General features: G+C 30.7%; 7 protein-coding genes and 1 pseudogene across 13 annotated transcripts; 4 read left to right on the top strand and 4 right to left on the bottom strand.

Moving 5' to 3' along the window:
• The first annotated feature begins 22,692 nt into the window (after nucleotides 1-22,692).
• Nucleotides 22,693-42,950, top strand: LOC112707591 (DNA-directed RNA polymerase V subunit 1). Of its 4 annotated transcripts, none has more exons than XM_025759390.3 (19): nucleotides 22,693-22,900; nucleotides 23,086-23,144; nucleotides 23,805-23,918; nucleotides 24,502-24,628; nucleotides 24,698-24,813; nucleotides 25,449-25,505; nucleotides 27,382-27,549; nucleotides 28,171-28,329; nucleotides 28,415-30,307; nucleotides 30,406-30,581; nucleotides 31,132-31,207; nucleotides 33,538-33,662; nucleotides 35,660-35,799; nucleotides 37,431-37,705; nucleotides 38,809-38,982; nucleotides 39,066-39,206; nucleotides 39,309-41,548; nucleotides 42,008-42,122; nucleotides 42,322-42,950. In XM_025759390.3, exons 3-19 carry the CDS (start codon nucleotides 23,829-23,831, stop codon nucleotides 42,640-42,642), a joined length of 6,393 nt encoding a protein of 2,130 aa, XP_025615175.1. In that variant the 5' UTR covers nucleotides 22,693-22,900; nucleotides 23,086-23,144; nucleotides 23,805-23,828; the 3' UTR covers nucleotides 42,643-42,950. The 4 variants fall into 4 exon arrangements, with proteins under 4 accessions (XP_025615175.1, XP_025615174.1, XP_072057447.1 ...); XM_025759389.3 differs by having other exon boundaries at nucleotides 35,657-35,799; XM_072201346.1 differs by lacking the exon at nucleotides 23,086-23,144.
• A 6-nt stretch (nucleotides 42,951-42,956) lies between these two features.
• LOC112707592 (SAC3 family protein C) lies at nucleotides 42,957-53,347 on the top strand. 2 transcript variants are annotated; one of them, XM_072201347.1, is made up of 10 exons: nucleotides 42,957-43,578; nucleotides 46,271-46,437; nucleotides 48,613-48,967; nucleotides 49,049-49,149; nucleotides 49,991-50,212; nucleotides 50,992-51,213; nucleotides 51,319-51,404; nucleotides 51,589-51,685; nucleotides 52,257-52,349; nucleotides 53,007-53,347. In XM_072201347.1, exons 3-10 carry the CDS (start codon nucleotides 48,712-48,714, stop codon nucleotides 53,169-53,171), a joined length of 1,242 nt encoding a protein of 413 aa, XP_072057448.1. In that variant the 5' UTR covers nucleotides 42,957-43,578; nucleotides 46,271-46,437; nucleotides 48,613-48,711; the 3' UTR covers nucleotides 53,172-53,347. The 2 variants fall into 2 exon arrangements, with proteins under 2 accessions (XP_072057448.1, XP_025615177.1); XM_025759392.3 differs by lacking the exons at nucleotides 42,957-43,578; nucleotides 46,271-46,437 and adding an exon at nucleotides 48,425-48,510.
• Nucleotides 53,348-57,121: 3,774 nt separating this feature from the next.
• On the bottom strand, nucleotides 57,122-62,110 carry LOC112707589 (transcription factor MYB33). Of its 2 annotated transcripts, XM_025759388.3 has the most exons (6): nucleotides 61,769-62,106; nucleotides 61,530-61,664; nucleotides 60,366-60,586; nucleotides 59,844-60,214; nucleotides 58,130-59,123; nucleotides 57,122-57,704 (listed from the first exon to the last, which is right to left on the bottom strand). In XM_025759388.3, exons 4-6 carry the CDS (start codon nucleotides 60,195-60,197, stop codon nucleotides 57,397-57,399), a joined length of 1,656 nt encoding a protein of 551 aa, XP_025615173.1. In that variant the 5' UTR covers nucleotides 60,198-60,214; nucleotides 60,366-60,586; nucleotides 61,530-61,664; nucleotides 61,769-62,106; the 3' UTR covers nucleotides 57,122-57,396. The 2 variants fall into 2 exon arrangements, with proteins under 2 accessions (XP_025615173.1, XP_025615172.1); XM_025759387.3 differs by lacking the exon at nucleotides 60,366-60,586 and having other exon boundaries at nucleotides 61,769-62,110.
• An 8,774-nt stretch (nucleotides 62,111-70,884) lies between these two features.
• Nucleotides 70,885-92,608, top strand: LOC112707588 (CO(2)-response secreted protease). Its single transcript, XM_025759386.3, has 11 exons — nucleotides 70,885-71,124; nucleotides 71,231-71,307; nucleotides 71,498-71,595; nucleotides 74,513-74,668; nucleotides 85,698-85,809; nucleotides 87,833-88,382; nucleotides 89,214-89,314; nucleotides 89,900-90,142; nucleotides 90,371-90,485; nucleotides 91,022-91,238; nucleotides 91,814-92,608. The coding sequence occupies exons 1-11, from the start codon at nucleotides 71,032-71,034 to the stop codon at nucleotides 92,362-92,364; spliced, it is 2,313 nt and encodes a 770-aa protein (XP_025615171.1). The 5' UTR covers nucleotides 70,885-71,031; the 3' UTR covers nucleotides 92,365-92,608.
• Nucleotides 92,609-92,819: 211 nt separating this feature from the next.
• LOC112708455 (prohibitin-1, mitochondrial-like) lies at nucleotides 92,820-95,429 on the bottom strand. Its single transcript, XM_025760607.3, has 5 exons — nucleotides 95,229-95,429; nucleotides 94,809-94,925; nucleotides 94,180-94,350; nucleotides 93,549-93,761; nucleotides 92,820-93,212 (listed from the first exon to the last, which is right to left on the bottom strand). The coding sequence occupies exons 1-5, from the start codon at nucleotides 95,412-95,414 to the stop codon at nucleotides 93,021-93,023; spliced, it is 879 nt and encodes a 292-aa protein (XP_025616392.1). The 5' UTR covers nucleotides 95,415-95,429; the 3' UTR covers nucleotides 92,820-93,020.
• Nucleotides 95,430-96,939: 1,510 nt separating this feature from the next.
• LOC112705390 (monosaccharide-sensing protein 2-like) lies at nucleotides 96,940-98,547 on the bottom strand (annotated as a pseudogene).
• Nucleotides 98,548-101,783: 3,236 nt separating this feature from the next.
• Nucleotides 101,784-106,812, top strand: LOC112707587 (histone-lysine N-methyltransferase, H3 lysine-9 specific SUVH3). Its single transcript, XM_025759384.3, has 3 exons — nucleotides 101,784-101,984; nucleotides 102,124-104,717; nucleotides 106,451-106,812. The coding sequence occupies exon 2, from the start codon at nucleotides 102,261-102,263 to the stop codon at nucleotides 104,652-104,654; it is 2,394 nt and encodes a 797-aa protein (XP_025615169.1). The 5' UTR covers nucleotides 101,784-101,984; nucleotides 102,124-102,260; the 3' UTR covers nucleotides 104,655-104,717; nucleotides 106,451-106,812.
• A 9,585-nt stretch (nucleotides 106,813-116,397) lies between these two features.
• Nucleotides 116,398-128,059, bottom strand: LOC112707586 (protein ZINC INDUCED FACILITATOR-LIKE 1). 2 transcript variants are annotated; one of them, XM_025759383.3, is made up of 18 exons: nucleotides 127,901-128,056; nucleotides 127,552-127,780; nucleotides 126,581-126,621; nucleotides 125,994-126,054; nucleotides 125,809-125,911; nucleotides 123,881-123,983; nucleotides 123,699-123,752; nucleotides 122,797-122,859; nucleotides 122,494-122,543; nucleotides 122,313-122,388; nucleotides 120,322-120,513; nucleotides 119,965-120,052; nucleotides 118,932-119,017; nucleotides 118,729-118,836; nucleotides 117,805-117,849; nucleotides 117,625-117,713; nucleotides 117,108-117,151; nucleotides 116,398-116,716 (listed from the first exon to the last, which is right to left on the bottom strand). In XM_025759383.3, the coding sequence occupies exons 2-18, from the start codon at nucleotides 127,724-127,726 to the stop codon at nucleotides 116,604-116,606; spliced, it is 1,491 nt and encodes a 496-aa protein (XP_025615168.1). In that variant the 5' UTR covers nucleotides 127,727-127,780; nucleotides 127,901-128,056; the 3' UTR covers nucleotides 116,398-116,603. The 2 variants fall into 2 exon arrangements, with proteins under 2 accessions (XP_025615168.1, XP_025615167.1); XM_025759382.3 differs by having other exon boundaries at nucleotides 127,552-128,059.
• Nucleotides 128,060-144,179: the final 16,120 nt, after the last annotated feature.

The raw sequence follows: 144,179 nt of genomic DNA, 5'->3' as shown, positions 1-144,179 counted from the left end.
AAAAATTGTTAAGTTTGTCATTATGTATCTATACATATTTATACATCTTTTACATGTTTATCTAATATAATAATCAACCATTAAAATAAACAAACATTTTAAAAATACTATGCAGAAAAAAAAAAGCTTTTAAATCAATTACTATATATTTATATATAAATACATGTACTATTTAATTCATTTTCAATATGTGTTTTAGATTTTAACATATATTATATATGAGTTACTATTATCTTACCAGAGCGCGTGGAGTTAGTTAGGATAGGAAACAGTTAGCTAGAGTGTAATTCTTGTAGAAACTGATTAGGAAGTTTGTTACGAGCATTTACTTACAAAATAGGTAAATTAGTTTGTGAATATAGGAGATATATATAAGAGTTTGCTAGCTGTAATTAACTCCGTTTTTCGGTTATTAACTCCGTTTTTCAGTTATGTTAATAAGAAATAACACGTTCTCTCTCTTTTATTTCCATTTCAAGAACTTGCATCTCTTTTACTCTACTCATCTTCTCTTCTTCATCTTCTTCATCTTTTCTCATCTAGTTTCTTTCTCTTCACATCTAAACTCATTTCATAGAGCTGATTAGAGTGGCTTTGCCTCAGCTATTGTTATTTTATCAATCACTGATTTGATGGATAATATTTAATATAACGCGATTTGATCGCAAACCTTTTATGTGAAAAAATTAAATATTTTCTACTAGAATAATCAATTTTTTTTTACAAATAACAAACTCTAACTACCCCTATATTTTAGTATTTTTATGATAAATATAAAACTATGTTGATTGGTAGCTAATTTTTGGTATCCATATAATATATAACATGAATAATAATTAGACAATTGTTAAGAATATTAAAGAAAATTTCTTAAAATGCATTTTGTACACAACAAAATTAAAATTGATTTGATTTTAAAATCAAATTCCTTATTTGAAAAGAATAAATAATAGGAATTAAATTGATTTGTAATTATAATTAATCTCAAATTCCTTCATTTTAGATGTAATTTGGTTGACATTAAAATGATTTGGTGTATAAAAATATAAATAATTTTACCCTTTTGAAGAAAGAAGGATGTGGTGTAATTTTGGTGGCGGTTAGTGATGGTTCGATGAGGTTTAGCTGCCACCCGATGGAAGTTCGATGGTGGTCAGTGGCAATTTGACGGGGTCGGTGGCGATTGGTAATGGTGTGACGATTGTTATTAGTAGTGATAAAATATTTTATGGTAAATAAAGGATAAGAATGTAAAATGAAATCAAGTTTTATTTTATATAATTAATTTCAAACCCAATAGTATATTTCCAATTTAATTTATTTCAGGTAAAAACATTTCAATTGCATAAATATTTTAATCCAAATGCATTGAAATAATAAGTTTGAAGGATAAATTATTAAAATTGTACTCGATTTTTTAAAATACTAACAAAAATAATCCACATTTTTTATAATGATAAGAATATTCTCAAAATATTTTAAAGTTTTGTAAAAATAACAAAAAAATAATATTATTTGTTTGAAAAGTGAGAAACAACTTTTGTATTTAGTAAACTATTTATGCATTTGATCTAAAATTTTGTAAAAATATTCAGATAACTATTTATAAAGTATATACAAAAAACCAAATAACAATTCGATCTTTAGATATATTTTTTTAAAGTATTCTTGCTATTGGTAAAAAAATTTACTTAGCATTAAATCACCAAATTTTAAGTTTGATTTTTTTTTCTAATAGTGCTTGCAAAAATTTAATAAAATTTAATTTTTAAAGATTGGATATTTTTATACATTTTAAAATATTATAAACATATTTTTGTGGTTAATAAAAACTGAGGTCTTTTTGTCAATGTTTTAATAATAAGAGTCTGAAAATAGTGATTTACTCTAAGTTGGAATGTATTTAATCTCATTAAAAATTTATGTATTTTTATTATTATTGACAAGTATCCTAATTAATTGTGGTAAATACTTAACAAACATACTTAAAAAAATTTGAATACTAGTTTTAAGTTCAATTTCATTTCAGTGCCACAAAATGATTTATCAGTATTAATAAAATCATATGTCATAAATAGTAATTTAAAACTAAAAAAAAATTATTACTCTAATTTTTTATCTCAATTCACTTTTAAATTTAATATTATTTTTATTTATTCTGTTAAGACAGTTATATAAGTGATAAAATTTTATTGATTTTTTATTAAAATTTAGTTTTGATGTACTATAAGTGTTAAATAATTTTATACGTGTATCCAACTACATAATAACACATCACCCTATGTTCTATGTCCAAAATCTCAACCTTGTGTCGCTCCAACTTTTAGCTTTACCTTTTTCTTTGTGAAATAGCTTATTTACGCTCGTCCGTTTACAAAAACGCGAGAACTCTTTCTCATTTAACACTACACTCGGGTTTTTGACACTATACGCGAGCTATACAGCACATTGCTTCCGGCCAATGATCTAGCTTTAGCGCAATAACATCTTTGATCCATGTCATAAAAATTTGTCTAAGTTTTTATGTTGGTTATTGAAGGTCTTACACAGCCCTCCTCCTTTATTTGGGCTTGGGACCGGCTACGTACCGCAGGTGTAGCATAAGCAGAGTTTCTTCGCATTTACTATTATCCTATGAAAAAAGCTCCATCATTACCCCTTCTCTCTTCTCTCTCTTTTCCAGCGTTTTCGTCCTCATCGTCATCTCCTCTTCATTTTTCTTCAGCAATGATGCTCGCAGGTGAAGATATGGAGTCATTAGCGTTGCTCGGAACATACAAGTAAGGAAACCACCCTCCAATCGAAAGAACAAGTTGTATGAGTTGCAGAGCTACCTTTTCCTTCCACCGTCGTACTCACACCTAATCCTATTTCCACACCGACGATGAAGTGCCCTCTATAGAAGATGGCCTTCGTATGTTACACTCAACGCTACTACCTCCGACGACACCCATCCCAAACCCGCGTACAAATTTGAGAAGAAATTTAAGAGAGGAGCGCTCTTCGTGTGGACTTCATGAGAGTAACGACGGGGCTGGAAAGAGGCGTGGATCTCTGCCTCTTCTCCACCACCCCTTCTCTCTCTCTCCATCTCTCTCTTTATGCTTTAGTTTTGTTTTTTCTTCCCTTTTTCATTCAGAAAATTTAAATGTTTTTTTGGTTGTTGACTATGAAAGAGACTATTGATGGTGGCAATGAAAGATATTGTTTTGGAGATCATCCATGGAAGGCGAAGTGGCTGCAGTAGACGACACTATTGAGTGGTGCGGTTTGTACAATTCTAACGATGGAAATTATGAGAGAAAGAATTTTTTTAAATTTCAAATTGTTATTTTTTAGGGATAAAATTGCGCAAAAGTTAACATTGTTTTGAAAAAGATGATATTAAAATCAAAATTAATCTTAAGGACAAAATCAAACGCAAAAACTCTTTGGGATGATTTCAGTTTTCTAGTTAAACCTTAGAAACCAAAATTGTACTTATCACAAAAAAAATTGCTAAGTTTGTCATTATGTATCTATACATATTTATACATCTTTTACATGTTTCTCTAATATAATAATCAACCATTAAAATAAACAAACATTTTAAAAATACTATGTGCAAAAAAAACAGCTTCTAAATCAATTACTATATATTTGTATATAAATACATGTACTATTTAATTCATTTTTAATATGTGTTTTATATTTCAACATATATTATATATGAGTTACTATTATCTGACTAGAGCGCGTGGAGTTAGTTAGGATAGGAAACAGTTAGCTAGAGTGTAATTGTTGTAGAAACTGATTAGAAAGTTTGTTATGAGCGTTTACTTACAAAATAGGTAAATTAGTTTGTGAATATAGGAGATATATATAAGAGTTTGCTAGCTGTAATTAACTCCGTTTTTCAGTTATGTGAATAAGAAATAACACGTTCTCTCTTTTATTTCCATTTCAAGAACTTGCATCTCTTTTACTCCACTCATCTTCTCTTCTTCATCTTCTTCATCTTTTCTCATCTAGTTTCTTTCTCTTCACATCTAAACTCATTTCATAGAGCTGATGAGAGTGGCTTTGCCTCAGATATTGCTATTTCATCAATCACTGATTTGATGGATAATTTTTAATACAACGCTATTTGATTGCAAACCTTTTATGTGAAAAAATCAAATCTTTTCTACGAGAATAATCAATTTTTTTTTACAAATAACAAACTCTAACTACCCCTATATTTTAATATTTTTATGATAAATATAAAACTAGTTTGATTGGCAGCTAATTTTTGGTATCCATATAATATATAACATGAATAATAATTAGACAATTGTTAAGAATATTAAAGAAAATTTCTTAAAATACATTTTGCACACAACAGAATTGAAATGGATTTGATTTTAAAATCAAATTCCTTATTTGAAAAGGATAACTAATAGGAATTAAATTGATTTGTAATTATAATTAAACTCAAATTTCTTCATTTTAGATATAATTTGGTTGACATTAAAATGATTTGGTGTATAAAAATATAAATAATTTTACCCTTTTAGAGAAGGAAGGATGTGGTATAATTTTGGTGGTAGTTAGTGATGGTTCGATGAGGTTTAGCTGCAGCCCGATGGAAGTTCGACGGTGGTCAGTGGCAATTTGACCGGGTCGGTGGTGACTGGTAATGGTGTGATGATTGTTATTAGTGGTGATAAAAAGTTTTATGGTAAATAAATGATAAGAAAGTAAGATAAAATTATTATATAAATTTTTAAATGAAATCAAGTTTTATTTTACATAATTAATTTCAAACCCAATAGTATATTTCCAATTTAATTTATTTCGGGTAAAAACACTTCAATTGCATAAATATTTTAATCCAAATACATTGAAATAATAAGTTTGAAGGGTAAATTATTAAAATTGTACTCGATTTTTTAAAATACTAACAAAAATAATCCACATTTTTTATAATGATAAAAATATTCTCAAAATATTTTAAAGTTTTGCAAAAATAACAAAAAATAATATTATTTGTTTGAAAAGTGAGAAACAACTTTTGGATTTAGTAAACTATTTATGTATTTGATCTAAAATTTTGTAAAAATATTTAGATAACTATTTATAAAATATATACAAAAAACCAGATAAAATTTCGATCTTTAGATATTTTTTTAAAGTATTCTTGCAACTGGTAAAAAAATTTACTTAGCATTAAATCACCAAATTTTAAGTATGATTTTTTTTATTATAATGCTTGCAAAAATTCAATAAAATTCAATTTTTAAAGATTGGATATTTTTATACATTTTAAAATATTATAAACATATTTTTGTGGTTAATAAAAACTGAGGTCCTTTTGTCAATGTTTTGATAATTAGAGTGTGAAATTAGTGATTTACTCTTAGTTGAAATGTATTTAATCTCATTAAAAATTTATGTGTATTTTGTATTATTGACAAGTATCCTAATTAATTGTGGTCAATACTACTTAACAAACATACTTAAGAAAATCTGAATACTAGTTTTAAGTTCAATTTCATTTCAGTGCCACAAAATGATTTATCGGTATTAATAAAATCATAGGTTATAAATAGTAATTTAAAACTATAAATAAAATTTATTTCTCTAATATTTGATCTCAATTAAATTTTAAAATTAATATTATTTTTATTTATTCTGTTAAGACAGTTATATAAGTGATAAAATTTTATTAATTTTTTGTTAAAATTTATTTTTGATGTACTATCAGTGTAAAATAATTTTATACGTGTATCCAACTACATAATACCATCAGCCTATGTTCTATGTCCCAAATCTCAACCTTCTGTCGTTTCGACTTTTAGCTTTACCTTTTTCTTTATGAACTAGCTTATTTACCATCGTTCGTTTAAGAAAACGCGGGAACCCTTACTCATTTAACACTACACTCGGATTTTTGACACTATACGCGAGCTATACAGCACATTGCTTCCGGCCAATGATCTAGCTTTAGGGCAATAACATCTTTGATCCATGTCATAAAAATTTTACTAAGTTTTTATGTTGGCTGTTGAAGGTCTTACACAACCCTCCTCCTTTATTTGGGCTTGGGACCGGCTACGTACCGCAGGTGTAGTATAAGCGGGGTTTCTTCGCATTTACTATTATCCTATGAAAAAAGCTCCATCATTACCCCTTCTCTCTTCTCTCTATTTTCCAGCGTTTTCGTCCTCAACGTCATCTCCTCTTCATTTTTCTTCAGCAATGATGCTCGCAGGTGAAGATATAGAGTCATGAGCGTTGCTCGGAACATAGAAGTAAGGGAACCATCCTCCAATAGAAAGAACAAGTTGTATGAGTTGCAGAGCTTCCTTTGCCTTCTACCGTCACACTCACACCTACTCCTTCATCCACACCGACGATGAAGTGCCCTCCATAGAAGATGGCCTTCGTATGTTACACTCAACGCTACTACCTCCGACGACACCAATCCCAAACCTGCGTACAAATTTTAGAAGAAATTTAAGAGAGGAGCGCTCTTGGTGTGGACTTCAGGAGAGTAACAACGGGGGCTGGAAAAGGGCGTGGACCTTTGCCTCTTCTCCACCACCCTCTCTCTCTATACTTTAGTTTTGTTTTTTTCTTCTCCTTTTTCTTTCAGAAAATTTAAATGTTTTTTTTTTGTTGTTGACTATGAAAGAGACTATTGTTGGTGGTGGTGAAACAAATTGTTTTGGAGATCATCCATGGAGGGCGAAGTGACTGCAGTAGACGACACTATTGAGTGGTGGGGTTTGTACAATGCTAACGATGGAAATTATGTGAGAAAGATTTTTTTTAATTTGAAATAGTAATTTTTTTAGGGTAAAATTGCGCAAAAGTTAACATTGTTTTGAAAAGGATGATATTAAAATCAAAGTTAATCTTAGGGACGAAATTAAACGCAAAAACTCCTTGGGATGATTTCAGTTTTTTAGTTAAAACTTAGAAACCAAAATCGTACTTATCACAAAAAAATTATTAAGTTAGTCATTATGTATCTATACATATTTATACGTCTTTTACATGTTTCTCTAATATAATAATCAACCATTAAAATAAACAAACATTTTAAAAATACTATGCGCAAAAAAAAAACAGCTTCTAAATCAATTACTATATATTTATATATAAATACATGTACTATTTAATTCATTTTCAATATGTGTTTTATATTTCAACATATATTATATATGAGTTACTATTATCTGGCTAGAGCGCGTGGAGTTAGTTAGGATAGGAAACAGTTAGCTAGAGTGTAATTGTTGTAGAAACAGATTAGGAAATTTGTTATGAGCGTTTACTTACAAAATAGGTAAATTAGTTTGTGAATATAGGAGATATATATAAGAATTTGCTAGCTGTAATTAACTCCGTTTTTCAATTATGTGAATAAGAAATAACACGTTCTCTATTTTATTTCCATTTCAAGAACTTGCATCTCTTTTACTCTTCTCATCTTTTTTCTTCATCTTTTCTCATCTAGTTTCTTTCTCTTCACATCTAAACTCATTTCATAGAGCTGATGAGAGTGGCTTTGCCTCAGCTATTGCTATTTCATCAATCACTGATTTGATGGATGATTTTTAATACAACGCTGTTTGATTGCAAACTTTTTATCTGAAAAAATCAAATCTTTTCTACTAGAATAATCATTTTTTTATTACAAATAACAAACTCTAACTACCCCTATATTTTAGTATTTTTATGATAAATATAAAACTCGGTTGATTGGTAGCTAATTTTTGGTATCCATGTAATATATAACAAGAATAATAATTAGACAATTGTTAAGAATATTAAAGAAAATTTCTTAAAATGCATTTTGCACACAAGAGAATTGAAATTGATTTGATTTTAAAATCAAATTCCTTTATTTGATAGGATAAATAATAGGAATTAAATTGATTTGTAATTATAAGTAAACTCAAATTCCTTCATTATAGATATAATTTGGTTGACATTAAAATGATTTAGTGTATAAAAATATAAATAATTTTACCCTTTTGGAGAAGTAAGGATGTGGTATAACTTTGGTGGCGGTTAGTGATGGTTCGATGAGGTTTAGCTGCAGCCCGATGGAAGTTTGATGGTGGTTAGTGGCAATTTGACGGGGTCAGTGACGATTGGTAATGGTGTGACAATTGTTATTAGTGGTGATAAAAAATTTATGGTAAATAAAAGATAAGAATGTAAAATAAAATTATTATATCAATTTTTAAACGAAATCAAATTTTATTTTACATAATTAATTTCAAACCCAATAGTATATTTCCAATTTAATACTATATTTCCAATTTAATTTACTTACGGTAAAAACACTTCAATTGCATAAATATTTTAATCCAAATGCATTGAAATAATAATTTTGAAGGGTAAATTATTAAAATTGTACTCGATTTTTTAAAATACTAACAAAAATAATCCATATTTTTTATAATGATAAAAATATTCTCAAAATATTTTAAAGTTTTGCAAAAATAACAAAAAATAATATTATTTGTTTTAAAAGTGAGAAACAACTTTGGTATTTAGTAAACTATTTATGTATTTGATCTAAAATTTTGTAAAAATATTTAAATAACTATTTATAAAATATATACAAAAAATCAGTTAAAAATTCGATCTTTAGATATTTTTTTAAAGTATTCTTTCTATTGGTAAAAAAATTTACTTAGCATTAAATCACCAAATTTTAAGTATGATTTTTTTTTTCTAATAATGCTTGCAAAAATTCAAGAAAATTCAATTTTTAAAGGTTGGATATTTTTATACATTTTAAAATATTATAAACATATTTTTGTGGTTAATAAAAACTGAGGTCTTTTTGTCAAAGTTTTGATAATTAGAGTGTGAAATTAGTGATTTACTCTAAGTTGGAATGTATTTAATCTCATTAAAAATTTATGTGTTTTTTATATTATTGACAAGTATCCTAATTAATTGTGGTCAATACTTAACAAACATACTTAAGAAAATCTGAATACTAGTTTTAAGTTCAATTTCCTTTCAGTGCCACAAAATAATTTATCAGTATTAATAAAATCATATGTTATAAATAATAATTTAAAACTAAATATAAAATTTATTATTCTAATATTTGATCTCAATTTAATTTTAAATTTAATATTATTTTTATTTATTCTATTAAGACAGTTATATAAGTGATAAAATTTTATTAATTTTTTATTAAAATTTAGTTTTGATGTACTATCAGTGTAAAATAATTTTATACGTGTATCTAACTCCATAATACCACATCAGCCTATGTTCTATGTTCCAAATCTCCACCATCTGTCGCTCCAACTTTTAGCTTTACCTTTTTTTTTGTGAACTAGCTTATTTACCCTCGTCCGTTCACGAAAACACGGGAACCCTAACTCATTTAACACTACACTCGGGTTTTTGACACTATACGAGAGCTATACAGCACATTGCTTCCGGCCAATGATCTAGATTTAGCGCAATAACGTCTTTGATCCATGTCATAAAAAATTGATTAAGTTTTTATGTTGGCTGTTGAAGGTCTTACACAACCCTCCTCTTTTATTTGGGTTTGGGATCGGTTACGTACCGCAGGTGTAGTATAAGCGGGATTTCTTCGCATTTACTATTATCCTATGAAAAAAGCTCCATCATTACCCCTTCTCTCTTCTCTCTATTTTCCAGCGTTTTCGGCCTCATCGTCATCTCCTCTTCATTTTTCTTCAGCAATGATGCTCGCAGGTGAAGATATTGAGTCATGAGCGTTGCTCGGAACATAGAAGTAAGGGAACCATCCTCCAATCGAAAGAACAAGTTGTATGAGTTGCAGAGCTGCCTTTGCCTTCTACCGTCGTACTCACACCTACTCCTTCTTCCACACCGACGATGAAGTGCCCTCCATAGAAGATGGCCTTCGTATGTTACACTCAATGCTACTACCTCCGACGACACCCATCCCAAACACGCGTACAAATTTGAGAAGAAATTTAAGAGAGGAGCGTTCTTGGTGTGGACTTCAGGAGAGTAACGACGGGGCTGGAAAGGGGCGTGGACCTCTGCCTCTTCTCAACCACCCTCTCTCTCTCTCTGCTTTAGTTTTGTTTTTTTTCTTTCCCTTTTTCTTTCAGAAAATTTAAATGTTTTTTTTTGGTTGACTATGAAAGAGACTATTGTTGGTGGCGGTGAAAGAAATTGTTTTGGAGATCATCCATGGAGGGCGAAGTGGCTGCAGTAGACGACACTATTGAGTGGTGGGGTTTGTACAATGCTAATGATGGAAATTATGAGGGAAAGATTTTTTTTTAAATTTGAAATTGTTATTCTTTTAGGGGTAAAATTGCGCAAAAGTTAAGATTATTTCGAAAAGGATGATATTAAAATCAAAATTAATCTTAGGGACGAAATCAAACGCAAAAACTCTTTGGGATGATTTCAGTTTTCTAGTTAAACCTTAGAAACCAAAATCGTACTTATCACAAAAAAAATTGTTAAGTTAGTCATTATGTATCTATACATATTTATACATCTTTTACATGTTTCTCTAATATAATAATCAACCATTAAAATAAACAAACATTTTAAAAATACTATGTGCAAAAAAAAAAACAGCTTCTAAATCGATTACTATATATTTGTATATATATACATGTACTATTTAATTCATTTTTAATATGTGTTTTATAGTTCAACATATATTATATATGAGTTACTATTATCTGACTAGAGCGTGTGGAGTTAGTTAGGATAGGAAACAGTTAGCTAGAGTGTAATTGTTGTAGAATTTGATTAGAAAGTTTGTTATGAGCGTTTACTTACAAAATAGGTAAATTAGTTTGTGAATATAAGAGATATATATAAGAGTTTGTTAGCTGTAATTAACTCCGTTTTTCAATTATGTGAATAAGAAATAACTTGTTCTCTCTCTTTTATTTCCATTTCAAGAACTTGCATCTCTTTTACTCTTCTCATCTTCTTTTCTTCATCTTCTTCATATTTTCTCATCTAGTTTCTTTCTCTTCACATCTAAACTCATTTCATAGGGCTAATGAGAGTGGCTTTGCCTCAGCTATTGCTATTTCATCAATCACTGATTTGATGGATGATTTTTAATACAACGCTGTTTGATTGCAAACTTTTTATGTGAAAAAATCAAATCTTTTCTACCATAATAATCAATTTTTTTTCCAAATAACAAACTCTAACTATCCCTATATTTTAGTATTTTTATGACAAATATAAAACTAGGTTGATTTGCAGCTAATTTTTTGTATCCATATAATATATAACATGAATAATAATTAGACAATTGTTATGAATATTAAAGAAAATTTCTTAAAATGCATTTTGCACACAACAGAATTGAAATTTATTTGATTTTAAAATCAAATTCCTTATTTGAAAAGGATAAATAATAGGAATTAAATTGATTTGTAATTATAATTAAACTCAAATTCCTTCATTTTAGTTATAATTCGGTTGACATTAAAATGATTTGGAGTATAAAAATATAAATAATTTTACCCTTTTGGAGAAGGAAGGATGTGCTATAACTTTGGTGGCGGTTAGTGATGGTTCGATGAGGTTTAGTTGCAGCCCGATGGAAGTTCGATGGTTGTCAATGGCAATTTGACGGGGTCGGTGGCGATTGGTAATGGTGTGACGATTATTATTAGTGGTGATTAAGGGTGGCAACGGGGCGGGTAGGGATGGGTTTTTGCTGTACCCGACCCCGCCCCACTCAACAAAAACTCGCATCGAACCCACACCGCATCTATCCGCAGGTAGTAAAATGTTAAACCCTAACCCACCCTTGCAGGTACTCGCTTCGCCCCTACCCGCCCCAATAATTATTAAATCCAAAAGATAAAATAAAATTTTAAAAATTATATAACCATTATTTACATTCATAATATAAATTAAAGTAAAAATTTAAATATGATACAATATTATTAATCATTTTACTAATTATTTTATATATATTACATATATTATAGATTAAAAATATATATATTTATATATCTATTATATATACCGGAGCGGGTAGGGACGGGTTTAACTTAAACCTGACCCCGCCGAAGAACCCGCTCCGCTAAAACCTGCCCGGTGCGGGTGCGGGTAATTACCCGTCCCGAACGGGTAGGGACGGGGTGGGTACCCGCGGGTTCGGGTAGTGTTGCCACCCCTAGTGGTGATAAAAAATTTTATGGTAAATAAATGATAAAAATGTAAAATAAAATTATTATATCAATTTTTAAACGAAATCAAGTTTTATTTTACATAATTAATTTCAAACCCAATAGTATATTTCCAATTTAATTTATTTAAGGTAAAAACACTTAAATTGCATAAATATTTTAATCCAAATGTATTGAAATAATAATTTTGAAGGGTAAATTATTAAAATTGTACTCGATTTTTTAAAATACTAACAAAAATAATCCATATTTTTTATAATGATAAAAATATTCTCAAAATATTTTAAAGTTTTGCAAAAATAACAAAAAATAATATTATTTGTTTTAAAAGTGAGAAACAACTTTGGTATTTAGTAAACTATTTATGTATTTGATCTAAAATTTTGTAAAAATATTTAAATAACTATTTATAAAATATATACAAAAAATCAGTTAAAAATTCGATCTTTAGATATTTTTTTAAAGTATTCTTTCTATTGGTAAAAAAATTTACTTAGCATTAAATCACCAAATTTTAAGTATGATTTTTTTTTCTAATAATGCTTGCAAAAATTCAAGAAAATTCAATTTTTAAAGGTTGGATATTTTTATACATTTTAAAATATTATAAACATATTTTTGTCGTTAATAAAAACTGAGGTCTTTTTGTTAAAGTTTTGATAATTAGAGTGTGAAATTAGTGATTTACTCTAAGTTGGAATGTATTTAATCTCATTAAAAATTTATGTGTTTTTTATATTATTGACAAGTATCCTAATTAATTGTGGTCAATACTTAACAAACATACTTAAGAAAATCCGAATACTAGTTTTAAGTTCAATTTCATTTCAGTGCCACAAAATAATTTATCAGTATTAATAAAATCATATGTTATAGATAGTAATTTAAAACTAAAAATAAAATTTATTACTCTAATATTTGATCTCAATTCAATTTTAAATTTAATTTTATTTTTATTTTTTCTGTTAAGACAGTTATATAAGTAATAAAATTTTATTGATTTTTTATTAAAATTTGGTTTTGATGTACTATCAGTGTAAAATAATTTTATACGTGTATCCAACTACATAATACCACATCAGTCTATATTCCATGTCCCAAATCTCAACCTTCTGTCGCTCCGACTTTTAGCTTTACCTTTTTCTTTGTAAACTAGCTTATTTACCCTCATCTGTTTACGAAAACGCGGGAACCCGTACTCATTTAACATTACACTCGGGTTTTTGACACAATACACGAGCTATACAGCACATTGCTTCTGACCAATGATCTAATTTTAGCGCAATAACGTCTTTGATCCTTGTCATAAAAATTTGACTAAATTTTTATGTTGGCTGTTGAAGGTCCACACAACCCTCCTTCTTTATTTGTGCTTGGGATCGGCTACGTACCGCAGGTGTAGTATAAGCGGAGTTTCTTCGCATTTATTATTATCCTATGAAAAAAGCTCCATCATTACCCCTTCTCTCTTCTCTCTATTTTCCAGCATTTTCGTCCTCATCGTCATCTCCTCTTCATTTTTCTTCAGCAATGATGCTCGCAGGTGTAGATATGGAGTCATGAGCGTTGCTCGGAACATAGAAGTAAGGGAACCATCCTTCAATCGAAAGAACAAGTTGTATGAGTTGCAGACCTGCCTTTGCCTTCCACCGTCGTACTCACACCTTCTCCTTCTTCCACACCGACGATGAAGTGCCCTCCATAGAAGATGGCCTTCGTATGTTACACTCAACGCTACTACCTCCAACGACACCCATCCCAAACCCGCGTACAAATTTGAGAAGAAATTTAAGAGAGGAGCGTTCTTGGTGTGGACTTCAGGAGAGTAACGACGGGACTGGAAACAGGCGTGGACCTCTGCCTCTTCTCGACCATCCTCCCTCTCTCTCTCTTTGTCTCTCTGTCTCTCTCTCTCTCTCCCTCTCTATGCTTTAGTTTTGTTTTTTCTTCCCCTTTTTCTTTCAAAAAATTTAAATGTTTTTTTTGTCATTGACTATGAAGAAGACTATTGTTGGTGGCGGTGAAAGAAATTGTTTTAGAGATCATTCATGAGGGCGAAGTGGCTGCAGTAGACGACACTATTGAGTGGTGGGGTTTGTACAATGCTAACGATGAAAACTATGAGAGAAAGATTTTTTTTAATTTGAAATTGTTATTTTTTAGGGGTAAAAATGTTCTCAAAATATTATAAAATTTGGCAAAAATAACAAAAAATAATATTATTAATTTAAAAAATGAGAAACAACTTTTGTATTTAGTAAACTATTTATGAATTTGATCTAAAATTTTGTAAAAATATTTAGATAACTATTTATAAAATATATACAAAAAACCAGATAAAAATTCGATCTTTAGAATTTTTTTTTTAAAGTATTCTTGCAATTGGTAAAAAATTTTTACTTAGTATTAAATCACCAAATTTTAAGTATGATTTTTTTTAATAATGCTTGCAAAAAAATTAATAAAATTCAATTTTTTAAAGATTGGATATATTTTTATACATTTTAAAATATTATAAACATATTTTTGTCGTTAATAAATGCTGAGATCTTTTTGTCAATGTTTTGATAATTAGAGTGTGAAATTAATAATTTACTCTAAGTTGGAATGTATTTAATCTCATAAAAAATTTATGTTTTTTTTTTGTATTATTGACAAGTATCCTAATTAATTGTGGTAAATACTTAACAAACATACTTAAGAAAATCTGAATACTCGTTTTAAGTTCAATTTCATTTCAGTGCCACAAAATGATTTATCAGTATTAATAAAATCATATGTTATAAATAGTAATTTAAAACTAAAAATAAAATTTATTACTCTAATATTTGATCTCAATTCAATTTTAAATTTAATATTATTTTTATTTATTCTTTTAAGACAGTTATATAAGTGATAAAATTTTATTGATTTTTTATTAAAATTTAGTTTTGATATATTATTAGTGTAAAATAATTTTATACGTGTATCCAACTACATAATACCACATCAGCCTATGTTCTTTGTCCCAAATCTCAACTTTCTATCGCTCCGACTTTTAACTTTACCATTTTCTTTGTGAACTAGCTTATTTACCCTCGTCCGTTCACGACAACACGGGAACCCTTACTCATTTAATACTACACTCGGGTTTTTGACACTATATGCGAGCTATACAGCACATTGATTCCGGACAATGATCTAGCTTTAGCGCAATAACATCTTTGATCCATGTCATAAAAATTTGACTAAGTTTTTATGTTGGTTGTTGAAGATCTTACACAACCCTCCTCCTTTATTTGGGCTTGGAACCGGCTACGTATTGCAGGTGTAGCATAGGCGGAGTTTCTTTGCATTCACTATTATCCTATGAAAAAAGCTCCATCATGTCCCCTTCTGTCTTCTCTCTGTTTTCCAGCATTTTCGTCCTCATCGTCATCTCCTCTTCATTTTTCTTCAGCAATGATGCTCGCAGGTGAAGATATGGGATCACCAGCGTTGCTTGGAACTTAGAAGTAAGGGAACCATCCTCCAATTGAAAGAACAAGTTGTATGAGTTGCATAGCTGTATTTGCCTTCTACTGTCATACTCACACCAACTCCTTCTTCCACACCGACGATGAAGAGCTCTACATAGAAGATGGCCTTCGTATGTTACACTTAACGCTACTACCTCCGACGACACCCATCCCAAACCCGCGTACAAATTTGAGAAGAAATTTAAGAGAGGAGCGCTCTTAGTGTGGACTGCATGAGAGTAACGACAGGGCTGGAAAGGGGCGTGGATCTCTGCCTCTTCTCCACCACCCTCAGTCCCACTATCCTAATCTATTGTCATCTCTCTCTCTCTCTCTGTCTATGCTTTAGTTTTGTTTTTTTCTTCTCCTTTTTCTTTTAAAATATTTAAATGTTTTTTGTTGTTGACTATAAAAGAGACTATTGTTGGTGGCAATGAAAGAAATTATTTTGGAGATCATCCATGGAAAGTGAAGTGGCTGCAGTAGACGGCACTATTGAGTGGTAAAGTTTGTACAAAGCGAACGATGGAAATTATGAGAGAAGAGATTTTTAAAAAAAATTGAAATTGTTATTTGTTAGGGGTAAAATTGCATAAAAGTTAACATTGTTTTGTGAAATGATGATTTTAAAATCAAAATTAATCTTAGGGACAAAATTAAACACAAAAACTCTTTGGGATGATTTCAGTTTTCTAGTTAAATTTTAGAACCCAATATCATACTTATTTCAAACAAATTGTTAAATTAGTCATTATCTATCTGTATATATTTATACATCTTTTACATGTTTTTCTAATATAATAATCAACCATTAAAATAAACAAACTTTTTAAAAATACTATGCGCAAAAAAAAACAGCCTTTAATTCAATTACTATATATTTGTATATAAATACATGAACTGTTTAATTTATTTTCAATATGTGTTTTATCTTTCAACATATATTGTATATGAGTTACTATTATCTGACTAGAGCGCGTGGAGTTAGTTAGGATAGGAAACAATTAGCTAGAGTGTAATTGTTGTAGAAACTGATTAGGAAGTTTGTTATGAGCGGTTACTTACAAAATAGGTAAATTAGTTTGTGAATATAGGAGATATATATAAGAGTTTGCAAGCTATAATTAACTCCTTTTTTCAGTTATGTGAATAAGAAATAACACATTCTCTCTCTTTTATTTCCATTTCAATAACTTGCATCTCTTTTACTCTACTCATCTTCTCTTCTTCATTATCTTTATCTTTTCTCGTCTAGTTTCTTTCTCTTCACATTTAAACTCATTTCATAGAGCTGATGAGAGTGGCTTTGCCTCAGCTATTACTTTTTCATCAATCACTTATTTGATGGATGATTTTTAATACACGTTGTTTGATTACAAATATTTTATGTAAAAAAATCAAATCTTTTCTACCAGAATAATCAATTTTTTTTACGAATAACAAACTCTAACTACCCCTATATTTTAGTATTTTTATGATAAATATAAAACTAGGTTGATTGGTAGCTAATTTTTGGTATCCATATAATATATAACATGAATAATAATTAGGCAATTGTTAAGAATATTAAAGAAAATTTCTTAAAATGCATTTTGCTCACAATAGAATTGAAATTGATTTGATTTTAAAATCAAATTCCTTAATTGAAAAGGATAAATACTAGGAATTAAATTGATTTTTTTTATTATAATTAAACTCAAATCCCTTCATTTTAGTTATAATTTGGTTGACATTAAAATGATTTGATGTGTAAAAATATAAATAATTTTACCTTTTTGGAGAAGAAAGGATGTGGTATAAGTTTGGTGGCGGTTAATGATGGTTCGATGAGGTTTAGTAGCAGCCCGATGGAAGTTTGATGGTGGTCAATGGCAATTTAACGAGAGTTGGTGGCGCTTGGTAATGGTGTGACGATTGTTATTAGTGGTGATAAAAAATTTTATGGTGAATAAATGATAAGAATGTAAAATAAAATTATTATATCAATTTTTAAACAAAATCAAGTTTTATTTTACATAATTAATTTCAAACCCAATAATATATTTCCAATTTAATTTGTTTCAGGTAAAAACAATTCAATTGCATAAATATTTTAATCCAAATGCATTGAAATAATAAGTTTGAAGGATAAATTATTAAAATTGTACTAGATTTTTTTAAAATACTAACAAAAATAATCCACATTTTTTATAATGATAAAAATATTCTCAAAATATTATAAAATTTGGCAAAAAAAACAAAAAATAATATTATTTGTTTGAAAAGTGAGAAACAACTTTTGTATTTAGTAAACTATTTATGCATTTGATCTAAAATTTTGTAAAAATATTTAAATAACTATTTATAAAATATATACAAAAAACCAGATAAAAATTCGATCTTTAGAATATTTTTTTGAGTATTCTTGCTATTGGTAAAAAAAATTTACTTAGCATTAAATCACCAAATTTTAAGTATAATTTTTTTCCTGATAATGCTTGCAAAAATTCAATAAAATTTAAATTTTAAAGATTGGATATTTTTATATATTTTAAAATATTATAAACATATTTTTGTCGTTAATAAAAACTGAGGTCTTTTTGTCAATTTTTTGATAATTAGAGTGTGAAATTAGTAATTTACTCTAAGTTGGAATGTATTTAATCTCATTAAAAATTTATGTCTTTTTTTGTATTATTGACAAGTATCCTAATTAATTGTGGTCAATACTTAACAAACATACTTAAGAAATTTTGAATACTAGTTTTTAAGTTAAATTTCATTTCAGAGCCACAAAATGATTTATCAGTATTAATAAAATCATATGTCATAAATAGTAATTTAAAACTAAAAATAAAATTTATTACTGTAATATTTGATCTCAATTCAATTTTAAATTTAATATTATTTTTATTTAATCTGTTAAGATAGTTATATAAGTGATAAAATTTTATTGATTTTTTATTAAAATTTAGCTTTGAAGTACTATCAGAATAAAATAATTTTATAAGTGTATCCAACTACATAATACCACATCAGCCTGTTCTATGTCCTAAATCTCAACCTTCTGTAGTTCCGACTTTTAACTTTATCTTTTTCTTTGTAAACTAGCTTATTTACCCTCGTCCGTTCACGACAACGCGGGAACCCTTACTCATTTAACACTACACTCGGGTTTTTGACATTATACGCGAGCTATACAGCACATTGCTACCGGACAATGATCTAGCTTTAGCGCAATAACGTCTTTGATCCATGTTATAAAAATTTGACTAAGTTTTTATGTTGGCTGTCGAAGGTCTTACACAATCCTCCTCCTTTATTTGGGCTTGGGACCGGCTACGTACCGCAGGTGTAGCATAGACAGAGTTTCTTCGCATTCACTATTATCCTATGAAAAAAGCTCCATCATTACCCCTTTTGTCTTCTCTCTATTTTCCAGCATTTTTGTCCTCATCGTCATCTCTTCTTCATTTTGCTTCAGCAATGATGCTCGCAGGTGAATATATGGGGTCACTAGCGTTGCTCGGAACTTAGAAGTAAGGGAACCATCCTCCAATCAAAAGAACAAGTTGTATGAGTTGCAGAACTGCCTTTGCCTTCCACCGTTGTACTCACACCTACTCCTTCTTCCACACTGACGATGAAAAGCCCTCCATACAAGATGGCCTTCGTATGTTACACTCAACGCTACTACCTCCGATGACACCCATCCCAAACCCATGTACAAATTTGAGAAGAAATTTAAGAGAGAAGTGCTCTTGGTGTGGACTTCATGAGAGTAACAATGGGGCTGGAAAAGAGGCGTGGACCTCTGCCTCTTCTCCACCTCCCTCAATCCCACTATCATAATCTATCGTCATCTCTCTCTATGTCTATGATTTAGTTTTGTTTTTTTCTTCTCTTTTTCTTTCAAAATATTTAAATATTTTTTTGTTGTTGACTATGAAAATACTATTGTTGGTGGTGATGAAATAAATTGTTTTGGAGATCATCTATGGAGGGTAAAGTGGCTGTAGTGGACGACACTATTGAGTGGCAGGGTTTGTACAATGCTAACGATGAAAATTATGAGAGAAGGAATTTTTTCTTTTAAATTTGAAATTGTTATTTTTTTAGGGGTAAAATTGCGCAAAAGTTAACATTGTTTTGTGAAAGGATGATTCTAAAATCAAAATTAATCTTAGGGACGAAATCAAACGCAAAAACTCTTTGGGATGATTTCAATTTTCTAGTTAAACCTTAGAAACCAAAATCGTACTTGTCACAAAAAAAAATTGTTAAGTTAGTCATTATGTATCTGTATATATTTACACATCGTTTACATGTTTTTCTAATATAATAATCAACCATTAAAATAAACAAACCTTTTAAAAATATTATGCGCAACAAAAAAATCAGCCTTTAAATCAATTACTATATATTTGTATATAAATACATGAACTGTTTAATTTATTTTCAATGTGTTTTATATTTCAACATATATTGTATATGAGTTACTATTATCTGGCTAGAGCGCGTGGAGTTAGTTATAGGAAACAGTTAGCTAGAGTGTAATTGTTATAGAAACTGATTAGGAAGTTTGTTATGAGCGGTTACTTACAAAATAGGTAAATTAGTTTTTGAATATATGAGATATATATAAGAGTTTGTTAACTGTAATTAACTCCGTTTTTCAGTTATGTGAATAAGAAATAACACATTCTCTTTTTTATTTCCATTTCAAGAACTTGCATCTCTTTTACTCTACTCATCTTCTCTTCTTCATCTTTTCTCATCTAATTTCTTTTTCTTCACATCTAAACTCATTTCATTAGGAGAATGGCTTTGCTTCAGCTATCGCTTTTTCATTAATCACTGACTTGATGGATGTTTTTAATACAACGCTGTTTGATTGTAAACTTTTTATGTGAAAAAATTAAATCTTTTCTGTTAGGATAATCATTTTTTTACGAATAACAAACTCTAACTACCCCTATATTTTAGTAATTTTATGATAAATATAAAACTAGGTTGATTGGTAGCTAATTTTTGGTATCCATATAATATATAACATGAATAATAATTAGACAATTGTTAAGAATATTAAAGAAAATTTCTTAAAATGCATTTTGCACACGACATAATTGAAATTGATTTGATTTTAAAATCAAATTCCTTATTTGAAAAGGATAAACAATAGGAATTAAATTGATTTGTAATTATAATGAAACTCAAATTCCTTCATTATAGATATAGTTTGGTTGATATTAAAATGATTTGTTGTGTAAAAATATAAATAATTTTACCCTTTTTGGAGACGGAAAGATGGGGTATAAGTTTGGTGGCGATTAGTGATGGTTCGATGAGATTTAGCAGCAATCCGATAAAAATTCAATGGTGGTCAGTGACGATTTGACGGTGGACAATAGCGATTAGTAATGGTCTGACGATTGTTGTTAGTGCTGATAAAATTTTTTATGATAAATAAATAATAAAAATGTAAAATAAAATTATTACATCAAATTTTAAATTAAATTAAGTTTTATTTTACGTAATTAATTTCAAACCCAATAGTATATTTCCAATTCAATTTATTTAAGGTAAAATCAATTCAATTGCAAAATATTTTGATCTAAATGCATTGAAATAATAAATTTGAAGGGTAAGCTATTAAAATTATACTCAATTTTTTAAAACGCTGATAAAAATAATCCACACTTTTGATAATGAGAAAAATACTCTCAAAATATTATAAAATGTAACAAAAGTAACAAAAAAATATTATTTATTTAAAAAGTGAGAAACAACTTTTGTATTTAATAAATTATTTATGCATTTGATCTAAAATTTTATAGAAATATTTAGATAATTATTATAAAGTATATAAAAAAATTAGATGAAAATTCGTTCTTTAGAAATTTTTTAAAAAATATTTTTGTTATTGATTAAAAAAATCTACTTAATGTTAAATCACCAAATTCTAATATAAATTTTTTTTAATAATGCTTGCAAAAAATCAATAAAACTTAATTTTTAAATATTTTTTGAAAATATATATTTAACATTAGGTATTTTATGCGTTTTAAAATATTATGAAAATATTTTTGTCGTTAATAAAAATGAGATTTTTTTGTCAACGTTTTGATAATTGGAGTGTGAAATTAATGATTTACTCTAAGTTTAAATGCATTTAATCCCATTAAAAATTTATATTTCTTTTTGTATTATTGATAAGTATCCTAATTAATTGTGGTCAATACTTAACAAACATACTTAAGAAAATCTGAATACTAGTTTTAAGTTCAATTTTATTTGAGTGCCACAAAATAATTTATCAGTATTAATAAAATCATATGTCATAAATAGTAATTTAAAACTAAAAATAAAATTTATTACTCTAATATTTGATGTCCATTTAATTTTAAATGTAATATTATTTTTATTTATTCTATTAAGATAGTTATATAAGTGATAAAATTTTATTGATTTTTTATTAGAATTTAATTTTGATGTACTACCAATGCAAAGTAATTTTACATGTGTATCCAATTACTTAATACCATATCAGCAAAAATAATTTCTTTTGCATTAACAGTGTAAAATAGTCATAAAAAAATAGATATGATTATATTTTTTGTATTTAAAATTAATTTTTTTATTAAAGTGTTATTTTTTGAAAAAGAGACCAATTTTATTTTATCAATCAATTCTAATATAAATTTTAATCTTATATCGATTTATTTTTTAAAAATATTAAAAGTAATAATTCAAAAACATTTTATTGGAGTTGTTCTAACTGTGGTAAAAAATTACTATAAGTCTATAACCACGGTTAAGTTCATTCACGCGAAACAATATTCGATTTCGCATGGCACAAAGGAGGAAACGAGAATGCAAGGCGTTTCTCTAATTCTCTTTGGGCTCTTACCCAGCAGAACGAAATGCCACTTTTACCCAGAATGAAACGCCAGCAGAGGACGTGGAGTTGAGGTCAACAAGGGCATTATCGTCATTTACTCATTCGCTAAAGAAAATAAACGTCCCACCTTCGCCTAATCGGTGCCAACGCAAAACAAAACAAATTTTCCAATTTTTGTTGCCAACGGCAAACAAAACTGAATACATTTCTAATTCTTTTTCACTCTCACTCCTCACTTTCATACTCAGTCTCACTCACTCGCTCTCTCGCTCTCTCGCTCTTTTCTTCTTTCAAACCCTTTTTTCAGTTTCACGCGCTGCGAGAGGGGAGAGAACCGAAGCTGAAATTCGGTACTTCGATATTTTTCCTTCTTTCTTCTCTTGAAGCTTGTGTTGGAGCTGCATTTTCGTTTCATGCAACAAAAAAGAAAAAAAAAATTATATGTATATAAAACGATAATCGTTCGCATTTCAGCACCGGTTTTTTTGGTGACACCAGTTTTTTTGGCTTTTTTTTTTATCTGTCGTTTCGTTAGGGTTTTGCGTTCAGAGTTCAGTGAGGCGCTAACAGCGCACACTCTTCTTTCCTTCTGAGGTGAGAGTTTTTAAAACCTGAATTCCTTTTTCTTTTTTTAATTTTGTGAACTTTATTTTTGGTAGAGTTTTGATTTGACTAGCTCCATTTTCTGTGAAGGTCCACATTCTGGGGGGACCTTTTAAGTCACCGTGATTTTCTTTTCCCCCTCTTGACTTTGTTTTTCTGGTTTATACAACGCCAAGCAGCCTAAACATTTTCATTTTTCTTAGTTTTTTTTCTTCAACTGTTAATTTTGCAAGGTTTTGTGTTTTCCAGTGTATTTCATCCATCTCGTTAAAATGCAGAAAGAAGTGTTAACTTTTTTATTTATTCTTTTTAAAAAACGTTTTTGGCAGCAAGGGTTTTAATCTAAAATTTTGTCAAACAGAGGGTTCTTTATGTACTAATTTAAGCAGTTGGGTTAGATAATGATAAACTTGCAATTGCATGTTTATTATTATTTTTTTATTTTTTTTTATAGGAATTGAGACCCAGGATAAGTAGACTTGTGGATTTTATGTGTTTATATTTGTAAACCCAGTTAGTGTTCTGTGGCTAATTAATTAAGGTTTATCATCAGAAAATAAGTACTATTTGTGATTCTGGTTGTGAGTAATTAATGTTGTTGAGGACAGTGTGAAATTATTGATTGGCATTTTTGTGTTTATCTGTATGCAGGGACTGTGGATATACCATAGAGCCATGGAAGCAGTAGAGGATGCTCCTCCTTCAAATGTTTCAGAGGGAGAGATTGTTGGGATCCGATTCGCAATGGCTTCACGCAAGGAGATTGTAAGAACATAATGGATGTGTTTATTTTTGAAGTAGATATATTTGACTAGTCTCAGAGCAGTGGAGCTCTTTGTGGTGTTCACCTGAATAAATGCATCATCTGTTTTCAGTGTTATGGGGATCAGCGGAGAAAAGAAAACGAAAAACTATTGATTGCATGCTTCGGATACAGGAAATCCGCCATAATTTCTTTGCATTTTCTGCTGGGTTCATTTGAGGACTTCTTTTTACATTTGTTTTGTTTTTGACGTTTTCTGAAATTTGTTACTGCCGTTTTAATGTGTTGTGGTCTGATTTCCATTTACATTTTGGTTTTAAAAAAAAATTATGGGCATGAACACAAACCCATATGACATAGAACCTTCTGGTGTATACATGTAGGGTTGCATGCACTCTTCCCCCACCCCACCCATTGTGCTCTCATTGTTGAAAACTCTAAGCATGTTGCATAGAGAAGAAGTTGTTTTTGAGACTCTGCCTAAGAATTTGTTACTAAGCATTTTTAATTTTTAATTATTTCATTTCATGCTTGTATTTGACTTGTTTCTATTCGTTGGGTAATTTGCTGTTCTTGTTTCGATAGTGTACAGCATCCATTAGTGACTCTTCAATTAGTCATGCTAGTCAGTTGTCGAATCCATTCCTTGGGCTACCCCTTGAATTTGGCAGATGTGAATCTTGTGGTACTTCTGAAGCAGGAAAATGTGAAGGTATATATTCTGTTTGCTAATTTCCTGGGTTTTTCATTTTTAATGAACTTAGCATTCATCTATGTTTAGGTCACTTTGGATATATTGAGCTACCAGTTCCAATATTCCATCCCAGTCATGTCATTGAATTGAAACGGATGCTGAGCTTGATCTGCTTAAACTGCTTAAAACTGAAGAAAACTAAGGTATTAACCAAATGGAGTAATATATTGCTATGCTTTTTCACTTTCTATATCTTCCAATGGTTGGAGGGGTTTTATTGATTTGTTTGTTTTTGAAAATTAAAAATGACGTCCTATCCATGTATATTCTCCGTTCATGGCTGTAAGTAGCATTTTGAATGCGGGTAACTCTAATGAAGTGTCAGACGCATGTTTATAATTGCAATTAACGTCATCTATTAGTTCTTTTTTGTTATTATTATTATTATTATTATTATTATTATTATTATTATTATTATTATTATTATCATCTGTTAGTAAAAGGTTCATGCATAAGTAGTAGATAATTGTTGTAGTAGTTTATCATTTGGTTCTAGCAGGTGGTTAAGTGTGACCATTTATTATTAGGGATTAGCTCTCACAAAGAGGCTATGATCTTGTGGCAGTCTTCAGTTTTTGCTGTACTTTAGTTTCACGTATTTAATAAGAATGGAATGGTATAATTTTAATCATTTGTTTTCAACTGTTGACTATATTTTGTATAGAATAATATTTTTATATTTCCTTATACTGCTGTCATGCACCCTGTGATAGACACGAGGATACAATCTTCTTCTTATTCTTTATGTGCTTAATCTTACTGGCTCACAATCTTTCAGTTTCCAGGTTCAAGCAGTGTGTTGGCGCAGAGATTGTTATCATCTTCATGTTGTCCGGTAAGTAAGAAGTAATATATTTGTCTACTGATTCATTAATCATCTTAGTTTCTATTTGACTTGTTAAAAATAAGATTCTTTAAAACTCTGATAGGTCAAGAGTGTTTGAGTTTCATCTGAGCAGTGTAAAATCAATATATCGAAATACATGTATTATTGATTTGAAAACGGTTCCAGTTGCTAGTGTTCAAATGTTTTGTCTAGTTGATTTGTCCCCAAGGCAAATTGTACTACCTTGGAGTGTATTTATTTATTTATATGGAAAATTATTTAAAATATACACAAATATCTGTGCTGACCAAAAAGCAAAAACGACTTTACTGCTTTTGATCATGTTAACCATAATAGTGAATCCCAAATAGCAAAGTGGAGTCAGCAGCCAACTCAATGCTACAGCAGAATAGGGGATATCAGGATGGCCTCCATTGGGGAAAATACATATAACATAATGCTGCTTCTATGGCATATATAAATGTAAAAGATAAGAAATCAGAGACAATTAAACTCATTCATTATCAATAACTAGATGTCCTAATCATTTGCTTTCATTTGGGGGTTTTAAAAGGGGCCTTTTTGGCCTTTTCAGCATTCCGATAAACTTCTTATCTTTGTTCCATATTTGAGTGGGAGTGGCCAATCGAAAAGATTATGAGGGCTTTTCCTTGGTGCCTTATTTAGGATACAAATAGGGATCATTTGTTGTCGTCCTAAAAAGGAGGCAGGGGTCTCGGTAATGTTGGCTATGGCATCAAGTTATCAAGAGTAAGCATGGCTTTGACAGGATTGGTCATGCTAATGCTGCTACCTGCGCTACTCATTCTAGGCCTTGGAAGTTCATTTCTCAAGGCTATAATACTTTTAAAATGTTGCTTTCTTTGGAAAGTTAGGTTGTGTTAGTGTGTTGTATGTGCCACAATTTGGAGTATTTGGTTGGAGCACAATACATGGACCTTGAATGACATTACTTATAGGCAAGTTTTATGGGGTAGGACTAGACGATTGGGAATTATTTGGTGTAAGGCTCATGATATTTATAAAGGACTCTTCTTAGACGTATTTAGAGATTGGAAAGCTATGCTCCATAGATAGAAATGCTAGATGAACAAGTAAAAGGAGGAGGAGGAGGGAAAAAATGAAATACAGAATAGCGAAGGCAAAAGAAGAATTTTGATGTTTTAAATAATTTGCTTTGTCTTTGATGGAAGAGAAGGCTATTTCCGTTGATGTGTGTTATGGGCGGGGGCAAATTCAGAATCAAATTCACATGTCTTTCTGTACTGTCTTCTGGCTGTGTTTTTATGCAACAATTTGTTTGGTATCTCTGATGAATGCTTGGTGTGGCCTGCAACCTTACATCAATTTCTATTGACTAGATTTGTTGATTTTGGAGGTTGGAAAGAGGAAAAATCTTTATGGCACTATGTAGTCTACGCCACTATTTGGAGTATTTGGTTGTAGTGCAATGTCGTGCACCTTCAATGTCAAATTTTATGGCAAACATGTTCTATGGGATAGGAATAGAAGTTTGGCTTGTATTTGGTTTAAAGTTGATGATCTTTATAGAGGACTCTCTCACACATGTTGAGATTCGAAAGCATGCTATATGGATAATCTTTTGGTTGTTTTCCTCCTGTATAAAAGAATTCTTATCCTCTATTTTGTATTATTATTCTGTTAGTCTTAATGTAATTCTTCGTTTATAATAATAATAAAAAGAAAATCTGGTTTAATTTTTTGTATAAAGAATTTAGGCTTGAGCTTGTTCTTTCTTATTGGATTTGGCTGAATTTGGTTTTGCATTTGTGTTTACTTTTTATACATAAGAATATGATGTTTCCATCAATAGTCATTCCAAATTTGTATTCTCCCCTTTTAGGATGTGAATGCTGCTCAAGTTTCTATTCGGGAGATCAAAACAGATGGGGCTTACGTCTTGGTGCTGAAGGTACCTAAGAATAAGATGCGTACTGGATTTTGGAGCTTTTTACATAAATATGGCTATCGCTATGAGATTGATAATACTCGAGCTTTGCTTCCTTGTGAGGTTTGGTTTCTACTACCTTCCGTTTTTATTATGCTGCTTATATTGACTTGTTCCTTTACTTGTCTGTATTTTGTCATTTGCCTGTTTTGAATTCCTTTTCTTAGGTGCATCATTTTATGCTGGTCCATATGTGCTTAATTTCATGTGCATATGTTCCTCCCCGCTCCTTATTTCTTGGTTTGCGACTATATTTGCTCTTGAATATTGTGATGCATGAGTATAGGTTTCCTTCAAAGCCCAAAGAGAAGTATTTTCATAGTTTTTATTCCTGGTTTTGGCATTTCATTGCTTTCTACATCCTTTTCCCGCCCTTCATTTTGAGGATAGTGATTAGTATTAGTTGTATCTTCTAAAGATGAACAAGTCCCCCTTTAAAAAATCTCCAAGCTTGTAGTAGCATATTTTTCTATAGTGACAATTGTAGCATCTGATTTCATTACAGAGCTGGAATGGGCATTTGTATGTTCCCTATGTATGGAATTTCTACTTAACTGTTATTTGGTTGACTCTTGGAGAGGTCTGTAATTGAGAGTCTAGGCTAATTGTGGTTTATATATTTTAGTTGAAATATCAGCGTGTTTTAGTTTATATTTGACTGATCAAGCTTTAATATCTAAATAGGTGATGGAAATGATTAAGAGGTTTTCTCCAGAGACAAAAAAGAAGCTTGCTGGTAAAGGATATTTTCCCCAGGATGGATATGTTTTGAAGTATCTTCCTGTACCACCAAACTGCTTGTCTGTGCCAGTAGTTTCTGATGGAGTCAGTGTCATGTCTTCGGTGAGCAAATGATAATGCAATTGGTGGTTGATGCTAATGTTCTTTTATATTGCATTGCTAAGTTACATTCTTTATTATTTTTTAGGATCCTTCTATTACTATTCTTAGAAAATTGCTCAGGAAGGTGGAAATCATCAGAGGGTCTAGATCTGGTGAACCAAACTTTGAGTCTCATTTGGTGGAAGCAAATGAGTTGCAGTCACTGTTTGATCAGTACCTTCAAGTTAGGGGTACTTCTAAGCCAGCACGTGATATTGAAACCCATTATGGTGTCAATAAAGAACTCAATGATTCTTCTACAAAAGCGTGGCTTGAAAAAATGAGGACCTTATTTATAAGGAAGGGTTCTGGCTTTTCTTCACGCAATGTGATAACTGGAGATGGTTATAAGAGGATAAATGAAATAGGGATTCCTCTTGAGGTAGCACAAAGGATAACATTTGAGGAGAGAGTTAGCATGCATAACATGAGGTACTTACAGAAGTTAGTTGATGAAAATTTGTGCCTAACCTACAAGGAAGGTATGTCTACATATTCACTGAGGGAGGGCTCAAAGGGGCACATATATCTCAAACCAGGCCAAATAGTGCATAGAAGGATTATGGATGGTGATATTGTCTTCATCAACAGACCACCTACAACACACAAACATTCATTACAAGCACTTGCTGTGTACATCCACAATGACCACACCGTTAAGATAAATCCTCTCATTTGTGGGCCCCTAGGAGCTGATTTTGATGGTGACTGTGTCCATCTATTTTATCCACAGTCTCTTGCTGCGAAAGCTGAGGTACTGGAGCTATTCTCTGTGGAGAAACAGCTTCTTAGTTCACACAGTGGTAATCTAAACCTCCAGTTGACCTCTGATTCGTTGCTATCACTGAAGACTTTGATGAAGAAATGCTTTTTGAATAGAGCGACAGCACATCAATTAGCAATGTTTCTTTCCGTACCTCTGCCACCGCCTGCTTTACTCGAACGCAGATCTCGTAATTCATACTGGTCTGCCATGCAATTATTACAATGTGCGTTGCCCCCATCTTTTGATTGCACTGGCGGTAGATACTTAATCAGGCAGAGCGAGATCTTAGAATTTGATCTCAGTAGGGACATTTTGCCAACAACAATAAATGAAATAGCTGCTTCAATTTTCTTCGGAAAGGGCCCTAAGGAAGCACTCAGTTTCTTTGATTTGATACAGCCCCTTTTAATGGAAAGCATATTTGCTGAAGGCTTTAGCTTTGGCTTACAAGATTTTTCAGTATCCAGGGCAGCAAAGCGAGGAATAAATAGAAACATTGGGAAAGTTTCTTCATTGTTGGGTCAACTCAGGTCAATATACAATGAGCTGGTTGCACAGCAAGTGGAAAGACACATTCAAGATCTTGAACGACCAGTTATTAATTCTGCTCTAAAGTCGAGCAAACTTGGGGATTTGATTGACTCAAAGAGTAGGGGGGCTATTGACAAGGTGGTTCAACAGATTGGTTTCTTAGGCCAGCAGCTTTTTGAGAGAGGGAGATTCTATTCCAAGGGCTTAATTGAGGATATAGCTGTTCATTTTCGTTTAAAGTGTTGTTATGATGAGGATAGCTACCCTTCTGCTGAATATGGCTTACTCAAAGGGTGCTTTTTTCATGGTTTGGATCCATATGAAGAGTTGGTGCATTCAGTTTCTACAAGGGAAATAATTGTGCGTTCCTCAAGAGGATTATCTGAACCCGGAACACTGTTCAAGAACTTAATGGCCATCCTCCGTGATGTCATGATTTGCTATGATGGGACTGTTAGAAATGTTTGTAGCAATTCCATCATTCAGTTTGATTATGGGAAGCAAGCTGGAGATGTGACCCAACATTTATTCCCTGCTGGTGAGCCTGTAGGTGTCTTAGCCGCAACTTCTATGTCAAATCCTGCTTATAAGGCAGTCCTTGATGCCAGTCCTAGCAGCAATTCTTCATGGGAATTGATGAAGGTAATTATTTCTGTGTAGCAAATATTGTCCATCTATGTTTGATATCTTAAAAATGATTTCTTCCCCATGTAATTTATTGGTATGGGTTTGATCTTCAGGAGATACTGCTCTGCAAGGTCAATTTTAGGAATGAACCAAATGATCGTCGTGTAATTTTGTACTTGAATGATTGTGGCTGTGGGAAGACTTATTGCCGAGAAAATGCTGCTTATTCGGTAAAAAACCAATTGGGAAAAGTCAGTCTCAAGGATGCAGCAGTAGAGTTCATTATTGAGTAAGTTTCATCCTTTGGTTATTTGTTGCTAAATTTGCTGTATTCTGCATATATATGTCTTTGTTAAGGAAGTTTTATGTTGCTTGTAACATGCATTAAGCATGGGTTGCTTGAGTTCTCTTAGTCAATGCTTATTCTTCCAGTTTGTGCTTATCTGCTTCCAATATAGTTAATGTACCAGCAGATGCTAATATTATTTTTTGGGTTTTGGAGTGGTAACTGGTTTATTTGTTGCCTTCTCCTTGGAGTTGTCTATTTTGGAAAGACCGTTGGATATGAGATACCTCTCTTCAACCTAGCCCGCCCTTGTCTTCATAATCTATTTTTCTTGCATCATCTCCTATTTGGTCCTTTTTGTGGTTTATGTTTTCGTCTTTCAAAATAGTGTATGTTAAATCGTTTTGTGCAGCTTTCTAATCTCCGTTATATGACTCCTCATTTGTTGGGTGTAAAAGATAATTTTTGAATTAATTGAGCAAACTGATATTTGTAATCTGTATTGTTAAAAAAGCTGTTAATATATTTTAGGAACATGTTTTCTCATATGCAGATATCAGCAACAGCGGCGTCACAGGGAAAGCTCAGAAATTGGTGCAGGCCTTATTGGTCATATTCATTTGAATGAGGTAGTTAGAATGTTACATGTCTTTCATTTCGAATTTGAGCCTACTTATATGTTGCTACCAACCTGACGCCGGACTTATCTTTGGTTGGTGGCACTATACTGTAAAATTTTATGGTGCTATCTATACTACAATGTGCAAACATGACCAGAGCGTTCTTTCTAGGGGGTTTCTTCTTTTGCTTTCTTTATCAGATATGTAGTGGGGTTGCCAAGCACTTATTCTGCAGCATGAGCTTTTCATAAACTTATAAAACCATAATTAGCTGAATCTGGTCAAATTAGTGCCTCTTTTATCTAGATGCACTTGTTTTTGAAAAGTTGTTCACTCTATTTAAATATAGTATTCTGTGAATTTTTTTAAATATATTTTTTAAATGTTACAATAATAGAGTTAGCTGAGTAAAGAGAGGTAGAATGAGTTAAGAGATCAAGAAGAGTCTAGAAGCTACTAGATGCTACTAGCTGTTAGAGTAGTTAAGATATAACTGTTAGAACTTTTACAATGGCAGCCAGGATAACAGTCCGTAACTAACTAAAGCTTGTAAATACCTTTTTGCCCTTTTAGTCTAGAGTGCTGAATACTCTTCCTCTCTATGTATAAATACTCTAATGAGAACTCAACACTCACTTTCTACATTTCTCTCCTTCTGCTTCTCTCTTTGTTCTCTCTTCCTCTCCCCTTCTCTCTACACTGTAACACCATCATATATGTTTACTCATATTTGAATTTGAATGCATATACTGCAACTTTTGTTTCCTTCCACTGCATGCATACATATACTTGCGTGTAACTATAAATTCTACAATTTTAGATCAGCTAATTTATACAATTTTTACACAAGTAATACCTTTATCCAGTAGCTTAAGGAAGGAATGGTAACAAAACTAATGATCTTCTCTACTAGTAGGGCTGCCATAAGCTTGTCAAATCAGAACAAATGTCTACTAAACTAAATTGAAAGATCACTAATGTGAAACAGGGTTTGATAGCTTGCTAGTGAAAGAGTTTTTTCTTTTTTCCCCATTAAGTTTATTCGTGATTCATTCAGTCTGTTACCAAGTCCTGCTGGTCTTAATGATTAGTCTGTTTTTAATTCTGAATTGCTGGGTTTTGGCAATGATTATTTCATGTCTGTTAGCTTTTTCTTTTTGGTTTGAATGTTAGTTTTATTATTGCTCCATTATTAGAGTATAATGGTGGATGAGTGGACATATATATTATTCAGAACAAATAATGTTGGTGGAAAATTGGAGGATCTGTACAGCTGAGGAGATATTGAAAGAATTTTTTTTCCCTTCATATGAGAACACTACAAAACCAATTATAAAATTGGATGCATGGAAGATTGTTTGTTAGAGAGACTTGTGTAGACTGAAGATAAGGTTTTTGGTGGAACCCCTAGATAAGAACTTGTTTTTTGATTGAGCCCAGTGGTCTTTGACCTTTGTTGCCAATCCTATTGAATGGAATAAGCTTGGTTGTTGTTAACTAGGCCTCATTATTATTAGGTTTAAATACTCTGTTAGTATTTATAGTTTTACCAAATTTTTATTAGGTTTGTGTTTGTATCGTTTAAAAGTTCGTAATTGGCCCTCTATTAGATAAAATTTTTAATCAAGTCGTCCTTACTAGTAGTTATCTTTTAGGAAAAGACGCATTAATCTTAGATTATTTTCTTCTAGAATATTTCACAATCCATCTTACATATTTCATATTTTTTAGCAAAAAACAGTTAGCAAGGACTAAATTGAAAACTTTATCTAATATAGGAATTCAATTATAAGCTTTTAAATTATAAGGACTTACTATAGGGATTCAGAGTAAATACCCATAACCGCCTTATTATTATTATTATTATTATTATTATTATTATTATTATTATTATTATTTGGCTTGTATGAATTTTGGATCCTTGTAAAATATATGCCTTTTGGTTTTGGTCCATATAAATTTCTTATTTTTTTTATTTCATTTCTCTTGTTGAATAATTGTCCTAGTAAAATTTTAAACCCTTAGTTTTGTCCATTTAATGCTGACATGGTAGGATAATGCTAAGGCCTCAAGGTTGGATGCAGAGATGGTTTATCTTGCCAAGCTAGTACTTAGTATTTAACCTGTCCTATTAGCATTTAATTGGCCATGTCAATGTTTACTAAGGCAACCAAGACCAAACATTTTAAATTTTACAAGGACGAAAAGAAAAGGAAAAAAAGAAAGAAAAATAATGGGACTAAAATTTAAAAACATGTATTTTACAAGGACCAAAGACTGTCTTACTACTGTTATTATTATTATTATTGATAAAAAATAACTATTAACTTTTTGAACAGATAATGTTAAAGAAGCTGAAGATCAATTCGGAGGAAATTTTTCAAAGATGCCAAGATAGAATTATGTCCTTTTACAAGAAGAAGAAAGTCAGTAGTATTTTCAAGAGGATTGCACTGGATGTCAGGTGAATCTGCAGTTCTCTCATAATGCATTTGGATGACATGCTACACTTTTCATGTTTGTCTGATTTACTTAATTGTTGACTATAAGTTCTCTACTTTGTCTATTTAATTGAAAACCAAAAAGAAATGAAAGTGTCCACTAGACGGAGGATCAGAACTACTTTTTGTTTTTAAAAAGCATTTTAGCTTGAATAAGCGACCAAATTTCCAGTTCAAGTTTAATTAAATTTTATTCTTCCTCTAATCTGAACCATGCTAAGCCTTAATTAGCAGAATGGCAATCCCCACAAATGGCCATATGGTTTTTTGGCAATCCTAACCCATGATAAGTTAATAGGCAATGTGCTGAACCATTTTATTTGTTGTACTAAAAAGAGATGTTTACTGATGAAATATATTTGTTCAGTACATCCTGTCACTTTTCCACTCAATAGGCTTTATTGAGGAGCCTGAGAATAATTACACTACCACGTTGGATATTGACATTTTATACATCAAACTACTATCTATATGAATTGTCAACAGTGGCTAAGAGACAAATAGATACAGATATCATGAATGTATGTTACTAACCTACACACTACTAGTGTTTGGAAACAAAGGGTAAATGTTGAAATATACATTCAGAGACAATTAGGGACTAGCGGGAGGCATCAACTGTAATCAGTTCTGCTGAATTGGCATAGGAAGTGAAGTGACGATATTTGTATGTGAGGGGGCTGATAAGAGGGCAAGTATCCATTTTGGGAGTAGACATAGGAGAGTGAGAGCTGCTATAGTGCACTAATTTGGGATTTTGTCAGTTTTGCAATACCTATATTGTTATCTTTTTCCTCCTACACTGATATCAGTCTTGGGAGTGTTATTAATACACTTCATTATTTTGCTTATAATTTGTGGGTTCTGACATTATTTCTAACACTTCCCATCAAGTTGGAGCATATAAATCTAATGCTCCAAGCTTGTATCAAACATGTTGAATACAAGTTCCTTGACTCCTTCTTGGAATTTGTGAAGGTATCTACTATTTCAATCTTGAAACTTGCATTTTCAGTGGTAGTTACCTTAGAAAGGTCTTTAAGAAAGGTCTTTTTCTTAAAGTGATAATTAATTAGATTAGAAGCAATACAACTTACCGCATGATTATCAAAGTGTAGCCTAAAAAAAAAAACAAAAAATAATTTAAAAAATGCAAACTTCAAGTTGATCCAGTTACATGCTCTCATCTGGCTGTATCTATTGCACTATAATCTGCTTTTGTAGTTGACTGAGCAACCACATTTTGCAATGCATTCAATAGAGGGAAACAATTGTTTGGGTATTTCTACAATTCGTGTCCTTCAATATGATTTGTAGGTGAAACATCTGTTGTCCCTCAAAGTGAGTGAAAAAATGATGCTTCCAGATACTATTAAATTAAGCACTGCTTATTCAATTCAGATTTTTAGTATTGAACTACATATTGAAATTGACAAGTGTTAAGTGCTTTCTTGTGCACTGCAATGCTACTTTGAGCAAGATGCCTAAGCCAATGCACAGAGCTTACTTGTGGAAAATGCTTGTTGCTAGAGATTCAAAAGTTACCCTCCTGCCAAATATCCCAAATGCTATGAATTGAAGAGTTTTTGCCGTGGTTTTGTCTATCGAAGTCAAGAATTAGAGTGTATTCCTACTGTTTTAAGCTATCAGCACATTCAATGGAATCATTGCATCATAATGTACTAAAAAAATCAACTCTATTTTCTGTTGCTTATGTCAATTCGATGATGGTTTCTATTTGACTCTAGATTTTTGCCTCATAAAAGTCTTGATGGGGATTCAAATATCTGTTTCCTTACCCGCTTCCCCAAGAAATAACCCCAACTATTAAAGAGATAATATATTCTATACACACTAATTTCGTGCTTTTTTCTTCTAATCATTGCTCTTGACATTGAAACGTCAAGTTATTGAAAATTCTTGGAACTTAAGCATATAACGTCTCTGTTATTTTTAGCAGTGAGTGTTGCTCTTGCTCGCATTCTTCAGCACCGTGTGTAATGTTCTTTTGGCAAGATGATGATATGAATGAGTTAAATGTAACTGCAAACATTCTGTCTGACACAGTCTATCCGGCCCTGCTTGAAACAATAATCAAAGGTATTTTCATCTGGTTTTAGTTTAAAGAAGTCCTATGTTTCTTTTATCTTTTATTATTTATTTCTTGGAATAATTTGTTTTAGTTAGGAAACATGAAAAATATATGAGAACGATTTTTGACTATTTTCTTGATTTCATCTGATATTATACACTAACCAAATGCCCCTATTGTTTTTTATTTTTGGTCACTTGTATTAACTGTGAATTCCACCCTATCTCAGTGACAACCCTGACCCAATGTGCATGCTCCATGAAAAAAAGCCTTGTTGCTATCAAATATTTGATGACTTTTAGAAGTCTCTGGCCTTTTCCCTTGGCACTGAATTTACCACTTGTTAGCACAAGTTCAGCCTTTGCAGATGGTGTAAACAAGTTGCATCAAGCTTTCATGCTCGCTAATGCAAGTTCATGTCTATTTCATGTGCCTAAGAACAAAGGCAACAATTGTAGCAAACATTGCCATGCCCCCAAATCATATCTTCAATCAAATGGCCAGAGAGCAGCCTATATATAAAAGCCTCATATGAAACACCATGTGAGGTATTCGAGTTGCACCCAAACAACTTATTATGGAGCTGTGGAACGTGCTTGCTCCTCCTCCTGCTGCTTCTGGATTGCTCCAAATTTGGCCTTTAAGATTCTCAAACTTTTGTTAGTATTTATCTTTTCCATTCCAGTATGCACAATTGAAGCTCCACCCAGAACAAGTTCAAAGCTCTGATACCAGTGATAGAACTAGTAGCAGTTCCATAGAGAAAGGGAGAATAGTTTGGATTGAACTGGGAATCGTTGATAATGTCTAAAGAACCCTAAATTGATACGATTGGGAAGCTGTCTTACTTTACCTGTTAGCTACTAATCCAAACTGATTCCCAACTCTCCCATAATGAGAATAATATGTAAAAGGAGGAAGGAGGATGTGCTAACATGGAAATTTTAATTCATGCTTTGGTTCCATAAAATGCTCTAACACTACTTTTTGCATTAATTGTTTGCCTAGTACTAGTATTACCATTTTTTTTATGTTTAGCAGTTCTATCATCCAGCTAGAATTCCCCATTCTCTAGGTTGGCAACCATATCCATTATTTTGGAATCTTGGAAAAGGAAATAATTTGAGTTTTTACCTTATCTTTTGTGCAGAATTTGTTTCCAGCTTTTCTTGACAGATCTCTTATAATAAAAACTACCGCTTAAGCTAAAAAAAAAAATCTTTTGTAGGGAATTTGTAAGACTGAGATTAAATGTTGGATAGTCAAAAGCCAACAAGAAAATGGGCTTAATGTTGTTGAGTACAGGATGTTGCTTTCAATGAGTGGAGGCACTAAAGAAGGATTAGGACTTATTGCGTTGTATAGAGAAATCATGATAGTGGTTATTGTGTTTTGGGGGGGAAGAATTGGAAGAATCTCATCTTGGGTTGTTTAGTCATATCTCGAGGAGATATGTAAAACTTCCAGCATAGCAAGTATATTAGATGGAGGGTAGTCCAATAGCTAAAGGTAGAAGGGGGATCTAGAAAAACCATAGGTGACCCTCGAATAGGAAGTGTATATATTTACTGTCATGTGTTCCATTATTACTTGCACTCTCTAATCAATTTTCTTCTGACTTTCTCTCACCGGAAAAAAGGTGATCCTCGAATTCGCTCGGCGAATATAATCTGGGTAAATTCGGACACAAACACATGGGTTCGAAACCCCTGTAAATCTCCAAATGGTGAATTGGCTCTAGATATATCTCTTGAGAAGGCAGCTGTTAAACAAAGTGGTGATGCTTGGAGGATTGTAATCGACTCCTGTCTTCCTGTTATTCACTTGATTGATACAAGGCGTTCGATACCATATGCAATCAAGCAAATTCAGGAACTATTTGGGATCTCATGTACTTTTGATCAAGCAATTCAGGTAAAATTCTGATGTTTGTGTTGAATAATAATATAATATACTGTTTACAGATCTTCCCTCTGCTCCGCTTCTTTTTGTATAATGAATTAAGAATACATTTAAGGTGGCACTGATAGGACCATTTGCTTTCAGTTTCTATTATATATTAAAATTCAAGGGCTGCACTGAAAGTAGCTTCTGCATTGAGTTTCAAATTGGCATTATATACTCAACTATATATACAAGGCAGATATTGTATGGGTGACTCCTACTAAAGAGAAATGAAAAGAAAAGAAAATAAAAGATATTGTATGAAGTGAACATGTGTTTCATCATTTAGTTTCTTGTTTTCTGATTTATTTTCTGAAGTTTATATATTATTCCTAGTGTACTTCATGAGATGTGCAGCATTGTCATTGTAAGTTAGAGGTGGCTGCTTATACTATCATTTCCTACTTATTTTATGATTGCCTGAAACAGTTCTCTAATGCTAAGGATTACCGTATTAGTGCTTATTTTTAAATTCACTCTGAAGATAACATAAACCTTATCACTATTTTTTTTATATGCTGGTTCCATGAGATATGTTGGTCACCTTGCTTTTGGTTTTGTTTATTTTTTTTAAATAACAGTACATGAAATTATTTAGTTATAGTGATATTGAGTGTCTAAATCCTAACTGATGGTTGCTGCTTGCTTGAGTTTACTCTATTATGCTTATATTTAAAATAATGATTTCTATGCTTAGTTGGGGATTGAGGTTTAAGTTAATAAACCAACAGAAAGTAAAGTAGATACTATAGAATTATATGTAGTTATTTACAAGCTTGATTTTTAATTGGGGCCATATTTTGGGTATTAATTCAAGAACTTACTATTGTGCTTATTTCCTGTCAGCTCTGCAAGAGCTCTTGTTACCAACTTATTTTTCTATTCTCATTGCTGAGGAAGTCATTTTTTCCTGCAAGAATCTTTCTGTTCTTTATGGCTGTACTACTGATGGTAGAATGATGTCAAATTGTTTGATCATAATCTACTCTTTGGTAGCCCTGTCTACTTTTCAGTAGCCCCTACATTTGTGCTCTACCTTTGCCCTTTCTTTTAACTCTTCTAGCTGTTTGCAGCGTCTTGCATCATCTGTGAAAATGGTGGCAAAAGGTGTTCTCCGTGAGCATCTTGTTCTTTTAGCTAGCAGTATGACATGTGGTGGAAATTTGGTTGGGTTCAATACGGGTGGGTATAAAGCTCTTGCTCGACAATTAAACATTCAAGTACCTTTTACTGATGCAACACTCTTTGTAAGTCTCTACCTTAATAAGCTTTGAAGTCTTAAGACTTATCATGTCATCAATTATCTTACATTGCACATATGATTATGCAGACACCTAGAAAATGTTTTGAGCGAGCAGCAGAGAAATGCCATACGGACTCTTTATCAAGCATAGTTGCCTCCTGTTCTTGGGGTAAACATGTTGCAGTTGGTACAGGATCAAGATTTGATATTCTATGGAATGCGAATGAAGTATGATCAAACTCTGATTTAATGGACTTAATAAACCACCTTATTGGTTGGAGTTCTATGATTCTTTATATATATATTCAATACTGAATTTTTCTTTTGCAGATAAATTCAAAGGAGATTCGAGGGATGGATGTTTACAATTTTCTTCACATGGTCAAAAGCGTTAACGGCGAAGAGGAAAATAATGCTTGTTTGGGTGAAGATATTGATGATTTGCTAGACGAAGACGATGTAGACTTCGCTGTGTCCCCACAGCATAACTCTGGTTTTGAAGCTGTTTTTGAAGAGAATTGTGAACTATTGAATGGTTCAACAGCCAATGGTTGGGATACAGATCAAAATGAAGCAAAGTCAAATGATTGGTCAGCCTGGGGAGGAGGGAACATAGCTGAAACAAAAGGTGGTGCATCCAAGGATTGGGATGCAAGCATAGGTGAATCCAAAGAAAAATCAAATGATTGGTCAGCATGGGGAGGAGGGAATATAGCTGAAACAAAAGACGGTGCATCCAAGGCTTGGGATTCAAGCATAGGTGAAGCTAAAGAAAAAGCAAATGATTGGTCAGCCTGTGGAGGAGGGAATAAAGCTGAAACAAAAGACGGTGCCTCCAAGGCTTGGGGTGCAAGCTCAGGTGAAGCCAAAGAAAAATCAAATGATTGGTCAGCATGGGCTGGAAACAAATCTGTAATACATGATGGTGGATCTGAAAGAGCACCAAAAGATTCTTGGAGGCCACAGAAGTTGATGTCTGATGTTAATCAAGAAGACTATACTAAGCCAAGTTCTTGGGATGCAAATACAGATCGGGAAATAACACCATCAAATAATTGGTCAGCGTGGGGTGGAAGCAAATCTGGTACACAGGATGGTGGGTTTGAAAAAGCTCCAGAGGGTTCCTGGAATCAGAAGTTGAAATCTGTCCAGAAAGACTTTCCCAATTCCAGTGCTTGGAATGCAAAACAGGATGAGAAACAGTCAAATGACTGGTCATCTAGGAGAATTCAGGATGGTGGTTTTGAAAGGGCCCAAGAGGATACTTGGAATGCCAACACAGAACCGGCAAGAACAAAATCACATGACTGGTCAAATAGGGGCCATAATAAATCTCAATTTCAAGATGATTCTCAGAAGTCTGGTGCTTGGGGTGCAAAACCAGATCAGACAAGATCAAGTGACCAGTCGAATTGGCGGCAAAATAAATCTCAAGTTCAAGATGATTCTCAGACTTCTAGTGCCTGGGGTTCAAGGCCAAATCAGACAAAAACCAGTTGGGGTCAAGATAAATCTCAAGCTCAAGATGATTCTCAGACTTCTAGTGTCTGGGGTTCAAGACCAAATCAGACAAAAACCAGTTGGGGTCAAGATAAATCTCAAGCTCAAGATGATTCTCCTAACTCCAGTGCTTGGCGTGTAAAACCAGATGAGACAATGACAAGTGATTGGTCCTGTTTGGGTCAAAACAAATCTCAAGCTCAAAATGATAACCAGAAGTCGAGTGCTTGGGGTGCGAAACCAGATCAGACAAAAGGAAGTGATTGGTCCAATTGGGGTCAAAATAAATCTCAAGCTCAGGAGGATTCTTGGAAGTCTGAGAAGTCCGGTGCTTGGGACATGAATGCAGATCAGCCAAAAGCAAGTTCAAATGATTGGCAGGCAAGGGCTGGAAATAAATCTCAAATGCAAGATGGTGGATCTGAGGGAGCCCAAGAGAATTCTTGGGGAACTCGTAAGTGGAAAGCTGAAGATAAGGTCAGAGCAGCTGTTATTCAAAATGATACATCTAGGTCTGGTGGTTGGGATACAAAGGCAAATCCTTCAAAACCAAGGTCAAATGAATGGTCATCATGGGGAAGTAATAACAACAAAGGTGAACCAAAGGTCGGAGATGATGGTATACCGGTGGAGTCCAATGCTTGGGCCCATAAATCTGAGAATGTGAATGTGAACCAGAGTAAGGAAATTGAATCAAATTGGGATGCTAAGAAGCCTGTTGACAATAGCTCTTGGGGAAGACCCAAGTCCCAGGAAGACCGACCATGGAATACCCAGAATGACTCCAATCAAGCTGCAAGTTCACAGGGGTGGGAATCACAAATTGCTTCAGCCAATGCCGACAGTGACAAAAGTTTTCAGTGGGGAAAACGAGGCAGGGAATCATTCAAGAAAAATCGTTTCGAAGGTTCTCAAGGTTGGGGTTCAAATTCTGGTGACAGGCAGAACAAGAGTCGCCCTCCTAGAACACCTGGATCAAGGTTGGATATATACACTTCTGAGGAACAAGAGGTTTTGAAGGATATTGAACCCATTATGCAGTCAATCAGACGGATCATGCAACAAGAAGGGTATGTTCTCTCTATGACAAATTAATGCAAATAATCATGCATCGAGTTTACAAGCCAAGGTATGATTGTAAGTGGCCATATTTTGAGGTTGATGTTTGTTCCTGGCATACTTTAGTTTGAGTTGTCTTCATGTGACCTTAAGGTCGGGTTCAAACTATGTAATCACTTACTGAGGCAAATATCTCCTAACCTGCATAATGTGAGATGCTTTTGTACGGGGTTGTCTTATGCCTAGTTTATTTTATGGCCATTGTTTTTAAAGTATGTTGATTGCAAAGCGCATACTATGGAAGTGGTATCACTACCACTATTTTGCTAATTTTGCTTTTAGAAATCCGCTACTAGCTATGTGCCTATGACAACCAACTCATCATTCTTCATTATACATAAGCTTACATTATTAGTTTCCATTTTATTACCTTTATATCTTATTTTCTTATAATAAATTTGTATTTGAAGGTACAATGATGGGGATCCATTAGCAGCAGATGATCAAACATTTATACTTGAGAATGTGTTTGAACACCATCCAGATAAAGAAAATAAAATGGGTGCTGGAATTGAACATGTCATGGTAACCAAATTCTTGTTGCCATTTTAGCTTTCAGTTGCATTTATAATTGAATTGTAGTTGTACTAGCTAAATGACGATTTCTTTTCCAAATCTTCTCTCGGTGTTAAGCATGTGCTACTTATCTATGTATACGTTTGTGTATAAATTGATTATTGCGTGCTCTATGCTTTCGTATTTCTGAGATATTTTGTTTTTACAGATTGACAAACACAGCGTTTATCAGGAAAGCAAATGCTTTTACGTGGTTTTGAAGGATGGAGAAAAAAGGGACTTTTCCTATCGTAAATGTTTAGGTAACTTTTTAAAGAAGAAGTATCCGGATGTTGCTGAATCGTTCGTCGGCAAGTACTTCCGGAAGCCTCGTCCAAGGGGGGATCAGGCCTCAACTCCAGGATTGTCAGAACAAACCACAACTGCAGGGCTGTCGGAACAGGCCGCAGCTCCAGGGTTGCTAGGACCAGCTCCAACTCCAGGGTCATCGGAACAGGCCCCCAATCCTGGTTTGGCGGAAACAAACTAGTAGAAGACCAGAACTGTCCATATTGTTTGTTGTACAGAGGGCAGGCCACTGAATAGTTGTTGATAACATCAGATCACAATTCCTGTAGGAAATGGTGTTTTCTAAGTTGTTGACTGTCATGACACTTGAGATGTGAACTATCGTAGTACACATACTCTGATGTTAATATTTTTAGTCGTTGAATGCTAACCGCAGCTGATGTCTGATGAACGTGGCGAAACTATATCCTGCCAACCAATTTTCTTATCCTCAATCTGAGGTCGCTGGTGACCAGGATTGCAATATTCATATAACTGATTCTGGCATTAGTTTTTGGATGTTATTTGTTAATGGTGTCTTCCTTATTTCTGTCACGCCTGTGAAGTTGATAATCATGTCTCAACGATTGAATGTTATTTGTGCATGTCTCAATAATTTTTCCTTATTTTCTCTATGCACGCTAAGGCTGTGTGTGTTCCTATACATGTTCTTCAAGATATGGACAGGGTGATACATGTCTTGTGTTTGTTTGCCGAGATACAAAATTATGAAAGGCATGGTTATACACAATCATTTATTAAAAACATGTATTTTATTTTTTTAAAAATGTTGAGACACAAATTTTTAATATGAGATTAATTTTATTTTACAATTTTATCCCTTAATATTTCAAGAATTCCAACGATGTTCTTTTCATCTTTCACCTAATTTCTCCTCCAGCCTTTCTTCATTCTCTCCTCTCTTGCAGGTAGCTTTCTTTGCCTTTTACCACCACCGACTTCGGGCATCGATGGCACCACCCTCCAACACCTCTCTAGTTTGTCTTCTCGAAGGGAGAATGTCTCCTCTGTCTCGCCGTCCCTAATGTGCCTCTGTTATTGGGAACAACCATTGGTCCGGTGCAAGGAACCACCACAGATCTATAGTGACAAAGAAGAGGACTCGATGCCACTAGAGGTAGATCTGTACTGCATGCATTTGCTTCGTCTTCTTTCCACAATGCATTTGCCTCTCTTCCCCTTTGTGCCTCTTTGATGTCTCGTCCTTCCCTCAACATGTAGTCTCGTGTCTCATCCTTGTGCTCTAATGTGGTCTTCGTTGCCTTCCTCTGCTTTGTGATTTACTTTACATCTGTTTGAAATTTTTTAGTTTTATTAAAAAATTTGAATCTGTATTTGTTTCATTTGAGATGAGATTGATAATTTTTTGTTCATTTTATGCATATTGAATTTAATTTGATTTGAAGATGGTGGTAGTTTTTGATAACTCAGAGAAAAGTGAGAAAGGTAGAAATGGCGGTGGTGGTGCTAAAATAGTGAGGTAAAAAATAAAATTGACATTTTAATAAAGTTATCAATTGTGTACAGTATGTAAAATTAATCGTTCTTATGTCATATACTTTTGTGTATTATTCTCTCTGTCTTTATTATGTTACAGTAACTAAACACAGCAATCTTGAGAGCACTAAATGTATAGTAAGGGTATTAGGTAGCTAAGCCTTCTCTCTCCCGAGAAGGAAACCAAGCATAAAGCCTCCTTGAGGGCCGCCACCGCCGCCTCAATCCGGGCTGCGGTGTCCCTCCTCTGCTCCCTCCCCTTAAACCTCCTTCCTTTCTTCTCTTCCTCTTTTCTTCCCCACCGTCCATACCTTCCCACCACCCTTTCTTCCTCTCACCCGTCTTCCTCCTCTCATCCTTGCTCTCTTTCTCCAATTATTGTCTCTGATTTTCCTATTTTCTGATTCAGATGTAGATCTACTTTCTACGATTCTCACTGTGGACCGTGTTTCGGACCTGAGCTCAGCTCTATCTACTATGTTCCTGTTTTAATAACTCATTTGTGGTATTTTTTTCCTTTTTTTGTGGTGGTGTTTCTTGATTTTTCTTACAGATCTATTCAGATCTAAGAGGAAAATATCCTGAGAAGATGTTGCTGTTTATAGAAAAATTTTTAGATCTAGAAATTATCTAGACCTATATAGAAAAAAAGAAGATATCTTTTAATGTTTTGCAGCACGAATGTGTAGTGTAGATATAGAAATAAAAGAGACTCAATTTTGTCTTTGATTCTACCTTTTAAGATTTCTAATAATTGAAAATATTGTACTCTATCAGATTATAATTTAATACAGAAGATATTTATCTTCTTTGTATCCATGTATAAATGGTTTTCTTATGTTATAAAAAAAAACACGGCTCAAGTAATGATATACGTCTGTCGACTATTGGATAGGATGTTTGTCTAATTTCAGAAATAGATCCTTTTAATTTTTTTTAATATTTTAAAAAATAAAATGTGATTTTTTATTATTAATTTTATAAATAAAATTAAAAATAAAAATAATAAAAATTAAATTAAATAATTCATACTATCCAATTTTCTCCTCACTAACAAAAATTCGCTCCCCTTAATTTCAAAGGATGTGTTTAGCAAACTTAGCTGGCCTTTTTCATTTGTTTTATCTTTTTCATTGTCAAAGTCTTGCATTACAGGGCGTCCATAAAAAAAATAGACAAATATTTAATGATCAAGTATTTTTAGTATTTAAGTGTAACTGTATCTGTAAAAAAAATAAAACATACTATATACGTACGCGTTATGTTTCTTCATATGTAACTTTCTTTTGCATTTTTTATTTTTTATATATTTTGTCTTCTCATTGTTTTTTTTTATGCTTTTTTTTCCTCCTTCCTTTTTTTTTCATCTTCTCAGCTTCCATTCTCTCTTTTAATTTTAGGAACAAAAGTTTTTGTAACAAACATTTAAATAAAAAATAATTTTTTAAGAAAAACATAATTTTGTGGATTGAAATTAGAAAAATAGCATCATTTTATTTCATCTTTTTTCTCATAAATACAAAATTTTTAAGAAAAATATAAAAATTTATAAATAAAAAGATGAAAATTCTCTTAATATAATTGAATCCATATCTCAAATTAAATTTTAATAATTAACCAATACAAATATAATTTAATTGAATCCATATTTCAAATTAAATTTTGATAATTGAAAAATACAAATATAATTTAAAATCTATTTTTTTATATCTAACATTTACTCAAGTGTTTAAAAAAGTTAGACGGTATGAAAAGAAGTTTTTTTTCACTCTACTAATAATGCAAGTATAAAAAATGTTACGATACCTCTTTGTTTACTAAAAAAAAGGTTACTATATGTGTTAAAAATAATGCACCAAACAAAAAGAACTTGTACTTCTTACACAATTTGAGGGATCAAACTAAGAATATATGAAGAATGAAGAAGTTTTGAATATAATGTAATTTGCTGCTCTTTTTTTACTTTTAAGTAATCATCTTAAGTACTTCATCTTTTTACATTTTTTTATAAACTTTGTTTATCTTATGCCAACTTAGTATACACATGTACTTCTTCTCAACTCTATACCTCTTAGTTTATCTTGTTTAAATTGCACATATACATAAAACACTACGTTTGGAACTGTTCTGAGTATTCTGTATACCTAAAAAATTAATATTTTTTGCTGTTCACAATTTCTAAGACCTAATAATCTTTCTTAACCTCATGTTTCCAAAAGATATATTTAAGCAAGATTCAACTCACTTTCTCGTGTATTTTTTAGCGATTTCAAAAATAACTTCTCATGATTGTAATGTCAACGAAAATGCAGAGACAAGGGATTGTGGTGGAATTGATGAGGATAAGGCAGCTCAAGCCACAATGAACAAGAATGTCAGTGGAGAGTGCGGTGACGGAAAAATCATCAATGCAGCAAGTGCCATTGATGATGTCAATACAAGATGAAATTGTCAGGCTGATTGGCCACACCCACAAAAGGTTAGGCAAATTGAGATTTTGAACCAGCCAAACCCATTGGTTTCGGCTCTTGTCTAAAAAATTAAGTCCTTTTGCCTTTCAACCTTTTCATTTTACAAACTCTTTTGTTAAAAAATCTGTTAAATAGTAATAAAAATAAATTTTGTGAGAGTTTTATTTATAAATCCTAATTTATTATCATTATTTTTTGTACTGCAATTACTTTTTTTTGTCTTTAACATCATTTTTAGTAATAATCTTTCTCTACTTAACTACCATTAGTGAAGGAAGTTTTTAAAAATAACGAGTAAAATATCGTTTTTGTCCATAAAGATAAGTTTCAAAGCTGTGTCTAACATTTCAATCATCTTATTTAAGTTTCTAATGTTTTAAAATTAAGTCAATGTTGTTCTGCCGTTAGAGATCCGTTAACAGAATTGACGGCGGGACAAAATTGAGACGATTTTGAAACATTAAAGACTTAAATATGACGAAAACGTTGGGGACAAAAACAATACATAGAAATAAATTTTAATTTTATCCTTTAATAATATCAATTTTTTACTGTACATAGTATTCAATTATTTTTTAATCATATCTAAGTAAATTACAATTAATCACATTACTTTCATTCTAAATAAATTAATTTTTTTATAATTTTACTTTTAAAGTAATGTAATTCTTTTATAAATAAATAAATTTTACACTTTCATTTTAAATAATGTAATTTTACTTTCATTACTTAATCACATTATTTATACTTTTTTTATAATTTTACGCTTAAAGTAATATAATTTTTTATAAATAAATAACTTTTACACTTTTATTCTAAATAATGTAATTTTACTTTCATTACTTAATCACATTACTTATATTTTTTTATAATTTTACACTTTTATTTTAAATAAATTAATTTTTTTATTATTTTACACTTAAAGTAATGTAATTTTTTATAAATAAATAAATTTTATACTTTTATTTTAAATAATGTAATTTAACTTTCATTACTTAATCACATTATTTATAAATTTTTTATAATTTTACACTTTCATTCTAATCACATTACAATATTTATTTAGAATGAAAGTGTAAAATTATAAAAAAAATAAATTTATTTAGAATGAAAGTAATGTGATTAAGAGTAATTTAGTTAGATGTGACTAAAAAAATAATTGAATATTATGTACAATAAAAAATTGATATTATTGAAAGATAAAATTAAAATTTATTTTTATGTATCATTTTTGTCCCCAACATATTCGTCTTATTTAAGTCCTTAACATTTCAAAATCGTCTCAATTTTGTTCCGCTGTCAATTCTGTTAACGGATCCCTAACGGCAGGACAACATTGAGTCAACTTTGAAACGTTAAGGACTTAAATAGGACGATTGAAATGCTAGAGACAATTTTGCGACTTACTCCAAATGTTGGAGACAAAAACAATATTTTACTCAAAAATAAATTTATTAATAGTTTATGAAAGCTCAAAATCTCCACAAATTACAAATAAAACTCTTGATAAAATTAATTTTTGTTACTATTTAATAGATTTTTTAACAAAAAAAACTCTAAATTAAAAAGATTAAAAGTAAAAGTATTTTTTTCAGATAAAAAAACGTCTTGTTCTCCATAAAATAAATAAGGAAGGATGCGTCTTTATTTTTTTTTTCCTTTTAAAAGAAATGTGAGAACTTCAAGAATATATAATAAATAAATAAAAAAAGAAAGAAATAAATAACTAAAACAAAAAATAAGAGAGAAAAAAAAAGTGAAAGAAGTGTTTATATCTTATATCTTCCTTTACAAACCTCATCATAATTAGATGATATTTTATGAAATGACATGGATGAAGTATTACTTTTTCATTTTGGATCTGTTAGAATCGAATATAGTGTTTTAATATCATGTTATGGTATCACCTATTCTAAAAACTTTAACTAATAAAAAAAGATAATACTAATAGTTATATTTTTAATATTTTATAAATTTTCATTGTATACATTATACAAATATTCCATTAGCTATTCCATTAGCTCTTCTTACTTTCCGTTTCATTTTTTCTTCTTAGCTCTACTGATTCCACTTTGTAGCCTGTTAGTGCCGTCTCTGCTCATTTTTCATTGTCTAGTAGTGTTGTGTTGATGTTTAATTAATTATTGTGTTATTCGAATCTCATGGATTATTTACTGCTTCAGTTGTAAAGCAAAGACTCTTGAAACCTGTCAAGTACTGAATCAGCAAAGTGCTGAGTGCTCTCCTGTTAATAACAAATAAGAAACAAGATTCCAACCATCATGGAAGCTCGTCGATCAAGGAACCAACACCACAATCTTTCTTCTTCTTCTTCTTCTTCCTCTTCTACCTCCTACACGCAGAAAAAGCCTTCCAATGTGACACGTCATCAATCCAAATTTTCATCTTCTGCTCGCTCTCATTCCAACGCTGCTAGGGTTCCCTTCAATAACGCGCAGGAAGACGCTGCTGATGCTGATCCTCAATCCTTTTCCGATTTTAACCCTTTAGTCGGAACCTGTCCGTACATGTGCCCAGGTAAATTAAAAAAAAGAAAAATAGAAAAGAAAAAATATATATGTAGTTGAATTTTTTAACAGGTTTTATCTCCATTTGCAGAACGAGAGAGGATCCAGCGTGAAAACCTCCGTGATTTGGCAGTCTTTGAGAGGCTACATGGAAATCCTGCAAAATCATCTCCATCCCTTGCCGTGAAAAAGGTAATGAAGTTTCTCTCATGGTATCTGGTTTTAAATTATTAAATAGACACTTGTATGTACTTTTAGAAGGATGTACTCTTCTGTATCAAGCTCAATTTGCTTTTTCTTTTTTTATTGGCTCTTTTTTTAAGGGTTAAGCTAAAATAATTGATGATGCCAAGCACCAATTCAAGAGTCAAGATTATGTGTCTGACTGTGTGTCTGTTAAGAGTAATATATGGGTGTTAAATAGAGTTCCCAGAACTGTGGGAACTGTAAAACAATAGGTACGGCACCCAAAGAAGATGAAGAAATATTTTCTTCTATACTGATTGATTTTAAGTGTACGAAGTCTGACCAAAATAACAGAAATGGAATGCTAAATAAGGTTTCGGTTCTTGACCTTACCTAATTACTTTAATCCTTTCCTTTGATCAATTCCCATCACTAAAAATCTGCACATACTTGTGATACTGTAAAGGGGCTGGAATCACAGGAACCATAGATGGATTGAAGCAAATCTTTGACTGGAACATGAAAAAGTTGTCAATTTGGGAGTCTGCTGGGAGTCTCAACTGATAAACAACATTGCCAATCTTGTTTGAAATCTGATAGTGACTAAAGTATTTAGGAGATAGCGTATGCAATTGGCTTTTCATTACACACTGAGTGTTGTTTGTATGATTGTAATTTTTAGAATACACAGGGATTATATTTTTCCTCTTATTTCCTTTTATAGTTCTTTAAAGTCATATTCTCTGTATATGTCATTATAATTTATAAGTGTCTTTTAAAAGGCTTGTCTTGTCTGATATTCAATATCTCTTGGTTTTTCATCTTCTCTTATTTTATTTTGCTTCAGTTTTGCAGAACTATATCAACCAAATATATCCAACCATTTGATATGCGGCCTCTAAATGTATTGGAAGATACTTTAAATTATCTTATGAGCTTGCTGGAATCTAAAGAGCATCCTTTTGAAGTGGTTCACGACTTTATCTCTGATAGGACAAGGTCCATACGGCAAGATCTTACCATGCAAAATATCGTTAACAAGAAAGCAATTTATATGTATGAGCAAATGGTATAGTTTTCTCCTTTGGATTTCTATGATTTGTGTACTTTGTATATTTCATCATTTATTGAGGTTAGCTTTTCACAAATGACACTACTTTATGTCACTTAGGTTACACATCATAGGTGATTTTGCAACTTCAGGTTTTGTTAAACTTGGAAGGTCCATGTTTATCAGATTCTGAAATTGCATTTTAACTTTTAACACATTCACTGAATGGCTAAGTAACTTGATTTTCAATACATATGTTTAATTCTGAATGTCAAAATTAAACCCTAAACTTGGATACTGAAAATCAGAGAAAGGAAGACTATTTGCAGTATGGGTTCATGTCATGACTTGATAGAAAATAAAGTAGACTTGTTTTGAGAAATCAGTTCAGGATAGTACAGAGGATTTACATACTATAAAGCACAAAACCATGCCGACTAAGACCTATAACAATCTGGGGAAGGAAAAGTTTAACTATTCAATGATTTAGTTATGTGTGAATTTTGCTCAGAGACATTTCTTTATCTATCTATACGTTGATTTTTACTAGTGTTTCAGTGTTTGTGTACAATATTTGTTATGGCATTTTTTAATTTTGCACGAGTTGTTTCCCCCTTTTCATGCTGTGTCAATCTAAAGAGATTCACGCTATTTACATGAACAAGATGGATTATGATGTCATTCCCTTTATTAAATGAGATGCATTTATCTTCTTCTGAAGTGATTATATTTCTTGCTGCCAGGTTTCATTTTGTAAAATTCAAATAATGAGCTGAACAACATGTTTAATCATGCAGGTGAAATTTCATGTTATATCACACCACAAGCTTTGGCATTCTATGAGTGATCCAAACATTGCATCAATGCATCATCTCAACTTGGAACAGCTCACAAAGACATTGGCATCCTTGTTCAATCTGTATGAAGCAAATCGAAATTCAACTTATGTGCATGAGAATGAAGCTGAGTTCTGTTCATTACATGTGCTTCTTCATCTTGACTCTTCTAGCAAACCAACGGTTAATCTTTACATCATTGGTGTGATAGATTTTTTTTTCCTACTGTCCATTCTTACTTTCATCCTTGTAGGGTCCTAAGTTATTGTTGCTGTTTTTGATCCACAGGTTGAACCACTTTCTTTGTGGTTTTGCTGTGTACCAGCCCTAGTACTGAAGTCAAAAGAAATGCAATTTGCCAGGAGAATCTTAAGGTAATATTTATCCTAATAATTGACTTTCTTGTGATACTTTAATAAGTAAATGAATGTTCTTTTGCTATCCAAAAAACAGAAAAAGGAAAAAGGATGTTTTTGTTGGTTTTTCTCGAGGCCATATCATGTATTTAATGATGAGGGAACACATGCCCATTACAAATGTTCTCTTTCTTCTTGACAGGTCTTTCCGCCTTGGTAATTATAAGGAATTTTTTCGGACCACAGCATCTCAGGCATCATACCTTCAGTACTGCGTTATGGAGCCTTATATCAATGAAGTAATCGCTTTAACTAATAACTGCATTCTTTTATATTCTGTCACATATTTGACTGATGGTTGCTTACTTTCCTTGTGCATGTTTTTCTATGTTTTATTGTCTTAAAACATATTTTGTCATTGTAATAGACTAATAGCCCTCTTGATTTTTTGTATGACTTCATGAACTATTCCAAAAGCTTACCAAACCTGATCAAACCCAAGTGAATTTGATGCACTCCGTCTTACCTTTACTTAAATGAAATCCATGTTGTATCTACTGCTAATATGTCCCATTTATTTCCTCTCTAAACCTTCAACTAGGGTTTATGTTATCAAATAATAATAATAATAAATAGAAGTGCACAAGGCATGGAGACATGGTGGTGACTATTCTTGCATCTTGTTTGTTTGTCTCTTCCTATCCAGTGCATGTTAATGTTGAATAAACAGTTCTTTTTCATGTCTATTTTCTTACATTTTTTTCTTGTTACATGAATTTTGTTATATGTGAAGATATCAATTCTTTTCATAATATATGTTTTTATATTTAGTGATACGAGATTTGAGTGTTTCGATACATTTTTTTAAAGGTTCGTGCACTAGCTATATCATGCATAAATTTTGGGGGCTACAAGCTTCATCCATATCCTCTGTTCAACCTTTCAAAACTCTTGATGATAGAGGTATGAATCTTAATTTGCTCCTATCCATAAGTTGCACCTTGTTTTTCTTATGTACATAAATGGTCGGTAAGAAGTAATAATTGTGCTATGTAAGTGTGTAAATTTGCAAGTACCGCAAAGGTCAATTGGTCATTAGAGCATCTCCTATGTTCGGTTTCAGTTCAATTTCATGTTGGATCCACAAAATGTTACATTAGCATTTTGGGACCATATGCTTTAAATAGTGATTTTAAACTAAAAAGATTTGTCACTTCAATGTTTGGTTTCAATTCAGTTTAAACTTTATATAAGGTGGCAAAATATAATTGGTTCTCCACCAAGGTGAAATTGTCTCTATACTGAGACTGGTCTTATTTAATCAATCATCTCCAATGCAAAGTGAAATTTGTAAATGATATTCTTCCTGTATATGTGAGATTTGAAACTTTAAAAGCGTTCAATTGAAGTTGCTCTTATACTTACTCAAGAAACAAATGGTTGGTATCCAGAAATCTAGGCAAACTCGCTTAAAGCAGGCTATATCTATAGGCAAGAGATTCGTAAGATTGTGTAGTCACTCTGTAATATGTTCGATGTTGTTAAATGAGATGTTTTTATCATGTCAATTGATCTGTAGACACATTCTAAGCTATGTTATATTCTGCAATCTGATGACAGGAATCAGATTTGGAATCCTTTTGTAATTCATGTGGTCTCAAGACTTGCACAGATGAATCTGGAAATAAGTTACTTCCCACAAAGCAAACTACCTTTAGTCATCCCAAAGGGGGGTTCCAGCACTATAGTTTCTTGGGCTTGCAGGAATATGAAAGTAAGTTTTAGGAGATAAGACTGAGGGTCATAAAAGATGGTGGTTGTTATATTTATTTCTCTTATGCATCAAGATAGATACCCTCTTGCATGAGAGCACAAGTTTACTACTCGTTTGGCTTAAATAAGTTTTCTTGTAATTTACACAATTTGGTTTTGGTTCCTATAATTTCTGTTCCTTTCTTTTCGTTTCCGGTTCTTAAAAATTTTGAAGTTTTGATTTTGGTTCCTGCCATTAGTTAATTTGGTTAAAAATTGTAGCAAACGACAAGACATCTCACATTAGTTTAAACCAAGTAAATTAACATGGATTAAATAAAAAATGACTTTACAGGACTGTGACCAAAACTAGCCTATTTTACGAGGACCAAAATGTAGTTTAGATAAAGTATATTTTGTCTTTAATATTTTTAAAAAAAAAATTAAAATTATTTTTAACATTTAATTTGTTTTATTTTTTAATTTAAAAAAATCAATTATGCCAGACTACTAAAAAATATAATTACATTTAAAAAAATGAACTTAATGACTAAATGAACTCAAACTCAGTTATTTATAAATTCGAGCACTTTTGAGTTTCAGTGTGTAAATTTGGGGCAATAGACAGGAGTATCATTACCATTACCGATAAATTGTATTTATAAGAGGATAACAAGTTTTTGATTTTTTTATTTACGGATATTTTTGTTTTTGAAAATTGAAAAATACATTAAGTATTGATTTTTTTAAATTGTGACTCTTGTTGTGCTGACCTAATCGTTACGGATGCACACGTAAAGAAGAGCTATGTAGAGGGGAGCTTTTCAAAACAAGACATATAGGTCCCCAAACGCTGAAACGACGTCGTTTGATTAGGGATACTCCACACAAACTCTAATTCTAAGCGTATATGTAATACTTCTAACATCCATATCACCCTCAGAGAATTGCACAAACTCTTTTCATTCTTTTTTTCCCTCCAAAAAAATCACTAGGTAGAAGAGCAATCTGCGGTGCAAATCGCTGTTGGGGAGGATGAAGAAGGTTGCATTGTGCTCTTGGTTGTTGTTTTCGTCATCGAAGGTAAGATCATCTTGCCTAGCGATTTAATTTTGGGATTAAATGTTAATGAAGAGGGTGGTATAAGCAATTACTAGACAACCATTTTGACAAACTAGTACCAATTTAGTAAAATAGGATGGAAAGACTCATTAAAATTAGAACTAAATTGATGGCAAAGTAGATTGGTGACAATGTACCTACCTAACAATTCTTTTATTAAGTATATTCTCTTATAAATGACTTCATCAGTTTTTTTGTTAGAATTATCTTATTTTCCTTTTGTTTCAGGCATGTCTTGCATACATGTATTTGCTACCAATAGAAAGAGAAATGATCAGCCACAAGATTATGTGCATCCCTAATTATGTATAGAGTCAATCTATAAGACATATGCATATTTGCATTAAACTTGTGCCAAGTAAAGAATTTTGTCCAAGATCTATCCATCGTCAAAAAACCAATTGAAAGATCAAAGGTATATAAATAGACAAAAGGATCTAACTGAACCATTCATGCAAGGTGACAAATTAAAGAAATCATTATGTGACCTGTAATAAGTGTGGCGAAAAAGACTACAAGTACATAACATGCAAAGGAGCTCTTTCCAACTCTAATAAAAAGGGCCAAGAAGAAGGATGTCAGTACCTCCCAATTGCGGATGGTGTTTTCATTGCCACAATCAGCTCCCCTAATAGATGTAAGTTGATTTTAGAGACCCCATTGAAATATCATGCTAGACTATAGGATTTTATGTGTCCAAATAGAAAATGCTAAAGGTTGAATGTGTCTGGATGATAAATACTCAAGGAACTTATTTGTCTAAATGTCATATACATTAGAAACTAATTTGTTATACTTCTAGCCCAAGATGCTTCTATCAACCAATTAACCAACTGAACAATCCAGCAACAACTCCTTACTATAATGCATTATTTCTAAATGTGACTGTTGTCTAATTTTTTTGAATAAATTGTTGTATCATGAATTATTATGTTTTTGTACATGTAAATCAAGTCGAGAATGTGGCTGCCCCAACTCTTTCAAATCTTGCACTAGGTCCAACACAACAAGGACTACAATTCTAATAGTAGGGTGTTCGCGGTGTGGTTTGGATCGATTTTGAGTTAAAAACTCATCTGATCCGAACACTAATTTTACTTGCGGTGCAGTTTGGATTGGATGATCTTTAAAAAAAAATCCAATCCGATCCATCCAATTTCAAGCGGTTTGGATTGGATTGGATTTGCGATTTTGTAAATTAAAAAAATTAAATACGTATAACAAGTCTCAACAATATTTTAAAAAGCCAACGATAATGTAATAATAAAAATAAAATTATAGGTTAGTTAAAATAAATAAATAAATAACATTTTGAACATAAAATATTTATTAAATAATAATAATACATGAATAATATAAAAATGTATAACAAATTGAGCATGTCATAAATATAATTGTAAATATAATAATAAAATAATAATATTATAGCATATTGTGCGGTTTGGATTGGATTGGATCGGTTATGAAAAGTAGATTCGAAATCCGATCCGATCCAGCGGTTTGCAAAAAATAGAATCCAATCAAATTCGAATTAGTGCGCTTTTAATCGATTTTCGATTTAGATTGAATTGGATGAGTGGTTTAATTTGGATTGGTTTGGATTTGAACACCCCTATCTAATAGTACCACGAGGACCAACAATAACTCCATCCAAGCCAATAGCCCACACATCAACCACTCTATTTAGGCCTCCAAAAAAAGCTCCATTCATGGCCCAACACAAAACTCATTCAAAACAATCAAAGTTCATACCAAAGTCCAAAGTCTTCAGGTCACCAGCTCCATTTGCCCAAGGTCCAGTCCCATCTAACACACAACCTACAGTATAGAATTAGTTTGCTCCACCAACAACATTAACAAGTGCATCAGCATTTAAGGAAACATTAGTATCTACAAGCATTACTACATCCAAATTGATCAAGTTCATTCCCAACCCACCATCCAACAATATAAAGAAGTAAAGAATTGTGCCTTTATGTTGTTTTGGTGCTAAAGTTGTATTTTGTAATAGTTTATGGCAAATTCCAGATACACTTTCTTTTTATATTACTTGTTTTGTGTTGCTTGTTCTTTTGTCAAAGGGTTAACTATCAAAAAGTCTCCGAATTATTTAAATGCTGACAAAAATAATTTTATTATCAACAAAAATGTCTTCAAATAATTTTAAAACGCAACAAAAATGTCTAACAGTAAATATATATTTTCAAAAAATGCCTTAGAGATTGAATTTTGATGTGATTTTTTGCAAACATAATTAAAAAATGAGATATTATTATTCTTAAAATTTAGTGATTTTTTTCTAAGTATATATTTTTTGTGATTTTTTAAAAGTATTATTAGTTGTTAACAAAGAAATTACAAAAAATATATATATATACTTAACGAAAAATCACCAAATTTTAAGGATAATAATATCTCATTTTTTAATCATGTTTGCAAAATTTTTTATCAAAATTCAATCTCTAATATATCTTTTGAGAAATACATCTTTAATGTTAGAGACAAATTATTGATTTATTTCACCATCATTCTCAATTAGCCACAAATTTATCCTTCTCTTCCTCTAACATCCCTGTCACCCTCTTATTTATATTACTTTAGTAGTTAAACTTTTATGGTTGGTACTTGGCAGACAAGTTTTTAAGAGTTAAAACTTGTATTGATTTTTAAAAGTACACTTGCTCTTAAATTGGTCCCTAAAATTTTAATTTATTAATTTAGGTCCGTAACTCACGTTAGTAGCTCGACTATTTTCCATTGACATGAAAGAAATTCGTTTATGCTGTAGAGTTAGATTTGTCAGGGGATATATATGTTGCTTAGCAAAGTAATATGGCAGTAAGTAGAATTCACACAAGGAATGAAGGTTAAACCGAACTAAGAATTATTGTTCTATTATATGACGGGTGGTCCCGACATAAATGCCACAGATAATAATCCCGGGTGAATAGTATTCAATATTATCACAATTTTTTAGCAGTAAAATTGACAAAGCCACAGGAAAACATGATTCTCTAACCATGTATTTTGGTACTATAAATCACACATAGTAAATCACACATAGAAAACATGCTTAAAAAGGTAACAAGAATGAAATACGCAATTTTTCTTTCAAATTAGACATCTCAGGATTTTCTTAACCACGATCAGAACCTTGACAGAAAGCAGGCATGACGCTCCTTGCGCAAGAACCAAACCCACATACCTGACTCAACAGAGAAGTTCCAGACCTTGTATGCTTGGAGTCAGTGGCTAAATCATCTTCGCGAAGGGCAGGTATATCATCAGCCATGCTGCCTTGCCTCATGTCACGCCCCGAACCCTGCTGAAGCCAATCCGAAGCAAGCAAAACATCGGGCCGGGTAATTTTGATCGCAGACATGCCTTGATTTTCACTGTTCGGGGACCAAACCTGATCAACATTCTCTGTTTTCACAATGTTGTCTGCAGAAAATTCAAATGAACTTTCAGTCTCAGAGATCAACAAAATTGATTTTAGGCAAACATCATAAAAGAATTAGGGGGAACACTTGTCTTTTCAGAAAACTTGATAAAAGTGAATTTTCCCGATACTAGGGATGAATAAAATTTTAAAGTTCAGTTTAGGAAGACATACTATGCTTTCTGGATGCATAGGGAGTTTCGATAAGTTGTTTTCGATAGAAAGATTCATCAGTTATTTCGGAACCAATATTTTAGGAATATATTGGCACTTAAAAAACCAAAACTACAAAATAAAACAGGAAAATTCTAAAATAGCAAGTTTCAGATTATACTGAAGTAGAATGTACACATCTCTAAAAACAAATAACACGCATGGATCTGTTTCCAATAATTATCCTTCATAGCACAAACATAAAGGTACTAACCATTAAAGGAACGAACTGTTGGGTGTTCATCCAATGAATTTGCACTGGCACTAGCAACAGTGCACTCGTTCAATATTGAAGTTGCACCGAATGGTGATATAGTGTCAGTGTAGTCTTCCCAGTCTGTCTCATACTTGTTCAGAGTGGAGCTGAGCGCTCTGTCACAAGGAGTTGCGGTAGATGAATTTGAACTCTTGTCAGAATAATGGTTCTTTGAATTGCTCAGAGTCCTAGCCTGATAAAGTAAAGCATCCAGCAGGCCACTATTTTGTGGGGAAGAACAATCGGACTCCAGTGCACTAACTGGCAAAGGAGATTGAATGAAATCATCAACTGACTCAAGTAAAGGAGGTGGTGGAGATGTACTCCAGCTACCTACATCAGTTTCTGGATATTGGAGTGAAGGGAGCTCAAACTTCACAGCCTCATAAGCCGGCTTAGAAGTAGAGGAATTGCCATTCGAAAGTGAATGACTGTAACAAATGGAGCTGTGTGGAGAGGGTCCGAGATCAAAGGGAGATTGCATGCCAAATGATTGTGCAATCTTGTCAGGCGTGTTATCCTGAATTTGATCAAATGGATAAAACCAATTTGTGTTCATACCACCAGATCCAATAAAAGGTGTTGTTGACTCACGGAGACGCTTGTGGTTTGGTGATGTTATTTGTTCAAACTTACAATACTTGGAAGAGTCAAAACCTTTCAGCATACCGGTGTAAGCAGAAATATCAGGAAGCTCAGGCGGATATGGTAGGATTCCCTGACTACCATTCCAACTGTCAAATATTGCACTGTGTATCTCATAATTTTTGTGAACAAAATCATGATGCATATTATTGCCACCATCAATACCACCAGAGCTTCGGCCATGTTGATTCTCTTGCACTGCTTGCACGCACAGTTCAGGAGGATAAAGTGGCAAGCCAGCACGTTGACGCCTCTTGATACGGGTGTTCCAGTAGTTCTTTATTTCATTATCTGTGCGACCAGGCAACTACAAGCAAAAGAAATAAAACAATGAAATATATAAATAAAATAAGTATGTAATTTGGAAAATAGTAATTTTTAAAAGACAAAATTATAGAAGTGAGTCAAGTGACTGATTGGTCCAACATCCCTATTAGTTACGATCAGCTGCACGAATAATTTAAACCCCTTAGATCATAAACATATATATCTTCATGATTATCATTACAATTAACTCCATCTCAAAACATATGAACCAAATTCTATAGACAATCATCGCTATAATTGCTATAGACAAAAATTTTCATACTAGTCTATTATCAACTTAATATGCTTTATAATCATAGTTGTTGTTGACCCAGTTTAGCAGTCAACCTCTTTGTCCTACTCACGAGACACATGTTCAGAACTTGCAACACAATGTGAAACAGACAACCTGCTAACTAGTAGACATGACTGGTTACAGTGACGGTTGAGTTGTCTAATTTGTAAAATCATAACTAAGCTAATTTGCAGTTGAAGTTATCAGCCTCAAAATTCCAAGTCCAATATAGAATCACCCCATTTTCAATCAACAAAAACAATGTGGATATCAGCTGTGGTATTTCTTTGCTACAATATACAAAGTAGACATAACAACACTGACATCATTACTGGGGAACAGAATCCAGAGATTTCATGAAAATCTAAAACAAAATTAAAAATAATTATGATATGTATGACTGATAAAAATATACAATACGCTTACATGTGCTGCCATGCGTGCCCATTTGTTTCCCATTTTCGCGTGAAGTTCAGCAATCAACCTCTCCTCTTCTGCGGTAAATGCTCCTTTCTTTAAATTTGGTCTCAGATGATTAGCCCAACGCAATCGACAACTTTTTCCACAACGTAATAGACCTGAGTACTTCTGAACAGCATTCCAGTTTCCCTCTCCATGCTTATTAACATAATCGACCAACATAGCATCTTCAGAAGTTGTCCATGGCCCTTTCTTCAGAACAACACCAGCATATCCTCCCTTACTCTCATCATTCATCTGTAACCCTGTCTGATCATTGGCAAGCACTTCATCTTCATTCTCATTATTCAGTCTTCTCATTGTAGATTATATAGTTTCTAAAAAACAATTCACAAACAGAGAAGAAAGCCTTTAAAATAAAGAAAACTAGGTTATACAAAGAAAGGTTCAAATTTTCTTTTGAAGCCACATAATTTTGTTTTATTCTATTATCAGATTTCACATTGGCATAAGGGATAGAGCAACAACCTTCATTAACATAATACAAAAACCTTGATAGCAAGTTTTTCAGAAATAAAGAAGGAAACAAGAAATGACGTATTTCATAAAACTATTTTTCTCTTGATTTGCCAGGATATCCACTGCCTGCGTCAAAGTTTAATTTCATCGCTGCTCAGACCTCCAATTAACGGTTACCCAGCTGGCCAAGAAATGCTCTCCATTCACATGACTGAGGGATCAAACGCCCACTGTTTGGTTAAGGACCTAGTGAGTTAATCAATAGACCACATCCTCATGGTTTTTTCATAAAAACATAACTACCACAACACTTAGATGGAAATAATTGTATATAAGCACCACCATCGCAACTCAGCTCTATCCTCCCATAGATGACAGAGCGCAAGTAAGGGATGCAATGAACACAACCATTCAATACCATCTTTCTACCTCAGAAAATCTCTAACTCTATCAATTAATGATACTCTCTAGCACGGACTTACCAGACCCAAAAAAAGAAAGAAAGAATAATATCACACTACAATATCACATTAATCATAAACTTACCCAATCTGGAATTATATATATTGGGACTTGAGAGTATCACAACTCACAACATTACTGTCAGCTTAAAACGTAAAAACAAAATCACCATCCCCTTAAAAACCACGAAGGTCAACCATACTAGTAACACAGAGTTCATTTCTCCTACCAACCCACAATAACTAACACTCAGTGCGGTCAGGGTAATTTTATATTAATATTAACCATTTGATAAAAGAAACATGCGGCTTTACATAGAGCCTATTGGGACATATATTTACAAGAATAGGGTCCAAGCCGCAGCCCTAGTCTACTTAACAATCATACAAATTCTTGGGGTTTGCGGCATGTTTTTACCTTCTTGAGAATCTTAGTATAAAATTCTCCATAAAATGTCAAAGCATTCCCCGTAACAATGGTTTAAACAATTGTAAAAAAGGCCCGAAATTTGGGATTTAAAAAAAGCGTTTGCATAAGATGCCCAGAATATTTTTGATTCACTCGCAGACAATCTATATAAAAAATAATCAAATTAACTATCAGTTTCACAATGAAAATTATAAAAATATTCACCGAATAAATTTCAATTTAATAATAACAGGAGCATGAAAACAAGAAGGGGGAAAAACAAAGAACACTAGAAGACGATACCTGAAGAGGACACGACACGGCGACGCTAGGATCCAAAAGTGATTATTGTTTTGCGTGCCGCGAAATCCGAAGGAACACGAATCGGAAGTTCAATTGAGCTACAAAACTGAAGGGCAACAGTGCAAAACTGTGTCCCTGAAAATATGCACAAACAAAAATAAATAAAGATATGAATAATGAGCTTCAAGCTATTGCAAAAAGAAAGTAGCTAAAGAAAGCGGAAATTTCACGAGAAGAACCTGAAAAGATGAAGAGTCGTATCGGTTTCTGATCCTAATTTGGGAGAAGACGATAAAATTGAGATTCTGCGGTAAAAATTGATGGCCGGAATTGGGAGATGCAGGGTTCTGATTTCTAAAGGAGCTGAAGGAAGATGAAAGAGAAGAACACGGTGGAAAATTCACACTAACACCACCATAAACAACAACATCAACAACAACACTAGTTTCTGTAGATACAGATGGGAAAGAGATTCAGAGAGAGAGAGAGAGTGCGTTGTGTGTGTGTGTGTGTTTTGTGTTGGAAAGAAGAATGATGGCGAGTGAAGGAACGAAGTAGGACAGAGAAAGACACACAGAAACGGGTAAAAACGTAAAGTACATCTTTTTTTCAATATTTTCCATAGCATGGGTGAATTTCATTTAATTTTACCCTCGAGGTTAAACTAGGAATTTTTTTTAAATAAATATTTTATTTATCGAAATAAACAATTTGTAGCATTTTTACTCAAATGTGTCGCCACGTATCTCCTTTACATTATAAACGAGATAAGACACGAGACGATGTGGTCATATCATGTTTTTCCACGTATTGTGTAGGGTCTTTAGCTCGTTTACCGTATAAATAAGATACGTGTAACAATATATATATATATATATGCATTAGTATTGATTAAGAGCTTTTCACTTTCATTTCTTGGGATTTTTTTCACTTTTACCATTTTTAAATCATATTTTTGAATTACTTAACGAATATGGCGCGCGCTGTTAATCACGATGGAGACATTAACAGAATGAACGTGACTTGGCACATTGCAGGGCAGCCAACTTTGATGTTGGTGTTGTTTTTCGTTTTATACTTATGTTAAAGTATAGATGTATTACCATACTTAGGGTATTTTTATAGAGGTAGTATGCAGTATATGTTAAGCGAATAAATATGTGGTTAGAAATGGTTTAAATACTAGAGTATGATGTTAAACATACTTTAAAATGAATTTGTTAATTAAATATTTGTTTAGGTTTGTTTTTCTTTAATCTAAGTTATTATTAAGCATATGTTTATCAATTTAGTTATTAATTTAGGTTATTAACAATTTCTAATAAACTTAATTAAGTAGCAAAATGTTTATATTTGTATTTACTAAATATTTAAGTAAATGGTTTTTTCATAAATTTCTTGTTACTTAAGTAAGTTATCAAGTTGATAGTATATTTGTTGGTTATTCAAGTAAATATTTTCACTTAATCTAATTTACGAAGGAGATGTGAAATGAAATTTGTTATTCATTATTTAACTAAATAATTTTATTTAAATTAAATAAAATAGACATTTATTAGTTTAGTTATTAATTATCTTACAAAATATTTTCATCTGCATTATGTTATACAGACGTTTAAATTAATTATTTTACTAAACATTTTCATTATTTAAGTAATTTTTTTATGTAAATAAATTTATAATTTAATTGTTTGTAGTTATTTATTAAAATAGTTTACTTATAAATCAAATTAATCTGTTATGTATACATTTGTCGGTAGAATGTTTTACATTGAAATTCTTATAGCTTTATAGGTTTACCCATTTCTGATTCGGTTTTTTTGTTGTTTACCAGAGGTCTCGCCTACTTCTTTCCAGGAGAGTGAGTCATACACTCCCACCACCAGACGCATTGTCCCGTACCTGAGGGAGGCTGGATTCGGTGACGTGTTGCCACTCATAAATTTTGTGTTCGACAACTCTCTGATCACGACATTTGTTGAACGCTGGCGTCTAGAGACCCACATCTTCCACCTGCCGTGGGGTGAGTGCACGATCACCCTACAGGATGTCGCATGCCACATCAGGTTGCGCGCTAATGGAGATCTCATAGGTGGTTGCTTTAGTGACTTTCATACATGGTATGGAACTGGGGCCTGGGAGTCGGTTAAGAAGCTATTCGGTGTCAGGCCTCCTGTAGTCCAACAGCAGAAAACGTAGAGGAAGGAGTCTTTTTCCCTAAAGCTGACATGACTCCGGGAGCGTGTTCGACAGATGCAGTATCAGGCACCCTCCGACAGTATGCGACGTGCTACATACTGTTGACGATCGGGGGTCACATGATGACTGATAAGTCCAATAATAAGGTTCATCTCTGGTGGCTCCCACTACTGGACGACTTTCAGAGGTGTTGATCTCTATCTTGGAGATCTGCGGTGCTAGTATGGACGTACCATTTCCTATGCTCTACGGCATACTGCTCCAACACAGACATCGAAGGTTGCACTCCTCTACTGGTATCTTGGATATACTATAGGTTCCCTAAGTGGTATCCACCTGAGCGATAGATTCTCATGTTGTCAGCAACGCACATGGTACTTTAATCGATCAAACTCCACTACTCGGTTTCAGTACTTCTGCGAATGCTGTAATTCTTCACATCTTGCATTACTGCATCTCTGTTTTGAATATGTGGTCAACTTTAAACTCTACACCATCGTCCAAGTTGTAACGTCTTCACCCATGTTGGAAAATGAATTCTTCTCTTATATCGCGTCCAGATCCAACGTACCGTAGTGACTGGGTACAGATGATAAAGCCAAAATTGGATGCGGGATAGGCAAAAGATACCGACGTGATGCCTCAACTGGGGTCTCTAGTACAAACTCCTTCTCATCATCATCCTCAGAGGAACTGCTCTCGTTGTTATTCGCAATATACTCCTCATCAGAGTCCTCACCATCAATGCCTATGTCTTCCACTAAACTAGCAATGTGCAGTAGTTTGGGTGCGAGAGGTGGGTCATCCTGGACGAAGTCTAACGAGCCAGATTCGCTGCCACCGACATCACCAACTTCTGCAGAAAGCTCCATCACTCGTTCCGCTCTAATTCTCCCGTGGATGTCAAACATCGGGCGCACATGGTCATCGCCATGGAGTTAAAACAAACGAAACCGAAAAACTCCATTTTCCATTGATGCTAACAACCTATATCCCACCTTCTTATCTCTTTTCTCCTGCTACCACCAACGCTACTCAATATCAGACTCTTCAACTCGGACAAAGAACTTACTCGTCGAGTATGTAACAGAATGTGATTCTCACACTCAAGTATCACCCCATTATCACTATTTCTCATACAACATTTCGGATACATATTTACAACCAAGTATTCACTGCTACTAGACATTTTGACTTATTTTCGAAAGAAATAGATAGAAAAGAAGTATAAAATATTTATGGAGAATACAAAGGGTTGCACATCCTTTTATAACTGCTGGAAATTTGTCTTTACGTATCTCATTTATAGTATAAATGTCATAATTATTCACTTATCTCGTTTATAGTATAAACGAGATAAGATTACATGTATCTCATTTTCACTGTAAACGATATATACACTTTATTTCTATGTGACTTTATCTCGTTTCCAGTGTAAACGAAATACGTGTAATCTTTGTTTACAGGGAGAGATGCGACGCATTTCGGTAAAAACACTACAAATTATTTATTTTGGTAAATAAAATATTTATTTTATTTATTTAAAAAAACTGGTTAAACTATGTGATAATAATGAAATTCGTCTCTAAAAGATCATTCATTCATGACTCGTTTTTCAAATTAGTCTCCAAAAGATTTTTTAATCAAAATCATTCTTCAAAGATTTTAAATTAATCGAGTTAGTCCTTCTGTTATTTTCTTTGTTAACAACGCCAAAATTTATTAATGTGAAAAGCTAAGTGATATTACAACACATATAGAAGTCTTAATTGATTATTAGCATGATAAATTTATAAAATTATATCAAATCAAAACCTAACTAAGGGAAAAATTGAAACATTGGAATTCTTCAGTTTGGAGTTGATTTGATTTGATTTAATTTCATAAACTTATTATATTAGCCACCAATTAGGACTACTAGGTGTGTGTTGTGGTGTCACTTAACGTGTCACATTAACAAATTTTGATGCCATTAGCAACAAAAGTGATGGAAGTGTTAGAAAAACTCAACAAAGGTTCAAACAAGAACTTGTCTAACAGTGGAAGCACCAAAAATAATTTTTCCTCTATCTGTGCGATTAAATAGGCAATAACAAAGACATCCAAGCAGCAAATATAATGGCAAAAATTAAACAATTAGACACCGGAATTTTAACGTGGGAAAACCCCCCCAAAAAGAGAGTCAAAAAATTCACATGACCTAGTCCAATAAAAACTTTCACTATCAAAATAATTGGTACACAAGCAGTCTTCTTAGTGACATTAGGGCATCTTAACAATCAACAAAATACATCATCAGAATTGATGGAATCAACATAAACCCTCCATAAAGTGGGTATCTCAAATCAGACAAAAAAGAATGCAATACAAAGTTATATCCTAATGTTCATCTCTACACCAAGAATAACATACTAAAATTTCATAAGAAATTGAGCAAGTTTATCGATTCAATCGGATAAAAAATGGCTTGCCTTTTTTCCCCAAATTTTCTTCTTCTCCTTCGACGCTGAAACCCTCTGCTTCGTTTCTCTCTCTTTTTAAAAATGAGCGAGTCTCAAACTCTCTCTCACTCATTGACCGTGGCTTAGCCACTTTCTTTTTTTTTAATATGTGGGCTCCACTTAGTTGGGGACCCACCAACAAATCTCCCCCTCACCAACTCAAGTGGGGATTGGCTACTCTACCAAGCTCGCCTTCTCTTTGCAGGAATCAAACTTCACTACAGGTAAACTGTTAGTCATCATATCTGAACCATTATCATCAGTATGGATCTTTTCAAGTTCATATGACTTCATCTCAAGCGTTTGACGTATCCAATGGCACCTCACCTTTATATGCTTCGATCGAAAATGAAACGTCGGGTTCTTGCTGAGATGGATAACACTCTGGCTGTCACAAAATAACACAAACTTCTCTTGATTGATGCCTAACTCTTATAGAAATTTCTTTATCCACAAGAGTTCTTTAGAAGTTTCAACGACAGTAATGTATTCAGTCTCTGTAGTAGATAAAGCAACACCAAAGCAACACATTTATTTAGGATGATCATCATCTTCAGTCTCAGACAACTCCGTTACGTCAATTATATCAAGAACCGAAGGTTCATGCTCAAAATAAATGTGAATCACGTTGTTATCCTCGTGACAGTGGCTGATCATATCCCTAAGGTCCTGGTCCACTTGGAATATCCTGAGACCGAATTCCAAACCTTCATTAGGGTCTAAAAACCAACATGCATCGTCCTTGTCATATCCTAATCTTCTATAATAACTTGTTCCACAAACACGTCAAGATAATCTTCATCCACTCCAACCTATTCATCATACAAGTCAGATGCGTAGATAATACTTTCATCAGGTTGTGTCTCAATCTTTCCTCTATAATGAAAAACAAGTTTCAATCAATCAGGCATCTGAATTTTACAGCACAATGCAAACAGAGAGAACATTACTTTTGTGATTAAACAACTATGTTGCAAAACAGAAGAAATCAACACTATAATTACAATATTTAAAAATAAATGAACTATAAGAACACATGCATTTACTTCCTAATAACTATAATTTAATCTACATTATGATCATAGTGGTTAGAATGTTCAGATTAAAAATCTTAAACCCTAACATGTTGTTACTAACAGAAATAATTCAAGGTATCTTGACTATAAGACACATAATGCCAGCATTCTAAGCCACTCATTTATACTTAAGTACTAGGAACCCTTATTAGAATACAACAACAGAAGAGAAGCATCAACATAAACCCTTATTACCTTTCGTCGTCGGCAGTTTGTGAAGGCAATGCTTTATTGAAAACTTTTTCATTGACCACAGAAAGTGTATTCAATGGATGATCGCCGACAAGACAATGTGAGTGGGAAGCGCAGGAGAATGAACGAACAAGGAAGAAGGGAAGGTTTCTTTGAGGTCTTTTGGTGGAAAATGTTGTTAGGGGGAATTATTGCAAATAATTTATTCGAAGAGGAGAAGATGTTGATATGATATCGTTTTGATATGTTTAAGGTGTCCCTCTCTCAATGACGTCATTTCGTCCAATGCCAACTTAGCACTTGACATTTCACATCATCAATGTTTAGATGACTCTTTTACAAAGGACTAATAAGGATGTACGTTTTCGAGTTTAGGGTTAGTCATTTATTAAAATGGAAGACTAAATTGGGTAGCAATTTAAATTTCAGATATTATTTTTGGTATTTACTCAATTTTTTTTTTCATATATCACAATTTTATCATGATAGCATTGTTTTTTTTTTAAATGCTGACTTAGAATACGTTAAATTCTAAATACTAAATTTTAAATACTAGAGATAAAACATCAAATCCTAAATCTTAAATAATATTTTAAAAACAAATGAAATGCATTTAATGGAGTATCTCTTTAATTATTTTTTATTTGTGTAGACTTATTATTTTCTTTTTTTTCCCTCTTTATAACTTAAAAATCCAAAAATTCTACAATGATTTGTTTCTAGGAAAACCCAATATGACTTAACGATCTAGAAAAAAGTCCATAACGAAAAAATTAAAAGTCCAAAGAAAACAATAAAAAAATAAAGCTTTAAAAACAATCGAAAAATACAAATAAAAAAACGTAACTCTTACACCACCCACGAACTAAAGGTTATGGTACTTGACTCAGTCACTTTTCATCTTTATAAAATAATTTTTATAACTGATTTTTTAATCTATTATTACTTTAATTAAGGACGCTCGTTATTTTCTAACACAATTTTTTAAAATGAAAAAAAACTATAATTTATAACATTTTTATTTTTTATATTAGTTTGACAATGGTACTTTTTTTTTTAAGACTACTGGATGTTTATCTCAAATGTAAAACTATTTAATTTAGAGCACAATCTAATTTTTAAGAGATACAAAAATTAGACCTTTTGATTCTCGATTTTTAAGGTACAAAAAATTAAACTTCTTATTTAATATTAAATTTTTTTAAAAATTTTTCATACGAAAGAATGGGATGATTCAATTACACATGTTCATATAAAAAAAACACACTTACAGTGCCTATTAAATTGTATACAACCCTTATCCTTAATAAAAAATTTGAGCCTAATCTATATTGATAGAAACTCTGTATAGATATATTCACCTATATATCATAGAACATAAATAACAGAAAATCCAGGGTTGATTAGATTAACGGTAGAAGTGCAATAAGTTGAAAACAACGATGTCTGAGAAATAAAATCGCAGTTATAAACTTATAATATAAGAGTTTTAGTAATATAGTATTCTTGGAACTTATACACTACTTTGCAGTCTTATGAATAGAATAAGCTTGAGAGCGAAGACATTAATGGGAATGAGAGAAAGAGAAACGAAAGGAAACAAAGAAGAGCAAAATGCACATGGATATATATATGAGTCTTCTTTCTCTTTTTGTTCCCCTCAAAAAGAGACTTAATTTACTTGCATTTCAAGCATTTGATTTCCTTTATTTCATTCACACCCTTCTCATTAAAGACAACAATGGATTCTCGCTTTACCTTCCTTTTCTTTATATATGTCTCCCCAAATTTTTATAAAATAAATGTAAAAAATAATTATTATATTTTTGCTACAAAATAATACATAATTTGATAAAAATATATGTGTACAATTTATTTACATTAAGTCATTAATCGTACATCAAAATTAAATACTATCTAATTTATTTACTGTATCTAACTTATTCACTTGTATGTATATATTACATATGTATCATCCTTAATCCTTCATAGAGATTGAAGCCTAAACGCTTATAGAATAAAAACAATTAATTCCAAAACAACACTTTTCTTTTTATTATTTTAGATTTTTAGTGGGTAGTGGTGCAACATGTGATTCGAAATATAAATAATAATAACATTGGAAACTGCCTTCATTTAAAATGTTTATTAATACATCTATTTAGAATACATCTCTAAATTAGTCCTAAAAATTTTGGATTGAACAATATTGTGTCCGCCAATTGTAATTAAAATTAAAATTTATAATCGTCTAAATAAATAAAACAAAATAGCTTTTTTGGATTTAAAATAACAAAGTCTTCCCCACTAGTTGAAAACAAAATTTTACTGCTTTACATACATAAAACGAATTTTGAAAAAAAATTACTTTTTTAAATTTCAAATCTTAAAAATGATTTTATCACAAGATTTAAAAAAACTAAAAATTTTAAATGCAATAAAAAAATTAAAAATAAAATTATCCGATAAAAAAATTATTAGAAAGTAATTTAAGGTTGAGGTTGAGGTTGCATAATGGTTATTTCTTTCTTTTTCTTTGTTTTTTTTTTCCTTTAAAAAAAAGGAGATTGAAGAAGGGACACGTATTTGAACCCAACTCAAGCATTTTATCATCGGTAGGGTCACACTGTTGAAGTTTATATATGTTGTGTACCTAACTTTACATACTAAAAAGGATCAAAGATATAATGTGGTGTAAAATTATCTATCTATCTACAAAAATTTAGTTACTAAATTAGTCAATATATATTTGTATATAAATAAATATATTATTTAAATTATTTTTAATATATATTTTATTTATACAAATAATTAATTTAATAATTAATTTTTTGTGTATATTTAAGATAGTTGTTTTTCATAATACTATTTTTATTGACTTATTTAGAGTAAATCACAATTTTTAACCTCAAAACATCAGTTGGGTTATACTTATAACATAATTATGAGTCTTCGAAAAATTATTTTGTTAACAAATTAATATTTATGATGGCTTACTCCACTTATTAAACAAGAAATAATTATGACACTAATCAATCAAGTATAGTAAAAAACCGGTTATGGGAACTGGCTAATTGGGAGAGATGGTAAAGCCAGAAAAGAAATAATAATACTAAATTAAATAAATAAAATATAAATTTAATTTTAATATATTAATAGAGTAAAATATTTTATACATTTATTCAATCATATTTTATATATATAATTATTATTTATACAATTAATATAAAAAAATAGTTATTTTTACCGATATAACAATATATAATTAGATACACATATAAACTATTTTATACTAAGTTTAAAAACTAAGTTCATAAAATAATAGTAGTAAAATAGTAGTGATACATACATAGTATAAGTGGATGAAGAGAATGATTAAAGATGGTGTTAGATCACATGCTTCATGTATAAACCTCCTCATACTAAGCATAATTATAATAATAATAATGTCTCACTCACTATAAATGGATGATGATAGCATGAGTAGCCTCTTCAGTTATCACTTCATCTCATCATCTTCTTTCAATAACAATTATGGAGTTGCTTCTTCAATTATCTACTTATCTATGCATAGCTTCTCTTCTTCTTATTATCAGCAGTGAAGCAAACACAGATCAAATTCCTAAGGTTTTGTTTATTAATTATTACACATATCTTTATTTCATTTTGTAGTTGCATAATCACAATTACAAAAGCTTCTCTGTTTTTTTTTTTTTTTTTTTTTTTTTTGCAGCATTATGTTGTTTATATGGGAAGTTCATCAATTTCTGAATCATCACATTTGGAGCTATTGTCTTCGGTTATTCCAAGGTTATATTATTAATTTTGTATCAAATATAAGGTCTAGGTTTTTATGATATCCTTCAAAAATTAAAAGTACTAATTAATATTCATTAATTTTTTGTTACTCGAAATTAAGCAACCATGCATTTTATTAACTTAACTTTAATTAAGTTTTAATTTTTACACTATTAAATTGATGGTTTTGATTTTTTGATAGAGAAGAGAAGAAGAGGGTATCTCTAATCCACCATTTCAGGCATGCCATGAGTGGGTTCTCTGCCATGCTTACAGAAAGAGAAGCTTCTGCACTTTCTGGTATTTGATTTCCTCCTCTGCCTCTGTTTTCTTTTTTAATTATTATTATTATTATTATTTTATTTTATTGATTATCCTGTTCCTTTGACTTTTCTACTGTTTTATTGTGAGGAAATTAAGGCATTGTTAATTTACTTTATATCCATTATTATTATTATTATTATTATTATTATTATTATTATTATTATTATTATTGAGCTAAGTGGTTCTATATAAAATCAAGACTTTAAATTGGTTAGAATATAAGCTATGGTGTCTTATTGGAACAATTATTGGTATCCAAAACTATATATTATAAAAAGAAAGGTTTAATTATTCTATTAATTTTTATAGTTTCGTAAAATTTTTAATTAAATTTTTATATATATATTTTTTTTTAATTGAATCTCTGCATTATTTTCTTAATTAGATTATTTTTTATAATAATTAATTTAATTATATAGAGACGAAACTAAAAAAAGATTAATATAAAAATTTAAATAAAAAATATAAAAATTTTATTAAAAAATAAATTAGTACAAAAATTTAATTAAAAATAATATATAAAAATCTAATTAAAAATTTTGTAAAACTAAAATAATTGACTGAATAATTAAACCATATGCCCATCAGTATCTAATGCTGCTACGTCATATTAGTATTTACTGTAATAATTTAATATAGGGACCCAAACTAAAATGTACAAATTTCAAGGAACAAAAAGAAAAAAAAAAGTTATAAAACCCAAAACCGATATTCTTAGATGAAAAACTTATAAACTTATTTAGATATATTACGATATGAAAAATTCATATGTTACTAGTAAAATTATGGAAGAATAATTTGATTCACAATTTAAAATTAAGAGATTAATTTTAGAAATTTTTAAAAAGAATAAAATGTTATTTTAATATTTAATATTTGTTTTAAGTTCTAATTTAATTTTTAATTTTTCAAATTTTTTATTTCAATCTTAAAAAATTTCAAACGTCATATTTTAATATAAATTTTTTTAACAAATTTAATATTGTCCGACTATTAAATTTAATACAAATAATTTGAGTATTGAAGAATTAATAACGTTCGATTTCAGTTTGTAAGTAAAATCACACCACCAACAATCATTACGGTAAATTTTTTTTTTTGATTCTAGAATTGACGAATGATTGTTAGGATTTAGAATTTTATACAAGAAACAAATAAAAAAAAACATATTACAAAAAGATTTTGGTCATATTTCTTTGACACACAAAAAAATAGCTTAACTAATAATATTATAATATTTATGTATCACTTATTTCATTACTTAATTTAACAGTAGAATAATATTAAAATTTTTTAGAACAAAAAAAAATGTACGCTTAAAATGTTATGAATCAAAATAGAATTTAATTTAAATATTTGAGACAAAATTAATATTTTATCCATTTAAAAATTTTAAATTAATTTAATTATTACATAAAAATTGAATAACCAATTTAATTGTTATCACACTCGCAATGTTGCAACTTGCACTTTTAGATACTATTACTAGTTCTAAATTGCTTATTAATTTTCTTTTTACTGCCAAAAGACATTCTTCGTCATCCATAAATTAAGTGATGACATGTGATTATATCAATACCATTGTTTAAAGTTCCAATACGATCTTATTACAGCTGTCATTAGCAATAGGAAAGAGTTAAGATTACTAAATAACTTAAAAAAAAAAAAATCTGAAAGGATGTACTTTCACAAAAGATGATTGATTCCCCTACTACCCTATCGATGCAATAGGAACTGCATATCGTTTTCGATAGGTTTAGGATATAACATGAGTCTTTCAAAAAAAAAAAAAGGATATAACATGAGGAAATTTTTCTTAAATAAAGTAAGAAAAATGTATATTTTCCTAAATAAACTTAAATACCATTAAATACCATTTATTTTATTTTTTTTGTTGAATTGAAGAAGGAACATTTGAGTAGAACTCTCCCGATTATGCCCAAAATCGGGTGGACTCTCCTCAATTATATATAATATTAGAAAGATAAAAAAAATTAGAAGTTCAGAATATTTTTTATTTAATATTTATTAATTATTATAACAATTAATACATATTAAATAAGATAATATTTGACTGTTTTTGGTTTATTTTTTTATTATCACATATTTTTGTAATTATATATTGTGATATTATTATTTTAATACATATTCATATTAGTTTTTAATGATAAAAACTTTTATAATTAAAAAATTGTATTTGATAAAAGAAATTTAATCTAATTTGATTATTTTTAAATTTTGTAAATTGAATTAATAATTAATTATTTAATATCACTTAAAATTTAAAAAATTATAATTTAGAATTAAACATTGTTTAATTTAAACTCAATAAAATTTAAAATTAACTATGAGATCAAAATATCAATTAAAATTTAAAATGTTATAATTTCAATTTGCCAATTTATTTGGTTTTGTAAAAATAATAAAATAATTAAACTTGAAGAAATGAATAACTAAACAAAAATCTCTTTTAAAAGAAAATAAATAATTAAAAGTCTATTTTTACGACAAGATTCTAACGTTTTATTAAATCCAATTAAATGGATCTAATTCAAATCATAACATTTTAAATTTTAATGACACTCATATTTAGATTTTTATTTATTGGTTTAAATTAAATAGTACTTATTACGTTTAAATTATCATATCTTAAACAATTAGTTATTAATGTAATTTCTTAATTTTATAAAATTAATTAAATTAAAGTAAACTACTTTTGTTAAATTTATTTCTGCTAATACATAAAATATTTCTTACATGTATAACAAAAACTAAATTTTAAATTTTTAAGTTATAAAGGCTTAACTAAAAATTGAATAAAATTATTATAAAATTTTTAAAATAATTAAAGCATAATTATTATTTATTAATGTTCCTTTTGAAATGCATACAGGGTATGATGGAGTAGTGTCGGTGTTCCCAGATCCAATTTTGGAATTGCATACGACCCGATCTTGGGATTTCTTGGAATCAGATTTGGGGATGAACAACAACACTAGTGCACATTTCTCAACTAAGAGTGATATCATTATTGGGATCATTGACACTGGTAAGTCACAACAATTACAAAAATCTTTGTTTAATTTGGTTTTGGCATTAACCAATAATTATGAATTGACACCTACTGCTTTTTAACTCCTAATTGTTTTTATTTTCATTGTGTTCTTGTTTATTGTGAACAGTGCTAATCTCTGCTTTATAATCTCCAGTATGGAACTCATCCTAATTTCTGTTTATGGTTCACATTTCATAAAAAATAATTTCACATTAACTTTTGCGTCATAAACAATAAATAGGAACTCAAAACATCTCTCTCTTCTCCATTAGGAGGAACTAACTTTAGTCCCTGTTGTGGTCCCACTTAATTAATTAATTAAAATACTTGAAATTAATGTAATAAAGAGTGTGAGAATAGAAGTGTATCTAAGTGGTATATATAGAGTAACAAAATATTAATTTATTAATAATAACAGTAACATAGTAACGACTAATTTCTAACGACTAATTTTACAACGACTAATTTTACAACGGCTAATTTAATATAATAATATAAATATAAATAATATTTAATATTAATTATGATATAAATAATTAATATAAATTATTAATTAAATAAAATTTAATTATTTAAATTATTATTTAAATAATTAATATAAATTATTAATTAAATAAAAATATAATTATTTAATATATTTAATTATTATAATTATTACTAAATTAATTATTATTTAATTATTTAATTAATTAAAATTTTATATAATTATTTATTTTTTAAATAATTTGTCAAGTGACAAGTTATTATTGGACAACAAGAGTCCCTATTTAGAAGACTCTCTGTTCTCGATCCAAGAGAAGGACCTTCTTTTCATCTTACTTCAACGACTGATTCCCTTTTTCTCTGACACGCCACGGTAATAGAGACTCCAAAACATAACCATTGGAATTGCTCTAACATCTTTTCCTTTAAATTTTATTTCTTAGTCAAATTGATTCTCCACATTTTTATTCAATTAAATTAATTCTTCAAAATTTTAATATGAATTTAATTTAATTCTTCTTCCAAACTCTGTTATTTTCACCGCTTTGTGACTTTGTGGAGATTTTATTTGAACCAATAAAAAATGTTTCAAAAATTGTCAATTATAAAAATGTTTAGTGGGGCTTTAAAATTGTCACAATCTAAAAAGAAAAAAAAAAGAAAAACTCATTTATTCGGAAAAATAACCAAGGTTTTAAAAATTAAATTGGTTATCAAATTATTCTAGTTATCGGTTCACCAATTTAAAAAATTAACTTATTTAATTATAGTTCAACCAAAATAATCAAATGATAATAATTTAATATATAAAATTATATATAAATACAAAATATACATATAATATAAATTATAAATTACATAAATTAAGAATACAAAACTAACTAAAATTTTATAATCTCATATAAGTATAACACAAAAGTTAAAGAGGACAGAAAATAGTCAAATATCAAAGTTTATATATGTATAGAATATCATGTATGACATTATGTATTATTTATGTGATAGAATAATAAAGAATAACTGCACATAAAAAATTGTTCGTTTAGTTGTATCTTAATTCGCAAATTTTGTTTATTTGAAAAATAAGTGCATTATTTTATATGTTTTAATTTTTAATATATTTATTTTACATTAGATGTATTATATTTATTTAGGGTTAAGTACGATTTTAGTTTTTAACGTAGAGGCCAAAAATTTGTTTCGTCTCAAGTTTTTTTTGCTTACAAAATTGTCCTTAAGGTTTAACCTAATTTTAAAATCGTCTTTCAGACAATTATACCTTTACTCCCTATCACTGTTTCGTCATCTCCTCTCTTGCTCTGCTTCTTCATCTTCAGCAGCATCAAGATTCCAGAAGCCAAATTAGAAGCAGAAATTCACCCGATCAACATAGCATGACATTGCAGCAACATCAACATATGCAAAACTCATATCATCAATAGACAAACTCGATATTTCACAGACAAAAAAATTTCACAACAAAAACTTCAGATATTCTAAATCAAAATCACCAAGCAAAAAATTCAAATATTCCACAACAAATTTAGATTATGTAAGACAAATAAGAAATTTAGTTCACAAGAGGGTTGTAAAGAAAATGCGGAGAGCAGTGATGAGCGACGAGGAGAGCAACAAGAAGCAATGATGAGCGGTGAGGAGAGCAACAAAAAGAGCGGCAAGTAAGGAGGAACAACAACGAGCGGTAAGGGGCGAGGACCGACGGCAGTGGCGGCAGCTATGGCAGTGGAGGACGTGAATCCCCCTCTCTCTCTTCGGGGTTAGCGACAGTGGCTCAACGGCGGCGACAAACCTAGTACGGCAACGCGATTCAACGGCGACAACGAATCCAGTACAACGGCGGCTTCCTTCCCCCCTCCCCCCCTTGTGATCCCTTTCCCTTTCCCTTTCCTCTTTTCTCTTCCCCCCGTCCCTAATCCCTTCCCCATTTAACCTCTTTTCTTTTTTTTAATTTAATATTTTTAATTAAGAGTATTTTAGTAATAAAAATTAAAATTTTGGTAAAAAAACGATTTTTAAATTAAGTTAAATTGTAGAGACAATTTTATAAACAAAAAAATTTGGAGATAAAACAAATTTTCAGCCTCCACATTAGAGATCAAATTCGTACTTAACCCTATTTATTTACCAAAAAGAACAATCAAAACAGCCTGTTAATTTTAAGCCAACTATCAAAATAATTTCTCAATTTTAAAATTAATCAAAATGGGCCCAAATTAACTACGGACTTGGTAGAGTATTAGTCTATTAGACATGGTGATATGGCACAAAAATGATTCAACAATTTTGTCCCCTTAATTGATGAAACTCCAAGAAACATATAACCCGCACACTGCATTATTAACTTGCTGTCTCTTATTCCTCCAAAATATGAAACCTAAGAAGGTGCTCACCTATTATTGTTGAAACAAATTCTTGAAATTTTTAAATCAAATCAATTTTTTGTTTTTAATTCAAAATAAGACAATTCATTGTAAAGCAAATCAATTCCAAAAGCCTAAATTGATTTTCAATATGAAATTCATAAAAAATAATAAACTTCACTTTTATCCTTTAATTAAAAACTTAGATCTAAATTTCGTTCATCACTCCTATCTCACATATATATAAGTCGGGCTAACTAAAATTCCTAACAGATTTCATATTATATCATTTAGTCACGCTAGCTCAAATTCCTAAATAAAATTTAGACTTGGTAAAAAGCAAAATAATAAAATAAATGGATAAACCAGAGTGTATTTGATTTATATTTTTATATTTTATTTAATTCTTTTATTATTTTTATTTTTTTCAAATTTTATAAATAAAAAGTAAAAACAAAAAGTAAAAACAGAAAACAAAATAATGTTATTTTTACCATTTTCTTTTTTTCTTTTATAAATAAAATTCTAAAAAAGTAAACAAAAATTGCAAACCAAAATATACATAGCCTGCAGATAAGCCTAACTAAAGCAATATAGTTGTCTTCTTTTTTGTTAGAAGTTTACAACAGTCATATAGATCGATGATGATGATTTCTTTCCCCTTTTTTTCCCTTTGCAACATATATACATGAACTATAAATAAGGCGTATACAAAGACACTTGGAGTATTATTTTATGAGGAATGTTATTTGACTAATAAAATTTTTAGAAACGTTACATAATTAATTTTTTTTAATCAAACATCATTACTGTCATTTCCTTTAATTTTTTTCTTAGTGTAATATTACACAATTAATTTAACGATCACAAAAGTGACATAATACTTCTTTATTAATCACACAAAAAATTTATTAAAACTGACAAATGAATTTTTGGTACTAGAAATTTTTAAAATATTTCAATGTTAAAATTATAAAATTTATTGTGTCACAATTAAAAATTTTAATATTATTTTTTTTAATAAATTCTATATAATTCAAAATTTCCATCCTTCTTCTTCTTTTATCTTTTTAACAAGAACCTGTGCTACAGTTAAAAAATTTTGATACTATCTTTTTGTTCTTCTTTTTCTTCTTCCTCTTTCACATTCTCATAATTAATCTTATTTCACCCTCTTAAAAATTTTTTTGTTATGATTAAGAAATTTCAATATCAAAATTAAGAAATTTTTCGTGCATAGTTAAAAAATTTTATTGTTATTTTTTTAATAAATTCTATACCATTCAAAACTCTTCTCCTCCTCCTCTTTTTCATCATCATCATCATTGTTATCATCCTTTTTTATCTTATCTTTCTTATTTCACCTTCTTATAATTCTTCTTGTTTCACCTCCTTAACAAGAATAATAAAAATTAAAAATTAAAAAAATTAAACAAAGAAAAAGAAGAAATAAAAAATGATATAATAACTACCAAGAGGAGGAGGAAGAGGAAAAAATATAGGAGCAATAACTAGGGGTGACAAATAGAGTAAAATCTGCCGGGTCGGTCCACGTAACCAGCCAAAAAAGGCAGGTTAGGCTGAAAATTTGAAATCGCCAAACTTCAAATTCCGCCTAACCCGCACCACCTAATAATCCGTGGGCTTTGGCGGGTTTCGGCGAGCTTCTCCGACTGGCCGGGTATTTTTTTTGTCAGGACCATTTTTTACAAATTTTTATGATGTTGTTGATCTGCAAGAGGATAAAGATGATAATGGAAGATATTCTAAGTTATATTTTGGATTATGTTTTATGTTTGATTAATTCTAAACTTGAAGATGTTTAATTATATGTTTTGGATAATGTTTATTTTGTTTTGGACAATGTTAATTTTATTATTTTGTTTCAAAAAATTGTGCATGATTATGTTTATTACATATTTATAATTATAAAAACTTTAGTGATTGTAAATTTAGAAATTATAATTTTTATATGTCTTTAGAAATTATATATTTATTAAAATGGTTGTGAAATTATATATACTATTTAATATTTAATTATTTATAAAAAAGAGATTTGGCGGGTTTGGCTCGTCAACCCGCTGTTAGACAAGACAAGAGAAAAATTCAGGACCGCCTCACTAGGCGAGGCAAGGCGAGCCAACCCGCAAGATGGCGGGTTTTTGGCAGGGTGGGAGGCTTCCCCGTTTGCCACCCCTAGCAACAATCACAATAAAAGAATGATAATGAGAAGAAAACGCGTAAAGAAGAAAAAATGCATAATTTATGCAAACATTATGTGAGTATTTTTTGTTAAATTTGGGCCAATTTAATTGGACTTAGTTGATAAAATATTTAAATGTATAGCAGGACCTTAAATTTGTATTATTTTTTTAGTTTAATTAATCTATCGGTCCCTATAGTTTCACTAAATTTTTAATTATATTCCTATACCTTTTCTTTTCTTTTCGATTGAGTTTCTATACCATATCAAATTTTGTAATTAAGTCTCTGTCGTAATAAAAACGTTGAAATTAACGGAATATTTTGTTAAACAAAACAAATATGTCTAACACTAAAATGAATATTCTATATAATTTAACAGAATATTCTGTTAATTTCAATGTTTTTGTCACAATAGAAACTTAGTTACAAAATTTGATATGGTATAAAAACTTAATTAAAAAAATATAGAGACCTAATTAAAAATTTAGTAAAATTATAGAAATTAATAGAGTAATTAAACCTATTTTTTTAATACTTTATCAATAAAAATATTTGTATATGTAATATCTAATGAATATATTGTTGAATAAATTTTAATAATATAAAAATAAAATATTAACTAATATTAATAAAAAATAAAATATTGATTTTTTAATATTTTTCAGGTATTATTTGTTTATTTATTTGGATAGCATATTTTACTATTTAGCATGTTTACGGATTGAGTTATTACGCCTAAGAATTGAACCGAACCGACCAAATAGATCATGTTTACGGGTCAGATAGATAATTTTTTTTTTCGTTTCTCTTAGTAACACTGAATCAAATTAATATTTTTAATATAAATAAATAACTAGAACGTTACAGATTTGATGAATAACATAGGAGCTAGGCATGATAGTTAGGATTCAAAACGTAGTATAGTTTTCATGTGACCACGTGAAACTGAGTTGTCAATACTTTGTTTCGACCAATCACTGAAAATGTCCCTTTGGGTGACGCCAATTGACACTCACCATCCATGCAAACTCAATGTGGTCCGCATGCCTATGATTAGGCCTTTTTCTTATCAAAAGGTGGGGTAAACTACTATTTTAGTTTTTTAATGTTTAGATTAAATTTTAATTTATTATTTTAAATATTTTATTTTGATTTTAACAAATTTTAAATAAGTTTAATATTATTCTATTATTAAATTTGATGCTAATAATTAATGAAATAAATGATGGGATATTAATAGTGTTATTAGTTAAATTATATCTTCTTTTATGTATTATAAAAATAGAGATAAATATTAAATGGGTACTCGAAAGACTTTTGGTGCTGACAAAATGGTACCTGACTTTTGTTATTAACAAAATATTTCTTGAAATATTTTAAAATATGACAAGCATATCCACGAGCTCGTCAAAACACATCTCCGACAAGCACAATGCTAATATAGCCTCTACGTTTTGATGACATGGCAAAAATCCTCCCCAACTCTAATCCTCCCCTCTCCCCAACGTACTTCCCCTTCCTCTCCCCAACGCACTACCCCCTTCCTCTTCCTGAATCGGCTGAATGCACTCTCCTCCTCTGCAACCCTAATTCCTCCCTCCCCCTCCCTAACCTTAATCCCCCCTTCCCCATCGCACTTTTCTCCTCCTCAATCCAAAATCCCCTCTTCCGAACCTTAATTCTCTTTTCTTACCTCTTTGAGTCCTAATTCCCTCTTCCCAACGCACTGTCTCACACTCTCAACTCACTCTTCCCCAAAACGGCAGCAAAGCTCAACCTTCTTAGTCTTACAAAGCCAGTGTCACGACACCGCACTGTCGCCATCTCATCGTCGGGTCTTCTGCGTCTGCCAGCGTCGTCTGTCTCCTCCGTTGGCATTGCGTCGTCTGTGCGCGTTCACCGCTGTCGTCTTGCCTAAATCCACTCTCTGTCATTCCTGCACCTTTACTGTTGTGCTTCGCGATGGCTCACTTCCCTCCTTATGGTCGAACATAAAAGCAGACACACATAGCAGCAACGTCTCACTCATCAGCCTCGCCTCCGTCACTTCTGCTCGCTGCTTACCGCCAGTTGCGGCTTGTATCTGCTTGCTACTCGCCCCAGTCGCTGCCCTGCCTCCTCTGTCTGTGTTCCATCTTGACTCCGTCGTGTCGTGCCTCTTCTGTCTCTGGTGTTCTTCTTCTGGCCTTATCTAAATCTGCTTCTTGCTTCGGTGGTGTCTGTATTAAACTTTATTTTATTTTGATTATTGTATACGAATTTGTTTGTTTTCTCTGAGTTTTATTGTTATTAATCTTTTTAAATTATAAATTAATCTAAAAATTTGGGGGCAACTTTTGCTGGATTAGGGTTAAGGAAGATTTTCAGGTTTAGGACAACTCATGAGTGAGAGGGTGCGCTGGAAATGGGGGATTAGAGTTCAAGGGGGGGAAAGGAGGGAGATTAAGGTTGGATGATTTTAGATTTTCTAGGTTAGATTGGGTAATTAATTAAAAATTTTACCTTAGATTTTTCAGTGGGCATATCAGCATCTTTCTCATCGAAAATGTATTCCGGTGAGTTCAGGGACACGCTTGTCAAATTTTAAAATCATTTAGGGTCTATTTTGTCAATATCAAAAGTCAGGTACCATTTTGTCAGCGTCAAAATCTTTTAAATACCGATTTAATATTTACCTCTAGAAAAATATAACCAAAACTTTCTTGTAACTCTTCTTTTCAATTTTCTTTTTGTACAAACTTCAAATCCTAACAACCAATCATCAATACTTTAAAATCAAAAGAAAAACTTTTATATTAGTGATCATTGGTAGATCAATGTTACTTACATATTGAAATCAAATGCTATTAACTCTTTAATATGCGAATTATTTGTGTCATATTTAATGGTGGGACAACATTAAATCCGCTTAATTTTTTTTGTAATTGAAATAAAACGTTTAAAAATTTTTGAGACTGAAATAGAATATTTGAAACGTTAGGGATCAAATTAAGATTCGACTTAAACGTTGGTGATCAAAATAATAATTTATCCCAAAATATACAAAAAAACTAATTTTTGAAATATTTAACATTACACCAACCTAAATTGATCAAATAATTAGTTTACTAATTTATTTAAAAAAATATTGATATTTGAATTCCATCTCCATTAGTCAAGGTCAAATCGTCAAATAAAGCTCAAATATATGAAGTGATCGACCATGAAAAATGAAGTTGTGGTAATATTAAAAGTGGTGTTGCAAAGAGAAAGATAAAAGGAAGTAATAATGAAAATTGATAATATAAGAATAAATAAAAAAAATTTAAAAGAAATTTGATTAAAGTTGGCTACCAAAAATTGGTCACTAATTATAGACTCAATTAAATTTTCATAATATGATTTTTCAGATTCACGATATCCATTAATTTGGTCTTTTAAATTCCAATTGCACTATAATAGTCTCTAAAATTAAGTTTTAAACATTATAAAATTGAGCTGCAGACATTATAATGTGATGGTTATTAGTGATTAAGAGAATGAGAGATTAAATTTTGACTTCTTTTTTTTTTCGTGTGAACTTGCTTTTTATTGAAAGAATACGTGAGATATTTTAGTTGTCTCTTAACTCGGTAGGAGATTCTTTTATTTTGTCTCCAGTTGTGCAGAATCATAAATAAAAATAAAAGTAGAGATCCACACATATATATTTTGGTTCAGCTCTCTAGTGTAATGTAGCGTACATTCAGTCTTCATCACAACTATAACAGAATTTCACTATATTTTCAATAGATTACAATTACCAATTCTCCTTAGAATTATACCCAATTCTATTTGGGACAAGTCCAGTTTCTAACCTAAACCGAACTTGACTATGACTCAAACCTAACTTTCAACAGTAAAGTGCTAACCCAACTTGTAAGGAAATCCCCACAGGATCATGACACAAAACAGAAAAATATACAAAGAATTTATGAGATAACTATGATTTTTTCTCCAAGTCTAGCTCACTGTCTTTTTTCACTCATTGGTTTTTTCTTACAAACTCCACCATGCTTGTCTTTTTCAATGAGACTCATACATACTATACTGAGAAAAAGAAAAACAAAATGGTAACTATGAAGGAGAAGAACTTAGAACAGCTTAAGAAGCTATGAGAGCCGAACCAAATGCTTTATTCCACTCTCCTTGCTCAACCCTTGGTTGTTCACCCTTATTATAGAAGAGTGAAGTCTTCAAGGTTTGAACCAAGTTCAACACTTGGGTTGTCTTCTTCCTCCTTTGTAAGGCCCACATCGGTTGGGGAGGAGAACGAAGCATGCCTTATAAGGGTGTAGATACCTCTCCCTAGCATGACGCGTTTTGACGAGTGAGTGTGGGGGTTTCGGCTAGCATCCCTATCGTCAAAGGCAAAACCGTGAGGTCTTGTGTGCCAAAGCGGACAATATCGTGCTAGCGGGTGGTCTGGGCTGTTACAGATGGTATCAAAGTCAGAACCCGGATCGATGTGCCAGCGAGGGCGCTGGGCTCCCTTAGGGGGATGGATTGTAAGGCCCACATCGGTTGGGGAGGAGAACGAAGCATGCCTTATAAGGGTGTGGATACCTCTCCCTAGCATGACGTGTTTTGACGAGTGAGTGTGGGGGGTTTCGGCTAGCATCCCTATCGTCAAAGACAAAACCGTGAGGCCTTGTGTGACAAAGCGAACAATATCGTGCTAGCGGGTGGTCTGGGCTGTTACATCCTTCATTAGAACTTGCAGCGGCGTGGTCAGTGGAGAGAGATAAGGCCGAATCTTTGCATGCAACATACCTTTCTCTTCAAGTTTCTTTGATCTTGATCGTGAATCTTTTCTTTGGCTCCAAGTTTGGTTTTGGATCGTAGATTTAAAGCAGAGCATCATTGACTTCTTCTTTTCTATGGTTGCTTAATTTATGCTTGAAGCTCAGTAGATATTTTCATGATTCTTTGGTGTAGCACAAATGTGAAAAATAACTTTTGAAGATGCTCTATTAGAATAGAATTTGCTTCTTTGTTGTAGCCCTTCTTTTTGCTAAATTGGAAACAAGCTTTTGATTCTTCGCCGAGCCCTAACTTCAGATCTTTTCTCTTTCTTCTTTCTTAGTTCAGTGACTTAATGTGATAGAGAATACAAGAAAGAGAGAGAAGAGATAAGGATTGTGTTCGGTGGAAGTGAAACAAAGTTCAACTGAATTTTGATTGTTAAATTGGTTGAAGAGAGATGGGTTTAAGAGTGATCACCGACTTAGGCTTGAATCTTTATTTGGGCTAGGTTTGATTTCTTTCTTTCTTATAATTCAACTTTTTCAGCCTTCATGGATCAAGATTTAAGTGAATGTATGGTTGAGATTTGTGTTGGTCAATGTGTTTGTATTTGTGGGCTTGTTTATTGGACCTGTTTCAATTTAAATTAATTTCTACACACTTAATCAAACTATTTATACAAATAATTAATAATCACCCAATAATATTTGTTTATCATTTTATCAAGCTTTAGTTTTTCAAACTTAACATAGTGGTTCTTGGATTTTTTTTTTTAGCATTGACTCAACAAACACAAAAATAATTTATCACTCTGTTGTTGGTATTTGGTGCTGATTCAGTGTGATAAAGGAGTGTCAAATTATTCTTGCGTTTGCCGAATCAATACCTAAAAAAAATTTAGAGACTACTATAATATTCGAAGTTCAATCTTAGAGATTACTATAATATAATTAGGATATGAAAGATTAAATTAATAAAAATTTTAAATTTGAGAAATTATTATTGAAATTTAAGTCAATTAAACTATTGTTTTTTCTTTTATCAAAATAGAAAAGTTGAATAACGAGCATGGGTGTGTGGCTTAGAGAAATATAATTGTTCATCCTACTTAGATTAAGTGTGAAAATACAATCTTTTTATATCGCTCATAATTAACTATTCATAATTTCATATGTATATTTTATATGAAGGGATATGGCCAGAGTCTCCAAGTTTTAGAGATGAGGGTATAGGGAAGATTCCTTCAACATGGAAAGGAGGTTGCATGGAGGGTCCTGATTTCAAGAAATCCAATTGCAATAGGTGATCATCTATTCAATTCACTCACTCAAGTTACTTTTATAAATCTTTCAATAAATGACAAACTTTTTTCTCTTTCCAATAATCAAATTTTGACACATTCAATCCAATTATATTAATAACATTCAATTCTTTCTGCAAAGATATTATGCTTATTATAATATGTGAAAACATCCACAAATATTTAACATGTTTTTTTTTTTTATGTTTAAAAAGTATGTAGATAAGGTTCAATTTTGTTTCTAAATTTTTACTCAATAATAATCAATCATAAAGTTTTAAAAATATTCAATTTGACCTTTAAATTTTATAACTACGAATTAAATTGATCATTTAGTTACCAATCTAATTAATAAAATGACTAGCTGACATTGCACTAAAAGGTTTGAGACTTAATTTAGTCCTTCTAGTATATATAGTCAATTCAAACACTAAATTAAATCCAATAAAGAACCAAAAATTCGGCCATACATATGAATTAGATATTAAATCGCCACAATGATAATTAACTACACAGATAAGAATTTTGTTAACCAAATTAGTGGCAGAAGAATCAACTTGATTCATAATTATGAAATTCCTGAATCAAATTGGGTATGTTTAAAAAAAAAAGTCAAATTATTTATCGGATAAAAAATTACGGATCAAGTTAAGCTTTATCTTAAAAAATACATATATTTTAAGGACAAATAATATATCTTATTACTCTTATATGTTCAAAGTATATGCACTTTAAGTAAAAGTATACGTATTTTTATCTGTTAAAAAATTTGTGTATTTTATACACAAAAGTATATGTATTTTGAGTTGGAAAAATTAGTGATTTTGGCGTATGTGTATATTTTGCTCTAAGAGTAATATTTTAAATTTATTCCTAAAAAAATTTTAGTCAAATAATTTAATTTTTAATAAATTTTAATTTTAAAATTAGTTTGTAACTTTTTATTTTATTAGACACATAAATTCTCACGTTAAATTTTAATAAAAAAGTTAGGCAAATTAATTTTTGTCATTATTTAATAAAAATATAACAGTATCTAAAAATTTTCAAAATTTCTATATTAATCTTTTCATATGGATAAATAATTTGGGGTGAGATTAATTTGTCTAATGAAATAAAAGTTTAAAATATTTTATTTGACTAATTTAATGAATAAAATTTAGGTAGTACTGTATAGTCTTTAACGTTTGGGATGAATTTTATTTTAGTCTCTAACGTATTAATTGTCTTATTTTTATTCCAAAACATTTAAAATGACATCAATGTTATCCTATGGTCGAATTCCTCACTAATAATTAACGGAATTATGTACTACTAATAATATTTTTATTAAAATTACATTTGTTTAATCTCCTTCTCCTACCTTCACTCTCTCATTAAGCTCAAATTCCAATCTTTTACTCTCGTATTTCTCTCTCTTTTACACTATTAATTCTCCAAGAGGTAGTTGAAGAGAAAAAAGAAGAGAACAGGAAAATGGGATTTGTATTTGTTGAGAGGATAAAGATAAGAGTAGAAAATTGAGCAAACGTAACTTTAACAAAAATATTATTAATAGTACATTAATTTTGTTAAGTGTTAGTGAAGGATTTGACGGTGGAATAACATTGATATCATTTTAAACGTTTTGAGATAAAAATAGAATGATTAAAAAGTTAGAAACTAAAATAAAATTCACTCCAAACATCAGGAACCAACACAGTACTTTACTCTAAAATTTATTAAAGACTAGAATGTCTTTTAAATAATAATATTAGAGAAAAAAATTAATTTAAATTTGTATTATTTAATATTTATTTATTAAAAAATGTATTAAATAAAATAATAAATAATAAGTTTTGGCAATTTTTAGCTAAAAATTTTTGTTTTTCAAAACCTTTTCTATTAAAAATATCTTAAGAACTGATTTGAAAAATTACTCATTGCTCTAAGATAACTATGTATGTGATAGAAATGAACTGGTATAGTGGTGTTAAAAACATATGTATATTTATAGCATTAACCATTGTTGTATTACTAGCGCAGAAAATTAATAGGAGCAAGATATTATAATAATATCCAACTTACATCAAGTGATGGTAAGAACCTTACTCTTACAAAAACAGTAACGAAAGGGTCCCCAAGAGATTCAGTTGGACATGGAACTCACACTTCATCAATAGCAGCTGGTTCCATAGTCAACGATGCTACCTACTATGGTTTAGCAAAAGGAACAGCAAGAGGTGGTTCACCTTCTTCAAGAATTGCTGCATACAAAACATGCTCTGAACAAGGCTGCTCTGGAGCTACCTTATTGAAGGCCATTGATGATGCTATTAAGGATGGTGTTGACATAATCTCTATTTCCATTGGTCTTAGCTCGCTTTTCCAGTCCGACTTTTCCAAGGATCCGATCGCCATTGGAGCGTTCCATGCCGAGCAATTTGGGGTCATGGTGGTTTGCTCGGCAGGGAACGACGGCCCGGATCCTTACACGGTTGTGAACGCAGCACCATGGATTTTTACAGTTGCAGCTTCAAATATTGATAGGAACTTCCTCTCTACTATTGTCCTTGGCAATGGAAAAATGTTCCAAGTAAGTTTTTTAGTTAGTATTATTCCTTATGTTTCATAAATCTGTCTTATTTGTGTTGTGTTTAAGATTTGACGGTAAATTATATTTTTTTTTCTTAAAATTTGTTAAAAATTTTAAAAATATTTTTAAATTTTATTTTATTTTAATTTTATCTTAAAAGTTTTTTATTTGTATTAAATCTAATTCTGACGACTAATTTTTCAAAAAATTTAGAACCAATTCAGCAATAATTTCACAAGAACAATTTTTAATACAAATAAATCAGACATAATTATCATGTATTATTACGAGATCGGTCATAAACTTTCTTAAAAATTTAGCTATTAGAAATATATTTAATATAAATTATAAATTTTAAAAACAAAATAAAATTTAAGAATATTTTTAAAATTTTATTTCAAAAATAAAAAATATACTTTATTCAAGATTTTATAATGTCATATTATGTAAACTTTTATTTATTTATTGGTGTATTTTTTAAGATTTTAAAATGTAGTTTAACTTTGATGCATTTAAAGAAGTTTACAGATAACTATATGTTTCAAACTACAGCATCAATAACTAACCACCTAAAGAATTAATGTGATTGAATATCTATGTGATATATTTTTTTTCTCAAATTAATCTTTGATAATGCTGTAATTTTAAGAAAGAATAATCATATTAATTGAAAATTTTAATTTTCTATAAAAATATTTATGTTTAAACTTTCTAGTAATACTAATACTCATTTTTTTTGTACTTTTAATTGTTGCTTGATAGTTGATAGGTATATGTCTCGTTTATTTTCTCAATAGAGCCAATTTATCAATTTTGTGTGGTATCAATCAGGGTATAGGCATTAACTTTTCAAACCTCACACGTTCAAAGATGTATCCTCTTGTATTAGGGGAGGAAGTTGCCGCTAAATTTGCCCCTGCATCCGAAGCTAGGTACCTAATTACAATATTTAGTCCAGATTCTACACTAAAGATCAGCTACTAAATCAGTTATTAGTATATATTAAATATAAATGACTGATTTGGTAGCTGAATTTTCATAACATTTATGTAATTTATAATTTTTTTTCGCAAATTGTTATCGTGCTTTATTAAAGGTTTAATTACTCTGGTGATTTTTATAATTTTAATAAATTTTTAATTAAATTTTTATATATATTTTAATTAAGTTTTTATACCATATTACAAAAAATAAAAAATATTAAAATTAATTTAATATTCTATTGAGCAAAATAGAATATTCAGTTAAATGTTACGCATATTCATTTTGTTTAACAGAATATTTCATTAATTCTAACATCTTTCTCGCAGTACGAATTTAATTACAAAATCTGATATAATATAGGAATCCAATTGAAAAGAAAAAAGAGCATAAAGATTTAATTAAAAATTCAGTAAAATTATAAAGAACAAGAGTAATTAAACCCTTATTTAATAATAACTATCATTCAGTAAACCTTTCAAATCTATTATTGTTGTTTATATTGAAATTGACACAAACTACGAACATATATGCAGGAATTGTTATCCTGGATCACTAGATTACAACAAAGTTGCAGGGAAGATTGTTGTTTGTGTTAATGATGATCCAACTATTTCAAGGAAAATCAAGAAGCTTGTTTTACAAGATGCAAAAGCCATGGGGATGATACTCATTGATGAGGAGAAAAAAGATGTTCCATTTGATGCAGCTGTATTTCCTTTTTCAGAGGTTACCAATCTTGAAGGCCATCAAATCCTTCGGTATATAAACTCCACTAAGTAAGTGCCATCAACTTAATTCACTTTTGTTCCTATTGAATTTGTGTTCTATCTTTTGGATACACAAGGACAAAATGATAGAGATAGATATTTTGTTTTTTCAAATAATGTTTCTATATTTTTGTAGCTAGATAGCATGCAAAATTTCAAGTGCAGTTAAATTTAAAATAATATTTTATCAAGTCAATTATTATTATCATTATTGAATCTATCTTGTTTTAATTGTAGGAATCCAACTGCAACAATTCTTGCAACAAGAGAAGTTACAAGATACAAGCCCTCACCTATTGTTGCATCTTTCTCATCTAGAGGTCCTTCAGTCCTAACTGAGAACATTCTCAAGGTCTTTTTATTCCCAAAAGCATTTCATTTTTCTCATCAACAAGCAAAATGTACAGACCATACTTTTTACTCCTAACATGTGCCAAAAGTTTCAATTTTATTTTTAGTTTTGTCGCCAACCTTTTAGAATTAGTTTAATTTTATACTTGCATCGTTCTAATTTTATCCTCAACATTTTAGAATTCATTTGGTTTTCCATCTGAATGGAAGAATAAACTTGAATCAATTCCGAATAATAATGCCAGAGAAAAATTGAAACAATTCTAACAAAAAGGGAAAAATAAAAAGCTTTTGAACGGAATATGTAGGACTAAAACTGTCTTTCTCTAACCAATTTAAATTGGTCGAGTGGTTAATGACTTAATTCACTTGTCCGCTTAAATAAGTGTCAAAAGTAATTTAGATTCGTAATAAATTAGTCATTGACCTGCCGAACTGGAAATACTATAAAAATAAATAAATAAATAAAGTTTTTCCCTAGGATCATCAACAGCCTCTGTTTCAAATTATAAGAAATCAATTTGTTTTGTTTTGCAGCCAGATGTTATGGCTCCAGGCGTTGGCATTTTAGCTGCCATGATTCCCAAAAGTGATGAACCAGGAATTATTCCAATAGGGAAAAAACCCTCCTTATTTGGCATAATGTCAGGTACATCTATGGCATGCCCACATGTTACAGGTGCTGCTGCTTTTATTAAATCTGTTCATAGAATGTGGACTCCTTCTATGATCAAATCAGCATTGATGACAACAGGTATTGTCTTTTCTTCCTCAAAGTAAGGCTGCATCTAGATTTTGTGTTTACAGATAGAAATACAGAGACAATAGATACAAAAATTTGTTTGGGTGTAAAGATAGAAATAGAGGCACAATTTATTGAAAAGAGATCTTCTAAAATGAGTAAATTTGTAGTGTGATAAAATAAGAGATTATTCATTATTGAAATTGTAACTTTTGTCATATGTAAATTTTGCTGACTTAATTTAAAAGTGATTATACACTTTTCATTTTTTCAACCTTCCCACTTTGAAAGAGTTTGATCACAATTTATTTTAGTTTATGTTTGAATTTTGTCTCTAAGACAGAAATATAGAGATAATAAACATAGAAACTTGTTTGATTCTAGAATTAGAAAAGGAGAGAGACACAAATTTTCTACCAGAGACAAAATTCTTATATTTTCGTATTTTCTAAAAGTAAGAAAACAAAATATTTATTTATATTTTTTGTTTTATGATCTCTGTTTTTTTTATTAAGAAATAGAATACATATGCCAAAAAAAAAAAAAGGAATAAGTCATACTTATGTAGTGTTGTTCAATATTTTCAGCTACAACATACAATAACTTAAGGAAGCATGTGACCAATAGCTCAAACTTGTTTTCCTCCCCACATGAAATGGGAGTTGGGGAAATTGATCCACTTAGAGCTCTCAACCCTGGCTTAGTCTTCAAAACGGAATTAGAAGACTATCTCAAATTTCTTTGTTATTATGGCTATTCAAAGAAAAACATAAGATCAATGTCTAAGAATAACTTCAACTGCCCAAGGAACTGCTCTGAAGATCTTATATCCAACATCAATTACCCATCAATATCTATAAAAACACTTGGTAGGCATCAGAAAGCAAAAGTAGTCACAAGAACAGTCACAAATGTGGGACCCACTAATTCCACATATATTGCAAAGGTGCAAGCACCAAAGGGAATGGTTATCAAGGTTACCCCCAATAAGCTTGTGTTTTATGGGGGTATTCAAAAGAGATCTTATCAAGTCTCATTCTACAACAATGATGCACAAGGTGGATACAATTTTGGGTCTATAACTTGGCTTGATGGTAAACATTATGTTCATACGATATTTGCAGTCAATACTAAATGAAGATAAACATAAATACGCTCACAACATACTCATAGATATAGTAGTCTTTAATACATTACAAAAACATATATACATGATTGTCATTTTTATTTATTTTTTTGTTTTATTTTTATTTTTTTTTCTTTTTGGGTTCGGAACTATAATTTAGATGGGAGTGAGCAGTTTCTAAGTACAAACTAGAATTTGTAATTGAATTTATAAACTTCTCAAAGTGCTCAATATCCAATTAGTTGACTTTGTTTTACACCAAGTAGTATTCAATATTAGACACTTCTTTTTCTTTATTTTGGCTAGCAATTCATCTTGCAAAAATAACAGCTAATGATCCAAAACAGAATATTCACAAGAAAATTATTCTCAATGTTATTTTTACTCCTTTGATTTCAAAGGCCATGCTGCTGGCTGTTTAAAGTTTTGGAAGTTATTTCAGATTTGAATCCCTCGGGGAATAATCATAATCAATTAATCATCATTTTATGTAATCCGGATCATTTGGATCTCAAATAATCATTTGGCTAAAGTTTGAAAAAGGTTACCATTCAACTATCTAGTTATTTTGTAAGGACTACTCTCAACATATACATCATGAAATCGAATAGGTTTCGTACTTTCTAATGAGAGAATGAAAACGATCATCACAAACCAAGTTCAGCAGATCACTTCTTGCTTGGCTCCAACTTCATCTCCTGAAGATTCAGCAGCAGATCATCTGAGTTCAGGTATACCTTGTTTGCTGCGTTGGATACGGTATTCGCAATCTCTCTTGCGGCTTCGATCTTCCTCAGTGTGATAAAAGCTGGATTGTTGGCAATAGCTTGTCCAATAAGTTGGGCACTTTTTGCTTCTCCCTGTTGTGTAAAGGAGGTGTAACGAAGATCAGGGGAAAGTAAATATTACGAAAGCAAGATTAATTAGCAGTGGTTTAATGAAATAACCCAACATATTCACCCAAAATAAAAAACACAGAACTTGGCATCCAGAGCAATGTTTTTCAGTGAGTTTTTCAGGTTGGATTTCCAGAACAAGAACTAATGAAAATGAAGTTGTAATAGTCTAACCAGCAAGTAACACCACTAGCATGTACATAAGCCGGTGCATTGTAAAAGGAAACAAGAAATAAATGCAGCAATTTGTACTATTCACTAGTTTGTAATGATAAATATGAATTCATAATTTATTCTCACCTGTGCTCTAATTACGGCACTTCTCTTGTCTTGTTCAGCTTTCTCCACAACAAATTTAGCCCTCTCAGCTTCTTGTGCAGCCACCTGTTTGGCTTCAATTGCAGCAGTAAACTCCTTGCCAAACGTTAGAGTGGTAATTGACACATCATCAAGGGCGATATTGAAGTTAACAGCCCTCTCAGTCAGAACCTTCCGGATTTCCCTACTAACAGCCTACAAATAATAAGTCAATTAAAATTAAAACATACTTCCCTCATGTTAGAACTGGACCTTTCAACTTGACAAGGAAAGCAATGCATGGAATGCAAGAAACTAGAAGGGATATGCACAAAAAAACCAAAGCAATTCCCCTAGTTAACACAGTAAATCTCCTCATGTGGGTAGCTACACAAAACACACTTCGGTAGTGTGTAAATGGTAATGATAACTTAGCTCAGCAGAATTAATTCACTTGGATGTACCCATTGTGCTTACCATAACAATATTACAAACCAAAAAATTATTTTAACCATTTGAAACTGCAATTCTATAAAAAGACATCTCAGCAACTGGTAACTTTGTTGAAATGGTTGAGTTTTTTCATACATGTTCATACACAACCTTTCAAAAACATACAAGGATTACTGATTACCTCACGCTGAGTAATAAGCTGGCTGGCATTGTATTGGGCGACAACAGCTTTCAAAGTTTCATGTATAATTGAAGGTAAAACCCTTTCATTAAAGTTCTCACCGAGGGTCCGATAAATTGAAGGTAACTCACTTGGCAAAGGACGAGTAAGGACTCGAAGCCCAATTTTCACCTGTATAACATTTATGTGCAATTTTTATAAGGTCAACATTTCACAAGGTTGAATAATTAAAAATATGAACTGTTTCATGATAATTTTCTCAAAACACAATATGATTGAACAATCCAGATAAGCTAAAAAACACAGCACGAAGAATACAAAGAAAAACATCATGCAGATAGTTGAGTTGACAAGGAGAATTGGAGCTTTGAAAATCGAATACTGATGTGTCTGTCATAAGATATTCAAACTTAAAGCAGCTCGCAAATTCAGAATGAAATCATTTTAAAACAAACTATGCGAGGTGATAGACTTAGTCTACATCATTCCAATTTTGAAATGCCTTTAACGAACACCTCTTAGGTTCTAAAGTTGTTAAGGTTATATAGCATATCCACTTTATGCAGAGCATTATGAAATAGCATCATCATGAAAAAAAAAACACCTCTCTTAGCAAAAAGTCTATTTACCATCTGGAGATCCCGACTTCCTGAGGTACTCTCAACTAGATGCGGTCGTGCACGAACATCATATATGACAGGCCTCTCAAACCATGGAACAACGAAGTGTGTCCCTTCCGGATAGACCTGCAGATTACCCATTACATCATATTTTTGAAGACATAAAGGGAAGACAATTGTTTTGCAATTGCTATTGATAACACTTCCAAACAACCCTGACAACTAACTAGATCCCTTGAAAGATAACAACCTATGATCAAAGAAGAGAGAAAACTCCTATACAGGCAATCCAACAACATCAAAAGCACTGCAAAGATAATTAAATGGCATGGATATTCATGAAAATTTTCTCATCCATGAAGATTTACTCCCCATTTTCTCTTCCCAACAATCATACCACAAACACGAAAACAATTTACCAAAAGAGACCTTGTCTTTGACACCAATCAAACGGTTGAAAACAATAGCTCGGTGTCCTCCTTCAACATTGTAGAGACTGTTGGCAGCAGCATACAAACCAATCCCGCCGATGACACTAAGCTTCAACAGCGCCGACGCTGCGCCACCACCAGCACCTCCGGGAACGTTCGGAACCTTCATGTTCTTCAGATTCATTTTCCCTCACACAACGGAAAACAAAGCTCAGTCATCAGCTGAATTTCACCCCTGAAATATGCGATTACTCAAATGGTATCATATCAAAACACACGCAGAGAAATAATTCAAAGGCAAGATATTGTAATGATCAAATGCAATCAATCAAGTTAATGAGGAAACCAATGTATAGAGATTGAAAGGGAGAAATGTTTGTTTCTTTTTGCGAAATTTCTGAATATAGTAGAAATGAAAAAAAAAATGTCGGTGATTGAGAAAGGAAGCGAGCAAAACTGCATTTCAAGATAGAAAAAATAGCAGAAGATGAGGAACTACCTTCCGAATTGTGATCGACGACGATGGGGAGAAGGGTTTTGTGGGGTTTAAGGTTTTAAAACAGACTATGCCATGCATGGAAATATTTAAATTCAATCAACTGAATTATGTAATTTATATGTAAAATGAAATTAAATAAAAACTTGAAAAAAACTTCAATATTAAAAAATATTAATATATTATTATAATTTATCAAAAATTTTATATTTTTACATAAATATTATGTCCAAAATATAATAAAAAATTAAAATAAATATTCTTTATGTCTTATCTTACATTTATATTTATGCTTTTTATTTTTAATCAAAGATAGAGAATTTTATTAAGACGTAAATACCAAATTGATACTTAAAAATTCTAACGTTGACAAAATGGTATCTGACTTTTGTTATTAATAAAATAGTCCTTACTGCTAAAGTGACCACTATATTTTACTGAGATGGTAGCATTCTTAAACTAATTATTTAGATATAATTAATAATTAAATTTAAACAATAGATAAAAAATTTTCAAATCACTCCAAATTTACTCTAATTTTCTCAAATCTCCCTCCCAACTAGAACCCTGAAAAATTGTCCCAAGCTTGAAAAATTTTTCAAAACCATAGTTCAGCGAATTACACATAAAAATTTGCAACTTCTCTTCTCTCTCCTCTATTACTTTTTTACTTATCTCCAACCAAAGAAAGCTTAAAAATTTTGTTACTTATATTATTTGTATGTATATTTAATATTAGATTTTTTAATAGATATTTAATCGTATACTATAATAAGAGTAATAAAGTTTAACCCAATCATCTATTACTTACAAATGTTTTAAGTGCAAGAATTTGATTAGAATATTATCAATCCATAACACTTAAAAGTTGTTTAAGTATTTGTATTGTAATTTCTATTTTTAAAAGTATAGGGAAATAAAGACACAATCTTAACTGTACCAGCAAAAGGTTCCAATATTTCCATTTCACCAATGAGATCTTCAACTCTCAATAGGAATTGGAATCAAAATCAACTAAAGACTCGAACTATATCAATCTACTGCTGCTTCAATTCCTTGTGATTACAATAATGATAATATTATGAATGTTCTGTTTGCCAATGATCTCAGACACAAATAGAAAATTTATCTTTATAAACTCTTTTATTGTCCCATTTTGGGTTAAGCAAAGACAGAGACATTTTGTTTATTTTTTTTCTCGAAATAGTTGTGTTGTGTCTTCCAATGTCTCTATCTTTGTTCTGAGACAGTTACCAAATAAGACGACGATCGTCGAGCTTTTTAGCTTGCCATGGTGGCAGGATCAGCTCCAGGCTTAGCACCAATGGCGAAGAACTCGATGATGACTTCTAATGGCATGCCCTTTGTCTTAGGAACTTTCACGTAAACAAACACCCAAGAAATGATGCAACCACAAACAAACAATGAAAGACACCATTGAGTCCAATTTGATGCAGCAAGAATGGGAATGAAGATTTGATCATTAATGTGCTGATCCAAAATGTGAGTGCACAAATTGAGATGCATATTCCTTTCACACTTGTTGGAAAAATCTCTGCACAAATAATGTTGGGAATCACACCAAATCTCATGCAAAATATGCTCTCATAGACAATGACACATGTTGCTGTTACTGGTGCATTCACAATAGAACTCATGGGTAATGAATCCCTTTGTACTAGTACTGTTAGAGACACTATCAAGATGGGAATTGTGTTGAGCAATAGTGCCCTGCATTTCACAAATAATTATTCCCATTTAGAACAACGATGCATTATTTGTCCGTAAATTGCATATAAGAATGTAATTGGAGGTCAGTTTCTGAATAAAAATACAGAGATCTAAAGACACAAACTGATCGAAGAAGATCGACGAAATTTATATTCATCCAAAATATGGATACGGTAGATACAAATTTTTACTATCTCTCTACTATCTCAGTATCTTTGTATTTTGTGACTTAGAACAGTGTTATCGAATAAGACTATAGAAAGATATGATTATAACTTATAATACACTTTACGAAAGAATATCTTGAACAACAAGAAAAGGCTAAAGCAAATTTAAACTACATAATAAATTTTAATATTGTAGCTAAACTTACCTCCTGCCTGAAATATCCATAAGTTTTTGGAAAGAGCAATGCAAGTGAGCATAGAAAATGTTATAATGACATTTATGAGTAAAGAAGCTGATGTTTCAGTAATCCCAAAATTTGAAAGAAGTGCTCCAACACCTGCATCCTCAAGGATTTTACCATAAGTGCTGATAAGTTGTCCTTGTGAGTTTCTGCGGTCTTCCTCAACTCTGCAATGTTAATGTTACCCTTGGCGTCGGTTCCCACAAAAACAATTTTTATGCCACACATGGTAGCACTGGCAGGATTTGTACCATGTGCCGAGACAGGTATAATGCAAACATTGTGGTGGTGGTCTCCTCTTGCCTGCACTTTCTAATTTCCAAAATAATTAAGAATCATTGTATGAATTTATTTGAGCAACATTAAAAAAAATTGATCTCCTATAAATATGTAGCAAGAGACAATAGCACAATTGAAGGTTATTAACTATCGGATAAAATGAACAAGTACAAAGTTAAATAAAAATGTCAAATATTGCTTTGTAATGTAAGTAAATCAGAAGAGTCATAAATTAACTCATAAATTGATAAAAAAAATCATTTCCAATAACAAATATTTTTCATAAAAGTTAAGCGGACATGTTTAAAATGAGCCAAGTCATCATACCAAATGATATGCTCGAATAAAGTCCAACATACTCTCCTGCACCTCAAGCATTTGGTTGCAAAGAGAAGGAGTCATATCCGTAATGGTACACAGCAAGTCACCCAAATTGTTGAATATTTTTTGACACCAAATTTTATTGTTTAGACACAGAAAATAAAATTAAAAATTTTTTTTCTCTCCCATATTTTCAGGCCAAAGATTATTTATAAGAGTCTAAAAAGAACTATTTAAACATCTAACTAGTTACCTGATAACCTTAAACTTGTTCAGTTGGTGCAAAACGGTGAATATTAATGTATGAAAATATTTTTTTTTGGTGACTAATGTATGGAAATATTTAAATTCAATCAACTGAATTATGTAATTTATATATAAAATGAAATTGAATAAAAACTTGAAAAATACTTCAATATTAAAAAATATCAATATATTATTATAATTTATAAAAAAATTTATATTTTTACATAAATATTACGTCCAAAATATAATAAAAAAATTAAAATTAATATTTTCTATGTCTTAAATTTATATTTATGCTTTTTTTAAAAAAAAATATAAAGATGGATGAATTTACTAAAGATTTTAATAAATACTAAAATGATCATATATTAGATATATATTTAGTTTTTTTTTTGCAAATAACGTTAGAAAAATAAAATATTTTTATATTTAAAATTTTATAATTTTATGTTAAATAATTTTTTTATTTTTATTTTTTGTAAATGACAAGATAAAAAAAGTTAAAAAATTATATAGATCAGCTTTTGATTTATTTTGTGTGTGTACTTTTTAAATAGTTATTCCCAAATATTTTTAAAAAAGTTTGGATCAAATAGACAAAATGTTTGCTAAATACAAAAATTGTTTGTCATTTTAAAAAATATGATTATTTTTTTGTCATATTCTTAAATTATTCTTAAATTATTCTTAGGATTATTTTTATTAATGATATGAAGTTTTTAAAACTAATTTGATAACTTTCCCATAAATATTAATGTGAGGAATAACTAATATTTGAATTTTTAACTAATATTTTATAGGTTAACGTTTTCGGCATATAAATTATTTGGATAAATTAAATGCTAAAATTGCTTGAATGTGAAGAATAATTCTAAGTAAAAATAGTTAAATTTTCATAACTATAAGGATATATAATTTTAGGGCAATTTACGTTTTTAAATTGTTTCAATCTCAAATTTACGCAAATGCATTGTTTTAAAAATGGTTACGTAATTACGTTGTTTCACTATATTATATAAACCGCTACTAGCAGTAGCGGTTTATAATTACACAGAAACCGCTAGAACCAGCAACGGATTCTGTTTATTTATGGATCTTCATAAACCGCTGCTGCCAGCAGCGGTTTATGTTTGTTGAAATGCGTGCGATAGTGGTTTACGTTCAGTAATAATAATACAAATCAAATTTAATCCAATTCATGCATGTTATTGTTACAATTTCTTCCTTTTCTTTTTTTTTTAGTTTTATAAACGGACGTGAAAAAAAAAATACATTTGAGTCTTGTATGATATTTTTATAAAATAAATTTTATTTTATTGTGTTGAGTTTTCATACCAAATAGAAATTAAAATAAGAAAACGAAAGAAAGTGACTTATTTTATTAAAAAATTATAAAAGAATAATTGAAGCAGTCATTAATTAGATATGAAGAGATTTAATTTTAATTAAATTTTATCTTAAGAAGCTATAAATAATTAATTATTTAAATGGATATAATTTTTTATGAAATTTTATGGTGCAGGAATCGTGTGTATGACAAGCACTTATATAATAAGAGCAGTGATTGGATCTAAAACTTTATTATTAGCATGGTCGTTAGCACCCAAAACCTTATTGTTATGATCTTCGGTCTCCTCATTTTGTATACTTCACATTTTCTCCTTCCTAATTGTTATCGTGCTGGAGACTCATACTAACAAGAGGAGTTACACTTATATAAAACCGTTGACAACATTTTAGATAAGTACAAATAAAATTAAATTATATAAAAATAAGACAAAATAATATTTTAAATAGGTTCATTTTAGTAATTATATGTTTAAAAATAATTTTAATTATTTTTTAAATATTATTAATTTGTCAAACTATGTTAACATTAATTTTTTTATAATAAATTTTATTATTCAATATCTTATAAAAGAAAAAAAATGAATCAACCAAAATAAATAATCAAAACAAAATAAGAATTGGAACTGATCAAGAAAAAAAATTAATATTTTAATATAATTACAGTACAATAATAATAATAATTAGTAACTGAATGAACAATTGAAAAATACAACTAACTAGTAATTAACATAGAATGTTTGATGAAGGGACTTAGGCTACAAGCTTGCACCGAATGGTTTATATGTATTAAGGTCAAGTAAGACACCAACTATATGAACCTAATAACAGATAAAATATACTTAAACTTTCAACGTAAACCGCTATAGCCTCTAGCGGTTTACGTACACATCTGCTGCCAACATAAACTGCGATGGGCTACCGCGGTTTCCATGCTGCACTTTTTGAACAGAATCTGCTGCTGACTCTAGCGGTTTCTGTGTAATTATAAACTGCTACTGCCAGTAGCGGTTTATATAATATAGTGAAACAACGTAATTGCGTAATTATTTTTGAAGCAGTGCATTTACGTAAATTTAGGGTTGAAACAATTTAAAAACGTAAATTGCCCATAATTTTATTACAGTAAAGAGTAAAATCTCAATGTCATTATTGATTAAATATATACTTAATATGTGTTAATATAAATTCAATTAAAACTTTTAAGAATGTCATTAAAACTTTGTTATATTAAGCTGAAATTTTGTAGAATTATTATAAAGAAGTCAACTCTCAAAACACATCATAGAGTAGTATTTTTTCATTTTGTATAAAACAAAATCCAATTTTAAGAAAATAAAAATAAATTAGTCTTTAATTTTTAAATATTATAATATTAAACTACAGTAAAATAAAACAATAATTTAGTCTATAATATTTTTGAGAAATTGAAAATTTAATCAATTATATTTAGAAAATAATTTTATAAATAGATTAATTTATTTAAAAAATTCCAGACATACTATACCAATTTATATATTTATTGTAATAGAATTGTTTGATGTTTAAAAAGATTTGATTAGATAGTTGTAATGAGATAGAAAATTACTAAATAACACATATAATATTTAACCTAATATAAATAAATATAATTCATAAAATATTGAATTGAAATTGCCATTTCATTCTATTTAATACACTAGTTATAGTTATTTTATTATAATTTAATTATTTTGATTGAACCCCAATTAAACTAACTAAGCTTAATAAAAGCTTAGTTAGTTTAATTGTTATCTGTCCCTCTTCCTCTTCCTCACAACAATTGAAAAGTTACGGTGTATTTTCATTTCATTTTCTCTGCCGACTAGACTTTTCTATTCGCACGAAGAAGAATCTATTGCAAGTTACTCACTTTTCTCGCACCACGAAGATTTATTCTTCTTTTGGTAAAAATTTGAAATTTCTCCTGTTTTATATTCAGATTCTCGTAAACTGCTTCTTTATATGTGTTTCAATGGAATCTATTGCTTTGATTTCATTTTCCCGTACTTTTCTAACACTTTATTTTTTTGTGGTTTTCTGCAGCAAAATGACGAGATATTCCAAGTTGAGTGTTGCTTTATGAAGTTGTGAATTTGAAGGAAGAACAAAGGTGACTAATTTTTAACTTATGAAGCTTGCTTGTACTGTTACTTTATTGAAAGTTAGGGAGGGTTATAATAATGGAAGAAGGGTTATGTCAAAACTCATCAGATTCTGGTTATAAGTTAGGGATTGTAGATGTTAAACCCTTGCGTAGTTTGGCACCAGTGTTCCCGGAATCTACGCTAGGTTCTACATCTGCCCAGCCCCCATATGGATTTTCTCCATTTTTGCCCGTGGGTGTAAATCAAGAATCTCGAGCATCCCCTGCTCCGACGCCAGCTCCGGTTCCGGCTCCTGCGCCAGCTCCGGTTCCGGCTCCTGCGCCTGCGCCAGTAAGGTCATTTAGGAGTTCAGTAGTTGAAGAAGAAGCCCCGCGTGGAGCTGATGGTGATGGTTCTTCATCAATGGAGGGGCTTAGTGGTGCTGCTAATGACCGAAACCATGCAGCGCCAGATATGTGTGGAAGCAAACCACCTCCTGGTTCTATTCCAGCTCCGGTTCCATTAAGGTCCTTTAGGAGCCCTCTGGATGAAGAAGAAACCCTGCACGGAGGAAATGGTGATGGTTCTTCGTCCGTGGATGGGCTCAATGGTGTTGTTAATGACCAAAATTGTATGGCACCACATATGCGTGGTTGCAAGTCATCTAACACATCTATACCGGCTCCGACTCCATTACGGGTCTATAGGAGCCCCCTAGTTGAAGAAGTAAACCTACGTGGACCTAATGCGGATGCTGGTTCATCATTTGAAGGGTTCAATGGTGTTGCTAATGCCCAAAAGCGTTCAGAACCAAATTCACAAGGCACCAAATCATCCCAAAAGAGGAGCAGGGTAAATCAAGATTCAGATTTTGTATTGTCTTCGTCGATCAGTCTTAGTCCAGAAAAAAGGAGTGACGCTGACCGTGAGACAGTTAATTTTGTACTCATGACATTTGATGCTCTTCGAAGAAGGCTATTGCAACTTGAAGAAGCCAAGGAATTGAACACGACTGGTGTTATCAAGCGTGCAGATTTAAGAGCTAGCAATACTATGACACTCAGAGGGGTTCGAACGAACCTGAGAAGGAGAATAGGAGTAGTGCCTGGGATTGAGATTGGTGACATTTTCTACCTACGAATGGAGTTATGTCTCGTGGGCTTACATGGACAGACAATGAGCGGAATCGACTATGCGACTATGAAATGTGAATCTCAGGAGGAACCTTTGGCTCTAAGCATTGTTTCCTCTGGAGAATATGATGATGATACAGAGGATAATGATATTTTGGTATATAGTGGTCAGGGTGACTTCCACAAGAAAGATAAGAATGCGACTGATCAGAAGCTTCAAAGGGGTAATCTTGCTTTGGATAAAAGTTCACAACGGCATAATGAAGTAAGAGTCATCCGTGGACTGAAAGATGCTACTAACAAAAGCACAAAAATATATGTTTACGATGGTTTGTATAAAATCCAAGATTCTTGGATAGAAAGGGGGAAATCTGGTGGTGGCATTTTTAAGTATAAGTTTGTAAGATTGCCTGAACAGCCCAGTGCTTTTGCTGTTTGGAAATCAGTTCAGAAATGGAAAGAAGGCACCCTTTCAAGGAGTGGTCTTATTATTAAAGATCTCTCTTCAGGAATCGAGAGTATTCCTGTATCACTTGTCAATGAGGTTGATAATGCAAAGGGTCCTGGTTTCTTCACTTATGTTCATTCTCTCAAAAACCCAAAACCATTTGGTTCAATTATGTCTTCTCATGGATGCAATTGTAACAAAGCATGTGTCCCAGGAGATTTGAGTTGCTCTTGCATTCAAAGAAATGTTGGTGATTTTCCATATATTGCAAATGGTTTTCTAGTAAGTCGGAAGCCATTGGTTCATGAATGTGGCTCTATGTGTCGTTGTCTTCCGAATTGCAAAAATCGAGTGTCCCAGTCTGGTTTAAAGCATTACATGGAAGTGTTCAAAACGATGGATCGAGGGTGGGGTCTTCGATCATTGGATCCTATTCGTGCTGGTACTTTTATTTGTGAGTATGCAGGAGAAGTTGTTGACAGAGCCAAGTTAAGTGTGAACGGGAGGGAAGGAGATAATGAGTACATATTTGATACAAGCCGTATTTTTAAACCTTTCAAGTGGAACTATGAACCTAGCTTATTGGAAGACGGGGCTTCAAGTGATGGCAATGAAGATTATGATATACAATCCCATCTAATTATAAGCGCCAAAGATTTTGGGAACGTGGCTAGATTCATGAATCATAGTTGCTCCCCAAATGTTTTCTGGCAGCCAGTTGTATATCATGAAAACAATCAATCCTTCCTTCACATTGCATTTTTTGCCCTAAGACACATTCCTCCGATGACAGAGTTAACATATGATTATGGAGTTACCCGCTCTGGTCATGCTGAGGGTAGCAGTTCATCCAAGGGAAGGAAGAAATGCTTTTGTGGATCCCCAAAATGTTATGGTTCTTTTGGTTGACATTTTTGCTGCTGTTTCTTATAGACCTGCGTGTTGCTAGCAATTGTATCCAAGGATGAAGAGGTTTGTTATCTCTTTCATGTCTCCAAATTCCTTAGTTATTCAGATATGATCTTTATGAGAAATGAGTACTGGGTTCTATTTTTGTTTCTTCTTTGTAATATTTTTTTGCTTCTTGTTATATGTTGCCCTTTTTGTCAAAGTTGATACAATATCAAGAATCTTAATGTTTTTCAGTTTTGCATAGGAAAGGCTTGCAACAATCTTGGTCAGACCATTTTAAGTGTTTATGCTAGTTATTCAGGAAGCAACTGTTTTGGAGTGGTCATTGATATATACACATGTAGCAGTTTTTCCCCCCCTCCCCTTAAACCCCTTTGTTTGACCATTCATGAAACAACTTAGTAATCTATGAGAATGCATGCATCATGTTTTCTTGTCAATTTTTTTTCCCTTGTACTATTCGGAGCACATGCTTCTTACAGTTACTCCCACTTTTGGCTTATCGTCGATTTGAGTGAATGCATCGATGGCTTTTTGAAATTTTCTGTTACATGTGATGCCTGATGCAGTTGCTTGAATGGGCTTATGTTGTGTCGTTGTAAACAAATGTTTAAGCTTTCAAAGGATTGGATTGTGTTTTCTCGATAAAACAGATTGGATAAATTCATCATAACAGCCTATCTAACTATCCATTTTTAGCTTATTTTCTCAACCTGAAAAGTCACTTTAAAATAAGTCAATAATCAACAATTAGCTAATAAGCTTACATGATAAGTTTTCTACTATAAGCAACTTAAAACATGTATAAATGCATTCATCATATTGTATATGTACTTTATTGAAACTCGAAAGTAAAAAAATGGTTAATGCAACCAAGATCCTACAAACTAGGTAAGTTTACATTTCCATTCAACAAGGGATTTTAGTTGATAGTGCATTCATTTCTCCTCAGATGCTATTGAGTTTATGACTCTGATTTTATATACACAATAATTATAAAAAAAATTTCCTTTCTTTTGTTGGGTCTATTAGCTTTTGAAGTCAAGCTTTGAAGTGTAGAAACATATAGATATAGACTTCTTTTGCTTAAGCTGTTGTGTAACACTGCATTTGCCTTTGTTGCCAATCACTACATAGGTTGTGATTAGGATTGTGTTGGGAAGTCGACAACTACCATAAAATTGTCTCTATGGCATTAAAAAACTTGGTCGTCTTATCCTTTCATTCATTAGTAACGCACTAAGCATGGTTTTGAACATATTCATGTAGTTCTGTGGCCTGTGGATAATGAAACAGGGTAACAAACTTGGTAAACAAACGAGTTTATTGTAATTAGGAGGTGCCTTGTGACATTTTAGAGATGGAATCAGTTGAAAACGATACTGTAAAAATGTTTATGAAACGATACTTCATATGAAAAGTACTATAAATTTTGCATGATAATATTTAGGGTGCACAATCTCGCAGCATAGTGAACTCCATGACAGGGGTTGTTATTTAATTTTAATTTTTTTTTTCCGCATTCTTTGGTTCTGGGTGTGTGCTTTTGAATGTCATTGGTGTCACAGTACTTGTCTCTGAAATTTTCTGTTTCAGTTTATGAAGTCTTATTCATGATTAAATATTAAAAAGAGATTTAAGCATAAATGCACTTTAAACACACAAGGCTTTGTTGTTGTCATTGTCGTTGCTTGGTTTATAAAGCTTTGTACAATTTTAGGAACATGCCTTAAAAAGCATATGGCCAATGAAACTGTATGTCTTTGTCTAATACAGTTTTTTCTATTTGACAGGTGAAGAAGGCATGTGATGTCGTCAATGGCAGAATCCACTTTTGTTGTTCCAACTTAGTTGACACATGCTTGCTTTGATTATTCAAATTGATCCACCCAGATTTTGAAAAGGAAAAGTAAACTAGTTGGTTTAGATTGTTAGAAAATTCTTGCCCAGTCTAAGTTTATAGGGTGGAAACTTTGAGTGAGGTGTGTAGTTATGATTCTTGGGACTAGAAAGTATCATCATATTTAATCTTCAGTCCTTGAGTTATGTAACCAACTAATGTTGATTTAGAGGATACTTGTTTTCATATTTGGGATTAAAGAAGCCGATTTGTGAAACCATGCTGGTTATCCAATCAAAAGCGTTATTATCAGCATTCACTAGACTCTTATGCTTACTTTTGGGAGAGTTGTTAATTGTACCTAGTTTTTTATGTTGGGATCTGAGTCTTTATTATGGTTAATGGAGTGTGATTCGATGATATCACTCTCATAACATCAAGTTCAATAGCTAGGATTTGTTAGAAATAAAATTTAATTCAATTCAAAATATTGCAGGGTTTTCTCATTGATTTTTAATTTAGATTGATTTAGGTTCTAACTTCTAACGCCCCTAACATGATTTTAGTAAAACCGTTTGATATTTCTTCTTAGATTCCCTTTTATTGGATTGAATTGCTAACTTATTTTTATTTAATCCAAAGTATATTCTAACATTTTGGAAAAGGAAGCAGCAGCAATAGAATAGTAAGAATAATATAAACAAAAGAATGAAAAGGAGCAGAAATAAGTAACAACACAAGATGAAGCAAAGTAAAGAAGAAAATGAAAAAAAAAATCTTAGGTTAAATTTAATCATACATGCAATCTTGGAAATTATTTGGAGAGCTCCATTAAATGAACGGGCCTGCTACACATACAAGTTTACAAGCTTACAAGTTGGCCCAGCCCAAATAGAACTCACGCGCATGAAGAGAGATAACATGGCGCGTCAAAATCACGCGCTCAACACTCAAACGGTTACGTATGGCAGACTCTTCCACTTCTTCCACTTCTTCCACTTCTCAAAGCGCTTTGAAAACAAGGAAACCCTCCCATTTTCGAGCGAAAATCAAAGTTCAAAATATACAAATCGTTGTTCGAAACCTCCATCAAAACACCATCAAACTCTCCGTGAAGAATCTGAAGAGAAAACAAAGCAACGATACTCAACGTAAGTTCATTAAGATTCTTGTATATTTTACTTTTCTTCTACGTCGTTCTTCTAGGGTTTACTATTATTCTTACTTCTTTGTTACACTGTTCTAAGTTCTACGTCGTTCTTCTAAGTTCTACGTCGTTCTACGTTGTTGTTCTAAGTTCTCCTGCTATTGTTGTTGATTTTTGGGGGTTTATTCCGTAGATTGGGGGGTGTATACTGCTTAACCTTGTAATGTGGCTTGATATTGAAGCATGGTTGAGTGATATCTGACTGATATCTATATGGATGTATCTGAATAATATCTATGGGTGTATCTCACTGTAATCAATGGGTGTATCTTGTTGATATCTTTGGGTGTATCTGACTCATATATATGGGTGTATCTTACTGTTATCAATGGGTGTATCTTATTGTTATTAATGAGTGTATCTGACTCATATATATATGGGTGTATCTTACTGATATCTTTGGGTGTATTTTTCGTTTCAGAGAAAATGGCAGCAAGAAACCAAATAAAAGACCTTAAGTGTGCCACACATCTCCTGAGTGATAAGTTCAGAAACATGACTGAGGAGAAGAAGGCGATTGTGAGGGATCTTGGATTCGGTGGGTTGATGCACATCCCACCATTAAGGGTGGATCACCAACTCTTAAGGGAGCTGGCAAACAACTTCAAACTTGGGGAGAACAAACTGAAGACAGGATATGGTTCTTTCCAAATAACACCAAAAAAATAGGTCATGCGCTTGGCATCAATGCAACAGGTAACTAGCTTAAAATTATAGGTGTATATTAAGTTGTTGCTTGGGTGTATTTAAGTTGATGCTTGGGTGTATTTGAACCGACTTGGATACATTGTTGTCTTCCTTTTTGTAGGAGATCTATTTCCTGAGAAAGTTGAGTATAAGAAACTTTCTGATGATGACAAAATAATTTATAGAAGATTCCAGGGTAAGACCCTCAAAAGTCTTACCGATGAAATGATGGAAATCGGCGTTGGCAACGAAGAGGAACGTCTGATGTTCAAGAGGATATTCATCCTCTACATACAGATGGCGTTCCTTTTGCCAACGACGATAAACAAAATATCGCCCGTGCACCTGGCCCCAATTTTTAAGATGGACGGCATATCGGAGAGAAACTGGGGGGGCATGTTTTGACCTTCATGGTCAAGGACATCACAGACTACCAGGAGAAGAAGAAGAATGCAATTAATGGCTGCCTCTTCGCCCTGATGATAATCTACTTTCATCTTTCAAAAAACAAAGGCAAGAACAGGACTGAAAGACCACCAAAGTCCTGGATTGCCAACTGGACTAAGGAGCAGTTGGTGGAAAGAATGACTGCAGAAAGAGAGGAAATTTTGGTAAGTAAACATAATAAGTTGGGTGTATTTTATTTACCCGAATGCTGCTAACTAAAATATCTCATGTTTCAGGGGATTGTGAAGATGGCAGAGACAAGAGAAAAAATGAAAAAAAAAAGAAAAAAAGAAAAAAAAAAACAAGAAATCAAAAAAACAAAAAAAAGGAAGCCGAGTCCAACATCGTCTTTGGAGACAGAAACTACTGACAGTGACACTTCTACCTCTGAGTTTGAGGCTCAAGAAGACTCAGAGGATTCAGGAAGAAAACACCCCAGCAAAAAGGGGAAAAAGTAAGTACCATACTTGGGTGTAATTTCTTTTTCGGGTTGGGTGTATTTTGTTTGTTCACGTTGGGTGTATGTAGCTTATTAAGCAGGGTGTGTTTTGTTTGCTGCGTTGGGTGTATATTGCATATTCAATTGGGTGTATCTCGTGAATTCATTTGGGTGTATTTTTAGTATATTCTAAATGACAATTGTTTGCCTTCCAGAATGGACTCCAGAAAAAGAAAGCAGAGGCAAGAGGAGTCAGATTCTGATTCAGAATCTGAATTTGAACCAAGTGATGAGTAATGTTATGAAATTATTACTCCTTTCTTTTGGCTTCATTATAAAGATTTTATGTATTAGCTGAAGTGTCTATTATTAACTTATAGGAGCGAAGAATCATCACCTGCGGAGGAGGAGAAGAAAAAGAAAAAAACAAAAATAACGCCAAAAAAGTAAGCACTTCTTTGGATAATATTCTGTGATAAAATTAATTTTTTATTTCTGATTGTACTCTTTTTTTTCCACCCAGAACACAACAAAAAAAAAAGTTGTTGTGGAGGATTCACCTCCTAAAGAAGATCAATACTTTGACGTGTACAGTACCTCGTAAGCTATATTACGGTCTATCATCGTAATTATTTTTGTTAACATCTTATTTTATAAATGTAGTGAGAGATATGAAATATCAAGTGACGAACTCGATGAATTGCTAAGGAAAAACGTTGATAAATCTGCTGCAGAGGGGTATGTCTTGCTAGGCTGTGTATTTGAGATTTTGGTGTGTTTTGTTTGCTAATAATTGTATCTTGTTTCGCAGGGAGAACCAAGCTGACTTGCGATCGACAGAAGGTCGCTATGTGTCCTCTGAAATGTAAGAAGCTTTATTATTTAATAATATCTTGTTATTATTTGAGATTTGGATGTATTTTGTGAACCATTTGGGTGTATTTTGTGGATCAAGTTGGGTGTATGTCGTTTGTTTTGTTGGGTGTATATTGTCCATTCGGTTGGTTGTATCTCGTGCATTCATTTGGGTGTATTTTATACCTATATCTTATTTTGTCTGAATAACATGAAATCTGTTTAGACTACCGGCTGTGAACTTGGGAAGTGATGATCCTTCCTCTCAAGGACGCACAGAACAGAGTAGTGTAAACCAGCCGTCACAGAGCATGTAATTTCTCTTTCAAATAACCGTTACTTTTGTTCTTCTATTACCTTCTACTTCTAATTATGTATATATTTTTTTTAGAAAAAAACCTTTATTATTTTATTCAAGAAAAAAAAGGCAGCAAAAAAAAGCAAAAACTGCAAGTATGTAAGTTCACAAAAAACAAAGCCTGTCTTCTTTTTGAATTGTTCGGGTGTATTTTTTGACCTTCTTTTGGTGTATTTTAGGTTGATTCCGACTGATTCGAATATGATGGTTGTGAGGGAACAAACACCGTCGGAAGCGCTTGCAGTGTGAGTTTTCCAAGAATATTTCAACCTTATAACCTTATTATTTTCAAATACGTTGTTAACCTTTCATTTTTCTTCTTGTTTAGAGTCCCGATCCAGGTTTTTGTGCCGGCATCCCAAACAACCACTGACACAGATTTCGAACCAACCCCTATGCTACATATTGAAGGGACTACAGAAACGTAAGAAATAGTATTGGGTGTATATTTGTTTAGAGTTTGGGTGTATATTTGCTAACAGTTTGGGTGTATATTGTTCCTGACCAATTTTTTTTTACGCCATGATTAATTTTGTGTAACTGTGCAGCACTCTTGAACCCCCCAAACAACTTCAAGAAACCACACCCATGCTTCCCCCAGCTCCAACTAAAATGTAAGTTCATCAGACTAAAATCAATCTTTGCTTATCATCCGTATATTCTTATTCTTACTCTTATTGTTATACATCATGACGCAGTCATCCAGCCGCAGAAGACGCTGCTGCCCTGTTGATGATGGCACGGACAGCAACCTATGTTCCTAAAACAGATCCAGGGATGCCATCATTCAGCCTTGGATTGACTAATTCAAGCCAGGAGGGGGTGTCAACGCAGGAGACAGAAAGGGAAAAATCTCCAGAAACTGCAAGTATGCTAGAACAATTAGACAGTTTGGTCCAAAAATTAGCAAGCAGTGCGGCGAAGGGAAAAGACGAAAGTCCACAAATTCAGAGGGAGATTGGGGGAGAAAGTTCTGCAAAGTTTGAAACTCTTGGGGGAATAAATCGAATTCCAGATGATATGAAACAAAAGTGCTACATCTGGGGGACGAGACTGAAGGAAGACGCAGATGGCAATACTGACGAGTATGAGGAGATTTGCACTCTGATTGGCCAAGGAGAATACATTTTGATAAGAATGCACCTTGCATCCCTCCAGGCAAAAAGTGATATAGAATCTCAGGTAATATTAGACTAACATTAATGTTTTTACACCAAAGTCAACTGCAATGTTTATTAATTTAAAATTGATTTCGGCATATATTTCTAGATTGTATCTGCCATCTGCCTCATCCTAAACCAGAAAAATGAAAAGAGGTTTCAGGAACAAATATACTGTCTCCCCCCCGATATTGTGGTAAGTGTTACTTCTACGAACTTTGGGTGTATTTTTTGTATTGATTTGGGTGTATTTTTTAGGTTCGATTGGGTGTAAGTTGTGTATTTTCAGTATTTCATTTCTTGTTTCGCAATTCTTGCAGAGCATGGCACTTTCGGATCACCCAAAGGGGGAATTCATATCCCCGAAAACGAAAAAGGAATTCAGGGTGGAAGCCTACCCGAGTTTCATTCCCTTCATAGATAGAAAAAAATTAAGTTCACATCCATATGTAAGTTTTCGTTTGCTAAATTTGTTAGTTCGCTTATTTACTTATATGCCAAATAAAATAACACACTGTTGAAATGTGGCAATCCTTCAGATTTTTGCTCCTGTTTGCCACTCGGGGCATTGGTGGTTATGGCTGATAAATAGAACAAAGCGGAAATGTCAAATACTTGACCCGCTACACAAAAAAGCTCCAAGCGATGAGAGAAAGGACATTAATAAATTCACTGTAAGTTGCCTCTGTCTTCTTTACTTTAATAGATAGGTCTATTTCGTTAGTTGTGTTGGTTGTATATTGTGCACTCAGTTGGGTGTATCTTGTCCATTCATTCGGGTGTATTACTGATTTGTTTTGGTATTTAAGGGATATGTATTTTCAAGATTGATAACATATGCCGGCGGGGAACCTCTGGAGAAAGGGGAGAACGAGAAGAAAATTAAAGCATCATATGTTAAAATATCAGGGCAAAAAACAAGGTATAAATTTGTGACTCTGAACATTAAACTTTCCTAAATGAGATTTATAATTTATTTTCTTCGTTTTCAGCTATGACTGCGCTATCTACGTAATGAAGTGGCTTGAGTTAATTGAGCCGGAAAACATTAAAAAGGGGAAGTATGAAAGGGATAATTGGCCACAGGTAACTGTCTTTAGAACTATATAACTCTGTATTACTTTACTGAATTAATATTTCTGTTTAAACATAACATACTTTTTATACTTTTTAATTGTAGGAGGAGGTGGACCACTATAGAGTGGAGTATGCTTCCCGGATACTATTTAGTGAGATGAATAAACAGAGAGATCGGGCAATTAGAGAGAGTAGTGCTATAAGGCTGTCGAAGCCATCCTCTGTATTATTGAGTCCGTTTTGTCAGATTAATTCTGTTGATATAGAAACTGGGTAATCCAACTGCTGGGTAGTTTGTAAATTGAACAAATGATGTAAATATTTGCCATTTATCAACAACTTCTATTCCATGTATATTTTTTTCCATAGTTAAACTATCTGTGCTGGTAAACCGCCTGTGATGTATTCAAAAGCTGTATTACAGGTGGTAAAATATGAAGCAAAAAATCAAGGCATATATAAACATAAATTATAAACTGTTACACCCAACGCAAGTCTAATAATACACCCAAGATTGAATAAAATATACACCCAACTGTCTGTGCTGTATTCAAAATGTATGAATTACATGTACTAAAATATGAAGAAAAACATCAAATGAAATATACGCCCATAACCTGCGAATTTTTACAGCTTTTGTTCTATATGTATCTATATATGTGTCTATATGTAAATTGTGAATTAACAAAAATACACCCAAAAAGAACAGTACTTTTACACCCATATTCTATATAACTATACACCCAAAGAGTTATCCCCTGCTGCTGGTACCCTGAACTGATAATTTATAACGTGTCCTTGATATTGGCTGCAATTTGAATGCGCCGCTGATGCAGCATCAAACAGGTTTATCTGAATATAACACTCACACATTAGCTAAACTATTAACGAGAAAAATAAACTCAATCACCACAAATTTAAAGAACATTACTTTTACCTCGCTTAAAACTTTCGTCTTCTTCTTCTTTGTGGCATTTGCAATCTGTTTCTCCAGCTTTGAACCTAGCCTGTTTTTTGGACGTCCTCTTGTTCGAATCCTTGGCGGGCTTTGAAGCTCGTTAACGGATTCCAAGTTGGCATCTTCGTGGGATAAAGAAGATGTCCCCTTCCTTTTGGCTTTTAATGCTTCCATCTCGGCCATGGTGTTATCGTACGCACGGTGCAGAATTGCAGTCAGCTCCTCCGATTCGGAGGCAAATTCGCAAATATTTTGCGAACGAAAAACCAATTGGTCGAACCTCTTGCTTCTTGGCTCCATCAGTGGCTCGTTGTGGCTGCTCTTGATGTGTGTGAGTCGCCTCTTTACCTTCTTGCTCCATCGTTCCAGTATATATCTAGGGGACACTTGGCTTACTTGTTCGAAGCTTAACACGCTTAGTGCGTGACGGCACAGTATTCCTCTCGACTCGAATAATAAGCATTGGCATTTTACCTCGGCTGCAACTGAGTCGTAGGTAACCGCGAACTTGTTGAATATTGAGCTGGAAACTTGTTTCACGACTTCGTATACTGAATAGCCTAGAGCGGAATTCTTTAATCTGGTGATACAATTCACCTTTCCTCTGAATTGCGCTTGGACTTCCTTAAACTTTGCATGAGTGTACGCATCTTGAAACTGAGTTTCAATGGAGGATTTGGTTGCACACGGTATGACCGTATGAAAATCTGCAGCATCTGATTCTCTCTCTGCTTGCTCCCTGCTTCCGAGGCAATTATCGTACTGTTTGACGAACTGAATAAGCGAGCTGTTCTGGGTGATGTACTTGTTAAAAAATGAATGCATGCTCTCGCTCCTTTGTGTGCTTCTCATTCCTGCCCAGAAGTGGTGATCCAGATAGATAGGAACCCATATGTGACGGTCTTCGTACAGATCTGCATAATACACCCAAACACAGACTGTAAAATACACCCGAAAGAACATACAATTTACACCTCTGCTGCAGATTTTAAAAACACATTACCTGAAAGCCACTTGTTGTCCGCAAGACCAAAATTCAGCAGAAAATCGTTCCAATTCCTATCGAATGAGTCTTTGCTATGAGAGTTCCAAACAACATGGCTCATTTCTTGTTCGATATCGGCATGTCCCTTGTACCCGTTTAATTTGTTTGGAATCTTCTTCATGATGTGCCAAATACACCAGCGGTGAACTGTTGTTGGCATACAAACCTCTAAAGCCCTTTTCATTGATGCGCACTGATCGGTGAGAAACCCTTTCGGAGCGTTTCCTCCCATGCAACGAAGCCAGCATTGAAATAACCATTTGAATGATTCAATTTCTTCGTTCTTCATCAAAGAGCATCCGAGAAGTGTTGACTGATCGTGGTGATTCACCCCGACAAAAGAATCACAGACCAAATTATACCTGAAACAAATCAAATTATACCTGAAACAAATTACCATGGTCCAGAATGCAAAATCATTAGGTACACCCCAACAAATGCTTCGAATACACCCAATGAAACAGCCAATATACACCTCTGCCGCGGATTCGTAAAAATAAATTAATTTAGCATCATAAACAGGGACAGTTTGTTACCTGTTTGTATTGTAGGTGGTGTCGAATGAAATGACGTCTCCGAAATACTCAAAGGCGGCTCTGCTTCTTGCATCGGCCCAAAAAGCCAGTTTAATCGATTGATCCTCCTCAAGTTCGAGCTCAAAAAAGAAATTCGGATTCTTCTCTTTCATTCTTAAGAAATATTTCCCGAATTCCTTTGCATCTTCTTATTTGGAAACATTCCGCACTTCCCTGGTAATGTAATTTCTCATGTCTTTTTCGATAAAATTTAACTCGCGGTGACCCCCGGCAGCCGCAACAAATGATTGGTAGGTTTTGCTTGGTCTGATACCGGCCTCATCGTTATTCTCTATCGTACGACGAATGGACATGCTTAGTTCCCTGTGCTGTTTAAGCATCTCTGCTTTGCTTGGACAGTAGGGGTGTGAATGATCCAGCACAACCTTTGAAATGATCCAAGCACCGACATCCTTCAAATAATGAATATAAATGTTATAGACAACTCCATTTGATAAAACTGTGTTGCCTACAATTTTTAGAATGAACGTGAACTTTTATTCCTTGTGTGAAGGAAGTGAATAAGAATTCCTCAGCGCTTTTGATTTTTCGTGTGGGAGAGAGAAACGTGTATGATAATATGGTGTGGGGAGAGAGGTGTTTTATTTAGTTATGTGATGACACAAATCGGAGGCACCGATTTATTTGCATTGTTTTGTTTTTTTAACAAATAATCATAAATCGGACAGTCCGATTTGTGATTTCAAAAATAAAAAAAATTTTAATGTTGAAATCGGACCGTCCGATTTTTATTTTAACAAATAAAAAAATAAAAAATACAAATCGGACCTTCTGATTTTGAATTTATTTTTTTCTTCAAGTAAATTGGATCCTCCGATTTGTAATTTATTTTTTTCATCAAACAAATTGGACCGTCCGATTTGAATAAAATATCATATAAAAAAATACCTAATTTTTCAATAACAATGTATTACATATATTTAATCAATATAAAAAAAATTAGCCGAATTCCTCGTCCCAAAGTTACATTTTTGTTATTCAATTTATTCAAAAGATTAAACTAAAGCATACATGTAATTTCGTAGATTAAATTAAAACATAATCATGCATGCATGCTTACAATCTCAAATCTCAATGATGAAACTAAAGCTTTATTAATTTTTTTTAAGCAGGAGCGAAAAAGAAAAAGTGCCAATTAACCATTCGCTCCTTTTAATTACCACACTTGTCATAAGTTCATTTGATTTTGCTCTATATCTACTCATAGATTCAATTACTGCTATGAATGTGGCAACTAGCATCACACATTTTCCACTATGACAAAATTGATTAGCTTATTAGTTTAACTGAACTCTCTTTGTTTTCTTCTTTTCAGCAAGGAATGGTTTGAACAGCATCAATATTCCAACTGCTTCAACTATGTTCAAGGCAAAGAATACCATATGGGGCCCTGCAGTTAAATATATAATTTCCAACTATATAAATAGATAAAAAAAACTAGAAATATTACTTGCATATGAAAAAGTAAACACTTAGCTGATACAGAAGAAAGATATATTTTTAGCCATTTTTTTCATGAATTTAATTTTAATACATTATCAGTTTAAAATTAGTTAAAAATAATTACTTTTTATATTCATTGCGTAAATAGTCATCTAAATAGATGTAATTAAGTGACGGTGTAAACAGTTTCTATACTGTTATCCACTATATAATGTTACATCAATCACTATAGTCAATTATCTCATTCAAAATTTTCAATTTCATTTAAAATTTTGTATTTTACTTGTGCAAGTAACATATCCCATCAAAAGCACTAAAAAGTTAGTTGAGCATCATACCTGGGAGGAAAGAAGCATCCATCCGCTTCTGTGACCAAGTTAATCTGCATTCACAAAGGTTATAAGATGAAAAATGAAAAATGACAATAATATAAACTTATCTTATTTAATTAATATTTTTAGTTTATATATGTAATATTTATAATTATATATTTATTATAATTAAAATTATCTATTTATTTTAAAAATAATTAATGAATGTAAAATAAAAAAAATTAAACTATTTTAAATTTTTTTTTGTCTTCTAAACATTTTTTTTATGAAAGTATAGAACTTCTGAAGCGTTAGAGGCTAACCCAAAATAAAATTAAGAGACATGGGTCAATGCTAAGATGCCGATTGGCAAACTTGGTTTATCTAAAATTTTGTAAAAAAATATTTAAATAGCTATTTAAAAAGTACATGCAAAAAATACCAAAATTCGATCTCTAAAAATCAGAGTTGCCCCCTAAGACATAATAATAATAATAATAAAAACAAAAAAGAGAGAAGAAATCATAGATAGTTAGATACTCACACTGCACCACCAGCAGCAGGACCAACTGCTTTGAATAGAGACATAGCAGTCATTGAAAGGCCATTGGCTGCCCCTCTTTGGTGCTGTTCCTGTTTTCCAAAAATCAACATATTTCAATAATTCCATGAAAACCTAGTCTCTACCTTTTTGTAACGTTAATTGAATTATAGAGAAATTTACCACTACTCTGTTTTGTATGAGGAACAACCCAGTTGTTACTGTTACCTGAGTCCAACAAAAAAGTACAATCAGTCAAACTTGTAATTTGGATAAGGTTAGTTTTTTACTAAATTGATCTTCTTAGGCCTATTCAAGCCAATCATGTTATTTTATAAATTTAATTTTAATGTACAATATAAACATGTTTTACATTTTCTTCTAGTTATATATGACCATTTTAAGTGATAGTTATGAAATTTCAAATTTGTCATTTTTGTTGATACACATTTTTATACCTATTTTTCATGTAAATTACAATAATCTCCATATTATAATAACTGTTACGTTGAAGAAATTGTTTTGTTCAACAAGTTTGTCATTTTCACATTTTAATGTGATATTTATTAAAAATATTCCTTTTTAATTCTCTGCATGCATAAGGATAATCACAATACATAATAAAATAGGTGAAATTTATAGTGTCTATAGTTATATTGGCTATACAATTTTAAGTGTTGTTAAAATTAAAATCATATTTTTTTTATATTTTGATAATATTTTTTATAATTATTTTTTAAATTAAAAAATATTATTTTTAATTTTTGCAACACTTTTAAGCATTGTTAAAGTTATATAATCACCATAACCATAAACACCATAGCATGCACTATTTTAATTAGCCAAAAAAAATCAAAATTTATCTTATTTAGCATTCATTGATTGTCGCTTTAGCATTTATTAATTATCGTGACAATTAATAAATGTTAAATAAGACAAATTTCGATTTTTTTTGTCTAATATTTTTTTATTACCAAACGTTTCTGATTAATTAGCAGTGTGCAAATAACTAAAGTGGCAACTATTGTGAATCCAAGGGGTTGAATCATTATTTTAAACCCTTAATAATGTCATTAATGAATGATTAAATAACAAAGGCAAACTTACAGCTAGAAGATTCTTCAGAATTGAAGCACCACATATCACTAAGAATAGTATTGTGCCTGATAACATTGTCATGAAGGAGAAACTTTGCAAAAGTGGAATGGATAAAATCTGCACGTGGTTCCAACCAAGAACACATATAAATATAAAAATATGATACACTGAATTGCAATAATTAAAAGCAATTAGGTGAATTGAAATCTGACCGCTGAGATCCTAGCAATGCCAATAGGTCCACAAGCTCTTTCCACAGAAGGGTATAGCAAAATTTGGTAGATGATGAGTGAAATACCTGACCATTATTTCAGAAATAATTAAATCAGTAATTATGCAAAGTCCAAATCTAATATCAGTTAAATGTTATAATTTTAATACATTGTCTATCAAGTTGCTTATATTATCAGCCAATTATATATTATGTTAGGTTTAAATAAGCTTTTGATTCGTATAAAATACTCATTTTTAATTTTGGTGTAATAAAATTTAAAATATTTTGATTTTTGTCTATGTCGTAATTTATTTTCTTAAGTGTTGACATAATACTTTTTTTGTTTTTTTGGTAGTTTGCTACACAATACTTAAAATGACAAATTAGACTAAAACCAAGTTTTTTTTTTAATTTTACTTAAAAAAATTTTTTTTGTAGTAACTAAAAATTTATTTAAACTATTATTTTACAGGAAGCATTTCAAGTGCACTGGGAGTACCGGAGCACCAGTTGTTTTAACCATTGATTTGAATTATAAAAAATATATATAATATATATTAATTAAAATCAACGGTTAAAACAACTGGTACATCGATGTTCTCCGGTGCACTTGAAATGTTTCCTATTTTATATATGGCATGGACCCAATTAGCGGTGGGCCATTTAATTAGTGGACTGGACCCATTAGGAGCCATTACAAGTATAAATAAGAGATTATATTACTGGTCTGAGACTTTGATACAATGACAATGTGTAAAATTTGGCCGAGATAAAATAGTGGATAGAAATTTTTAAAATATCTTGTGTACGAGTATATAATGTAAATAAATTTGTAATATTATAATTCAATTTATGTTTAAAAAAGAAAAAAAGACTATACTACTGTAATAGATAAATAAAAACTAGAATGGAGTAAACTTAGGGTTATTGTGGAGTGATCCCCTAGGTATACTATTGACCCTTTTACTTCTTTTATTGGAAAAAAAATGAGTAGGAAAATATTTTTAGATGTCAAAATGTCAAATTGATACCTGATACTGCAAGAACATCACCAACGACATCAGTTGTAAAGTTCAAACCCCCTAGCTTTGGAGGAGCCACAGCCCATAATGAGAAAACCTAAACAAAATTGAAAGAACAAAATTCAAATGTCACATTTTCATATTTTGTAGAAGTTTAAATTTTACCCTTAACTTGCAGAATTTAATAAGTGAAAATTATAAATATAAATTATTTTATTTATTTTAAATTCTAGACTCTGAATTATAAATCTTTATGTCTGTACTTTAAATCATATTTTTTCATACAGGTGCAAAATAGAAGGAAAGAGGAGAATCCAAAGAGGAATTATGTTAGATTAGAAGAGTTGCATGAACCGAATTCCTAACCTCTTGATAAGCAATATCATGAAGTGAGAAAACACAATAAGCAATGATGGATGACATTAAAGGCCAGTTCAAGAGAAGGTTCTCTTTCTTATGGATCATATTCTTGTCTTTCTTATTCCCACTGCTTCCATTTTCGATAGCTTCGGCATCATCTATGAACTCATTGCTTTCTTTGTGGTTGTGAAGTGTTTCCTGCAAAATCATCAAATTCTAAATCAAAGGCGCAAAAATGAACGAATATTATTCATCACAAATTTGTTACTTCCTCTGTTTGTCAATGTTTGTCTTTTGAAAAAGAAAAAATAGCTATTTTGATTATGAAAGATTGAGATACTGATAATAATGACTAAGGATAAAGTATTAAATTAGTTTTTTACGTTTGAACGTAATTCTATTTTGGTTCTTAAGATTAAAGTGTCCTATTTGAATCTAAAAAAATTTTATTTAGTTTCAATGTAGTCCTAGCATGAGGTTAAAGCAAATAATTAACGGAATGTCCTACATGAGAGCAGTATAAGAATAAGGTCGATAATCTGAATAGCAAGTATAAGCTTTAAAGGCACAAAATTAACCGTGAATGCATGAATACATTTATTTATCATCCTTCTTAGTTCTATAGAAAATATTTAATTTGAATTGTAAGAAAAATGATAAATAAATATATTAAATGAAACTTTCTTTGATTCAAATAGGACACTTTAAACCTTAAGAATCAAAACAGAATTACGTTCAAACATATGGGACGAATTTAGTATTTTACCTTAATGATTAATTTAAATAGATTTTGTAACCATAAAGAATTATATCTATTTGATATTTCTAACCAAATATTAGTCTATTAGAGATGCCGTTAGTTTTCAATTAGTGTTAATAATATTATCTAAATCTCTTCTTTCTCCTTGAATACTCTCTTTCTTTTTCTCATCTTCTTTTACCTAATCAAATCTTAAGTCCCAATTTGTAAAAGTGAAACGAGACAAAGGCAAGAAAATAAATAAATTAGTTTGTCAACCACTTTTTAATAGAGCGGTTATGTTTTCACCGCAATAGGGTTCTGATTGGTTTCATTTGTTGTGAATTGATTCATTCCGAGACACTAATAATAATAGAAGTGGTGATGGAAATGGAGGGTGTGTTGGGAGTGCCGACAGTGGTGACCATGGGAATAAGAATGGAGCGAGAGAAGATGGTAGCTTAGAGTTTTAATTTGGTAAAGATGAAAAAAAGAAAGAGATTATTCAAGGAGAAAAAAGAGATTTGGATGACGATAGTGTTTTTTATAGACTAACGTTTAGTTAGAACTACGAATAAAATCTTTTGTGGTTATAAAATTTATTTAAATTAGTCATGGTTAATATTGTCAATGCCTTAATCTTTCATCATAAAAAATAATCATTTACTCTATTAAAAAACATACATAAATGACTATAATTATTTTTTTTTTCTAATCCACTTTTAAAATTTATAATCAACTACCTATTCCAACAGAAAAAGATAACAAGAATAAACAAAACTCAAAAAATTTTAGATCAAATACTTTAATTTCTAACAAAATTTTATTATAGAAATCCTCAAAAATTACTCTTGTTAGATAAATTAGTTTCTCCTTCACTTTTAATCAAAATTTTAATATATGTATTAGATAAATAAATTTTTAACAAATTTTATTAGAAGACAATTAAATTAAAAAAATATCAACTATAAGATAAATTAGTCTTTTTTAAAATAATGAAAGAGCCAATCTATTGAATAAGAAAAAGTTTTTGAAAACTTTTAAAGAATAAAAATTTATTGGAGACTAAAATAAAACTTCTAAAAAATAAAATCTACATTTTTTTAATACTAATTTGGATATTTATTCAGATAAAAATGATTTTAAGAGTAAAAGTAGTTCAAGAATTATATTTTGTACTTATAAACGCAGAATCTAAAAGATTTTAGGAGACAAATATTGCAAAAGAGAGAGGATATAAATAACTGAAGGTTCATACCGGAATCCAAATACAAACAATAGAAACTACAAGTGCGAATCCTGATATTACAAAGCAGGGCAAGACGTATGGAAACCTGCAAAACAATATGTGTTCACAAAATGAAAATCCACACATAATTGAAGGATAAAATTATAGAAAGAAACAGAGATATTTATAAAAATTAAAAAAGTATACTTACTTATCCCAAAAGGAATCTTTTGCAAATATATTTGGATACTTTTCTACTGGCTGCATTGCATAATTTTGAAAAGAATTAAAAATGTGCTTGCACATAAGACTTGAAGATGCAAACTATATCTATTAAATACGAACTACGTCTAAAATTTATGTTTTCTATCCTCAGACAATAAATGTATTTCTTTAGACAATACTGGTTAAATTAGAAATTTCAGAGGTCCAGCGGTTTTTAATAATTTTAGTTATTATTGTTCAGCACAAATATTAAATTATTTAGATAAGGAAAAAAAAAGGTATACAGTACCTGAGCCAAATAACCTCCCAGCGCTGGACCAATGATTAAACCTATGCCCCAAGCTGCACTCACCTGAACAAAATGAAACATATTGAATTGTAACAACAATAGTGTTAGCGCAGTATATTTTGTTATTTGTAGTTATTTTTTATTTATTATTAATATTTTTAATAATATGATATTATATATTTTTTTCTTAATAGTTAAATTTTAATGAAAGTATTAACTCCTGAGATTTTTTCTTGTCTCAGAAGTCAAAATTAATACTTCCTTCATACAATAAAAGAAACTCTAATAGTTTTTTGAGTTTTAAATTTGACATCTATAAGTTTTATTATGTATTAAAGATTATTAATAAAATAAAAAATTATAGAAAAAATGGTTCTATTTTGATAAAATTTTAATTAAATTATTTTTGTATAAAAAATAAAATAAAATAAAATTAAATATTAGATTGACAATTTTATATTTAATTTCAAATAATTATTTATGAAACGTAATCCTTAAAAATCATGTTAATATAACTTTTTGTAAGATCTAAAATTAAATTAAATTAAATTAAAACCGAACCATGGGAATGCTCTTACTATTTATATTAAGAAGTATAATCAACTTTGTCATTTTTTAATTTTTGGTAGATTCAAAATTACATAAATTTAAACCTAAATTTTCGTATCTATTCTAAAGATACCGAATCTTCAAAATGTAATGGAACGGTTGTTGTAAGTTGTAACAGATGTAATGTTTAGTAAATTGTAAAATCATTATTGGACAAAGTAAGGACAACATACATTAGAAACATACACTTAACTAATACTACATCAAAACTTCAAAATGAGAAATATTATTGGACACAAATTTTAATCTGAAAAGAAAGTTATTCATAGACAAAAGAATTATGAGGAGCTTACAGTTGAAAGTCCAAGAGATTGGTGTTCTTCTCGAAAAATTTCAGTAGCATAGGCCTGTTAGAAAGATGAGGATGTCAATGGAAGTTTAAATGATAAAAGTTTTAATTATTTCCCATCTCATTGTAGATTAATTTTTCAACATGTCAAATTATCAAAGTAAAAATTATTGTAAAGAAAGGTACCTTGACAGGTCCAAGCAAACCATTTAGACTTCCAAGAAGAAATCTCATGAGAATTGCCATCCAAAAACTTGTGCTAAGACCAAACAATGTGTTGAAAATCACACTGAAATCAAGTAAACAATCATTAATTATCGGAAAATACATCACAGAGGTTAAAAAATAATTTATTCTCCTAATACATTGCATTAATAGTATCTACTCAAGAATTAATTGCTTTTATGAAAGATATTACAAGTAATTGGCTTTTACTCCATTTAAGTAGGATAAATAACCGGATAAATCCTCTCAATTCTTTTTATTTATTTGATAAAATATGAATTATAATTTTTTTTACATATATTTATTTAATTTCCCTTAAATAATTTAAGGTTAAAAACACATTTTATTAAATAACTAAAAAAATAATTCAAAAGATTTATTTTTGACAAACAGTGATATGTGATATGATATTTAACTTCAATAAATTGTTGATAGTAATTACAGAAATGAGTGATTTGGGTGGACAGAGCCTGTCAAATGTGGAGAAACATAAGAATTTTGCTATTTTGTCTTTTAATGACACATGTTAAAATTATAAATTAAAATTTTTTATTAAAATACAAAAAAGTAAATTTTCAATACATTTATTTTGTAGAATTTAATTTTGACACATTGATAATGTAAAATATTTTATAAAATTATTTAATTTCATACATCTTTTTTAATGATTATTTATGCAGTCAATAAAAATACAAAATAATAATAATTTTTTATAATATAATATTACATAATTAGATATATATAAAATTATTTATTAGTGACCGTGCATCAAAATTAAATTCTTAATTTATATTATTAAAAGAAAAATTTAAAATCTTTCACTATAAATAATTGTATTAAGTACTCTTAGAAATTAGGATACATGTTAACTATCTCCATAAAATAAACCGGACACATTACCGATGGGGGGGGAGATCTTTTTATAGTTTGTTTTTATTTTTTGCTGTTTGTTCTATCTCCTTGTCCTACTCTTGACACTTGAGTTAAAAAAAAAAAAATTCTTGCGTTAAAAAATATTTATTATTTTAATAATCAAAATTACTAAATATTTTAGCATTTAGATATAAATAAATATATAATTTAGTATTAGTTAATATTTATTTTTATTTATATGTCATGATAAAGTGATGCGATAAAATATTAAATCATTTTTAAATTTATAAAGTTTTATATAATTCATTTATCAAAATATCCTAAAAATCAATACTAAATTTGTTATCATATACTTGTGTATAAATATATATATTTAATTTATTTTTAATATATATTTTAATTTATATTTTAATATAATAATAAAAATTCACATACAATGTTTATATAAAATTAATTATTAAAAACTGTTTGGTAATAATTTAATCAAATAAATTAAATTATCTTATAAAAATAATTGTACATGAGTCTCTGCATATATATGTATATAATATATCAATAGATAATATTCACTTTTTTATGAACTAAATATACATAAAAAATAAATTTGTTGAAATGACAAACAATTTATAATTTAACTTAAAATTTAAATTCAAATCTTAAAAATAATATTTTTTTATAAATTATTAAATTACTCGTTCACCTTACTCATGACAACAATAAAGAAGTCTCGTGACTCACAAATTTAACCCAACAAATTTAGTCTTATCTTTATCTTTATGTTATCTTCTTATCTTTACTTTTATCTTTTGTAGACAATGTTCTATATATATTTAGTTTTACCTTCGCAATTTAATCATCAATTCAATACACTTCAATCAATCAATAATCAATAAAATTTCTTCATCTTTTCTTTTTTTATTCTTTCACAATTTCATCATAAATTGTATATAATAAAAGATATTTTAAAAAGAAAAGGTTGGATACCAATCTTTGAACATGCACATATAGATACTTACACTGTGATAACCCCAATTATTATAACAGGTTTCCGACCATATCGATCAGAAATCATTCCCCACATAACAGAAGTCAAACATCTGCCCAACATGAATGTTGATCCTGCAACATTTCAACATTATGAACTCATACTAGATCATACAACAATTGAAAGAATTGAAATGCTAAAAAAAAGTAACCTTACCCACATAACCGGCATAGGAACCAATATCTGCCTCTGTTTCTGCAATGTTAAAATCCCTTACCTGCCAATAAACGACATGTTGCATTATAAGAAAGTTGATATATGTTGTATTTTAATACTTGATCTATTTGTATTTTACAAAAACATAAGTTAATATTTTATAAATTTAATTTTAATACTTGATTAATTTAATATAATTTAAGACGTGAATCTAATTACATAACATTTTTTATATTAACCTAGTGAATAGAAAATATGATTAGACAACTTGTAAAATGTTTGACGTTCTTAGTAAGTTAAAATTAAAAAAAATCATGGATACACACTTTTTGAACAGAAACAAAATAAGTCCCACTAGAGAACTAATAGTGTATTTATATAATGTATATAATAGATTGTTTAATTGACCCAATATGAGATAAAAATAAAATTTACTCATATTTATCCTAATTTCAAAAGTAACCAGTACACATTGTGTACCCATACTTTCTCTAAAACTAAATATAATGGGAAAGCCAAGTAGTGTCACAAAATGACAAATGAAAGCGGTAACAATAGTAAATGGTTAAAGTGTTGTCGAAACTCACCATGAAATAAAGAAACGGAAACAGAGATGATATTGGCAGCGCTGTATAGAGCAAAAGAAAACGGCATCATAAAAGTAATCAAATATTACAAAAAATAAAAAGAAAAGAAAAAATGAAGTGTTTCAAGTTTCAACTTTTACGCAGCAAGAAATGAAGATCAATAAGAACCAGTTTGTAGTAAACATTCTCAACATTTTTTTTTGTATTATTGAAATTTATAATTACTAGTAATTAAGACACCATGATTATAATAATCTTAACTAATCTCATATGCTTATTATTCATACTAACTAGTTAGAGCGTAGAAGATCCAGTGTACATATTTTTGGGATTAGCTAAAACTTTTAATTATGGGTCCTTATTATTCGATACACAATTTCAATCATTTAACACAAAGATCAAAGTAAACTATGGTTTTAGTTAGTAATTTTTTAATTTTCTCAAAACTATTTTTTTTAAAAGGAGAAATAAATTACCGAGATTCCAGATCTTCGATCTATTATATTAATATAATTATATATTGCTTCAAAAATACTACTAGTGCTGTTTTAGTATTGAGTTCACAAATGCACACCCTTACATTGAAAAAAGAAAACAACAAAAGAAAAAAAAAACATAAATCAAAGAACTATTCTTTTTTTTCTTTTTTATCTTTTATATATCATTTTTTGGTACTTTCATGTAGTTGTCTTCCGTCTTAATGCGAAGACAACAGTTAAAAATTATTAGATAATTTAATATATTTAATTAAATTATTATTTAATAATTTTCAACTATTATCCTTTTTTGTATAAAAACAACTTTGTTGATCACATTTTTGAATGGTGTAATTCCGATTATAAAGTTAGAAAGCAGTTTATATAGCAACCTAGCTAGTTGAATTCAGTTATAAACACAGAGAGGACATATAATAACACCAAACACAGTCTAAGAAATTAATGAGAATAAATAGAGAAAAAAGAAAAACTTACTAGCACATAAGACGACGATCCATATAATGAAAAGATTCTTAATGGAGACACTATGGTTCATATCTTTGACTTGATCCACCTTACAACCAGGACAATCCTCATGGTATTGTTTCTTCTTCACCAGTAATGCCTCCCTAACATTATTATTATTTGAATGGTAATCTACATTTCTCATTTTTTCTTTCTTTTTTTAATTTTTCACACCCTTCACTTTTCTCTTCAATTATTGCTATTTGAATCCAACATGCAGCAACAACAAGAAGATAAATGAAATGGAATAAAAGAGAATGAGAAAATTAGTGAAGAGAAAGAGACACGAAAGAAGTGACGGTTGAGAATGCGAACGTACAGTTGTCGAAGGAAGCCTGGGACTGAAAAAATGAAATGGGAGTTAAGAACACGAGGGACGGGTTCCACTACTTATATGTAGAAGGAGACACAACACTCATAAGAATGGTTAAAAAATTGGCATTTATTTGCGACGGAAAGACTAATCATGAGAACTTGCAAAAATTTATAGGAATGGAGACAGGGATTGAGCTATTTATCTCATGAGAATCGGTAAAATTTTTGCAAAAAAATTTATTTAAATGCCTTTATATATATAAGTTGTGTAAATATTAAATAATCTTAATTCATTTTATTTTAATTTATATGTTAAAAATATTATGTGTATGTTATTATATTAAATTTGTATTTGAATTACTTTGATTTGATATATTTAATTAATTAAATTGAAGAAAATTTTATTATAGTTGTATTAAATTAATTGGATCAAATTAGGTCTAATAATTATAGTGCGGATAATTGGATTTATTATTAAATAAACCGATTTTGTTCTAATTTATTAAAAAATAAATTATTAACCGATTTAATAAAGATGTCCAATAATATCATATAAACGTCTTTAAAAAAAAAATTTAGTATCTTTATTGAAGTGATCTCCTTCTAATCACAACTTTGAATTGACTTGTGTCTTGCTCTTTTTTTTTTTATTTTTTCTTGCATAAAATATTCTATTTAACATTAAAAACATGTCACTAGAATAATATATAATGATATTTATAATTAAATTTCATTATAATATAATTAATAAAATTTATATTCACAATTAAGTTTTTTTTTTTACTTATCTGCCACCTTTTTTAGAATTAATTACTAAATTGTTATTGTGATGAGGAGTAATTTGATTACCACTAAGCCAATTTACTTATTTTTATTTGTTATATTTTTTTAATATATTACATAATTATATATTTTATTTTTTAATTAATATAATTTAAAATATTTAATTAAATATTTTTATATTTTTATATTTTATATTTTATATTCACTATTTCTTAAATTAATATTTTTTAATTATACAAAATTACTAAAATAAACATAAAATTTTATTAAACATCTATAAAAAAATATTTATATTAATTATAAAATATTTTCTTTTAAGTTTATGCTCAATCCCACAATAAATACTATAAGTCTTGACACTAAATATAATTTTTTCTTTACTCTGAAACTGCTATATATTCAACTTAAAATTCAGTTAGAGCTGATGTATCATGCGAATTTCTGTCTCTAAATCTAGATTCTATATTTGGAAATCTTTGCTGTGCCATGGCCTTAAAGTTTAAAGTAAAAAAGTGTGACGAATATTGTAAATCCTAGAAAGTTAGCGAATAATTAATCAATAAATTAATTTAAATAAAAGAAAATTAAAAATATGAATATTATATTAAATTAGGATATAGCTCATTAAAACGAGAATTTTGACACTAATTTTAAAAAATTTAACCCAAAATTAAATCGAACGGACCGAACCAGTTAAACCGAACCCGTAGGCTCAACCAATTCACCCACTTAAGTGAGCTTCAGCTCACTTCTCTCTCTTCTGCATGCAAAGAATGCAGAATGCTCAAAGGGGAAAGAACATGAGGTAATTCACAAAATCCTTGGTTCCAATTCAATCCTCCATGACTTTTCACTCCGAACTCCAATCGCCTCACCGTTTATGGCCACGTGTCCGTGGCGTCGAGCTCTACAAAGCTCGGTACATTGTAAGGTAAGAAAATCACGTTTTCTTCCTCAATTTTCTTAGTTTCAGTTTTGAAAATTCATGTGCAAAGATATTAAAAATTGTTAAATTTTGGTGTTTAAGATCAAATTAACTTGGTAGACTTGCTGAGTCTTGTCCCAATTTCTGTTGGTAAGATGAGAATTCTAGAACTCTAGTTAATTCTTTAATTTTATGTGTTTGGTATATTAGGTATTGAATTTTGGGTATGAATGTGTGATATTTGTGAATTAGGTTTGTGTATAAGTAAATTGGAGTTTGATTGTGTACATTGGTGGCTTGGTGGAGCTTGGGTGTCATTACTTTGGGAATTTTGGATCATTGGAGATGTCTTTGGTGCCTCTTTGGTGGTGTTTCGGATAATACGTGGAAATCGGCCAAAGTATGGTTTAGGTTTCGCGTATTTAATATATAATATCGTGTGAAAACTTAGGCTAAAGAACTATAGGATAGGTTGAAATGATTATGTAAGTCGGATGCTTAGCATTAATGATGTTGATTGATGATATAAGTTATGTTTTTGTTGGTAACCATAATCCTTTGGTGTGTGGATATTGTTGGCAAATTGATGATATAGGTTGTATATGCATGTTTGGTAAAATGATGATTATGATGATGGAAGTAAGAAACTTAGGGTGTGGATTGCTAAAAGGATTGAAGTTTGATGGATTGTAATTTGGTAAGTGGAAAGTAAAGTTGTATGGAGATGCTATGATATGTGTTGTGCTGAATATATGTATAGGAAGTGGATTTTGAACCTGAATTTAATGAAAATGAGGTTTGGACTTTTTGAGAAATTAGGTTTTTGGTGGAACATTGACGAGCCATAACTTAACTTCTGGACCCCAATTGATTTCAAACTTGTTTTATATAAAAAATTGGGTTTGTAAAGTTTATGCCGTTTGAAAAACGAAGGAAAAATGATTTAAAACGAAAAAGTTATGCGCATTGGAAGTTTAGGGTCCCAATTGAAAATTCTGCAGCTTTTTCAGACTTGGTTAAAAATTTTCATGAAACGTACACCCACGCGTGTTCGTGGCTAACGTGCACGCGTCACCCATAATTTTTTCTTCTCACGCGTGCACTTAGTCGACGCGCACGCGTCACTGTATTACTGCTGCTGCATGGTTCAGAAACCAAATAGTTGTGATGGTACCATGCATGTTTTGTGTGCGGAGTACAAAACGTCTCCACGCGTACGCATGACTGACGTGCAGGCGTCACTTTCCCTTCTCTGCTTTTCAGGCGTGCGCATGGACGACGCATACGCGTGGCCCCTGTTTCACCAAAAATAGATTTTTGTGTTTTTAAGTCAAATTTCAAACTTCTAAACCTCTATTTTCATTCTTTTAGTCATAAAACATAGTAGTAACTCTAGTAGTAAGTGAAGCTAGGAAATAGAGGTAACTTGGAGATGAAGTAAGGATTGAAAATGATGACATTTGGGATGACTGTGTGTGACCAGAATGGTCGAGATGTGTGTGAGGCCGAAATAGTCGAGATGGAAAAGTTTGGGTGCAATTTCGCTTGCGTATTAACTTAAAAATGTGTTCGGATGGCAAGTTGAGGGTGGAAGTTCCCTTTCTTGTTGTGACGAGGATGTGGAGAAGGTGGAAAAGAACTCTCCTTCGTATTGTTTCTCCCACATTCTTCTCTGGTTGCAAGGTGGAAAGACACACTCCTTCGATGTGGAAAGACACTCTCCTTCGTGAAACCTTCAGGAGAAGGTGAAAAGACACTCACCTTCGTTTATGATCCTCCTGGAGATGCACAACCTAGAGACTAATGTCTGGGTTAGTTACCAAATGTGTTGGGTTCTGGAAAAATAATCGACACGTGAGCTCACGGCCAGTAGGATAGACATTCATCACTTGCATTTGTATGGTTTTGTCTAATTATGCTTTACTTGGAAATGCCTAATTGATTATAATATGCAAATTGATATACTTGCTATCTATACTACTTGTGCCATACCTATGTTTGTCATTGTTTGCTTGTTTGTCTGTGCATTTTCATTGGAGATGGAGGAACGGAGGTAAGGTGGAAAGGTTTAGTGTTCTAGTTAGGTTTTGGTTAGATTTAAGGGATTGATTAAGTTTAGAAAGCCTTAGAGAGCCACCCCGACTTATGGTTTCTGCTTTATTTTCTTTAAGCTTTATATCTGAGTGTCGGCGTTCTAGGATTACCTCTGGCATTCCCAGGACCTTATATCTTATGTGCGTGGCACCTTTACTATGCTGAGAACCTCCGATTCTCATCTCATACTGTGTTGTTGTTTTTCATATGCACGTCAAGAGGCACCACGGTAGGCATCTGGAGTTCTGCAGCGAAGTGATTTCTGGGATGTTATTTTGGTGTATAATTAATATATAACCTTATGTATTTAACTCTCCGAATAGCTACTTTATTTTGTACCTCTTAGAGGTTTATGGAGAATTAGGGTTTATCTTTGTATTTTGGATTGTTGCGGTATGTATATATGTATGCAAATATTCTCCGGCCAACCTTAGCTTCGCAAGCTGAGTTATGAGCTTGTTACTTTATTTTCTTGACCCTCTATTTCTACTTTCTGTTTATTTATGCCTTTGAATGTTAGTCTCTTCACACACAAGTAATCTCGTTTCTTGGCTGTTGCGCTCTTTATTTTCGCGATTTTTTATTTCACCTGTTTTTTAAGGCTTCTAACTTATTATATTTTTCTGCTATTAGATTAGAGGTCGTAATACCACACTATCTACCTCTGTTTTACGACTTAAGCGTAAAGCTCTGTGTAGTAAGGTGTTACAAATATTACTGCGTTCAAAAACTAGAAAGGCCTTTCTTGATCAACTAGAATACTCCTCCTTAAATTCTCATCACTATCCTAAGCTATCATGACAGGATTCACATCCTTATCATCTTATAGTTCATCTTCCAGATCTAGTTATCCAGCCCCTCGCTAAAGCTGATGATATCGTCCCAGAAAAAGTAGTCATCACAATCGCAAGCTTACCAAAAGAATAATTATCACCAATTTTGTCATCATTGACATATTTTAAATCATTGTAACGGACGAAGATGCCACCAACACTGCTTCGATACAATTGCAGCCACAATGCAAATATAAAGGTAACTATAGGCATTGAGCTAGAGACTCCTAGCAGTCCTACAGATGAAGATTTCAATTCAACGGTTCATGGGTTCTCAGATTGAAAAACTAAGGATGATAGTAAAACAAAACTTGCAAATATTTATTATTCTCTTTTACAAAGGAGTCGTACTTCACAAAATCTCGCAAAATAAAAATGAAAATCTTATAAAATAATTTCTCCATACGATTGATGATGCCATGACTCCCATAGTTTTTGTATTATAGTACTTTGCGGTTTAGCAAAACTAGTGGATTGTCTGATAAAGACACTTGTTGGATCTTTATCAATAAGTTTGATTCCTTCTCGCGTTTTTTTTAATCGTCTCTCTATAATGTACAAGAACTAAAAAATTATCTTTACTAGCTATTGTGAGTGCTATTCTAGATAGAAGCAAACTCTCAAGTTGCATTTATAGTATCACCTGATAAATTGAATTACCATATTTTATAATACGTTAAGCAGTAAATCAAATTGACTTGATTCAATTTATCATATATTCCTAGTGTAAATCGAATTGGCCTAATTTAATTTATCATCAAAAGAAGTTTAAATTTTAAAAAATGAGACACTCTCTTCTATACTACTAAAATCGAATTAACTTAATTTGATTTACATGAATAAAAACTTTTGTGCACAAATAAAATCTTTTTGATTTGATTTATGTGTATATACTTAAACAGAATTTTTCTGATTTGATTTACATAAACTTAATTTTAATTAGTGGAGACGTATAACCAAATCTAAATAAAAAACATCTACATAATTTTAGTCTCTAATCATTTTATTAGGGTAAATTTTTCAATATGGTCATTAAAAGCTTTTATTACTTGGTATCACAATTTTTGAACGATAAAAGACCCAAAAATGCTGTAGTGTGATTATATCCCAAATTCCCAATCTGTCCAAACTATTACCTGAATTGCCCCTTGGAATTATTATTCATGGACATTCTAAAAATTTATAAAAATATCATTTTTCTTTTACATTATTTATGTGGGTTTGGTATATATCAATTTTTTTCATCATCACCTTCTGATCTTGTTTTGTGTGTTGATACTTGATGGCATCATGATGCACTGACTCAGTCAGTGTGTTTGGTATTTGATTAACCCATAATTTGATTTAATTTGTTCAATCATTTTAACCGCTACGTCGTGGCTGCCACATGCACGCCATTGCATTCAATGAGTCATGATCCATTTCAATAATGTATAATATACGGTCATCACCTTGAAAATAATGTTCTTATCTAGTTTTATTAAATTGTCTTTTTAATTTCAACATTTCTATCATTCAAATATATTTTGAATATAATACAAATTGCCTATTTTATTTAGGTATTTTCTTACATATGAAAATGAAATAATCTTAAAAGAAATATTAAGACGTCAATAGTTTCGATCAACATTAGCCAATACTTGAGCAACCTCTTATTTTTATATTATTCTGATTTAAATTTTATAATTTAATACTTAAAATTTAAAATGTTGGTAAAAAATTTTTTACATTAAACTATTATATTAATTCTTATAATTTTACTAAATTTATAAGTGAATCTCTATCTTTTAAAAGCTTTTAATTAAGTAGCTAGTTTTAATATCAATTTTAAATTTATAATCAAATTTTTACTGTTTTAAAAACGTTTAATTTAATAGATATGTTAAGACACGCATATTTATTAGTAGTGTGAGATAAATAAAAATATTTTTATAATATTTATTATTAAAACTGACCTAATTATAAATCTAAATTTGATATAATGACTTAATTAAAAACTTTTAAACAGTAAAATTTTAATTATAAATTTAAAAAATATAAAAACTAATAGAATAATTTAATCTAAATTTTATTAGTCATATAATATAGTTCTAATAATATTAATATATGATGAATTTAATTCAATCAAAATTCATAACTAAATAATACTATGCAAAGAGACTGAGAAACACTATCATCACCATATTCTTAAAGTTGAGGGTATTGCTCATCATCTAATAAAAAAAGATAACGTTAAGGAGTCAATTTTTTTCGGTTAATATTAATTAATTTTTTAAAATTATTTTGTTTATTTTAAATTTTAGAATTTAATCATAAATTATAAATTATAAATTAATTTTAAATTAAAAAAAATTAAAATTTAAAAAATTAAAATTAACAAGTATCGACTAATTAAAAATTAGTTTGCCACTTGTCTTTTTCAATAAAGATTTTTTTTTAACGGGGAAAATATAAATAAATATGCGACGCACTAATAAATACGGAAAAAGTAACTACGTACAACATTCTCTTTGCATCTCTCTCATTCGAATTATAAAGTAGCGTTTGTTTTTAAATACTAAAATAGAGATGGAGATATTAGGACTTAGTATTATATTTATTGATTCAAAGATTTGGTATTAAAATTTTTGTTTATGTTTCTAAAATTTTAGTATTTCAGTACATTCAAAAAGTAGAGACACAAGAAATTAAAATTTTTAGAGATAGAGACTAAAATTTTAATGACATTTTATATCTAAAATACATTTATTTTAATTAATTAATTTCAATTTTACCTTTTGTACAAATTAAATTAGAATTTTATTTTTATTTTAATTTTTGTCTCCTACTTTATACCAAATAAAATACTGAGATTTATTTTAATTTCTATCTCTTAATCTCAATTTTTCTATTTGTGTTTCTCCACCAAATACTATCTAATAAAAGTGTGAGCACTCACTCTTTCTGGTACACACATTTTGAAACAAATACATTGATATACTTGTCCACTAACAAAATACGCAAACTTTTTAATTTTTAAAAATAAAAAATTATTCTAATAAATTTATATTACGGAAATTATGATATTTTAAAAAATATTATTAAAATTAAAATATAAAAAAATATAATTTTAATTTTAATAATATTTTATAACTACTTGTAGCTCTCTCTTCGTTCTCTGTGTGTAGGTGTGTGAGAGAATAAGCCAAGAGTGAGTGGGTGCAACTGAGTGTAAGAGTGCATGTCAATCAGGGTTAGGATTAAAAAAAATAAGAGTAGTGTATGAATTTTAATAAAATTAGAAGGTAAGTAATAATTATATTTTAATATAATTATTTTAAAAGTATTTTATTTATTAATTTATTAATTAATTTTAAATAAATACTTTAAATTAAAATTACAAATAATTTAATTATTTATTTTAATTTATAAAATTAAAATATCAAATTCTAAATATTAGTTATTTAAATTAAATTAATAAATTTTTATTATTTTTTAATTATTAAAATTTTAAAAATAAAATATTTAATTATTATAAAATTATGAGTTTTATTTAATTTTAAATTTAAAATCTCATAATTTTAATTTAATTATTTTTATAAATAATTTTTTAAAAATAAAATTATAAATAAATATAATAAATTACAAATATATCCATTATTTAATTTTCAAAAACTCAAAATCTTACCCCAATACAACCAGAGAAATAACTGGCCAACATTGGTAGAAGAAATCTTTATGTAGGATCAAGTCATCTACTCAACCTTTTTTATAGATACCAAAATGTCTTAGGTAAATATCACTCGATTTTTTACCTATACTCAAATAAAATTTTTGCTATTTTAAATATCGAAATTTTTTATAAGTATCTTCATTACCATCCAAAAAGGAGACGAAAGTGTAATTCCTAGCCATTCAGAGTACCTTTTGCAAGCTCATTTTCTTATCTCCACCTCAAATATCCACCTTAGAACACGTTACATTTGTTATTATTAGTTATTATATATCACAAAATAGACTTACAAAATAAAATTTTCTAACACTTTTTTCTAAAATATATGACTATTGAATTATATGATGATCATCCGAATTTTATTCATAATTTATCAACTACGACTTATTCCAAAAAATCATGATCATTATTGAGCAATGATCACAATTTTTTATTATTTGCTATCACGGTTTTAAACGTGACAAAAGACAAAAATATTATAGTGTAATTATATCCCAATAATATCTCCAAATTATTATTTGAATTATTATCAACTGAAATTATTATTCATCAACAACATTCTAAAAGTTTATAAAAATATTATTTCCTTTTACATGATTTGTTGGTTTGGTATATATATATATATATATATATATATATATATATATATATATATATATATATATATATATATATATGAATTATTTTCATCCTCACTTTCTGATCTTGTTTTGTGGGTTGATGGCATCATGCATGATGCACTGACGAAGTCAGTGTGTAATGGGTATTTTCTTAACACATAATTTGATGTAATTTGTTAAATCATTTTTACTGCTACATATCGTGGCTGCCTTGCACGCCGCTATTGCATTCAATGACTTATGATCCGTCTCAATAACATACACCACCTTGACAAATAATGCTCTTATATAGATTTATTAAGGTAAACTATTAAAATAGTCTCCAATTTTTAAAACGTTAAGGAAAATAATTTTATTTTTAATAACGATAAAAATATTTTTAAAATATTATAAAACATAATATAAATAATAAAAAAATTAGTTTTTTTTAGAGATAGTAAACAAATTTTGTATTTAATAAATTACTTATGTATTTATCCAAAATTTTATAAAAATATTTAGATAATTATTTAAAACGTACGTACAAAAAGCTAAACAAAAAATTATTTTCTAAAATTTTTTATTTTTAAAAAGTATTCTTGGTTATTGAAAAAATTTACAAAAAAAAACGTTAAGCATAAAATTATTAAATTTTAAGGATAATAATGTTTAATTTTTTTAATCATATTTATCAAAATTCGCATCAAAATCTAATTTCAAAAGTATTTTTTTAAGAATATATATTTGACGTTGGATATTTTTATTGTGTTTTAAAATACTTTAAAAATATTTTTATCATAACAAAAGTAAAAGTTATTTTTGTTAGTGTATTAAAAAATATGGACGATTTTAAAAGGTTATTAAATTGTCTTTTTAATTTCAATATTTCTATGGTTCAAAATATTTTCTATATAAAACAAATTGACATTTTATTCAGGTATTTTTTCATATCTTATATCAGATATATATTTTTATAAATTTGAAACTAGTCTATGTTTATCTATAACATTTTCGAGCAGTCTCAAAAATACTTAAAAAAAGGGTTCGCAAATAAGTTGCAAAGTTCATGAATTCTTTATCTCCTTGGTTATCATTCGAATTTTTTGAACTCAACAATTTCTTTATCATAACCTGATCTATAGTAATCTTTAGTCTTAAAAAAGTTTAAGAAAAGAATATCTAAAATTTAGGGGTGAATGCAGATCGGATCGAATCGGATATGACAAAAGTTTCTATCTGATCCGCACTAAAATCATTGGATCGGATCGGATCCAATATTTGCAACTTTTAAGGTTGGATCCGATCTGATCCGCATTTTTGCGGATCGGATCGAATATCGGATATATCTGCAAAACACAAAAATATTTTTAAAAGCTTATTTTTATTAAAAAAATATCAATAAAATTCATTTTTTGTATTCTTTTAAATATATTTACTCTTAAAATAATATTAAACATACTTTTTATAAATAATAAATTAAAATAATATAACATATATGATAATTATTAGTTGAAATAAAACACAAAAAGAGTATTTAGTTATTTATTTCTTTATTTTTGCGGATACGTGAATATGCGGATAGCAACACAAAATCCGCAATCCAATCCGATCCGATCCGAAAGCCTTGCGGATCGGATTCATATCTGCAATTTTCGGATCGGATTCGGATAAACACTACGGATATACGGATCGGATCCGATCCACGAACATTCCTACTAAAATTCTTAGGTTAGGTTACGGTCTAATCTAAGTTTTACGTAAAATAATAAAAAATATCTAAAATTCTTAACTTTGTGGGTATCAATTCTGAGTCACTTCTTATTTAAAAATATTTGAGATAAAAATATCTAAAATTTTAGATTGTTAGAGCATCCAAGCTAAATCTTGTCTGAGATGGCTAACAGAATATTAAAAGTGCTTAGATTTAGAAAGTAGTTCAATCTGAGTCAAAGCCATATTCTAAAAAGACTTTGTGCAAAGGATATATTTTGTATACTTTTTATGTTAGTAAAACTCTCAAACTACTTAAAGACTAAACGTAGGTATTTTAGGTTGAACTAATACATATCATCTACATACTTCTGTTGAGCCTTATATCTTACATTTATTGCTCGTTTAATTATTCAAGTTCAAAAGCAAACGTGTTATTTGAACACATTAATATATATCTGCTATACATAAGTCCAAAAAATACTTGAAAAACTTTTAAATTTTTATTTTAAAAATAAAGAGTTAAAGAATGATTCAATTCATCATTTCTCATCCATTTTTTATTAGAGAGCAGACTTGACAGTAATATTTAAATTTGTAGAGGTATCCAATCCGTCTCTACCTAATCAGCACAGGTAATAACCCGACCTGGAGCGGATGGGTTTTCTTTGGGTGGATGTTTGAGTGGGGTGGGATGGGGCAGGGGTCGGGTTTGGGGTGAATTCCCTTACCTTCTCCGGGGTATATATTATATAATAATAGTATAGTATAAAATATATAATATAATATAAATATATAAAAATTAATAAATTTAAAAAATAAATAAAATAATTTTATATTTTTATTTTAATTTGTGTATAAATATGTAAATTTTAAAGTATTTTTATAAAGACAAGTAGAGATGGAACAGATAAAAAAGGATTAGGGTACATTAGTTTAGAACTCACATGTAAAAATATGACGAGTAGTATATAAGTTGAAGAAGGACGGAACTAGACCGAATAGAATGAAAATTCGTCCCTAGCTATTCCACTACATACCATCCCTATTAGAAAGAGAGTGTGTTGTGTTAGGAGAACTGAGAAAAGTGGGGGAGTGACCAACAAGGTAGGAGGCAAATGAACGAGGTAAAGAGCAGCAGTTTAATGAGGGGCAAGGGTTAAGGGTTCAATCTTTATAATTAATCTTTTAAAAAAAACTAAAACTGTGTTTTTATGTCAAAACATGAAAACAACAAATTTGAAAGAAACTAATAAAAAGAAAGTGAAGTTATTATATGTTAAAGAAATGATTTTTTATTTCAAAAGTTAAAGAAATAGTTATATCATTAAAAAAAATTAGAAATAAGTTATTTTTGTCAAATTAACTTTGATTTTAAAAAATATTAAAATAAGACTTTGAGAGGGTTATCAAAATTATTTTCAATAAAATAAAACATCTGTTATTGGTCACTAAGAACCTTTACCATTAAATATTTATAACATTCTTTTATTTTATGGTGTACTTTGTTTTCTTAAAAATAGGATTTTGTTATCAAATTAATTGACTATTGCTTAATCGATCATTAATTATAATATTAGTGACCGATTTAGTTGTTAAAATTTTTGTTACCCTAATTTTTGTATTGGTCAGTGAAAATTCTCAAATGAGTTAAGACGGAAGATTGAATCTAGAAATCACTTTTAAACTTGAATAAATAAATTATGCAGAATTCTATTTTTAGGAGATTATTTACGATTTTGTTCTCTAATTATGCAGAATAAAAAATGCAGAAAATAGAGAAGAGAAAAAGTGACGCTTCAATATATCATAATTTAGCTATGAAGTGCAATGTGATCTAAGTCTAATCTCTATCACAACAATGATATAAACTATTTTAACTATAGAAGGCTAGAGGCATTTATAACTGATACAAAATTAAAATCTCTATAAATTTGAAAGGATTTTGAAAATGGTTTGTAAAAGGAATTTTAGAAAAGATTTTCAAAATAAATAGAATGATTAATACATAAAGTAATTTGATTAAAAACTAATTTGATGCAATAAAACAAGTTTTTGAAATAAATCAGAAATCACATAATCAATCAAATGAATTTGTTCATCATCTACTAAAAAAATTACATCTCGCCCTAAGAGATAAACATTCAAAAAATCTCGTCAATTCAAGAAAAAAAAAAAGATCAGTAGCATCTGTAGCAACTAGTTACACTTTAGTTGTAGCATCTTGTTCAACAGCTTTTTTTGGGATGAATGTAAGGCAAACTTACAATACTTTTAAAAAGATTTAGGTATCAAAACTAACTTGAATCTTTGATGTTAATTTTTTTAATTGTCTAAGAATATTATAATCACAAATAATATTATAAATATGATTATCAACTTTTTTGTTGTAAATAAAATATTAAGGAGAAGAATGTCCAACTTTATAACAATTGGAACAAGTGTTGCTTCTTATTGGAATTTTAGAATTAAGAGGAGGATTCTTATTTTTGATATAAGTGTCCTTTTGATTTTCATAAAGAACTAGTTCGGTCTTTTTTATTTTGGATGAGGAGACTTTAAAATTATTTTTTAAAATAAATTTTCTTTCTTCCACAAAATCAAAACCAAATTTTATGAAGAGAGGCCTTTGATTAGCAAAACTTTGTCCAAATTTTAATACCTTGAGCAAATTTTGCTAAATTAATATTTAATTTTTTTTATCATTTCTTGTAATTTCTCATTTTCAGCAAGAGCATCATTTGATGCAGTAGCAAAATTTCTCATTTTTAAATCCTCTATCTCAATTTCAAAAGCTCATTTTCTTGTTTTAAAACATTAAAAAATTCGATTTTACTTAATTATTCTTTGAGTTTGTCATTCTCCAATTTCAAGACTTTATTTTTATTTTTACATTTCCTATATTTTTCAAAAAAATTTGCAGAAGTTTTAGTTAAATTATTAATACTAAATTATAATTAATCAGCTGGAAGTTTAGTATAATCTACCTCATCATAATCGATTTGATCAGTCATGAGATAAATTTGGGCTTTATGGTCAGAGTGTCATTTTCGAGATCCTCCCATGATGCCATTAGAACATTCATCTCCTTTTTATTACTGTCCACTTTATTCTTTTATGGACAGTCAGATCGGTAATGGCCGAGTCAGATCGGTAATGGCCGAGTTCTTTGCAGTGATGATAGATAACTTTGTTTTGGTCTCTTTTAAAGTTCTTTGAAGAAGATCCTTTTTCTTTTTCACTTTGTCTCATTATTCTCCTAAACTTTCTAATGAAGGAGATAAGCTCATTATCATAGAGATCATCTTCTGATGCTTCATCTTTGGAGGAGATCTTGGATTTTAGTGCCGGATCATTTTTCTTTGGTTCATGATGAGTTGTTCATAAGCCAGCAGTTTTCCTCTCATCTTGTCATAGGAGATTTTTTCAGATCATTGCCTTCAACAATTGCTATGCTCTTGGTTTTTCATTCTTTGGTGAGACTTCTTAAAATCTTTCTCATGAGCTCTTCTTCAATGTGTTTCTTTCCCATAGCATAAAGATTATTGATGATTATAGAAAATTTTTTAAACATCTCATCTGTATTTTCACCTTTTTTCATGAGAAACATTTCGTACTCCTTCAAAAGCTTGTGAACTCGAGTTTTTTGAATTTGTTCAGTTCCTTCATGAGTGAACAGCAATTTGTCTCATATCTCCTTTGTGATTTTGCATCTTGAGACTTTTTTAAATTTCTCAAAGCTAATTTCACAATGCATCAAATTGATAGCTAGCTTTTTTTCTAATAAGCATAGTTAGTACCATTAAAGAATGACAACCTATCATTGGATTGTCCTTCCATTAGAGTAAATGCAACAATGTTATTTGCAATGTTAACTCCAAACTGTGAAGCTTGTCCTTGAGCCTAAACTCTGATACCAATTGAAGGTTCTCAAGTGAATTGAGAAGGCGGTTGAATCAAGGAACCACTTTTAGACCTGAATAAATGGGAATTGATCCTTTCAATTTTTTTAACAATTGAGGGAGTAATGTGATCTCTCATAATTAATTTTTATAAGTGAGACCAAGAAAAAATATGAGAGAAAGAGCATTGAAAGGTTATAGATCACACTTTACTCCCTCGATTTTTTTAACAATTGAAAGGATCCATTCCCCTGAATAAACAAGTTATACAGAATTCTGGTTTTGATAGAAGATTATTTGCGATTTTGTCTCCTGATTATACAGAACAGAAAATGCAGAAAACAGGAAAGGAAAATAATGACGCCTCGATATATCCTGGTTCGACTACGAAGTGGAATGTGACCTACGTCTAGTCTCCACCACAATAATGGTAGAATTTTCACTATGATCAAGATAGATTACAATCACCAATTCTAAGAGACTTACACTCTTGTAAACATCTAAGCTATTCCAAAATTATTAAATCACCTAAGTGCTAACCCAACCTAGTTAAGGGAACCAATTGTACTCTAACACAGCACACTTTCGAAATTAAATCACTCAAATAACGGTTAAATGACTTTTGTACGCATTACTTTCTTTGTCTTTTGTATCTCTCAAAGTAAACTTGAATCTAGATAAGAGAGAAGTAAGAACACACTTAAAAACAAAGAAATAAAATATTATTTTGTGTGATATGCGATATGCACGAATTGGTTGCCTTCTTCCTTGATGATTCAATAATATATAAAACTTGATATTTTCTCTTTTAATGTTGGGATAATTCTCTTTTTTATCAATAGCTATTTGTGCATTCAAAGGAGAATTTTTTTATCTTTGTTCTCTAATAATGCGTGCAACAACTTTTCATTAAGAGGGAAAAACTTTCTTTATTTAATTTGTACCGTGCACCTGCTCTTTTTTATTAGGATATGATTTGGAGAGCTTTTCTTACTATGTTTAGGGTTTAAACGGTACTTCCTGATACTGTATTTAAAGCAGTTGTTCGAATTCCTTATGATATGCAAATCAAACAAGTTCTTGCTAATGGTAAAAAAAGGACTTTGAATGTCGGGGCTGTTCTTATTTTACCGGAGGGCTTTGAATTGGGCCCCCCGATCGTATTTCACCCGAGATTAAAGAAAAGTTGGGTAATCTCTCTTTTCAAAGCTATCATCCGACAAAAAAAAAATATTCTTGTGGTAGGTCCTGTTCCCGGCCAGAAATATAGTGAAATCACCTTTCCTATCCTTTCCCCCAATCTCGCTACTAAGAGAGATGTTCACTTCTTAAAATATCCAATATATGTAGGCAGGAACAGGGGGAGGGGTCAAATTTATCCCGATGGGAGCAAGAGTAATAATACTGTGTATAATGCTACAGCAGTGGGAATAGTAAAAAAATCATACGAAAAAGAAAAGGGGGGATACGAAATAACTATAGCGGATGCATCGGATGGACGTGAAGTGATTGATATTATACCTCCAGGACCGGAACTTCTTGTTTCGGAGGGTGAATCTATCAAACTTGATCAACCATTAACGAGTAATCCTAATGTGGGTGGATTTGGTCAGGGGGATGCAGAAATAGTACTTCAAGATCCGTTACATGTCCAAGGTCTTTTGTTCTTCTTAGCATCGATTATTTTGACACAAATCTTCTTGGTTCTTAAAAAGAAACAATTTG

This window comes from Arachis hypogaea, chromosome 8 (genome assembly GCF_003086295.3).
Source record: "Arachis hypogaea cultivar Tifrunner chromosome 8, arahy.Tifrunner.gnm2.J5K5, whole genome shotgun sequence".
NCBI classification, from domain to species: domain Eukaryota; kingdom Viridiplantae; phylum Streptophyta; class Magnoliopsida; order Fabales; family Fabaceae; genus Arachis; species Arachis hypogaea.
This window is presented reverse-complemented; position numbering and strand designations above follow the sequence as displayed.

Excerpts from the sequence above, each read along its gene's own strand:
- LOC112707591 (XM_025759389.3), top strand. The coding sequence starts at position 23,829 with ATGGAAGCAGTAGAGGATGCTCCTCCTTCAAATGTTTCAGAGGGAGAG. Across the intron at positions 39,207-39,308 it reads TTCTATGGAATGCGAATGAA|ATAAATTCAAAGGAGATTCG; the intron begins GTATGATCAAAC and ends TTTCTTTTGCAG. Across the intron at positions 42,123-42,321 it reads CTGGAATTGAACATGTCATG|ATTGACAAACACAGCGTTTA; the intron begins GTAACCAAATTC and ends TTGTTTTTACAG.
- LOC112707592 (XM_072201347.1), top strand. The coding sequence starts at position 48,712 with ATGGAAGCTCGTCGATCAAGGAACCAACACCACAATCTTTCTTCTTCT. Across the intron at positions 49,150-49,990 it reads CATCCCTTGCCGTGAAAAAG|TTTTGCAGAACTATATCAAC; the intron begins GTAATGAAGTTT and ends ATTTTGCTTCAG. Across the intron at positions 52,350-53,006 it reads CAAAACTCTTGATGATAGAG|GAATCAGATTTGGAATCCTT; the intron begins GTATGAATCTTA and ends ATCTGATGACAG.
- LOC112707589 (XM_025759387.3), bottom strand. The coding sequence starts at position 60,197 with ATGAGAAGACTGAATAATGAGAATGAAGATGAAGTGCTTGCCAATGAT. Across the intron at positions 59,124-59,843 it reads GGGCACGCATGGCAGCACAT|TTGCCTGGTCGCACAGATAA; the intron begins GTAAGCGTATTG and ends TTTTGCTTGTAG. Across the intron at positions 57,705-58,129 it reads AACAGTTCGTTCCTTTAATG|ACAACATTGTGAAAACAGAG; the intron begins GTTAGTACCTTT and ends AATTTTCTGCAG.
- LOC112707588 (XM_025759386.3), top strand. The coding sequence starts at position 71,032 with ATGGAGTTGCTTCTTCAATTATCTACTTATCTATGCATAGCTTCTCTT. Across the intron at positions 74,669-85,697 it reads TATTGGGATCATTGACACTG|GGATATGGCCAGAGTCTCCA; the intron begins GTAAGTCACAAC and ends TTTTATATGAAG. Across the intron at positions 90,486-91,021 it reads TAACTGAGAACATTCTCAAG|CCAGATGTTATGGCTCCAGG; the intron begins GTCTTTTTATTC and ends TTTGTTTTGCAG.
- LOC112708455 (XM_025760607.3), bottom strand. The coding sequence starts at position 95,414 with ATGAATCTGAAGAACATGAAGGTTCCGAACGTTCCCGGAGGTGCTGGT. Across the intron at positions 94,351-94,808 it reads GAAGTCGGGATCTCCAGATG|GTGAAAATTGGGCTTCGAGT; the intron begins GTAAATAGACTT and ends AATGTTATACAG. Across the intron at positions 93,213-93,548 it reads GTGCCGTAATTAGAGCACAG|GGAGAAGCAAAAAGTGCCCA; the intron begins GTGAGAATAAAT and ends TTTACACAACAG.
- LOC112707587 (XM_025759384.3), top strand. The coding sequence starts at position 102,261 with ATGGAAGAAGGGTTATGTCAAAACTCATCAGATTCTGGTTATAAGTTA.
- LOC112707586 (XM_025759382.3), bottom strand. The coding sequence starts at position 127,726 with ATGAGAAATGTAGATTACCATTCAAATAATAATAATGTTAGGGAGGCA. Across the intron at positions 126,055-126,580 it reads TTCCGTTTCTTTATTTCATG|GTAAGGGATTTTAACATTGC; the intron begins GTGAGTTTCGAC and ends GTTTATTGGCAG. Across the intron at positions 120,053-120,321 it reads ATGATATTGCTTATCAAGAG|GTTTTCTCATTATGGGCTGT; the intron begins GTTAGGAATTCG and ends AATTTTGTTTAG.